The sequence below is a fragment of the Canis aureus genome, chromosome 12, assembly GCF_053574225.1.
Source record: "Canis aureus isolate CA01 chromosome 12, VMU_Caureus_v.1.0, whole genome shotgun sequence".
Lineage (NCBI taxonomy): Eukaryota > Metazoa > Chordata > Mammalia > Carnivora > Canidae > Canis > Canis aureus.
In genome coordinates this window covers 6,872,546-6,994,441 of record NC_135622.1, presented here as the reverse complement: position 1 = coordinate 6,994,441, position 121,896 = coordinate 6,872,546, and the positions used below count along the sequence as shown (strand labels likewise).

At 38.8% G+C, this 121,896-nt stretch overlaps 1 protein-coding gene and 2 pseudogenes across 7 annotated transcripts; all 3 read left to right on the top strand.

The window, feature by feature from the left end:
- Positions 1–6,030: 6,030 nt before the first annotated feature.
- Positions 6,031–89,074, top strand: CHD1L (chromodomain helicase DNA binding protein 1 like). 7 transcript variants are annotated; one of them, XM_077842568.1, is made up of 23 exons: positions 6,032–6,215; positions 27,851–27,963; positions 30,747–30,853; positions 31,400–31,514; positions 32,102–32,133; positions 42,928–43,009; positions 45,915–46,077; positions 47,617–47,772; positions 48,446–48,538; positions 50,074–50,170; positions 53,269–53,342; positions 61,546–61,656; positions 64,382–64,496; positions 65,017–65,170; positions 67,235–67,400; positions 71,387–71,535; positions 72,540–72,703; positions 73,255–73,460; positions 74,511–74,609; positions 84,711–84,781; positions 86,747–86,861; positions 87,764–87,872; positions 88,761–89,074. In XM_077842568.1, the coding sequence occupies exons 1-23, from the start codon at positions 6,083–6,085 to the stop codon at positions 88,834–88,836; spliced, it is 2,700 nt and encodes an 899-aa protein (XP_077698694.1). In that variant the 5' UTR covers positions 6,032–6,082; the 3' UTR covers positions 88,837–89,074. The 7 variants fall into 7 exon arrangements, with proteins under 7 accessions (XP_077698698.1, XP_077698700.1, XP_077698694.1 ...); XM_077842569.1 differs by lacking the exon at positions 42,928–43,009 and having other exon boundaries at positions 45,992–46,077; XM_077842572.1 differs by lacking the exons at positions 87,764–87,872; positions 88,761–89,074 and having other exon boundaries at positions 6,031–6,215; positions 84,653–84,781.
- On the top strand, positions 84,902–85,008 carry LOC144281450 (small nucleolar RNA U3; annotated as a pseudogene).
- Positions 89,075–105,517: 16,443 nt separating the features above from the next.
- On the top strand, positions 105,518–108,051 carry LOC144280483 (glyceraldehyde-3-phosphate dehydrogenase pseudogene; annotated as a pseudogene).
- The last annotated feature ends 13,845 nt before the right edge of the window (positions 108,052–121,896 follow it).

Genomic DNA, 121,896 nt, shown 5'->3' with positions numbered 1-121,896 from the left:
ACCTCTCTCTGCGTTTCTCATAAATAAATAAAATCTGTAAAAAAAAAAAAAAAAAAAAAAGGAAGAAAGAAAGTAATATGCAAGACCTATGTGAGGAAAACAATAAAACCTGACTGAAAGACACAAAATATGACTTGATAAATGTTCCCAGGCAGAAAATCTTAGTATTGCAAAGATTATTAAATTTCCCAGCCTCCCAACATTAACTGGTAATGTCATGGCAATCTAAATAATTCCAGTTGAATTGTTTATGGACTGTGATAAGTTGATTCTCAAATTTATTTTCAATACTGGAAAAGAAAATATACAAAAAATGAAAAAGAACACAAAAATTGAAAAGAAATATTTCAAAACAAACTGCAACATTATAATGATTGAAATAGTGTGGTATTGCTGTAGACAGAGATAGTCTCATGTATGCAAAGGAATTAGTTTGCAGTAAAGATGGTATTTCAAATTATTGGAGGAAAGTACGAATTATCATCTATTCAGGGAAAAAGTTAAAGTAAGGTCCTGATTTTCCAATGTATAAAAAATAAACTCCAGAGATAAATATAAAAACAAAGTTAGAGAAATACTAGGAGAAAATACAGGAAAATATTTTATAATCTGGGAGAAAAGGGAAGCTTTTCTTTAAGAACAGTGAAGGAAAAATTTTACATGTGGACATTCAAAACTTCTGTACACAAATAACACTGAACAAAGGATAAAGAAAAGCTATAAGCAGTAAAATATATTGCAACCTTTTAAACAAAAGATTAAAATTTAAAATGTGTGAAAAGCTTCCATACAACTATAAGGAAAAATAATACATTAAGGAAACAAGCAGAGGATATGAACAGTTCATTCAAGAGAAGAACTTAAAAATGGCCAGTTTCTAAAATAATCTTCAATCATGTGTAACCAAAGATTTAGACTGAGATAGCTGTTTTCCTCATTGCGCTGGAAAACAAAATAAAAAGACTGGTCATATTGAGTATGGGAAAAGTGATGGAAATGCCAACCATATTCATCCACCGTGAGTGGAAGATAAATTGATCAAGCTTTCATATAGAATAGTTTTATCAAAATTGTAAGTGCCCTCTACCCACTGATTCTCTTGCAGAATTTCCTCCAGAAATAGTTGCACATGTGTATAAACAAAAATGTTTATTGCAGCATTGTTTAGGGTATAGCTAAGGTGCTGGAAGCAGATTATATGTGAACTCCACCACTAACTCATTTTCAGACCTTAGGCAAGTTAACATGTTTGTATCTCTGTTTTCTCATTTGTAAAGTGAAGAATAGGCTATTACAAACCGCAGAAGTTTGCTCTGATGTATGAAGAAGATAACATATGTAAAGTGCTTAGCATATGGCTGGCACAGAGAGTTCAACAAATAGTAGGTGGCATGAATAGTGAAAAATTTGAAATAACTTATATATTAAATATTAAATATTTATATATTGGAACAATCTCAGCAAACACATTTAAAGCTTCAACTCATGTACCAGATTACCTCACATCCATTTGGCATTCCAGTGGCCAAAGCAAGTTACACAGAGTCCACCTATCAGAAGGCACTGAAGTCACATGGAAAAGGGCATAGATGTATAATCATTTTATAGGATATGAATAGCCACATGTGAATAGTTTGGAACAGTAATACAATCTACTAAAGCTGGCTATCCATAACCCCACCACTGAGTATAAAGCCACATTGTGTGTGTTTGTGTGCTCTATTTACCTTTAGAACTTGTATCGTGGACCACACTCATGAGAAAAACACCATGGACCACTTTCTGGTGGATTTGCCAAGCAAATGAGGTTACAATGGGACCTCAACAATGAGGGATGATTTCTAATTTCCTGAGTCTCCACCCCTGAGATGTAGATACTTGAGTGATCACCAGGCTCATTCCCAACTTAAGTTTTTTGGTCCTTCACAATGCCCTGGACATTTAAATTTGTGTTTAGTTCCTTATTAAAAATTATTCAATTTTAATTTCATTTTCAGAACATCACTATAGGGTAGCTGTTATTATCCTCATTATAAATCACATCCTCAGCCTTTCAGAAGCACTTTCTGATTGTTAAAACTCTGATTATGAAGATTAATTTTACAGGCCAATTTTGAGCAGTTTTAGGGGATGGAAGTATGACAACTCCCTTGCATCAATGTTACAACAGTGCATTTCTGAGAAATGCAGATATGTGTGCAATGGGTGTGCTCATTTTTGAAACCTAAGACTCAGGTTTTATGGGGTTAGGGCACAACATAGCTTTGGGCTCTTGTCAACAAGAGCAGGAGAGAATTTTTAGGATTGTATCTTTTGCAAGCAAGATCACACTGTTGAAAGATATTTTTATGTAGGCTGAGTCACGAGAAACATTTTGCTTCATGGTTGTTATAGAAATGTCCTGTTCCTTCTGTGGAAATATGTCACAGAAGTTAAATTCCAGAGTTGGCAAACTCAAAAGCTTTCTGTGGCCAGGGTACGTGGATTGCACAACGTTATATGTTGTGCTTGATGAAGAAAAGAGTGTGAAACTGCACGTGGTAAATTTAATGGCAAGGCATGAGAGCTGAAAGGCATTCAAATAAAAAGAAAAAAAAAAAAACAAACCCCAGCTCTGTAATCCAAAACACCTGTGGGAAAATTTTGACCCATGGCTAGTTTATAATCTTTGTCCTCAGAGATTAATTTGATAATATTCCAGTATTATACCCTCACCTTTGGTATTAAAGAGTAGTGGCAACTTTCTAAGCTGACTGGGTAAAGTAAATAAATAAATCTGTAAACCAGATTTATTTTGTTGATATACTTAAATGTGTACTCTCTATATACATTCCCCTGGATTTCTAGCTTTTAAATTTATTATGTGATATTTGATCTGAAAGATGGATAATCATATCAAAAGTCAAGATGAAGTTGTTTTCTCTTTTCTTGGGAGAGAGAAAACTCTTCTATCCTCCCAGTAGAATGATCTTTCCACTTTAGGGCCCTGACCTCAGCCTGGCCTGAGCCCAAAGGTCTAAGTCTACATACCTAAGAAGAGGTTTGTACAAATTTTCATCTGTGGTCAAAGCTTTTACTCAGGCTTTATTACTAATTCACTGGATGCTGCTAGCCAGTATCCTGCTGTTACCCAACAGGAACATAATGGTCAACAAATAGCTTGTTTGCTAACCTGTGTGTGATCACGCTTGTTTTCATAGGGTGGGCAGATGCTAAGACCCATCAAGGGCATAATCTAGTTACATTAATCTTACTGAATGGCTCTTGCCAGAGGATTTACCTTCTCTGTAGAGTACTAAAACAAATAATTACTATGGTTTCATATTAATTATTTCTTATCTGTTCCAAAAATTAATATGAAACCATACTAATTATTTGTTCATAACCTAAGCAATGAATTTTAAAAGGAGTTGGGGTTAGATTTTATTCTGGCTGTTAGCAATGACTTCTTAGAAACAATGTTGCCTAAATTTGCCCATCTGGGAAATGTCTTCTCTTGTGCTTCAGGGTTATAATGATCATGGCTCCTGGACTTTAGAATTGTTCTCTAGGCACGTCATTCAAACATCCGGTAATTCTACTTATTGAGTGCATTTATATGCTGACCACTGTTCTATGTACAGATTCAACATATCCCTAAAGTGAAATCCTTATCTTCCTTTCCTCAAACCAGCTGTTATCTCATGTATTCTCTATCTCAGCACTGGTATCAATATCCACCTAGTAATCCAAGGCCAAAGCCCCCAGCATCAATATAATTTCTTTCTTCCTCAGCCCTCTATCCAGTCAATGACCGAGTCTCCTGCTGTACCCTTAACAACCTAAAGAATCTTTGCTAACCTTGCCTCAGTGCCTTTGTCCTGTGGTCTATCTTGAACAGTCTTCTTCCTGACTTCACACCACAGGTTCTCATCATTCAGATCTTAGCTCAAATGTCATCTTCTTGATGATATGCTCTTCAATCCACCCTACCTGATTTTTATTTGCTTATTGCCTGTATCTTCCTTTTAAAATATACACTTAATTTAAAATGTAAGTCTAATATAAGTATGTTTTACTTAAATGTCTTGAAAATGAGACTAGTGGGATCCCTGGGTGGCTCAGCGGTTGAGCGTCTGCCTTTGGCCTGGTGTGTGATCCTGGGGTCCTGGGATCGAGTCCCATGTCGGGCTCTCTGCATGGAGCCTGCTTCTCCTTCTGCCTTTGTCTCTGCCTCTAGCTCTTTCTGTCTCTCATGAATGAATAAATAAAATCTTAAAAAAAGAAAGAAAATGAGACTAGTGGCCTCTGTTTCCAGTGCCAAGAGTGTTTGACACATGGTAGGTACTCAGTATTTACAGAATGACTCCACACAAAATTAGCTTCACAAAACAGTGCTTTGGGTTTTTATGAATAAATCAACCCGAAGTTGTCTTTTTTGTAGCTCAGAACTAATCTCTCCCTTTTATTTTAAGGGTAGATGAGAACTGGGAGGGGAGTGGTGGTGGGTGCAATTTTAATTTGAGTTTCCTCAAGATAGAAGCACCAAGGTTAACCTAAATGGGACTAGTATTCTGATGGCATTACCCGGAGAATAATATGGTTCCTATTCTAGCTTTCCTCATCTAATGTGGGGACAATTCTAGTACCTATTTATAGGGTTACTGCGAGGGTCAAATGAGAAAATAAATCCTTGTAAAACTCTTAAGGCAGCACCTCTAACTGCATCATTAACTGCAGTTATTTGGTTATTATAATTTTATAACCGTACACTACTAATTATAAATTACTGCATCATTAATCCACTCAAAGCTGATGTTGTGATGGTGACCCCTAACCTAACACATTGCTTCAATTTGCTCCCCATAATTCACTTGAGAAATGTGGTGGTGATGACGGTTTTCATGATTTTAATCTCCTACCATTCAGAAGTTCCTAATAGTGGTCTATAGCCAACGGGTAAGAGGATTTCAGGGCCCAAACCAGTTTATCACCTGTGCAAACTGAACTGAGCACACCGTCCTTTACATTCTTGCTGTGACTCGCTCGCTGGAGGACTGGGTCCATGTCTTGCTCAATTCTCTAACCCCAGAGTATATATGCACCTGGAGCATAGTTAGTGTTGCTAATAAGTGAATGGCGAGCATAGTCCGACCTCCCGACCGGCCGAATGTAGGCAGTGCTCAACCGCTAAGACCGTGAAAATGAGAGCCTAAGGGTTAACTGGGAGCAAAGCCGGCGCGCAGAACTCGGCGCAGGATACCTCCTCCGGCGGCGGCGGCGGCGGCGGAGGCTGCGCGCTGGGGTAGACCGGGTGGCTCGGGAAGGGAGCGCGCGGGCGCCGCGGGGCGGAGCCTCTATGGGCTGGGCGGGGCGGGGCGCGCGGGGGCCACGGGGCGGAGCCTCTGCGGCCGGGATGGAGCGCGCGGGCGCCGCGGGGCGGAGCCTCTATGGGCTGGGCGGGGTGCGCGGGGGCCACGGGGCGGAGCCTCTGCGGCCGGGATGGAGCGCGCGGGCGCCGCGGGGCGGAGCCTCTATGGTCTGGGCGGGGCGCGCGGGCGCTGGGGGGCGGAGCCTCTGCAGCTTGGATGGAGCGCGCGGGCGCCGCGGGGCGGAGCCTGTGCGCGCTGGGCGGAGCGCGCGGGCGCTGGGGGGCGGAGCCTTTATGGGCTGGGCGGGGCGGAGCGCGCGGGCGCTGGGGGGCGGAGCCTCTGCGGCCGGGATGGAGCGCGCGGGCGCCGCGGGGCGGAGCCTGTGCGCGCTGGGCGGAGCGCGCGGGCGCTGGGGGGCGGAGCCTCTGCGGCTTGGATGGAGCGCGCGGGCACCGCGGGGCGGAGCTTGTGCGCGCTGGGCGGAGCGCGCGGGCGCTGGGGGGCGGAGCCTCTGCGGCTTGGATGGAGCGCGCGGGCACCGCGGGGCGGAGCTTGTGCGCGCTGGGCGGAGCGCGCGGGCGCTGGGGGGCGGAGCCTCTGCGGCCGGGATGGAGCGCGCGGGCACCGCGGGGCGGAGCCTGTGCGCGCTGGGCGGAGCGCGCGGGCGCTGGGGGGCGGAGCCTTTGCGGCTTGGATGGAGCACGCGGGCGCCGCGAGACTCTGCGGCCGGTATGGAGCGCGCGGGCGCTGGGAGGAGCGGAGGCGACATGCCGGGCTTCCTACTTGCGGTTCAGAGCCGGAGCCGAGGCGAGGCGGCGCGGACACGGGTGGAGGAGCAGGACCTACAGCAGTGGGGCCTGACAGGTTAGTGGCCCGCGGCCAGCTTCCTCCGGAGCCTGCCAACTCGGTGGGACTCGCTTCTGCTGGGCCGGGGGACCCCGCGCCGGGAACGGGCCTTCGGCGCCTTAGGCGCGCCGTCCTGTGGGATTTTTCCCTGCGGACTCCGGGCAGGGCCGTTCTTCCCCCTCACTGCGGAGGTGCTGGGTAGCCCTTGCCCTCGCCTGCGCCGCGCGGGGTGGAGGAGATTCCGGGTCCGCGGCCCGGCACACCCGCGCCAGAGCCGAGGAACTCGGGAGGGGGAGACCCTCCCCCAAGGTGAAACCTTTGTTTCTGAGGATGCAGAGGACGTCCTGGAGCCCCAAGGATATGAGTTTAAAGTTTCTGTACCGGCAGATTTGGAGGCCTGGCCTGGGGGATTTCGTGAGTTGTCCTATAAGACTGTCAGAACTCGCCTACTTCAGCTTTCTTCTTCATTCACCGTGCACGTACAAGCTCTTACATCATTTCCCATTGATTCATTCTCCCCCAGGACTCTATTTTCCACTATGCAGCTGACAAACAGTTATTAGTCCTTATCGCAGATCGTGTTTTATTTATACCAGTTCTTCCCTTGAAACTTTGAAGCTGGAAAATTGTGCACAGACAGCGACGGTGACACCATTTCCTGTGGATGGAAAAAGTCAGGCCCTATTTTATTTCCTGGCTCGGCCTTCGCCCGACTCACCACCTAACCTCTCCAATCCTCGATTTTTTTGAATTACAAAGTGGGGAATGCAGTGCAGGCTTTAACTGTATTATAGAAACTTGGATCAATAATAATCAGTGGTGTAGTCGTTAAGTTCATTATTTATTCACTGCTACTGAGAGCCACATACAGTGAGATGTTAGGTACCGAGATGAGCAAATCAAATCAACACCGGGCCCTGCCCTCCTGGAGTTTCTACATTGGGGACTGTGAGTGCTTCCAGAAGTATAAACTAGTATTTATTGAACTCTTGTTAGGTACTAAATGCCAAGGAAGTGTGAGGTTTTGTTCATTCTCAGAATGAAACAGAAGATGCATTTCTCTGTCCACCTTAGAAGAGGAATGAAGAAGAATGGGTAGGATACAGACAGGAAAGAGAAAGACCTCGCCTTTCCTGTGTCTCTGAGGCTTTGTGAATGATTGCATCTGTGTCTGTAAGGACTGTGTATCCAATCTAAATAGGAATTTATGGACTGGTGTTTGTGTGGGTATCTTAACATATTTGTGTCTGTTTCCTTGCATGTGTTTTTAGGTGCTTTGATGATGCTTTGAGAACATTTGTGGGGGAAGACTAAATGAAGTGTGCACGTTGATACAGACTGCAAATAATACATTCTTTGTAGTCAGATCTTTCAGCCTTTTTCTAAATGATTTTTGCCTTTAGTATTTTGCATTGGCGGGACTTTACTACTCTAAGCTTATTGTTGTTGGCTTAATTTTTTTCTTTTTTAAAAAATTTTCATTATTTAAGGATTTTATTTATGTATTTGACAGAGAGAGCGAGCAGGTGCAGAGGTAGGCAGAGCAGCAAGCAGAGGGAGAGGGAGAATTAGTCTCTGAGTAGAAAGCCCAATGCAAGGCTTGATCCCAAGACCCTGGGATCACAACCTGAGCAGAAGGCAAATGCTTAACTGACTGAGCCACCCAGGCACCCCTTAATATTTTTCTTCTAGTACAGTTGTGATCGCTTTATATTTAAATTTTTATTTCCATGGAGATATATTAGGAAGAAATTTGACAGTCTTTTTTTCTCTCAAATATGTAATGATTTACCCATTTTTTGAAAAGTGCTAAAGCAAGTATTTTGTTCTGCAGTATCCTTTCTAGTTATTAAAAAACTTTTAGTTGATCTTCTTTCCCTGAAGAGTGTCACAGATACATTCCATACATTCTAGTGAACTTCAGAAACCCAAAATACATTGGATCATAAAGGTATGTTAGGACCGCTTTGTTTTTGGAATAAACAGACTTATTACTTCTTGGTGTTTTTGCCTGCTTTTCCATGAGAGGCATACCTCAGAAATACTGCAAGTTGGTTTGATTAAAGACTACTGCAATAAACTGAATATTGTCATAAAGCAAGTCAAGTGAATTTTTTTTCCCAGTGCATATAAATGTTATGTTTATACTATATTATAAACATAACATAGTTTATACTTATACTGTATTAAGTGTGCAGTAGCAATGTCAGAAAAACCCAATGTGCATACTTTAATTTAAAAAATCTTTACTGCTGAAAAATGCTTACTCATCATCTAAGCTTTCAGTAGGTTGTAATCACTGATCACAGATCATCATAACCAATACAGCAATGAGAAAGCTTGAAATATTGTGAGAATTACCGAAATATGACACACAGACCCAAAGTGAGCAAATGCTATTGGAAAAATGACACAGACTTGCTTAACTCAGTATTACACACCTTTAATTTATAAAAACAAAACAAAAACGACACAGCATCTGTGAAGAGCAGTAAAGTGAAGCACAATAATATGAGGTATGCCTGTACTCATCCTCCTGAAAGTGGGCAAGAGAATTCAAACAGCTCTGTGATAGATATAGCTGATGGGCACCCTCACATTTATTGTTTCCCCAAACCCTAAGCCTGCCTTACCACATCCTAGAGGCTATAAAACAAAAGACTACATTTCCCAGACTCCCTTGTAGTTCTGTTGTGCATGATGACTGTGGGAGATTTGGAAGGGGAAATGAAGGAAAAACCACAGTCTGGGAGGGATTTCGGTTTTCTACATTTCCCTTGGAGACTAGACCTAACTTCAGGGAGATTAGGTGGATACTGAACATCCATTTTACTGGCACAGATTGTGGATGAGGTGGGTACAGTCCTGGAGCTGACAGAGTAATGATCTTGTGACATAATGGAAAATACGTATTGGCTCTGCCTTCTGGTTCCCAGAATAGGATGCCCAAAATCCTTGTGATTTCCTGGGTGAGAGGAGTATTTTTTGTTCTGTTGAGGTGTTTGAGTATGTTCCTGGATGGCTTTTGGGTGGGGGCTAGTCACAATAAAGAACAAGCCGAAATTAGAAGCTTGGAATTTGCAGCTCTGTCCCCCATTCTCTTGAGATGGGAAAAGGGCTGAAAATGAAGTTAAATGATCGATGATGCCTACGTAATAATGCTTCCATGATAAATCTGAAAAGGGTTGGGAGAGGATAAAATGGGATTGTTTTCTTAGTTTTAATGATAGTTTGTTATAAGTGTGTAGAAATGCAACAAATTTCTGTGCATTTTGCATCCTGCAAATTCACTGAATTAATTTGTTCTAATAGTTTTTTGGTGGCATATTTAAGGTTTTCTGTGTATAGTATCATGTCATCTGCAAATAATGACAATTTTACTTCTTCCTTTCTGATTTGGATTCCTTTTTTCCCCCCTTGCCTAATTGCTGTGGCTAGGACTTCCAATACTATGTTGAATAAAAGTGACAAAAATAGGCATCTTTGTCTTATTCCTGATCTTAGAAGAAAAGCTTTCAGTTTTTCATCATTGAATATTGATGTTTGCTGTGGGCTTATCATATATGGCCTCTATTATGGTTTTTTAAAAATTTTTATTTATTTATGATAGTCACACACACACAGAGAAAGAGAGAGAGAGAGAGAGAGAGAGAGGGAGGCAGAGACACAGGCAGAAGCAAGCTGCATGCACCGGGAGCCCGACGTGGGATTCGATCCTGGGTCTCCAGGATCGCGCCCTGGGCCAAAGGCAGGTGCTAAACCGCTGCGCCACCCAGGGATCCCGGCCTCTATTATGTTGAAGTCAATTCCTTCTATACCTACTTTGTATAGAATTTTTATCATAAATGTGTGTTGATTTTGTCAGATGCTTTTTCTGCATCTATGAGATGGTTGCATGATTTTTATCCTTCATTTTGTTAATATGGTATATCAAATTGGTGGATGCTTATCCTTATTCCTGGAGTAAATCTACTTGATCATGATGTGGGATACTTTTAATGTATTACTGAATTCAGTTTTCTTTCTTTCTTTTCTTTTTTTAAAGATTTTATTTACTCGTGAGAGACAGAGAGAGAGAGGCAGAGACACAGGCAGAGGGAGAAGCAGGCATCATACAGAGAGCCTGATGTGGGACTCGATCCAGGGTCTCCAGGATCACGCCCTGGGCTGCAGGCGGCACTAAACCGCTGCGCCACCAGGGCTGCCCCTGAATTCAGTTTTCTAATACTTTGTTGAGGTTGTTGCATTCATGTTCTTCAGGTACCTATAATTTTCTTGTTTGGATTTGGTATCAGGGCAATATCAAACTTGTAAAAATAATTTGGAAGAGTTCCTTCCTCCTCTTTTTTTGGAAAATTTTGAAAAGAATTGGTATCAATTCTTCTTTGAATGTTTAGTAGAATCTATCAGTGAAGCCATCTGGTCCTGGACTTTTGTTTTTCAGGAGGATTTTATTTTATTTTTATTTTTAAAAATATTTTATTTGTTTATTTATTCATTCATTCATTCATTCATTCATTCATTCATGAGAGACACAGAGAAAGTCGGGGGGTGGGGGAGGCAGAGACACAGACAGAGGGAGAGGCAGGCTCCATGTAGGGAGCCTGACGTGGGACTTGATCCTGGGTCTCCAGGATCAGGCCCTGGGCCAAAGGTGGCGCTAAACCTCTGAGCCACCTGGGCTGCCCTTCAGGAGGATTTTGATTACTGATTCAATCTCTTTACTAGTAATTGGTCAAATCAGATTTTCTGTTTTTTCAAGACTCAATCTTGGAAGGTTGTATGTTTTATTTATTTTTTTTAATTTGAGAGAGAACGAAGGGGAGGGACAGAGGGAGAATCAGACTCCCTGCTGAGCAGGGAGCCCAATGTGAGGATCCATCCAGGACCCCAGAATCATGACCTGAGCCAAAGGCAGATGCTTAACCAAGTGAGCCACCCAGGTGTCCCAGGTTGTATGTTTCTAAAAATGTATTTACTTAGGTTGTCCAGTTTATTAGTGTGTAATTGTTCATTGTAGTTTCTTATGCTCATTCGTATTTCTGTGGTTTCAATTGTAATGTCTCCTTTCGTTTTTTTTTTATATTTTTTTATTTTTAATTTGTTATAGAGAGAGAGCAAGTGACCTTGCACACAAGGGGAGGGGCAGAAGGAGAGGGAGAGCGTCTCAAGCAGAGTCCATACTGAGCATTGAGTCAATGTGGAGATTGATTTCATGACCCTGAAATCATGACCTGAGCCAAAATGGAGAGTTGGACACTTAACCAACTGAGCCACCCAGGTGCCCCTCCTCTTTCATGTCTGATTCTGTTTATTTGAATCCTTTTTTTTTCTTGGTGGATCTAGCTAAAGGGTTGCCAGTACTGTTTATCTCTTCAAAGAACTAACTCTTGGTTTCAATGATCTTTTCTTTGTCTTTTTAGTCTCTTTTTCATTTATATCTGCTCTGATCTTTTTTATTTTGTTCTGTCTGCTAACTTAGGCTTTATTTATTTTTCCTTTTTCTGGTTCCTTGTAGTGTAAAGTTAGGTTGTTAATATGAGATTTTTCTTGTTTCTTGAGGTAGGCATTTTTCTCTGTGAACTTCCATGTTAGAACTGCTCTTGCTGCATCCCATAAGTTTTGGTATGTTGTATTTACATTTTCATTTGTCTCAAGGTGTTTTTTAATTTTGCTTTTGATTTTTTTCATTGACCCATTATTTGTTCAGTAGCATGTTGTTTAATCATATTTGAGAATTTTCCAGTTTTCTTCTTGCAATTGATTTTAGTTTCACACCATTATTATCAGAAAAGATGCTTGATATTTCAGGCTTATTTTGTGGCTTAACATATGATCAATCCTGGGAAATGTTCCATGTGCACTTGAGAAGACTCTGCATTCTGGTGATTTTGGGTGGAATGTTATATATATATCTATTAAGTCCATTTAGTCTAATGTGTCATTTAAGGCTGATGTTTTACTGATTTTTTGTCTGGGTGATCTAACCATTGTTGTAAATTGGGGTATTAGAATCTCTTACTATTCTTGTATTGCTGTGTCTTATTATTATTATATTTCTTACTATTGTATTTTCCTTTTAGGACTGTTGACATTTGCTTTATATATTTAGATGTTCCTATTTTGGGGTGCATAAATATTTACAAATGATATATCATCTTGTTGAGTTGACCCCTTTATGATTATGAAATTCCCTTTTTTGTGTCTTATTACAGTTTTTGTTTCAAAGTCTATTTTGTCTGTTATAGGTATAGCTATCCCTATTTTTTTTTTTTGTTTCCATTTGCATGGTATATCTTTTTCCATTCTTTTACTTTCACTTTGTTTATATACTTATGTCTGATGTGAGTCTCTTGTAGGCAGCATATAGATGGGTCTTGTTTTTTTATCGAGTTAGCCACTCTGTGTCTTTTAACTGGAGAATTTAGTCCATTAATATCTAAAGTGATTATTAGAATGTGTATTTATTGCCACTTTGTTAATTGTTTTCTGGTGGTTTTGTAGTTCTTTTGTTCCTTTCTTTCTTCTTTTGTGGTTTGATGACTTTCTATAGCGAGTGTGCTTGGATGCTTTTCTTACTATTTTTGTGTATCTACTATAGGTTTTTGCTTTGTGGTTACCATGAAGTTTATGTATAAAACTTATAACTGTCTACTTTAATTGATGGTAACTTAGTTTTGAACTCATTGTAAAGCTCTACATTTTTACTCTTCCCTCACTAGCATATTTTGTGTACCTTATGTAATTATTGTAGTTATGTTTATTTTTACTACTTTTGTCTTTTAATTTTCATCCTATTTTTATAAGTGCTTAATCTACTCCCTTTACTTTTTCCAGTGAGATTTATATTTTTATATTTTTTGTTACTAATTCCTTTCTTTTCAGGCCAAAGAAATCCCTTTAACATTTTTATAAGGCTGGTTTGTGGGTGATGAAGCCCATTAAGTTTTGCATCTCTGGAAAACTCGTTTTTTTTTCTTCAATTTTGAATGGTAACATTGTTGGGTAGAATACTCTTATTTGGAAATTTTTTTCTTTCAGCATTTTGAAAATATTGTGCCACTGTTCTGGCCTGCAAAGTTTCTGCTGATAAATCTGCTGATTGTCTTAAAGGAGGTCCCATATACATATCAAGTTGTTTTTCTCTTGCTACCTTTAATATTTCCTCTCTGCCTTTGACTTTTGACATGTTAATTAGAATGTACTTGTGGGTCTCTTTGGATTTATCTTTTTTGGAACTTGTTGGACTTCCTGGATGTGAATTTTTTTTCCCCCTTTCTTAGGTTAGGGAAGTTTGCTTGTTTTCTTTTTTTCTTTCTTTAAAAATTAATTTTTTAAAATTCAGTTAATCAACATATAGTGGCATTAGTATTAGAGGTAGAGTTTAGCGATTTATCAGTTGTATGTAACACTGAGTACTTAGTATATATCACATGCACTCTCTAATGTTCATCACCCAGTTTCCACATCATCCCACACTTCTTCTAGTAACCCTCAGTTTGTATCCTATGGTTAAGACTCTCTTATGCATTGACTCCCTCTCAGATTTCATCTTGTTTTATTTTTTCCTGTCTTCCCCAGTGGTCCTTTGTTTTGTTTCTTAAATCCCACATATGGGTGAGATCATATGAAAATTGTCTTTCTCTGATTGACTTATTTTGCTGAGCATGATGCCCTCTAGTTCATCCATGTCGTTGCAGATAGCAAGATTTCATTTCTTTTTTGATGGCCGAGTAGTATTTCATTGTGTATATATAGCACATGTATTTTATTTATCTATCAACAGACATCTGGGCTTTTTCCATAGTTTGTTGTGGACATTTTTGCTATAAACGTTGGGGTGCAGGTGCCCCTTTGGATCACTACATTTTTATTGTTGGGGTAAATACCTACTAGTACAATTGCTGGGTTGTAGAGTAGTTCTATTTTCAAATTTTGATGGACATCCATACTATTGTATAGAGTGGCTGTACCAGCTTGCATTCCCATTAACAGTGTAAGAGGGTTCCCCTTCCTCTGCATTCTTGCTAACATCTGTAGATTCCTGACTCGTTAATTTTAGTCATTCTGACTGGTGTGAGGTAGGATCTCATTGTGGTTTTGATTTGCATTTCCCTGATGCCAAGTGATGTGGAACATTTTTTTCATGTGTCTGTTGGCCATTTGTTTTCTTTGGAGAAATGTCTGTTCATGTCTTCTGCCCATTTCTTGACTGGATTATTTTTTTCTTTGGCTGTTGAGTTTAATAAGTTCTTTATAGCTTTTGGATACCAGCCCTTTATCTGGTAAGACATTTACAAGTGTCTTCTCCTGTTCTGTCAGTTGTCTTTTAGTTTTGCTGACTGTTTCCTTGCTGTGAAGAAGCTTTTTATCTTGATGAAGTCCCAGTAGTTCATTTTTGCCTGTTTACCTTGTTTTTGCAGATGTATCTACCAAGATGTCACTGTGGCCAAGGTCACAGAGATTGCTGCCTGTATTTTCTTCTAGGATTTTGATGGATTCTTGTCTCACATTTAGGTCTTCCAACCATTTTGAGTTTATCTTTGTGTATGTTATAAGAAAATGGTCCAGTCTCATTCCCACCAACAGCTCAAGAGGGTTTCCCTTTCTCCGTATCTTTTCCAACATTTGTTTCCTGTCTTGTTAATTTTCACCATTCTCACTGGTATGAGGTAGTATCTCATTGTGGTTTTGATTTGTATTTCCCTGATAGCAAATGATGTGGACCATTTCTTCATGTGTTTATTGGTTGGCCATGTATATGACTTTTTTGGAGAAATATCTGTTCTTCTGCCCATTTCATGATTGGATTTTTTGTTTTTTGGGTGTTGAGTCTAATAAGTTATTTATAGATCTTGGATACTAGCCCTTTATCTGATATATCATTTATAAATATCTTCTCCCATTCTGTAGGTTGTCTTTTAGTTTTGTTGACTGTTTCTTTTGCTGTGCAGAAGCTTTTTATCCTTTTTGTCCCAATAGTTCCTTTTTGCTTTTGTTTCCCTTGCCTTCATAGATCTATCTTGCAAGAAGTTCCTGTGGACAAGTTCAAAAAGGGTGTTGCCTGTGTTCTTCTCTAGGATTTTGATGGATTTTTCTCTCACACTTAGATCTTTCAGTCATTTTGAGTTTATCTTTGTGTATGATAAAGAGAAAGGTCCAGTTTCATTCTTCTGCATGTGGCTGTCCAATTTTCCCAACACCATTTATTGAAGAGATTGTTCTTTTCCCAGTGGATAGTCTTTCCTGCTTTGTTGAATATTAGTTCACCATAGAGTTGAGGGTCCATTTCTGGGTTCTCTATTCTGTTCCATTGATCTATGTGTCTGTTTTTGTGCTGGTACCATACTTTCTTGATAGTTACAGCTTTATAATAGACCTTAAAGTCTGGAATTGTGATGCCACCAGTTTTGGTTTTCTTTTCAACATTCCATTGGCTATTTTGGGTCTTTTTTTATTCATACAAATTTTAGGATTATTTGTTCCAGCTCTGTGAAATAAGTTGATAGCACTTTGATAGAGATTGCATTGAAAGTGTAGATTGCTTTGAAAGCATAGGCATTTTCACAATATTTGTTTTTCCAATCCATGAGCATGGGTTTTTCCATTTCTTTGTGTCTTCTTCAATTTCTTTCATGAGTGTTATATAATTTTCAAAGTACAGATCCTTTACCTCTTTGGTTAGATTAATTTGTAAATATCTTACGGGTTTTGGTGCAGTTGTAAATGGTATCGATTCCTTCATTTCTCTTTCTTCTATCTCATTATTAGTGTATAGAAAAGCAACTGATTTCTGTGCATTGATTTTAGATCCTGCCATGTTGCTGAATTGCTGTGTGAGTTCTAGCAATCTTAGGGTGGAGTCTTTTCAGTTTTCCACATAGAGTATCTTGTCATCTGCGAAGAGTGAGAATTTAATTTCTTTGCTGATTCGGATGCCTTTTATTTCTTTTTGTTCTCTGATCGCTGAGGCTAGAATTTCTAGTACTATATTGACAACATTGGTGAGATTGGGCATCCTTGTCATGTTCCTGACTTCAGGGGAAAAGCTCTGAACTTTTCTCTCATTGAGAATGATCTTTGCTGTGGGCTTTTCATAGATGGCTTTTTTTTCTTAAATAAATTTATTTTTTATTGGTGTTCAATTTGCCAACATATAGAATAACACCCAGTGCTCATCCCATCAAGTGCCACCCTCAGTGCCTGTCACCCAGTCACCCCCACCCCCCGCCCTCCTACCCGCCCACCACCCCTAGTTGGTTTCCCAGAGTAAGGAGTCTCTCATGTTCTGTCTCCCTTTCTGATATTTCCCACTCATTTTTTTCTCTTTTCCCCTTCATTCCCTTTCACTATTTTTTATATTCCCCAAATGAATGAGACCATATAATGTTTGTCCTTCTTCGATTGACTTATTTCACTCAGCATAATACCCTCCAGTTCTATCCACGTTGAAGCAAATGGTGGGTATTTGTTGTTTCTAATGGCTGAGTAATATTCCATTGTATACATAAACCACATTTTCTTTATCCATTCATCTTTCGATGGACACCGAGGCTCCTTCCACAGTTTGGCTATTGTGGACATTGCTGCTAGAAACATCGGGGTGCAGGTGTCCCGGCGTTTCATTGCATCTGTATCTTTGGGGTAAATCCCCAGCAGTGCAATTGCTGGGTCGTAAGGCAGGTCTATTTTTAACTCTTTGAGGAACCTCCACACAGTTTCCAGAGTGGCTGCACCAGTTCACATTCCCACCAACAGTGCAGGAGGGTTCCCTTTCTCCACATCCTCTCCAACATTTGTGATTTCCTGCTTTGTTAATTTTCCCCATTGTTACTGGTGTGAGGTGGTATCTCATTGTAGTTTTGATTTGTATTTCTCTGATGGCAAGTGATGTGGAGCATTTTCTCATGTGCTTGTTGGCCATGTCTATGTCTTCCTCTGAAATTTCTGTTCATGTCTTTTGCCCATTTCATGATTGGATTGTTTGTTTCTTTGCTGTTGAGTTTAGTAAGTTCTTTACAGATTTTGGATACTAGGCCTTTATCTGATACGTCATTTGCAAATATCTTCTCCCATTTTGTAGGTTGTCTTTGAGTTTTGTTGACTATCTTTTGCTGTGCAAAAGCTTCTTATCTTGATGAAGTCCCAATAGTTCATTTTTGCTTTTGTTTCTCTTGCCTTCATGGATGTATCTTGCAAGAAGTTACTGTGGCTGAGTTCAAAAAGGGTATTGTCTGAGTTCTCCTCTAGGATTTTGATGGAATCTTGTCTCACATTTAGATCTTTCATCCATTTTGAGTTTATCTTTGTGTATGGTGTAAGAGAGTGGTCTAGTTTCATTCTTCTGCATGTGACTGTCCAATTTTCCCAACACCATTTATTGAAGAGATTGTTCTTTTCCCAGTGGATAGTCTTTCCTGCTTTGCCAAATATTAGTTGACCATAAAGTTGAGGGTCCACTTCTGGATTCTCTATTCTGTTCCATTGATCTATGTGTCTGCTTTTGGGCCAGTACCACACTGTCTTGATGACCACAGCTTTGTAGTACAATCTGAAATCTTACATTGTGATGCCCCCAGCTATGGGGCATATTCCCCTGGCTATTTCAGGGTCTTTTCTGATTCCACACAAATCTTAAGATAATTTCTTCCAACTCTCTGATGAAAGTCCATGGTATTTTGATAGGGATTGCATTAAACGTGTAAATTGCCCTGGTAACATTGCCATTTTCACAATATTAATTCTTCCAATCCACGAGCATGGAATATTTTTCCATCTCTTTGTGTCTTCCTCAATTTCTTTCAGAAGTGTTCTGTAGTTTTTAGGGTATAGATATTTTACCTCTTTGGTTAGATTTATTCCTAGGTATCTTATGCTTTTGGGTGCAATTGTAAATGGGATTGACTCCTTACTTTCTCTTTCCTCAGTGTCATTGTTAGTGTATAGAAATTCCACTGACTTCTAGGCATAGATTTTGTATCCTGCCACACTGCCAAATTGCTGTATGAGTTCTAGCGATCTTGGGGTGGAGTCTTTGGGTTTTCTATTGAGATGATACCATGTCATCGGCGAAGAGGGAGAGTTTGATTTCTTTGCCAATTTGAAAACCTTTTATTTCTTTTTGTTGTCTGATTGCTGAGGCTAGGACTTCTAGTACTGATGAATAGCAGTGGTGAGAGTGGACATCCCTGTCTTGTTCCTGATCTTAGGGGAAAGGCTCTCAGTGCTTCCCCATTGAGAATAATATTTGCCCTGGGCTTTTCGTAGATGGCTTTTAAGATGTTGAGGAATGTTCTCTCTATCCCTGCACTCTGAAGAGTTTTGATCAGAAATGGATGCTGTATTTTATCAAATGCTTTCTCTGCATCTGTTGAGAGGATCATATGGTTCTTGCTTTTTCTCTTGCTGATATGATGAATCACATTGATTGTTTTACGAGTGTTGAACCAGCCTTGCATCCTGGGGATAAATCCTACTTGGTTATGGTGAATAATCTTCTTAATGTACTGTTGTATCCTATTGGCTAGTATCTTGTTGAGAATTTTTGCATCTGTGTTCATCAGGGATATTCTCTTTATTGGTGGGTCTTTGTCTGGTTTTGGAATTAAGGTGGTGCCGGCCTCATAGAATGAGATTGCAAGTATTCCATCTCTTTCTGTCTTCTATCTTTCCGAACAGCTTTAGTGTAATAGGTATGGTTTCTTCTTTAAACGTTTAATAGAATTCCCCACGGAAGCCATTCATAGATGGCTTTTATGATACTGAGGTATGTTCCGTTCAGCCCTATCCTGTGGAAAGTTTTAATCAAGAAAGGATGCTGTACTTTGTCAGAATCTTTTTCTGCATATATTGAGAAGATCATATGGTTCTTGTCCTTGCTTTTATTTATTGATTGTTTTAAAGATTTTATTTATTTATTCATGAGATAGGAAGAGACATAGGCAGAAGGAGAAGGAGGATCCCTGTGGGGATCCTGATGTGGGACTTGATCCCAGGACTCCAGGATCACGACCTGAGCCAAAGACAGATGCTCAGGTGCCTTTGTCCTTGCTTTTATTAATGTAGTGTCACATTGATTAATCCGTGGATGTTGAACCATCCTTGCAGTCCAGGAATAAATCGGACTTGGTTGTGGTGTATAATCCTTTTAATGTACTGTTGGATACTATTGCTAGTATCTTGGTGAGAATTTTGGCATCCAAGTTCATCAGGGATATTGGTGTATTATTTTCCTATTTGATGGGGGTATCAAGGTACGCTTGCCCCATAAAATGAGTTTGGAAATTTTCCTTCATTTCTATTTAAAACATCTTCAGAAGACTAGGTATAAATTTCTTTTAAATGTTTGTTAGAATTCCACTGGGAGGCCATCTGGGCCTTGACTCTGGTTTTTTGGGAGGTTTTTGATGACTACTTCAATTTCTTTGCTTGTTATGTGTTCAGGTTTTCTGTTTCTTCCTGTTTCAGTTTTGGCAGCTTCTAAGTTTCTCAGAATTCATCAGTTTCTTCCAGATTGCCTAATTTTTGGCATATAGTTGGTCTTAATGTGTTCTTATGATTGTATTTCTTTCGTGTTGGTTGTGATCTCTCCTCTTTCATTCATGATTTTATTTATTTGAGTTCTTTCTCTTTTCTTTTTTGATAAGTCTGACCAGGGGTTTATCGTTTTGGTTAATTCTTTGAAAGGACCAGCTCCTAGTTTTGTTGATTTTTTTCCTAATGTTCTCTGGTTTCTTTTTCATTGATTCCTACTGTAATCTTTATTAATTCTCTTCTGTTGGGTGTAGGCTTTCTTTGCTTTTCTTTCTCCAGCTCTTTTAGGTGTAAGGTTAGGTTGTGTGTTTGAGACTTTTCTTGCTTCTTGACAAAGGCTTGTATTGCTATATCCTTCTGTCTTAGCACCACTTTTGCTGTATCCCAAAGGTTTGAACAGTTGTGTCTTCATTTTCATTGTTTCTATGAGTTTTAAAAATTCTTCTTTAATTTCCTGGTTGACCCATTCGTTCCCTAGTAGGATGCTTTTCAACCTCCAAGTGTCTGACTTCTTTCCCAGTTTTCTCTTGTGACTTAGTTTAAGTTTAAAAGCATTGTGGTCTGAAAATATGCAGGGAATAATCTGTCTTTTGATAACAGTTGAGACCTAATTTGTGATGCAGTATGTGATCTATTCTGGAGAATATTCTCTGTGCACTCAAGAAGGATGTGGATTCTGTTGCCGTAGGATGGAATGCTCTGAAAATCTATGAAGTCCATCTGGTTCAGTGTGTCAAAGTCCTTATTTTATTGTTGATCTTCTACTTAGATTATCTTTCCATTACTGTGAGTGGGGTTTTGAAGTCCTCTATTATGACTGTATTATTATGAATGTTTCTTTAATTTCGTTATTGTTTTCTATATTTGGCTGCTTCCAAGTTAGGAGCATGAATATTTATAATTGTTAGATCTTGTTGGATAGACCCTTCAGTTATGATATAGTGTCCCTCTTATCCCTATCACTACAGTCTTTGGTTTAAAATCTAATTGGTCTGATATGAGGATTGCTATCCCAGTTTTCTTTTGATGTCCATTGGCATGATAAATGGTTCTCCACTCCATCACTTTTATTTTTATTTATTTATTTATTTTTATTTTTTTATTTTTTTTTCCCACTCCATCACTTTTAATCTGGAGATGCCTTTGGGTCTAAAATGAGTCTCTTGTAGATGGCATATGGATAGGTCTTGCTTTTTTATCTAATTTAATACCCTGTGTCTTTTGATTGTAGCATTTCACCCACTTACATTCAGACTAACTATTGAAAGATATAAATTTAGTGCCCTTGTACTACCTGTAAAGTCCCTGTTTCTGTAGATTGTCTCTGTTTCTTTCTGGACTATGTTACTTTTGGACTCTCTCTTCACTTGCAGGTTCCCCTTTAATATTTCTTTTAGGGCTGGTTTAGTGATCATAAAGTCTTTTAGTTTCTATTTGTCCTGGAAGCTCTTTTATCTCTTCTATTCTGAATGACAGCCTTGCTGGATAATGTATTCTTGGCTGCATATTTTTCCCATTTAGCACCCTGAATATATCACGCCAGCCCTTTCTGGCCTGCCAGGTCTCTGTGGATAGGTCTACTGTCAGCCTTATGTTTCTGCCATGGTATGTTAAAGATGTCTTGTCCCAAGCTGCTTTCAGGATTTTCTCTTTGTCTCTGAAATTTCTAAAGTTCACTATTATATGTCAAGGTGTTGAGTTGATTTTATTGGTTTTTAGAGAGGATTCTCTGTGCTTCCTAGACATGAATTCCTATCTCCTTCCCCAGATTAGGGAAGTTCTCAGCTATTATTTGGCCAAATATACCTTCTGTCCCTCTTTCTCTCTTTTTCTTTTTCCTTAGGACCCAATTATTTTAATGTTTTGCTTAATGGGTATCACTTACCTTGAATTCTCCACTTATGATCGAGTATTTCTTTATCTTTTTCTTAGTTTATTTTTCATTATTTTGTCTTGTATATCACTGATTCTTTCTGCTGCCTCTTTTAGCATTAGAGCCTCCATTTTTTACTGCATCTCAGTAATAGCCTTTTTTATTTCAACGTGATCAGATTTTAGTTCTTTTATTTCTCCAGAAAGAGATTCTCTAATGTCTTCTAACGCTTTTTACTGATTCAGCTAGTGTCTTACATTTGTTACTCTGAATTGTAGTTCTGACATCTTACTTATATTCATCTTAATTAAATTTCTGGAAGTTAGTACTGCCTCTTGTTTTGTTTTTTGGGGTGAGTTCTTCAGTCTTGTCATTCTGTCCAGAAGAAAATAGGGGAAGGAGATAACAAAATACAAAAATAGCAATGACCCCAGAAAGGTATACATGAAACAAATTGGAAGAGATCAGAAACCAGAAAAGAAAGAAGAAACAAGAGAATGTAATCCAACAGGTGAACAGAATAGAGTGATACACTAGATCATGGGTGTATTTTGGTCTGGTTTTTTTTTATTATTATTTATTTATGATAGGCACACAGTGAGAGAGAGAGGCAGAGACACAGGCAGAGAGAGAAGCAGGCTCCATGCACCGGGAGCCCGACGTGGGATTCGATCCCGGGTCTCCAGAATCGCGCCCTGGGCCAAAGGCAGGCGCTAAACCGCTGCGCCACCCAGAGATCCCTGGTCTGTTTGTTAGAAGAAAGTAGATCCCAAAATTGTAAAGAAAGAAAAAGGTATATATGTATATCTATCTCTCTCTCTATATATACTCTTGTATATATCTATATACAAGATGTAAAATTGAATGAAATGAATGAATGAAAGTCAAAAATGAAAAACATATTTAAAAAGTAAATGTAAAAATGGAAATTAGGGATCCCTGGGTGGCGCAGCGGTTTAGTGCCTGCCTTTGGCCCAGGGCACGATCCTGGAGACCCAGGATCGAATCCGACGTTGGGCTCCCGGTGCATGGAGCCTGCTTCTCCCTCTGCCTGTGTCTCTGCCTCTCTCTCTCTCTGTGTGACTGTCAAAAATAAATAAAAATTTAAAAAAAAAAGGAAATTTAAAAGGACTTAAAAAAAGTTGATGAAGTAAGAAATTAGTTCAAAAGGAAAAAATAACTTAAAACTGAATGTCTAAAGAATCATGAGAAGGAAATCCATTAATTCCATATATTGTTTTCCCCTAGTGCTGGAGTTTTGCCGTTTTGTGATCGGCACAAAACTGTGATCAGTGTAGTTGGTATTAGCCAAATGTTTCTGCTGGTCTTCTCCAGGGTGGGGGTGGGGGGACAGGTGTTTTGTGCTGATTTTTAGGTGTCATTGCTCAGGTGGAATTGCATGCCCCTTACCAGGAGGCCAAGCTCAGTGTAAGAGGCTCCAGATTGCTCTATGTGGCTTTTGTTCCTTGAAGTCTTTGTGTACTACTTTCAGAGATAGAAATGAAAATGAGGGATCCCTGGGTGGCGCAGTGGTTTAGCGCCTGCCTTTGGCCCAGGGCGCGATCCTGGAGACCCGGGATCGAATCCCACGTCGGGCTCCTGGTGCATGGAGCCTGCTTCTGCCTCTGCCTGTGTCTCTGCCTCTCTCTCTCTCACTGTGTGCCTATCATAAATAAATAAAAAATTAAAAAAAAAAAAAAAAAAAAAGAAATGAAAATGACAATGGTGTTGCCCTAATCTCTAGCCCTGGAGATGAAAGTTTGTACCCCCTACTCCTCAGTGAGCCCTCACAGAAAAGTAATCACTCTGGTCTCCCTGGTTTCCCTCCACACTCTGTGTTCACGTAGTCTGTACACCAAGCATTTTTATCTCAGGCAGGAGACCCCATTTTGAGTCTCCAAACTTTATAGACTCCTTTTTCACCTTCCAGGAGCCAGCTTATGGAGGCTCCCCTCCCTAGATTCTATCTTCCCATGTATCAATCACCTCAGACTCACTTCTCTGTACCTGCTACCTCTTAAAAAATGGTCACTTTTCTGTTTGTAGAATTGCAGCAATTCTTTCCTTAGATCTCTAGTTGAGTTCACAGGTGTTGAAAATGATTTGATACCTGTCTACCTGAATTCCTGGACCAGATGAAACTAGAGTTCCCTAGTCCTCCACCATCTTCCTTGAAAACTGACATTATTTCTTTAAATAAGTTTTCTCCCTCCTTTTCTCTCATTTCTCCTTCTGGGACTCCTATAATACATCTGTTAGTGTGTTTGATGTTGTCTCAAAGGTCCCTTTAAGGTATCTTCATTTAAAAAAAATTTTTTTTTTTTTGTTCTTTGTGCTGCTCTATTTAGGTGAATTCCTCTGCTTTGTCTTCAGGTTCACAGATATTTTCTTTTGCTTCCTCTAGTCTGCTATTGAACTCCTCTGTTGTTGGTTTTTTAAATACTTTTTTTTTTTTTTTTTTTTGCTTTTCAGTTCAGTTAATGTGTTCTTTAGCTGTTTGAATTCTGTTTGGAACTCATATTTTTGGTCTCTGTGTTGAAGTTCTCATGTAGTTCATCTGTTTTTCTCCTGAATTAGATAAACATCTTTATGACCATTACTTTGAACTCTTTTATCAGGTAAATTATTTAACTCAGTTTCTTTGAAGTTTTTTCCCCAGGAGTTTATTTGTTCTTTCATTTGGAACATATTCCTATGTTCCCTCATTGTGCTTATCTCTCTGTATTGATTTCTATGCATAAAATGATAGTCCTGGAGTGCCTGGGTGGCTGAGTCAGTTAAGTGTCTGACTGTAGCTTAGGTTATGATCTCAGAGTCCTGAGATAGAGCCCCATGTCAGGCACCATATTCAGTGGGGAGTCTGCTTGTCCCTCTGCCCCTCCCCTCACCTGTGTGTGTTCTCTTCGAAATAAATAAAATCTTAAAAAAAAAAAAAGAATGCAAATATATACAGTTCTGTTGGACTGCAAGCAGAAACCCCACTTCCCTGAGAGCCAGGCAATTTTAAGGTATTAGCTGGGCAGCAGTGACAAAATTCGGGTTTTAGACAAGTATGTAAGCACCTTTTTGGGAGATTTCAGTGAGCTATAGCCGGGAGGCAGAGAGTGCAAAGATGGTACCATCCAGGCTATGTTCCCTGAGAGCACCTTTGTAGCCTCTAGATCGAGCAAAGGTAAAGACCACCCCAAGGCTGTAGTTCCAGGACTAGTAAGAAGGTCTTTTCAGATGTTTCAGTCTCTTGTCTGTTCACTGCTCTGGGGGTGGCAGCATCCCATGTCATTGTTATAGACCTGTGGGACCCCAGAACATAAATCCCCCTAGCCATCAGGCCAGGCAGCCACAGGAAATCCCTTGGGTGGCAGTCACAAAAACCAGTGCACCAGACATGTATAAGAGCTCCCCTGTAGAGGTGTTGGCACTCTGGAGTCACAGAGCGAGAGTGTGAACATAGTGCCTGTCTTCCTAGGTCTCAGGAAAGCTTTATAGTTAGTCAGCCTTAGAGGTGTGTCTGATAAGCTATCCCTCAGGACATAGATATGATAAACTAATAGACCTCTTTCATAGAAAGATTGAGCCCTTGGGCTTGCTGCCTCTTGCCGTGCCCTGGGGGTGGTAGCTGTTTAAGAACTCTCTCTTCATTAGTTAGGAGTCCTCTAAATCCGTGGCTGTAAACCCTGCCAGTCACCAGAGCTAGACAATGTAGAGATGTATCCGGGTAATAGCTGCAAAAATCATGGCCTGCCGGAGAAGGATATGATCTTCTTTTTGGAAGGATTTGTGAATTGGATGAGACTAAGGAAAAGTGCAAAGATTGCATCTACCATATTCTGTTCCCTGAGATCAACTCTGTAGGCCCCTGTAAGTGTGCCAAACCAGAAGCCTGCCTCTCTGGCCAAGTTCATGGACAGGCAAAGAGGCTTTCTCAGAATGACTGGGGGCATGTTTCTGTCTGTTGGCTGTTCAGTGCCCTGAGGGTGGTAGTCTGGCAAGAACAGAATCTCCTATTACTGTCCCATGGGACCCAGCAACACAAGCCCTCCTAGCCTCCAGAGCCAGTCACTCAAGGAGTATCCTCTGGGTAGCACTTGTAGAAACCAGGTCACCAGGAGTAAAAACTAGGGCATGAAATGTGTGTAGAAGCTCCCTTCTGGGAGATATTGGTGTTCTAGAGTATGCAAAGGGATAACGTGAAGATGACATCCACTGAAGAAAGAAAAAGAAGCTGGGGGAGAAAAAGAAAAAGAAAAAAAACAACGAGATAATGCCTGCTTGTTTTAGCAAGGCAGAAAGAGTGCAAGAAGATGGTGCCCACCAGCCTTCATCCCTGGAGAGTACCCCAGCAGGCCCCTGCCCCTCACACAATACTCTACAGTTAAGAAGTGAGTCTTTTTCATAGAAAGGCTGAGCACTTTTCAGAGAGCTGCTGCTTTTCTGGGCCCTGGGGCCGGTGAGTCTGTATGCAGGTCCTTTTAGAGTCGTTCTTCAGTTTACCACAGCCTTATGGGTCTTGCAGATGCCATTGCCCATTGGTCTTTAAAGCCAGGTGTTTGGGGGACTCCTCTCAGGTGCTGGTCTTTTTTTTTTTTTTAAGGTTTATTTATTTATTTGAGAGAGAGAGGAGAGCGTGAACGCTCATGTATGTGAGCAGAAGGTGTGAGAGAGGAGCAGACTTCCTGCTGAGCAGGTAGCCCAATTCAAGGCTGTATCTCATCGCCCTGAAATCACAACCTGAGCTGAAATTGGGAGTTGGCCACTCAACCAATTGAGACACTCAGGCACTCCACTCTCAGGTGCTGGTCTTAAGAGTCGGATGCCCAATGTGAGGTGTGAACCCTTCACTCCCTCCTGACTGTGGTTCAGATCACTGGGGGTGGGGTTTATTGTGAGATTGTGTCTCAGCCTTTCCTGCCTTCTGCAATGTGGCTTCCCTCTCTTTTGCCTATGGTGAAGAAGTCCTTCGGCCAGTTTTCAAGTTTTAGGTTTTTTTCCCTACCCTGCAACACAGTTTTTAAGTTCTTTTCAGAGGAAATTGTTCCATATGTAGCTGTAGATTGGTGTATCTTGGGAGGAAGTAAGTTTGGGATCTTCTTATGTTCCAGTATTTTTAAAACGTTATTTAATTCTTAATTACTTTTATTTGTTTACTTTTAATTAGAATATAGTTGGACACACAACGTTACATTAGTTTCAGGTGTAGAATATAGTGATTCAACTCTATATGTTGTGCTCTCTATATGCTCATTACAAACGCAGCTGCCATCTGGCAGAAGCCTCTATCTCCCATTTCTCTTCACCCATTTTGCCCATCCCCTCAGCACCACCCCTACACTGCCATCTTGAACTGGAATCTCAGTTATCTGAATTTTCTTACCTAGGAATGGGGACAATACCTAGTACGTGAGATTGTGATAAGTATCAAACGAGACAATTTTTGTAAAGTATTTGCTGTACTCTTCCTTGATTTAGCAAGTGCTTAATAAAAATAACTTGTTCATTTTTTTAATGTTCTATACAGTTATTATATATATATACACACACACACACACACAGACACATACATACACACTTACACACTGGTTTCTTTTTTAAAGGTCATGAATTCATGAGTTTTTGTTAAAGTATGTTTGGGATCTTCCTTTTCCCCCAGAAAGGGTTGTTCTCGGAAATTGGGTTATTTTTTCCCAAAGGAGAGAAAAAAGAGCAGAAGCTCCATGTGGATTTTTCAGATATTTTCTGCTCTTATGCATTGTTAAATGTACTCTATGCAACATCATTTCAGTTCTTAGCGGGGCTGCTCCTCTATTGAAACAATTTAATCTAGTCCTCTCTTGATTTTTTTTTCCTTTAGCACCCCTGGTACACTTAAATGGTTACAGTTAAGCAGCCAGGTGCATATAACCTCCAAGTGTTGCTGTTTGTGGTTATGTTGCATTAGTAATGCCTCTTTCCTAGAATGGAGGAGAGCCAGGCAATGTAGAGGCCAAATCCCAGGTTGACTTTCTTATCTGTCAAGTGGATCCTGTGACATGGAGAGGCTGTTTTAGAGCTTCAAATATAACGATGACTAAAGCTGTTCAAAAAGTCATTTTGGAAGGAAAAAAAAAGTCATTTGGAAGTCAGCACATGTTTACATCTGGAAGTTCCTAGCAAAGGATACAGCTGTGTGTTCTTTAGTTGAAGTGTTAGAAGATAGGTTGTGTGTGCTGAGATGGCTGCTTTTCAGATTTGCCATATTTTTTGTTTCTAGGGATTCGTCTACGCTCTTATCAACTGGAGGGAGTCAACTGGCTCGCCCGGTGCTTCCATTGTCAGAATGGCTGTATCCTGGGGGATGAGATGGGCCTGGGTAAGACATGCCAGGTATGTTACTGTGGAGTGACCACTGTTCACGTCCATTGAAATACCTCTTCACAACTCATTACTATCTCCAGCTGCTAGCTACTAGTATGGGTTTTTATCCTAGGAGGTGAAATGCCTGAACCTTTGTTATAAGATCATGGCCTTGGAATTGACTTTTCTAGGTATTGGGATGGTTTTGAACTGTGTCACTTGACATAGGATTGCAATTAATGGGCAGGGTTTTTCTCTATGTAAATATACCTGTCCCCTGGGATCAAATGGACTCTGCCCTCCTTAGCAGTGCTTCTGTTTAAATAACTGGATCACTTCTAATATTTATCTCCCTTCTTCAGTAGTTGGTAGGACTACTTCCCATTTCTCTGGCATGCTAGTAAATAAGTGCAGAGGAAGAATCCTGTCTTCTAAAATGCCTCGGCCATCTGGTGGGAGGACCCAGTCTAGAGACCTAGAGGATCAGATGTGGCTTCCTTGGGCATTGATAAGCAGGTGATGTGTTTAGATTGATTATTCTGGTAGGATGATCACCAACACAACCCTGTGTTGACAGATGTCAGTGGTAGGGTTGGATTAAAGTCTAGACACAGACATCTCTTGGGCTAGTCACACAAGGTTTACTCATTTATAGGATACTAAAGGAAGTCAGTACAGTCCAGATATACAGTAGAGGTCACTTGATCAGAAACCATGGACTTAAAAGTTTATACATACCAAAAAGGTTTTACCAGTAAACACCTAGAATGAGTGAAGGTGTAATTGGTTCCTTTAGAAGGTCAACTGCCCCTTGTAAGTCTGACCTCACATACATAAAGATCCAGTTGGAGCAGTTCTGCACAAAGTTCTACACATTCTGTCTGACTACATGTTGGAGACTACTACTTTATCTAAGCCAGATATAACTCATTGATCTTGGGGTTATTCAGAATACAAAATGACTTCTGAGTATGGTATCCTCAAGGGCCTCATTTGTCACCTTTAGGTTCCTCAGGCAAATAAATCTGGTTCTAGTACATTGCTAACATGAGAGCTATGGAGCTAGAACAAAGGTAAGGTTACTGGATGTCTCTGGGAGCCAGGCTATGAGACTACGTGGATCGTGTACATAGCCCTCCCTGCCGTCTCCTTTGCTTTGCACATGGGAATCCCTCGGACTTCGTTTGGAGCCAGCAAATTCCACTTGTCCTTTACCTTTCTCCAGAGTGTTCATATAGCTCTACTTTAAGTGTCCTCTAAAAATAATATACCACCAAATTCTCGTTACTAAAATTTTGTTTAGAATTTTTACATCTGTCTTCATGAAAAATATTTGTAGTTCCTTTTCTTAAAATGTCTTTGGTTTTGGTGTTGTGGTAAAGATAGACTCATAGAATGAATTGAGAAGTTTTGTCCTCTTGGTTTTCTAAAAGAATTTGTGTAGAATTGGCATTGTTTCTTCTATAAATGTTTAGTAGAATTCACTAGTGAATCCAAATTAATTTTGTAGATACATCTGGTTTATGGTTAACAAAAGATAAATTTTCTCTCAATAGTATCCTCAGCAAAAGCTAAACAGAATGATTTTATTCCAGGAAGTACTTATTGGGTGATTGCTCTGGTACAACCTGGGCTGAGAAGCAATGGATAGTTAAAAAAGGAGTTTTTTTTTAAAAAAGGAAATTATTTCCGTTATAAAATAAATGTAATCTCAGTTAAAAAGTAACTGTCACCCTACAGCCACAACACTCTACCATTAAGTATGAATAGCAGCGTTTTAAAAGGTAGTTTGTATTTTTTAATCCCACATTGTCATTGTGATTATCTATTTTATATTCTTCAGTCATCTTCTGCTAATATTCCATTAAGAGAATTCATCATTAATTTAAATATTCTATAGAAGAAAAATGGCCGGTGTCCCCTCATTTTGTGCTATATTAACCTTGTGTGAACATCTTTGGATATATAGCTTTTTCAGGATTTTGGATTGTAGTTTTAGGATAGATTTTCTCAGAATGGTTCAGCATTTGGGGATGGGGGCTCCTCAAACATATTTTTATAAAGTGCTATTTTTCTCTGTATATCACAGCAACCTCTTAAAAAAACTTCTAGTTGAAAATATGTATAGCCATGTCCTAAAATATGCCTGTTTGGCTTTATAAAGATTTTTGTTTTCTATGCCTACTTAAGTTTACGAGGTATTATTTATTGTTTGTTTTCCTCATAGAATGTGTGCTCCATGAGAGCTAGGAGTTTTGTCTGTTTTATTCACTGTTATATACTTGAACTTGGAATAGTGCTTAACAAATAGAAGGCGCTCTATAAATGCAGGCAGAAGGAAGGAAAACAGGGAAATGGGGGAGGAAGTTAGGAAGGAGAACAACTTCCCTCAGGAGAAAGTGGCAAGCAGCAGAGGCCACCACGTGGGAGTCACATCTTGGACATTCTTGCCTCATGTTTTCAGAGTATTCTTGATTTTGTGCATTATTTGCATTGTTTTTATTTATTTCTGTATCTTTCCTGATTTTTTCCTTTTGCATTACAGGGTTCAATTACATAAATACTGAGCACCACTGTTTGTTAACTATTGATGTAATTGAGTACCATAAATTCCTTTGGCAATTATATATTTAGGCTTATATGATTTCATGTTAGAAATGGAGGACTCTCTCTATGTGTGGAAGATTGTACATTATTTTTTTATACACTAAATCTTCTGTATGAGTTTGTGTTCCCTTCAAGGTCATGGGAACTTTGTGGTTGTTTCGCATGTTGAAATGTGATAAAAACTGCCTTCTTTTTGTGTGTTCCAGACTATTGCTCTCTTCATTTACTTGGCAGGAAGATTAAATGATGAAGGACCATTTCTGATTCTTTGCCCCTTGTCTGTTTTGAGCAATTGGACAGAAGAGATGGAGAGGTACAGAGCAAATGTTGCTGAAATTTTGTTTTTTACATTGATTAAGATTTTTTTTCTGGGTAGTATGTGAAATATACTACCAGCATATTGTCCCAACTAGTGATTTTATTTCTTCCAGAAAACTCAGACCTGAGACATTGTAGGTAGAGAAAAAAATCTGATGGTGGGGAGGGTTCAGTGGATGTTTTTGTTACTGTTTGGCAATTTGAAGATCAGTACTCAGTAAATTTTGCTGAACTAAAGGAGAAACCATCTTTTTCACAGTGACTTGTGAAATAACCAACATGGAAAAAATAATTTTCTCTTTAGAATTAGTACAGTGCCCTTATAGATACTCATCCAGCCCTTCACCTATTCACACAGGAACTTACCTATAGGTTTAATGTTACCCTAGATAAGATTCCAGATCCTAGTACTCTTTCTGCTTGTAGGACATCATGAAGTCTTCATGTCCATAATCCTTGAAGGAAATGTAATTTTCCAGATATGTCCTCCCTTCCCTTTGGCCCTGCGTTGGTGTTCATCTACCTCTTTTCTTGGATTCAGATTTGCTCCAGGGCTTTCCTGTGTAATGTATGCAGGTGACAAGGAGGAAAGAGCCCGCCTACAGCAAGACCTAAAACAAGAGTCACGTTTTCATGTGCTGCTAACTACCTATGAGGTATCCATTTATTTCTCTATAGCAAGATCTCTTACCTTGGGACCACAGAAGTTGTAGAATCCACTGGAATTAAATTTCACTTTTTTTCGAGACCATACATTTTTCTGGGAGAAAAGTCTACTTCCATTAGATTCTTAGAGAGGGACCATGACCAAAGAAAGTGAAGGACGACCATTGTGTTCTGGATTAGTTGGCTATCTCTCCCTCTTTCCTTGTGCATCAAGGGTGGCACTTGGCCAGTGAATAGAAGGAGCAAGCAGGTGGGAGAAAGGGTTTTGTAGGCTGAGGCATTTCTGTTATCGCAGGATGGAAGTGGAGGACACTCCGTTCCAGTTTCATTTTAAGCTGCTATTCTCTAAGTGAAGACTGAGTCACCATAAGCAAGACCTTTCACTTATTTGTGCCCATATTTTGTTTTCCTTTGAGATAATGCTACTTAAAAATTATGCTCCGAACTTTTTTAACTCGGTGAATGAATCAGACTTAAAACTCTTAAACTGCAGGATTTAGCTAAAACAAAAAACAAAAACTAGTTTATAGTATCAGTTAATACTAGTTATACTGTGTCTTTTCTCTTAATTTTTCAGATTTGCTTGAAAGATTCATCATTTCTAAAATCGTGAGTATGTTGCAATGCCTCAGAAACTTAAATATATCATGAGAGTCATGTCTTTCCTTTACGTTTTAGTACTTTGTCTCTTTCATGGTATGTCTGGTATGTCTTCCTGGTTTGTCTTCCACAAGTTTTATTTGCAGGCAAATGACATAACAGGGATCCAGCTCTATAGCCCCTTGCTTATTAGCTGTGTGTCCTTGGGTTATTTAACCTTAGTGAACCTCAGCTGCTTCATCTGTGAAATGAGGATAATTAAATCTCACTTCAGATGGCTGTTGTGAGGATTAAATAAGATGTACATGGTATGTGGTTAATAAATAGATTTTTTTTAATTTTTTAATTTATTTTTATTATTATTTTTAAAGATTTTATTTATTCATGAGAGACACAGAGAGAGAGAGAGAGAGAGAGAGGCAGAGACACAGGCAGAGGGAGAAGCAGGCTCCATGTGGGGAGCCCGATGTGGGCCTTGATCCCAGGACCCAGGATCACGCCCTGGGCTGAAGGCGGTGCTAAACTGCTGAGCCACTCGGGCTGCCCAATACTAGATTCTTTACATTGCAAATCGCATATCTTCTGTGGACTGCTATTTGGAGATTTTACTATAATATAGGAAGTGAATTATTTGGAATGTCCAAATAATTCCTAAAAATTTTTCCTAGAAATGTCCTAAAGCAGTTTGTGCTATAAAATTCGATTTTAAGGAAGTTTTAAATATACTTTTAAGTGATTAGCTTTCAGGCTTTCATATCAGCTCATAAAGTATAGTAAACTTAGATTTAATTCTTCATACCATCTGATACTTGGGGCAATAATGTTGCAGTATAAAGTCAAGACTATAGGTTCCAATGTAAATTTTAAACATTAGCCATACTTCAGGTGGATAAGAAAAGATTTATTGACAAGATTTCATTCTCTATTGCATGCGTAGTTATGATGTGGTTAGGTGGGGATTTGCATCTTTATTATTCAGAAACTTTTGTCTTTAAAGTGCTTTATCAGTATTTTAAATGTTAATTCTCATCCAAGTTCTTTGGAGTTGGATTTCTATTTTCATCTTATTTTGAGATACTAAAGGCCCAGTCGTAGATTTCATGATTTCCGCCCTGTATTTTGGTTCACTTAAGTTTTATTTAAGTAAGCACATTATCTTACTTTTCTTAAGAAGAAAATAGGCTTTCCCTCTCTTTTTCCTTTTTTATTTTATTTTTTTAATTTTTATTTTTCAAAATATTTTATTTATTTATTCATGATATACAGAGAGAGAAGAGAGAGAGGGAGGTAGGCAGAGGCACAGGCAGAGGGAGAAGCAGGCTCCAGGCAGGGAGCCCTACGTGGGACCCGATCCCGGGTCTCCAGGATCACGCCGTGGGCTGAAGGCGGCGCTAAACCGCTGAGCCACCCAGGCTGCCCTCCTTTTTTATTTTAATATCCAACTTAATACTTGTTGAAGATCTATTCTTTGGAAAGATGCTGTTTGGGAGTTGCCAGCAGTGCCAGGAAAGTAAATTATAGAGCTCCCTAACAGGACATGGATTCCACTAGAGGGAGAGGCAGTATTTGGATATCCATAATACAAGGCAAGATGTGGAAGTCTCAAAAGGCTAGAAGATGGGGACATAAATGTTTTGGGGTTCTTAAATTATCCTATATGATCTTCATGAAAACCCTAGTAGTTAGATATTATGTGTTGTCCACATTATAGATGAAGAAAGTAAGAGATTAGGTCACCCAGCCAGGGCTACATTGCTAATAATGGCAAATTAGACATCCAAATGCAGCATGCAGTGCTAAGGAGACTTTTAAAGAGATCTTCTGAAAAAAAAATAAATAAACATCTGATACTGATTCCAGAAAAAAACAAACAAAACCCCCAGGTACACCTTCTCAAATTATCTAGGTGCACTGGAGTTTCACGTTACTCATCAGAAATACAATCTTTTTATATTAGATCATCCATCTTAAATCCATTCCACATGAATTTAAGAACCTAAGTAATAAGGAGGCATTTATAATGTTGCTAACAGTATGAACCCCAGAGACACAGATTTATTCTTTTGATATACTTGACCAGGTTATTTTGTATATTACTATATCACACACTGAGAAGAGCCAGAAAGTGTAATGTAATATCTGCCCTAAAGAGATTTAATGAGGAATTAAGATTGTGCACATACCAATATGAAAAATATGAAATTTTTTAGATAATAGAACTATGAAATTCTCAGGTCAAGAAGATTAGAAATTCCCTCACCCCACTGTACATTCAGGGCTAGAATTCACTCCACCTCTTCCCCTTCAGGGAGTATCCTTTAGTGTACTTTGGTGTTCTTCCCTCCTTACTTTCACTGAACCCACATCCACCTTCCCTAGAGGCTATTTCATTGAATAAGCTTTTACTGCATGCTTACCAAGTATAAAATTTAAATACCCAATTCTTCACAAGGAAATAGGATCTAAATAGTTTTGAATGCTAATTCTAACAGGCCAGGTGCTTTATTATGGCCACTTTGCCACCTTATCTCATGACCACTGTCTATCCTTGGTTGGACACTTACTCCTTGTAATTCTTCAGTGCCTCTCCTCCAAATGATACCCAGCAGGAATGATCCCAGCTCCTACTCTCTTTGGATCTCTCCCGCTGGCCCCCAAAATTCTCCCTCTCACTGTCCTTCTTAATAGGTAGACTCAATAGGTTTCTGTTTCTATACCTGTTTTCTGGATTTTCTCTGTAACCTCAGAGGAAAAGGGTTTCTTCTTGTAAGGCCAACATCTACTCAAGATCTTTCTCTGATCTTTGATTTCTAGTTCCATAATTACTATCTTTCCAGTGGTCTTTCCAGTGTTCTGTCTTACTTGTATATACATTTAGTTTTTTAAGTCTAAGAACATTGTAATGAGGGGGTGCCTGGGTGGTTCAGTTGTTGAATGTCTGCCATCGGCTCAGGTCATGATCTCAGGGTCCTAGGGTCAAGCCCCTCATTGGGTTCTCTGCTCAGTAAGGAGTCTGCTTCTCCCTCTCCCCGTCTCTCTGCTAGTGCTCTTTCTCAAATAAATTCTTAGAAAAAAAAAAAAGGAACAATGTAATGAGATTATAGAATGTTTACAAACAAAAAATTTTTAGATAAAGTAGATTTTATTTTTATTTTTTATTTTTTTGTATATTTTTTTTTATTGGAGTTCAATTTGCCAACATATAGCATAACACCCAGTGCTCATCTAGTCAAGTGCCCCCCCTCCGTGCCCATCACCCGATCACCTCGTCCCCCTGCCCACCTCCACTTTCCATTGTTCGTTTCCCAGAGTTAGGAGTTTCTCATGTTCTGTCACCCTCACTGATATTTCCCACTGATTTTCTCTCCTTTCCCCTTTATTCCCTTTCACTATTTTTTATATTCCTTAAATAAATGAGACCATATAATGCTTATCCTTCTCCGACTGACTTACTTCACTCAGCATAGTACCCTCCAGTTCCATCCATGTTGAAGCAAATGGTGGGTATCTGTCGTTTCTAATGGCTGAGTAATATTCCATTGTATCACATACCACATCTTCTTTATCCATTCATATTTTTTTTTTAAGATTTTATTCATTTATTCATTAGAGACAGAGACAGACACAGAGAGAGAGAGAGGTGGAGACACAGGCAGAGCGAGAAGCAGGCCCCACACAGGAGCACCGTGTGGGACTCGATCCCGGGTCTCAGGGATCACACCCTGGGCCAAAGGCAGGCGCTAAATTGCTGAGCCACCCAAGGGATCCCCCCTCCATTCATCTTTCGATGGACACCGAGGCTCCTTCCACAGTTTGGCTGTTGTGGACACTGCTGCTATAAACATTGGGGTGCAGGTGTCCCAGCATTTCACTGCATCTGTATCTTTGGGGTAAATCCCCAGCAGTGCAATTGCTGGGTCATAGGGTAGATCTATTTTTAACTCTTTGAGGAACCTCCACACAGTTTTCCAGAGTGGCTGCACCAGTTCACATTCCCAAAAACAGCTCAAGAGGGTTTCCCTGTCTCCACATCCTCTCCGTGTTGTTTCCTGTCTTGTTAATTTTCACCATTCTCACTGGTGTGAGGTGGTATCTCATTGTGGTTTTGATTTGTATTTCCCTGATGGCAAGTGATGTGGAGCATTTTCTCATGTGCTTTTTGGCCATGTCTATGTCTTCCTCTGTGAAATTTCTGTTCATGTCTTTTGCCCATTTCATGATTGGATTGTTTGTTTCTTTGCTGTTGAGTTTAATAAGTTCTTTATGGATCTTGGACACTAGCCCTTTATCTGATATGTCATTTGCAAATATCTTCTCCCGTTCTGTAGGTTGTCTTTGAGTTTTATTGACTGTTTCTTTTGCTGTGAAGAAGCTTCTTATCTTGATGAAGTCCCAATAGTTCATTTTTGCTTTTGTTTCTCTTGCCTTCGTGGATTTATCTTGCAAGAAGTTACTGTGGCCAAGTTCAAAAAGGTGTTGCCTTTGCTCTCCTCTAGTATTTTGATGGAATCTTGTCTCACATTTAGATCTTTCATCCATTTTGAGTTTATCTTTGTGTATGGTGTAAGAGAGTGGTCTAGTTTCATTCTTCTGCACGTGGGTGTCCAATTTTCCCAGCACCATTTATTGAAGGGACTGTCCTTTTTCCAGTGGATAGTCGTTCCTGCTTTGTCGAATATTAGTTGACAATAAAGTTGAAGATCCATTTATGGATTCTCTATTCTGTTCCATTGATCTATGTGTCTGCTTTTGGGCCAGTACCACACTGTCTTGATGATAACAGCTTTATAGTACAGCTTGAAATCTGGCATTGTGATGCCCCGGCTCTGGTTTTTTTTTTGTTTTGTTTTTTTTTTTTTCAATATTCCCCTGGCTATTCAGGGTCTTTTCTGATTCCACACAAATCTTAGGATGATTTGTTCCAACTCTGAAGAAAGTCCATGGTATTTTGATAGGGATTGCATTAAATGTGTGCATTGCTCTGGATAGCACTGACATTTTCACACATGTTAGTTCTTCCAAACCATGAGCATGGAATATTTTTCCATTTCTTTGTGTCTTCCTCAATTTCTTTCAGAAGTGTTCTGTAGTTTTTAGGGTATAGATCCTTTACCTCTTTGGTAAAGGATACAATTGTAAATGGGATTGACTCCTTAATTTCTCTTTCCTCAGTCTTGTTAGTGTATAGAAATGCCACTGACTTCTGGGCATTGATTTTATATCCTGCCACACTGCCGAATTGCTGTATGAGTTCTAGCAATCTTGGGGTGGAGTCTTTTGGGTTTTCTATGTAGAGTATCATGTCATCTGCGAAGAGGGAGAGTTTGACTTCTTCTTTGCCAATTTGAATGCCTTTAATGTCTTTTTGTTGTCTGATTGCTGAGGCTAAAACTTCTAGTACTATGTTGAATAGCAGTGGTGAGAGTGGACATCCCTGTTGTGTTCCTGATCTTAGGGGAAAGACTCCCACTGCTTCCCCATTGAGCATGATATTTGCAGTGGGCTTTTCATAGATGACTTTTAAGATGCTGAGGAATATTCCCCTCTATCCCTACACTCTGAAGAGTTTTGATCAGGAATGGATGCTGTATTTTGTCAAATGCTTTCTCTGCATCTGTTGAGAGGATCATATGGTTCTTGCTTTTTCTCTTGCTGATATGATGAATCACATTGATTGTTTTACGAATGTTGAACCAGCCTTGTGTCTCGGGGATAAATCCTACTTGGTCATGGTGAATAATCTTCTTAATGTATTGTTGTATCCTATTGGCTAGTATCTTGTTGAGAATTTTTGCATCCATGTTCATCAGGGATATTGGTCTATAATTCTCCTTTTTGGTGGGGTCTTTGTCTCGTTTTGGAATTAAGATGATGCTGGCCTCATAGACCGAGTTTGGAAGTATTCCATCCCTTTCTATCTTTTGGAACAGCTTTAGTAGAATAGGTGTGGTTTCTTCTTTAAACGTTTAATAGAATTCCCCTGGGAAGCCATCTGGCCCTGGACTTTTGTCTTGGGAGGTTTTTGATGACTGCCTAATTTCCTCCCTCCCTGGTTATTGGCCTGTTCAGGTTTTCTATTTCTTCCTGTTCCAGTTCTGGTAGTTTGTGGTTTTCCAGAAATGGGTCCATTTCTTCTAGATTGCTTAGTTTATTGGCATATAGCTGCTTATAATATGTTTTTAAAATCGTTTGTATTTCCTTGCTATTGGTTGTGATGTCTCCTTTTCCATTCATGATTTTATTAACTTGAGTCTTTTCTCTTTTGTTTTTAATAAAGCTGACTAATGGTTTATCTTATTAATTCTTTCAAAGAACCAACTCCTGGTTTTGTTGATCTGTTCTACAGTTCTTCTGGTGTCTATTTCATTGAGTTCTCGAATCTTTATTAACTCTCTTCTTTTGCTCAATGTAGGTTTTATTTGCTGTCCTTTCTCCAGTTCCTTTAGGTGCAAGATTAGCTTGTGTATTTGAGTTTTTTCCAGTTTTTTGAGGGATGCTTGTATTGTGATGTATTTCCCTCCCAGGACTGCTTTTGCCGTATCCTAAAGATTTGGATCGGTTTTATCTTCATTCTCATTAGTTTCCATGAATCTTTTTAACTCTTCTCCTATTTCATCGTTGACCCTTCCATCTTTTAGCAGGATGGTCTTTAACCTCCATGTGTTTGTATTTCTTCCAAATTTCTTTTTGTGATTAAGTTCTAGTTTCAAAGCAGTGTGGTCTGAAAATATGCAGGGGACAATCCCATTCTTTTGGTATTGGTTGAGACCTGATTTGTGACCCAGTATGTGGTCTATTCTGGAGAAAGTTCCATGTGCACTTGAGAAGAATGTATATTCAGTTGCATTTGGATGTAAAGTTCTGTAAATATCTGTGAAATCCATCTGGTCCAGTGTATCATTTAAAGCTCTTGTTTCTTTGGTGATGTTGTGCTTATAATATGTGTCATTTGCAGAAAGTGCTGTATTTAAGTCTTCCAGTGTAAGTGTATTATTATTTAAGGATGTCTTTACTTTGGTTATTAATTGATTGATATACTTGGCAGCTCCCATATTAGGGGCATAAATATTCATGATTGTTAGGTCCTCTTGTTGGATAGATCCCTTAAGTATGATATAGTGTCTCGCTTCTTCTCCTACTAAGGTTCTTAGGAGAAACTTTAATTTATCTGATATGAGGATTGCTATCGCAGCTTTCTTTTGAGGACCATTTGAATGGTAAATGGTTCTCCAACCTTTCATTTTTCAGGCTATAGTTGTCCTTAGGTCTAAAATGAGTCTCTTCTTAACAGCAAATAGATGGGTCTTGCTTTTTTTATCCAGTCTGAAACCCTTCGTCTTTTGATGGGATCATTAAGCCCATTCACGTTCAGAGTTACCAATGAAAGATATGAATTTAATGTCATCATAATACCTATTCAGTCTCTGTTTTTGTGGATTATTTCTTTGACATCCTCTTTCTTTTACAGAGTCCACCTTAATAATTCTTGCAGAGCTGGTTTGGTGGTCACATATTCTTTCAGTTTCTGCCTATCTTGGAAGCTCTTTATCTCTCCTTCTATTCTGAATGAGAGCCTTGCTGGATAGAGTATTCTTGGCTGCATGTTCTTCTCATTTAATACCCTGAATATATCCTGCCAGCCCTTTCTGGCCTGCCAGGTCTCTGTGGAGAGGTCTGCTGTTATCTAATATTTCTCCCCATATAAGTTAGGGATATCTTGTCTCCTGTTGCTTTAAGGATTTTCTCTTTATCTTTGGAATTTCAAGTTTCACAATTAAATGTCGAGGCTTTGAATGGTTTTTATTGATTTTAGGGCAGGACTCTATCTCCTGGATCTGAATGCCTGTTTCCCTCCCCACATTAGGGAAGTTCTCAGCCAAGGTTTGTTCAAATATGCTTTCTGGCTCTCTGTCCATCTCAGTGCCCTCGGGAACCCCAATTAAACGTAGATTTTTCCTTCTGAGGCTGTCATTTATTTCCCTTAACTTTTCCTTGTGGTCTTTTGTTTTTCTCTCTTTTCCTCAGCTTCCTTCCTTGCTGTCAACTTGTCTTCTATGTCACTCCCTCTTTCTTCTGCCTCATTAACTCTTGTTGTTAGGACCTCCAGTTTGGATGCATCTCATTTAATTGATTTTTAATTTCGGCCTGATTAGATCTAAATTCTGCAGTCATGAAGTCTCTTGATTCCTTTATACTTTTTTTCCAGAGCCACCAGTAGCTTTATAATTGTGCTCCTGAATTGGCTTTCTGACCTCGAATTGTAATCCAAATTCTGTAACTGAGTACTGTTTCTGATTGTTTCTTTTGTGGTGAGTTCTTTCTAGTCATTTTTCTCAGTCAGTGTGGCTAAAAATGAGTTGTAGTGGAAAAAGGAAGAAAAGAAAAGAAAAAAGAAAAAAAAGGAACAACAACAAAAAAAAAACAAGGAGGGGTCTTCTCTGGTTCTATATACTGTAAATCCCCCTTGACTTCCCCTGGAGCTTTCCAGTGCTGCTGGGTCAAGAACTTGTTCCTTCCTCCTCTGTCTTTCCAGGTGGTCTTCTGTGGGAAGGGCCTGCTGTGCTGATTCTCAGGTGTTTGTACCTGGAGGCGCTGCCCCACCCCCTGGGAGGTGCATGGCTCAGGTGGAGCTGTTTACCGCGTGAGGACTCTGTTCCCTGGTGGCCCTGCTTCATCCCAGGCACCGGGTGACACCAGGAGGGGCAACACCACTGGCCGCAGCCAGCTCTCCAGCCCTGGAGTCAGTTCCTACAATAACTACCACAGTCTCCCAGTCTGCACTGGCCTGGATGCTCCCAGGCGCAGGGGGTGCTGACCTGCACAGCTTGGGGGTGCCTGGTGGCAGGAACGTCCTTGCTGCCCTGTGCCCTCCCTGCCTCCGCCTGCCCTGGGGGTGGGGGAGTGCAGGATCCTGGGTTGTGTCCCCCCGCACCCTGGGAACTGGGGCCCCTGCTGCTGGAATTGCACACCTGGGCTGTATCTCCCAAAGGCAGCAGGGCACAGCCCCCTCTGCCTGGATCCTCTGCCTGAGCTTCTCCCAAGGCCCCACCGGGCGCACTCTCCAACCCTTTACCAGGATCAGCCTGTGGTCTGGGCATGCTCTCCCCCAGGCACACTTCCTCTGTTAGTGACCCCAGGAGACTGGAGGCTCCACTGCCCCTCCTGCGGTTCTGCCCGAGTTCCCTGCTAGGCGCCTTTCTGTCCAGGAAGAATCCAGTGTGGATTTTTAAAGTTCCTGCTTCTCTGGGACTGAACTTTCCTGTCCCGGGAGGCTTTTGCCGCCCGGCCTTAGCCCAGCTCCTCGAGGGGCCCCTCTCCCACTTAATTCTTTTTTATTTTATTTTATGTTTTTCCGTCTTCCTACCTTGTTAGAAGTGCAAACTCTTCTCTCTGTAATGTTCCAGTTGTTCTCTCTCTAAATCTCAGGTCGAATATGTAGGGTTTCAGAATGATTTGAAAGTTATCTAGGTAAGTTGGTGGGGACAGGTGACTTGGGGACCCTACTCCTCCGCCATCTTGACAAACTAGATTTTAAACCAAAGACTGTAACAAGAGATGAAGAAGGATACTATATCATAATAAAGGGGTCCAGTCAACAAGAATATCTAATAACTTTAAGTATTTATGTCCCCAACTTGGGAGTACCTAAATATATAAATCCGTTAATAAAAATAAAAACATAAACCTTATGAGGAGCTCCTGCATGGCTCGGTTGGTAAGCATCTGACTCTTCACAAAATAAAAATTTAAAAATCTTATAGCTGTCACTTATCTCTTGCATGGTTTCTCATTTGTGAAAAGGGATACATAATATGTATATATATTTTTTAGTTTATATAGGCCTTTTTATTGCAAGATAATCATAGTATTTAAAACACTAACTAATATTTTGTCACCTATAAGTGGACTTATTTATTTCCAGCTTGTTGCTATTTTAAATATTGTGGCTTGGAACATATTCATACAAACATATTTTTCCGTATTTTGAATTTTTTTATGCCCTATAGATAGCCACCAGTGACTTCCATAATATATTCAATGGATGTATCTTCTCAAATGTCTGTCTGAAACATTTGATCTTACTCTCTGCTTTTCCATTTTTAAAACCCTTTTTTAGCTACTGTGACATCATTTTTCTTGATTTTTCTTCTGAATTTAAACCTCAGCTCTGCCTGATTTTAGCTTTAGGAGTTTGAGCCAGTTACCTAACCTCTCTGAGCTTTAGTCTCTTTGTTGGTAAAATGAGCAGAATGCCTACTCACCTTATTCTTTTGGAGTAGATAACAGACATAAAGCCCCAACCATGACACTGGGTCTCGCACATAGTAGGTGGTCATAAGAGTTTCCTTTGCTTTCTGTCTCTAGCTCCTTCTTTTCTGCCCCTATGCACAGATCTTTCCTGTCCTAGAAAACAAATTCCCTTAATTTTACTACCTTATGCAGATGTTTTATGTACGTGGCAGGCTTTAGATAAGGCAATTTGAGGAGCACCTGGGTTACATCCAGTTCTTGATTTCGGCTCAGGTCATGATCTTAGGGTCCTGAGATGGAGCTCTGTGTTGGGCTCCATGCACAGTGGGGAGTCTGCTTGAGATTCTTCCTCTCTGCTTCTCCCCTTAATCATGCGCATATGCACTGTCTCAAATAAATAAATCTTAAAAAAAAAAAAAGGCAGTTTGAATGTGTTTCTAATAGAGTGGGCTTAATACTAGTCTTCCCAATTAGTTACAGTTTTATGGCTTTTGGGTAGGAGATATATATTTGAGTTACACAAAACTGAAAGCTTGGATTTTTCTCTCACAGCTTCCCTTGGAGTGTTCTTGTTGTGGATGAAGCTCACAGGTTGAAAAACCAAAACTCCTTGCTGCATAAGACACTTTTGGAGGTAAACTCACAGGATAGTCTTAGTTTTTATTCAACTCCCTTTAAAGAAAATACTATCTTGGGCCTGTATAGAGTTAGGTAAGTTGAAAGATTTTTTTTAGTCCGATTTCGGTAGGGCTGTATAAACATTTTGTGAGTGACAGGTAGTACTTAATATGGCCTAACTTCTTGCTCTCATCTTTTATGTAAGAGATGACATTTACTGAAATCTGGGTATCAAATAATAAGATACTACCTCAGTAAAATAACGCTGTATTTTTTGAAATGTTTCAACTCTCTTTTGATCTTCTTCAGAGGGGTAATTCTTTAAAAATAATCCTATTATAACTCTTCTGTCTGCAAGAGCAGATAATGCTGACATATTTTGCCCCCCTCCCATTTACCTTTTTTAAGGATTTGACCATTCACATGGAGTAATGAAGAGACCCCAGTGCATGCCATTGACTATTAGCTCCAGTCTCTCTTGTCTTTGTCACACTTTTAAGTCTTGATACCCTTGATCTCATTCCCTTCCCCCGATCTCTGGCACCATTCTGGCCCGGTGAGAAATGAGAAATGTCAGTGTAGCCTTAGATTTGCCCTCTTTTCAGAGGAGCCCGTGGAACAGCTTGTAAGTAACAGGTACCCTTCTTGTTGACCTTATAAATGAGACCACATATGTGAATTCCTGTAACCATTACTGAAGTTTGGTCCCTGTCCTATAACATCATATCCTGTAACAAACAGTTAATAAATTTAAAGGTGATTTGGAGGAAAGTCTTAGGTCTGAATTCTCAATTCATGGTCTAAAAGTTGCAGTTTTTAGCATTTTAATGCAGGTACTGTCACTGTCTATTACTAGTCCACTCTCAGACGTTATTGCTGTTTCCCAGTGGGGCACCCTCTGCTCTATGATGTCTTTGGCTTCTTTTAGGGACACTTAACAGTATCTTTTTCCCAAGAGGTTTTCATATAGTAGCTCCTAACCCTATAAGAGACTGCTTCATAAACTATCATGGCAGTTTACTAATGTGTAATGGGATAAGAGAAGAGAAGCCAGTATAAAGGAACCCTGGGTTTGGAGTGGGGAAACCAAGTTCTGTTGCATGTCCCAGAGCCTTTCCTTATTATTCATAGGGAAACTAAGTCTCAGAGGGATTATGTGAGGAATTTCTGAGTCATCTACGCATTCTTTTTTAGGTGAGCTTTGAATTGCAGACAACTGGTTGGTTGGAAAGAATTGCATTTATTGATAGGGGGGCTGACAGATGAGGAGAAGGGTAGTGCCCTTTCCCCCCCTTTATAATACTGTTTCCAGCTTGTTTGTAGAAGTTGGAAACACTTTGTAGTGGAATATAGGGAGTTGGTTATATAATTTATGCAGTGTGCCTCATTTACATTTATAAAGTACATTCACAAAGTAAGTACTGTACCTTGACAAAGTAAGGCTGCCATGAAAGATTATGTAGAAAAATATTTAACAACATGAGAATTGTCTGCAAAATACCTTACAAAAAGCAGTTTTAAAAATACTGTATACAAAGAGACCATCTCTGGATTTTTTTCACCCAGTTAAAAGTTTTGATGCCAAATGGACACTACTGTGAATAAATATATTAGCTCATATGACAGTATAAGTTGACTGTAGTGAACACTAATCCTGGTTATCTTTTTGACTTCATATTCTTTCGTCAACCCAGCTTTTTGCTTGGTGACCACATACCATAAAAAGATGAGTTGATTGTTGAAAGCATTTATTTCTGACCAGTTTCTGTACTTAAATTCTAAGAAAACATTGCCCTTACCAACAAAGCAGGCATGAGTGGGTAGACACTGATTAAACAGTTTTAAAAGAAAACAAAAAAAGGAGTTTGAAAAAAAAATAGTAATAACATTTTCAAATCACTTTTAATTGTGTCATTCTATCTGATCTGACATGTTTTCTTAATACAAAATCACTATCTTCTTATGACCCCCTCCCAAATCAAAATACAGAAACATAAGAATTAAAATAAAAACCAACAATAATTATCTTACTCCCTTGCATATGTTAACATTTGGTATATCTGTTGCCTTTACTGTGTGAAAACCCAATCACATAAATATGCATATATATTATTTTAAAAACCAAAACATACTGTATTTTTATATTTATAAGATATGTTTATCTACACATACGTGTATATATTACCTTACTGTATTCCAGTATTTAAAATAGCATAAACAGGATATGGCTTTCCATTTTTGCTGCATTATTTAACTCAAATGGCATAAGTTCTCACTAAAGTCGGTTTAGAGGTTGTCCATTGCTTAACCTAATATCTGTTATTGTTTTTCCTAACCTTTTATTTCATTAGTCTCTTATTCTTCGTGTTCTTATCTGTTGCTCAAAATTTAAAGAATATCTTTCATTTTGGCTTATGTAAGGCCCTGGAACATCCAGAAGACTTGATGTTTTGGATGTGCTGTACTGTAAAGTTTTATAGAAGGATATTCTTTTCGTATAGATCTTGCTTGTCATGGTGGGCCTGATGCTATCTATAGCTTTTTCAAACTGCTTGAATATGTACCATGTTCCTCTGATGCCTCACTAGACTCAGCCATGTGAGTAATAAAATACAGCTTGAATCCTCACTAAGATTGAATAACAAGAGCCATATCAAATATTTTTGTAGTACTTCAGAGTTCACACAGCGATTTTACTTACCTTCTTATAACAGTATCTCCTTCACAGGATTATTGTCCCCTCCTTATTTCCTACATCAGATCTCTAGTATACCACTTGAATCTGAATCTTCTTATTTCGTGTCTTCACGGTCATCCCATTAAAATATACCTCTCTTTGTACAGGTGAAGGTTGTGATGGGGAACTCAGTCTTGCTTTTTAAGGTTATGGATTTTTTACTTTATTTATTTATGTATTTGAGTTCTCAGTAGTCTTCAGTCTCCTGTTGACCGGAACTCCCATCCAGAACAGCCTCCAAGAGCTCTACTCTCTCCTCAGTTTTGTGGAGCCTGATCTCTTTCCCAAGGAGCAGGTGGGAGATTTTGTTCAGCGTTACCAGGATATTGAGAAAGAGTCCGACTCAGGCAAGTTCCCTTCTTAGAAATCATGCCAAGAGGTCTGGGCCCAGAAACTGCCCTGATGCATTATTCATACAGTGTCATAGGTAGAAAAGAAAGAGAATTGATAGCCAGAGGACGCCTTCCAGGAAGATAAAGAGCCACACAAAATTCAGGATAAGAGTCCTGATAAGAATCATGTTATATGATTCTATAGTAGGGCTTAATGGATCATTTTTAGAAGAAATAGAAGGTATCTGCTTCCCCCCACCCCCCATATAACTTCTGTAATTTTGTAGTTTGTTAACTTTCTGTGCTCTTTCCTGAGGCAGAAGGGTATGTGGGTGCTGTAGTCCCAAACTACTCTTCAGCATTCCACAGCACTGCTGTTTCTGTTAACAGTGCACTAAAACCAAGTCTAGGATGAGTGGGTGGTGGAAGCAAAGGAGGGGAGCTGCCCTCGTTTATACAGCTGCCAGTTGCAGTCTTCTTCCTCTTGCACCTTTGCCCCTCTGTCTACCCCTGGACTTTTATCTCAGGATGATTGTTCAAAATAAATGCTAGGCATGCCTACTAGTGGGTATCTGTGTACTAAATGAGTATGAGTTGGAAGGGCTTCTCATAGCTAAAATGCCCATACCACAAGCTGAAGATTACCTGGGAAACTTCCTCTGATTGCCCCTATGTTTAGAGTTGACAGATAAAATATATGACACCTAGTCAAATATTAGATGGGACGTACTCCTATTTGTTGTTTCTGTGGAATTTACATTTCACTGCATTCTTGTATTTTTATTTGCTCTATCTGGCAACCCAACATGCAGTGAAATTCTAGTTCAACCTAGTTTTTGAAGTTCATAACACCTAGGGAAGGAACAAGGGAGTTGAAGTGAATATAACTAAGTTTGAATAATAACATTAGCATCCAGCCATGTGACTTTGGATAAAGTGTACTTAACTTAGCTATAAAAATGGAAACAATATTACTTGGCCCTAACTTCTAAGCTGTTATGCTGGTAAATCAGATTAAGTGCAGAAGTATCCTAGAAACAGTAAAACTTCATGCAAGATCATTAATAAAAATCAAGTTCTTTATTTCTAGCTCTTGAGTTGAGAGCCAGTAACAATTTCAGGAGTTGGGAAAAAGAACCCAGTGAAGGAAGAAATACAGTTGACTATTCAATCAGAGGGGTTGACGGCCCCCACATGGTGGAAAATCTGTTATAACTTTTGACTTCCCAAACTTAACTATTAATAGCCTGCCGTTGACTGGATGCTTTACTGGTAATGGAAATAGTCAACACATATATTGTGTGTTATATGTGTTATACTGTATTCTTAACAATCAAGTGATCCAGAGAAAGGAAAGTGTTAAGAAAATCCTAAGGAAGAGAAAATACATTTTACAGTACTGTATTGTATTTACTGAAAAAAATCTGTGTTTAAGTCAACCTGAGCAGTTCAAACCATGTTCAAGATTCACCTGTACTATGAAAAATTACCATACTAGTCCAGCCTGAAAATTTCATCCTACTCTTGTGTTGTTGGTTGTTTTTCTTTGCACAGCAAGTGAACTACACAAACTCTTGCAGCCATTTCTATTGAGGCGGGTGAAAGCTGAGGTAGCTACAGAGCTTCCCAAGAAGACAGAGGTAGTGCTATACCACGGCATGTCAGCACTGCAGAAAAAATACTACAAGGCCATTTTGATGAAAGACCTAGGTAATCAGAGGGCATTTGATTTAGAAACTAAATGAAGTTGTAATGTTCATGCAGAGAAATATTTTATTATCACACTGACTTTGTATAGTAATATGGGATAGAATTTTGTATTCTGAGTAATGTTCAGGTCAGCCACAGTGAAACCATTATCTTTACCATAATGCAGACTTTATTGGTTGTTGAACTTGTGAAATTTACCCCCCACCACCACTTGTCCTTATTGCTTAGAAGTTAGTTAAGCGAACACTTCTAGGTATGCCAGTCATGGCTTTCATCTTCCTAACCTGTCAGATATTTAACACATTGCAGAGCTTTTTTGTTGGATCAGATTTACTGAGAGGAGTTGGGAGTGGGAACAGAGAGAGAGAGAGAGTAAAACAGGCTGTCATTTTGTGAGTTTCTCCCTGAGTTTCACAACAGTAGTTAAGGGAATTTGTGCAAAAGTAACAAAGTACTCCCAAGTTCATTTTATAGTTAGGCTTCCTTAAAACAAAGTGATAGTTAAGTAAACTTCATGTGGATGTGTTGTTAATTCATGTAATTCAGTGAAATTTAGGAGGTTAATACAAGTTTGAGAGATATATTACTGAATAAATAAGGTTAACTTAGAGTTTTCATTTTGTTCTTTTGTTTTTATTCAGTAGTATCTTTCTTTCTGTCTCTCTGTTTTCAGATGCATTTGAAAGTGAGATGGCAAAGAAAGTCAAACTTCAAAATGTCTTATCCCAGCTTCGAAAGTGTGTGGATCACCCATACCTGTTTGAGGGTGAGACAGTGCCCTTTTTTCTCACATTGCTTTTCATGAACATTTTTGTGGCCAACATCATCGCACAGTTCTTCAAAGCAATTACCTGTATTTACCGTCTAGTTTCATCCCATTTTCTTGTTAATGTTTTATGTTGATGTATCTAATATATTGCTCATATCCAACTTCCACTGTCCTGTTAGTGTCCCTATGGCTTTGATTCCTCTTTTTTTGAAACTCAAAATTGAGTCATAAATTGTGAATTATATTTGTCTGTCTCTTTATTGTCCTATAATCCAAACATTCCTCAGCTTTTTTTTTTTTTTTTTTCCTTTTTGATCTTGTCTGAAATAACAGTTTTGAAGAATCTCAAGGCCATCTTTCAGGTTGTCTCATAACCTGGATTTAGGGATCATTTCTTCATGATTAGATGTCCCATTGTCTTTTTTTTTTTTTTTTTTTATGTTAGGCTCCACACCCAGCGTGGAACCCAATGCAAGGCTTGACCTCATGACCCTGAGATTAAAACCTGAGCTGAGTGAGATCAAGAGTCAGACGCTCAACCAACCAAGCCACCCAGGCACCCCTAGATGTCCCATTGTCTGAAACCCACTCCACTGTCAGACTTTCACCACCACCCTTGAACTTTGCAAGTTTACCAGTGATCTCCAGTGGTTGTCAGTTCACATTTTAATTAACCTAATCAAAACCTTTCACACGGTTGATCACTTCTTTCTTGAAACACTTTCTTCCTTTGGCTTCTGAAACAATGCCTTCTCTTCTCCATTTGCCTACCTCTGCTGCTTCTCAGCTTCCATTGCTGCTTCCCCTCCATCTTAGAGATGGTCTGCAAATTTCCTTCTAAGTGTTGCAAATTTTCTTCTAAGCTACTTACTGCACATTTGTAGTGTTTTCATTTTTATTCAAACTAGGGCTTTTTTGATTTACTCTGATGAGTAGCCTTTGGGACACTTCTAGGACCTCTGTGGACATGGGGGTGCTCGAACGGATAGGATCAATGTGGAGAGTTTGCTACAGTCATTTTAAGGGAGTATTTGCCAAGTAACACTAGGAATTGTTTTAAATGTCACAGAATCTTAATTAGGTACATTTCACAATTTTTTTTAAAGGCAGAGGTTATTGGGACATGTAGATTTTGAAAGAAGCCCTTTAGATTATTCTGATAGCCACCCTCCACCTTGAGAATTACTAGTTTATACATCTCAGCATTAATTATTTGTTTTCTTGCGAGTCTCAGATTTTCAGTTCTCTGACCTTTAGCATATCCTTGTGCTTCCCTTTCCTAGAGTGGGCTTGTTCCTTGGATGGACATTTATTAGGCATATTGGGGTTGTTAGGCTCTATGATTGGTGTTAAGCAGCACCAAGATTGTCATGGAAACAATTTTAAAATGTCTCAAAGAGAGATGAGACTTAGGCCCATTATCAATTAGAAGTAACTTGTCCTCTTGCTGTAGTCTCACCATCAGCTTCTCTATTTAAGAAGTCTGCCCGGACCAGGAACACATTATTGGGAGGAGGTTCCTTCTTTTATAGGTGTGGAACCAGAGCCTTTTGAAATTGGTGACCACTTGATTGAGGCCAGTGGGAAACTTCATCTACTGGATAAGCTTCTGGCATTCCTGTATTCTAGGTAGGTGGACTGTTCACATTTTCTGCTCTGAGCTGGTAATTTTTAAAACCAAATAATGATTCACAGATTTCTTTGTCTTTTTTCTTTTTTTCTTTTTTTAAATGATTTTATTTATTTATTAGAGAGTGAGAGAGAGCATGAGCAGGGGGCAGAGAGAGAGAGAAGCAGGCTCCTTGCTGAGCAGGGAGCCCGATGTGAGACTTGACCCCAGGACCATGACATGAGTCGAAGGCAGATGCTTAACCAACCAAGCCACCTAGGCACCCCAATTCACTGATTTCTTGAGACTGATTCCAATTTTCCTTTCTTTAAAACCCTGATTCTGATTCCTTCTCTGCAACCACACCTGCACCCTGTCCCATCCCACCTCATCCCCTCCATAATCATCCTTCCCTTTCCTGAATTCCTATAGCACCTAGGGTCCTAATTAATCTAGCACTTCACAATGCACTGCCTTAGTCTCCTGTTTGTTTTGTTTGTTTAATACTTTATTTAAATTCAATTTGCCAGCACATAGAATAACACCCATTGCTCATCCCATCTAGTGCCCTCCTTAGTTCCTGTCACCCACTCACCCCATACCCCTATCTTCCCTTCGGCAACCCTTTGTTTCCCAGAGTTAGGAGTCTCACATGGTTTGTCTTCCTCTCTCATTTTTCCCCACTCAGATTCACTCCTTTCCCTTGTAGTCCATTTTGCTATTTCTTATATTCCACATATGAGTGAAACCCTCTCCAATTGACTTATTTCACTCAGCATAATACCCTCTAGTTCCATCCACATTGAAGTAAATGGTGGGTATTCATCCTTTCTGATGGCTGAGTAATATTCCATTATATATATATATATACACACACACATATATATATATCACATTTTATATGTATATATATATATATATATACCACATCTTCTTTATCCATTCATCTGTGGAAGGACGTTGTGGCTCCTTCCACAGTTTGGCTATTGTGGACATTGTTGCTATGAACATTGGGGTGCAGGTGTCCTGGCCTGCATCTGTATCTTTGGGGTAAATACCCACTAGTACAATTGCTGGGTCATAGGGTAGATCTATTTTTAATTCTTTGAGGAACCTCCACACTGTTTTCCAGAGTGGCTGTACCAGTTTGCATTCCCATCAACAGTGCAAGAGGGTTCCCCTTTCTCCGCATCCTCTCCAACATTTATTGTTTCCTGTCTTGTTAATTTTCCCCATTCTCACTGGTGTGAGGTGGTATCTCATTGTGGTTTTCATTTATATTTCCCTGATGGCAAGTGATGCAGAGCATATTTTCATGTGCTTGTTGGCCATGTGTATGTCTTCTTTGGTGAAATGTCTGTTCACGTCTTCTGCCCATTTCATGATTAGATTTTTTTTGTTTCTTGGGTGTTCAGTTTGATAAGTTCTTTAGAGATCTTGAATACCAGTCCTTTATCTGATAAATCTGCTCTCTGTTTAATTGGCATGTTATAATCTTCTTGCTTCACCTGTATTGTTTAGTTCCACAAAGACAGAGATAGCATCAAGCATTTCTTTTTTAATTACTTGCTGGTATCTTGCATTGAATTGGCACCTAATGACGGCTTAGTAAATATACACCTTAGTTAACCTGTGGGGTTTGGTTCAGAGAGAACTTGGGGGACTCTTTCCCAGTGACATGAATTGGGTAGCAGAAGACCAAGTCACTTCTGGAGTCTTAAAAGGTCCAGCTATGTGTTCAGTGGCCTGGTATCCAGCCTCTACCTGGTCCTCCTGGTCCCCAGTGAGAAGACAAGTATAAAAAAGGTCCAGCTTCCTAAGAATTTCAAACTGTTCCAGGTGAGCCTGAACTAACCATTAAACCTCAGATATGGCAAAACTACGCAACATTAAGAAACGTGTAAACCAAATAATTGCATGCCGTGGTGTATTTTATTGGCTCTGATATATCTAGTACAAGTGTGTTACAAGTGAAGGAGGACCCGTAAATATCTTCTATCCAACCTTTTCATTTCACAGGTACAAAACAGACCCAGAGTGGTCATGTGACTTCTTTAAAGTCACACAGCCAGCAAATGACAGAGATGGAATTAGAATTGAGGTCCTCAAATTCAATACCTTTTCCACACATTTGAGGCTAGAGTCTTGAAGGGGTTTTTCATAATTGTTCCTGTACACACATTGCAAGCTCAGATTAAATTAGTTTTCCTAATGAGACTCCTCTATTTTGACAGTGTCCTATTTCTTTCTTTGTGAAGACTTAAAATGATACCTGGTAGCATGGGTGCTATAGGCTTATCTTTATTCTTGACCTAATTCATTTTGCCTCCTCCTTTCCCTGCCCCCCCATACATAATTTTTAACGTATCATATAGAATATGAGAAGCCACCTGCCCCTTGATTCTCTAAGGTGATACTTCTCAGACTTTTCAACCAATACAGCTGTAGATGAGAGGATAGTGATTTCACACCCCCAAGTAGAGAATGAATGTAGGTGGATGACCACAAGTTCTTCAAGATTTAGAGTTGGGTTTTGTGCATTTGAATTTTGCATTTTATTATTTACATATTTATTTATTTCACAGTTAAATAAAAGTGTGTATTTCTTTCCATTAGTAAATTGACATTCCAGAAAGAGGTGCCTTGGTTATCATAGGGCTTTCTAAACCCCCTGGTGCATTGACACATACTCCTGTGAATATATGTATCTGTGGTTTGAGAACTACTACTTTGCAGGATATGGCTACCTGTGGAGTTAATTTATGAGGAAGTCTCTACAAATGATTACAGTATTTATATTTCCGCTTCAGTATTTCATTTATTTGTAAACTTGCATTCTTTGGTAAGATTCCCCTGAGGACAACTCCCCTTAAAAATTTAGAGTTGGGGGATCCCTGGGTGGCGCAGCGGTTTAGCGCCTGCCTTTGGCCCAGGGCGTGATCCTGGAGACCCGGGATCGAATCCCACGTCGGGCTCCCGGTGCATGGAGCCTGCTTCCCCCTCTGCCTCTCTCTCTCTCTCTCTCTCTCTCTCTCTGTGACTATCATAAATAAATAAAAAAATTAAAAAAAAAAAAAAATTTAGAGTTGGCAGCTCTTTCTTTTCTCTTTCTTGCCAGGGGCCATCGAGTTTTACTTTTCTCCCAAATGACCCAGATGTTGGATATTCTCCAAGATTACATGGACTACAGAGGTGAATATTCCTTGGCTACTATGTTGGTTAAGCCTTTTTAATTTAATTTTTATTTTATTTTATTTTTTACATTTGTTTTTATTTAAATTCGATTTGCCAACATATAGTATAACACCCAGTGCTCATCCCATCAAGTGCCCTCCTTAGTGCCCGTCACCCATCATCCCAAACCCCACCCACCTCCCCTTCTGCAACCCTTTGTTTGTTTCCCAGAGTTAGGAATCTCTCATGATTTATCTCCCTCTCTAATTTTTCCCACTCAGTTTCCCTCCTTTCCCTCATAATCCCTTTCACTATTTCTTATTCATATATTCCACATATGAATGAAACCATATGATGATTGTCCTTCTCTGATTGACATATTTCAGTCCGCGAAATACCATCCAGTTCCATCCACATCAAAGCAAATGGTGGATATTCATCCTTTCTGATGGCTGAGTAATATTCCAGTGTATATATAGACTGCATCTTCTTTATCCATTTGTCTATTGAAGGAGATTGTGGCTCCTTCCACAGTTTGGCTATTATGGACATTGTTGCTATGAACTTTGGGGGTGCAGGTGTCCCGGCATTTCACTACATCTGTATCTTTGGGGTAAATACCCACTAGTGCAATTGCTGGGTCATAGGGTAGATCTATTTTTAATTCTTTGAGGAACCTCCACACTGTTTTCCAAAGTGGCTGCACCAGGTTGCATTCCCATCAACAGTGCAAGAGGGTTCCCCTTTCTCCACATCCTGTTCAACATTTATTGTTTCCTGTCTTGTTAATTTTCCCCATTCTCACTGGTGTGAGGTGGTATCTCATTGTGGTTTTCATTTATATTTCCCTGATGGCAAGTGATGCAGAGCATATTTTCATGTGCTTGTTGGCCAAGTGTATGTCTTCTTTGGTGAAATGTCTGTTCACGTCTTCTGCCCAATCCAATCCATGATTGGATTTTTTTGTTTCTTGGGTGTTCAGTTTGATAAGTTCTTTATATATCTTGGATACTATCCCTTTACCTGATATGTCATTTGCAAATATCTTCTCCTATTCTGTAGGTTGTCTTTTAGTTTTGTTGACTGTTTCTTTTCTGGCGCAGAAACTTTTTATCCTGATTAAGTCCCAATAGTCATTTTTGCTTTTGTTTCCCTTGCCTTCATAGATGTATCTTGCAAGAAGTTGCTGTGGCCAAGTTCAAAAAAGGTGTTGCCTGTGTTCTCCTTTAGGATTTTGATGGATTCTTCTCTCACATTAGGTCTTTCAACCATTTTGAGTTTATCTTTGTGTATGGTGTAAGAGAATGGTCTCGTTTTATTCTTCTGCATGTGGCTGTCCAATTTTCCCAGCACCATTTATTGAAAAGACTGTCTTTTTTCCAGTGGATAGTCTTTCCTGCTTTGTCAAATATTAGTTGGCCATAGATTTGAGGACCCATTTCTGGGTTCTCTATTCTGTTTCATTGATCTATGTATCTGTTTTTATGCCAGTACCATATTGTCTTGATGATCACAACTTTGTAATACAGCTTGAAATCCTGCATTGTGATGCCCCCGGCTCTGGTTTTCTTCTTCAATATTCCCCTGGCTATTTAGGGTCTTTTCTGATTCCACACAAATCATAAGATGATTTATTCCAACTCTCTGAAGAAAGTCCATGGTATTTTGATAGGGATTGCATTGAATGTGTACGTTGCTCTGGGTAACATTCACATTTTCACAATGTTTATTCTTCCAATCCATGAGCATGGAATGTAGAAAGTTTTTCCATCTCTTTAGGTCTTCCTCAGTTTTTTTCATATGTATTCTGTAGTTTTTAAGAGTAGATATTTTACCTCTTTGGTTAGGTTGACCTAGGTATCTTATGGTTTTGGCTTCAATTGTATATGGCATTGATTCTTTAATTTCTCTTTCTTCAGTGTCATTGTCATTCTCAAAGGCACATGGAACTTTCTCCACAATAGACCACATACTGGGTCACAAATCAGGTCTCAACTGAATGCCACTGATGTCTGTGCATTGATTTTGTATCCTGCCACATTGCCGAATTGCTGTATGAGTTCTAGCAGTCTTGGGATGGAGTATTTTGGGTTTTCTATATAGAGTATCATGTCATCTGTGAAGAGGGAGAGTTTGACTTCTTTGGCAATTCGAATGCCTTTTATTTCTTTTTGTTGTCTGACTGCTGAGGCTAGGACTAGTCCTATGTTGAATAACAATGGTGAGAGTGATCATCCCTGTCATGTTCCTGATCTTAGGGGAAAGGCTCTGAGTTTTTCCCCAATGAGAATGATATTCACTGTGGGCTTTTCATAAATGGCTTTTAAGATATTGAGGAATGTTCACTTTATCCCTACACTTTGAAGAGTTTTAATCAGGAATGGATGCTGTTATTTGTCAAATATTTTCTCTACATCTGTTGAGAGGATCATATGGTTCTTGTTTTTTCTCTTGTTGACATGATCTATCATGTTGATTGTTTTACGAGTGTTGAACCAATCTTGCATCCCGGGGGTAAATCCCACTTGGTCATGATGAATAATCTTCTTAATGTATTGTTGGTTCCTATTGGCTAATATCTGGGTGAGAATTTTTGCATCCATTTTCATCAGGGATATTGGTCTATAATTCTTTTTGGTCTGATCTTTGTCTGGTTTTGGAATCAAGGTAATGTGGTCTCGTAAAACGAATTTGGAAGTACTCCCTCCCTTTCTATCCTTTGGAACAGCTTTAGTAGAATAGGTATTATCTCTACTTTAAACATTTGATAGAATTCCCCTGGGAAGCCATCTGGCCCTAGACTTTTGTGTCTTGAGAGTTTTTGATGACTACTTCAATTTCTTTGCTGGTGATTGCCTTGTTCAGGTTTCTATTTCTTCCTGTTCTAGTTTTGATAATTTGTAGTTTTCCAGAAAGGCATCCACTTCTTCTAGATTGCCTAATTTGTTGCCATAGAGCTGCTCATAATACATTTTTTTAAAGTGTTTGTATTTCCTTGGTATTGGTTGTGATCGCTCCTCTTTCATTTGTGATTTTATTAATTTGAGTCTTTTATCTTTTCTTTTTAATAAGGCTGGCTAGGGGTTTATCTGTCTTATTAATTCTTTCAAAGAACCAGCTCCTGATTTTGTTGATATGTTCTACAGTTCTTCTGGTCTCTATTTCCTTCAGTTCTGCTCAAATCTTTATTGTCTCTCTTCTGCTTGGTGTAGGCTTTACTTGCTGTTCTTTCTCCAATTCCTTTAAGTCTGAGGTTAGCTTAGTACATAAAGTATACTATATATACTCATATATAGTATATATGAGTTTTTTCCAGTTTTTTGAGGGAGGCTTATATTGCAGTGTGTTTCCCTCTTAGGACTGCTTTTGCTGTATTCCAAAGATTTTGAATAGCTGTTATCTTCATTTTCATTTGTTTCCACGTATCTTTTAATTCTTCTCTAATTTCCTTGTTGACTCATTCATCTTTTAGTAGAATGCTCGTTAACCTCCATGTGTTTGAGTTTCTTCTAAACCTTCTCATGATTGAGTTCTAGTTTGAAAGCATTGTGGTCTGAAAATATGCAGGGGACCATCCCAATCTTTTGGTCAGTTGAGACCTGATTTGTGACCCAGTATGTGGTCTATTGTGGAGAAAGTTCTGTGTGCCTTTGAGAAGAATGTGTATTCAGTTGCATTCCGATGGAAAGTTCTGTATATATGTGTGAAATCTCTTTGGTCCAGTGTATCATTTAAGGCTCTTGTTTCTTTGGTGATGTTGTGCTTATAAGATCTGTCATTTGCTGAAAGTGCTGTGTTGAAGTCTCCTATATTAGTGTATTATTATCTAAATATCTCTTCACTTTGGTTATTAATTGATATACCTGGTGGCTCCCACATTAAAGGCATAAATATTCATGATTGTTAGGTCTCCTTGTTGGATAGACCCTTAAAGTATGATATAGTGTCCCTCTTCAACTTACTACATTGGTGTAAACTCTAATTTATCTGTTATGAGGATTGCTACCCCAGCTTTCTTATGAGGACCATTTGAGTGGTAAATGGTTCTCCACATTTTCAGTCTGGAGGTATCCTTATGTCTAAAGTGAGTCTCTTGTTGGAGATAACATATAGATGGGTCTTGCTTTTTTATCCAGTCATAAACCCTGTGTCTTTTGATGGGATCATTTAACCCATTCACATTCAGAGTAACTATTGAAAAATATGAATTTGGTGTCATATTACCTATTCAGCCCCTGTTCTGGTGGATTGTTTCCTTGGACTTCCTCTTTTCTTTTACAGCCCCTTAATATTTCTTGCAGAGCCAGTTTGGTGATCACATATTCTTTCAGCTTCTGTCTATCCTGGAAGCTCTTTATCTCTCCTTCTATTCTGAATGACAGCCTTGCTGGATAAAGTATTTTTTGCTTCATGTTATTCTCATGAATATATCCTGCTAGCCCTTTCTGGACTGACAGGTCTTTTTGGAGAGGTCTGCTATTAATCTGGTATTTCTCCCCATATAAGTTAAAAGTCTCTTGTTTCGAGCTACTTTAAGAATTTTCTCTTTATCTTTGTAATTTGCAAGTTTCACTCTTAAATGTTGAGGTGTTGGAACAATTTTTATTGATTTTTTGGGATTGATAACAGATTTATTGATTTTATTAATAACAGATTTATTGATTTTTGGGGTCCTCTCTATCTCGTGGATCTGAATGCCTGTTTCCTTTCCCAGATTAGGGAAGTTCTCAGCTATGATTTCTTCAAGTATACTTTGTGGTCCTCTCTCTCTCTCAGCCTCTTCTGGAAACCCAGTTAGACATATATTCTTCTTTCTCAAGCTATCATTTATTTCCCTAAGCCTTTCCTCGTAGGCTCTTAATTGTTTTTCTCTTTTCTCCTCAGCTTCCTTCCTTCCCATTAACTTGTCTTCTATGTCACTCTTTCTCCCACCTCATTAACCCTAGCAGTTAGAACGTCTAGTTTGGTTTGCATCTCATATAATCTGATTTAATTTCGGCCTGATTAGATCTCAATTCTGCAGTAATGAGGTGTCTAGAGTCCTTTACGCTTTTTTCCAGAGCCACCAGTATTTTTATAATTGTACTTCTGAATTGAATTTCTGGCATCATATTTAATTCCAAATCCTGTAACTCTATGGCAGAGAGTATTGTTTCCAGTTCTTTCTTTTGTGGTGAATTCTTCATTCTAGTCATTTTGTCCAGTGCAATGTGGCTGTATGAGTGGGCTGTCAAAAATATCAACCATGACCTAAGTAAAGTACACCATAGATGATTCTGAAGAGGTCAGAGACCAGAAAATAAAAGAAAAAGAAGAACAGAAGAAAATAAAACAAAAGGACCACTAAAGTGTAAAACAAATTTTAAAACAAAGTAGCAAAAATAAAAAGCCAAAAACCAAAAGCAAAGAAGAAAAAAGAAAAAGAAAGAAAAAAAAGTAAAGAGAAAAATAAGGGGGGTTCATGGTGGTGGTGAGGAAGTGTTAGTGGAGAGAATGTTGTCTACCTGAGGGGTCCTAGAGTGTGATCCTCTTGGTTCTGAGTCTATTTTCTGTATGTTAGAAGATGCACAATCCCAAATTTATATAAACCAGCAATACTTCTAAAAAGCCCAAACATCAACTATAAAAACATAAACAAGATAAAAGAGGGGGGCAGTGTGGGAAGGAAGAGAGAATATAATCTCACAGAGTGAACCAACATGGTGTTCCACTTTGTTCTGGGTGTATGTTGGTCATGTTTTAGAAAACACTAACTTCCACCATTGTAAAACTAAATGAGGCAGCAAAAACAAAAAACATATACCTATATCTTGTATATCTACCAAAATTAAATTTAATATGTTGAAGGGAATACAGAAGTGAAAAATATATCTAAGACATGTACTTGTAGGAATATGAAAGCCAGAAAGGAAAAAGCTTAAAAATGAAGAGTTAGGGCAACCCGGGTGGCTCAGCAGTTCAGCGCCGCCTTCAGCCCAGGGCGTGATCCTGGAGACCTGGGATCAAGTCCCACGTCATGCTCCCTGCATGGAGCCTGCTTCTCCCTCTGCCTGTGTCTCTGCCTCTCTCTCTCTGTGTGTCTCTCATGAATAAATAAATAAAATCTTTAAAAAAAGAAATGAAGAGGTGGTAATATATTGTAGTGAAGGTGGTAAAAGAAAAAATATTGGACATTTTTAGTCGGATATAAAAACAAGTCATAATGGAAAAAAAATAAAAGGACCCTCTAGTTCTATATACTATTTTCTCTCAGTCCTGGAGCTTTCCAGCGCCGCTTGTTCAGTAAACTTGCTCTTCCCTTGTTCTTCCAATAGTTCTTGGGGGAGGGGTCTGCTGTGCTGATTCTCAGGTGTCTGTGCCTTTGCAGAGATGCCCTGTCCCTGGACAGGTGCTGGACTCAGTATGAGCTGTTCATCCTGTGAGGCCTTTGTTCCCTGGTTGTCCTGCCTCTCCCAGGCACAAGGTGAAACAGAGGAAATTCGAAAATGGTGGGGACCAGATTTCCAGCTCTGGAATCGAGCTCCCCTGGAGTAACTAACCGTAGTCTCGCAGTCTGCATTGGTCTAGATGCTCCTGGGGGCAGGCATAGGTGCACTGATCTGCTTGGGCTTTTCCCAAATGCCCCCGGAGGGCTACGACACTCCAGCCCTTTACCAATACTGGATCTGCAAAGCTCATGGTTTGCAGTGAGCTTTACTCCTCTTATAGTGACTCTGGAATCTTGGGGCTTCACTGCCCCTTCTGCAATTCTCCCGATTTCCCTGCTGAGTGCTTTTCCTTTAGGGAAAACTCCAGTGCAGGTTTTTAGAGTTACTGCTTTTCCAGGGCTGGGCTTTCCTGCCATGGAGGCTTTCCCCACTTGGCTTTAGCCCTGCTAGTCACAGTTCCTCTCCCCCACCTTATTCTTTTTTTTTTTTCCTGCCTTCCTACCTTGTTAGAAGCTAAAACTTTTCTCTGTAGCATTCCAGCTGTTCTCTCTTTAAAATCTCAGTTTGAATTTGTAGGTGTTCAGGATGTTTTGAAAGTTATCTGAGTAAGTTTGTGGGACCAGATGAGTTGAGGACCCCTGCTCTTCCACCATCTTGCCCCTCCCTCTGCTTAAGCCTTTTTTAGACTTAACAGTCTAGTAGGTCTGTGAGGAGTAATCTGGGGTGGGGGGTATGTCACAAAGGAAAGAAGTGAAAGAACATTATTCTGAACCAAAGAAAGATTGAAAGTAAGGGGAGAGGTGTGTTACACAAGGATTGACAGCCAGGTAGAGACACATGGGCAGAAATAAACATGTTCCCACTGGTGAATGTGATTTAAAATTATGGGTAGTGGAAAAAATCTGAGTTACAGAAATGTTGAGTGTCTTTGAAAATGTTTGATTAAAAAAAAAAAGAGCTTTTGGTGTCTTGTGACATTCGACAGTAGAACACTTTCTCAGGATCAGTAGAAAAAATAAAATTACAGAGATTGCACATATCAACTAAGGGTAAGTTTTTTCTATATAAACAATAGGGAATGTAAGTTATTATCTGGGGAATCTGTTTAATATATAACAAAATGTATGTGGAATGATGGGGTAAGGCCATAACACTGATTCACCTTGAGATCAGTGGTGAGGGAGTATCAGCTTCAGACCTTACTGTTTAAAAACATGAATTTGCAGTAGGGTTGTCAGAGCCACTTGATGCCCCAAGTACTACAGTATACCTGGTCCTTTGGACACTTGCTGGAAATGCCATTGGTATGTTGAGATTCCCCAGATTCACAAACAGACTCCAACGGGTCTTGGTGATGGATGGAAAACCAGAAGCTTCATTGAAAGGCAGCTGCTGGGCCTTTGGGCAGGCTCACTTGCCAGCGCCCAAGTGCTTGTCTTACTGCTTGCATAAGTAAGAATTCTATCATGCAGAGTTGGAAACTACTACATAGCATGGTTCACATGTGCTTCAGGGTTGGGATAGTCAGAATTGACTATTAACTCCACAAATGCCAAGTACTTCAACTGCATGTACTTAAAATATCCAGAGAGATAATATTATGTTGAGTTCTTTCATAAGACAATGAAATATCACCTAAATTTAGATTTTTCCCATGGGATTTGCTTAAAGTAGAGGCATACCTATATACAGAAAGGGACAAAATTAGCATTTGGCTTTGAGCTGACAATGTTTTATTCCCCAAAGAATACATGAAAAGAGTTTCTATTTCTGTTTTCTTTTTCTGTTTGAAGGGTACAGCTACGAGCGTGTGGATGGTTCTGTGAGAGGAGAAGAGAGACACCTGGCCATTAAGAACTTTGGACAGCAGCCTGTTTTTGTTTTTCTCCTGAGTACCAGGGCAGGTAGGCCACATATGTATTGACAAAAGCAGACAAATAGGGGGGAGACAGTACTTTTCCATCCCGACAATTAGTATGTTTTCCCTTAATTCTCTGAAAGGTGAGGTTGTTGCCTAGGAACGTAAAAAAAGGGGAATTGAGGGAGTGGCTGTAAGTTAACCCCTAGCATGGAGTTCTTTCCTGTCTAAGTTATCTAAGCTGCCAGCTCAGAGAAGTACGGCTAAAATCAGAGGTTGTTGGAAAATAATTTTAATTTGCTTTGACCACTGACCTGGGGTTGTCCTATAAGATGTCTGTAATTTTGTGGAAAGTTTTATTCACATTCAGTAAAGAACACTTTCCTTGCCAGCTGTGAATTTGGGAAGTGAGATAACAACCTGTCTGCTAATTATCCCTCCTCCATAAGTAGTTCTGGAATAGTGCTGTAGAAGCTTAATTAAAATTTCTTTTTTAAAAGAAGTTGTGATTATAATGAAATTACTAGCTCTTTAGAATTATTTTTAACACTATCTTTATGAGCTAAGTCATAAATATTTTATGTGACATTTATAGTGCTTTACCTGTTAAAGACTGCTTTAAAAGATGCTTCATTCGTTTGAAATCAGTTCTTAGAGATGAAACTATTCTTATGTCATGGAGCAAGTCAACCTTAAATTAGTTTTGCATTTTTAGAATCTTAGTTTCATTATGTTATTTTTTATAGACCTAAATCTTGATGGAATAGATGCAGGAACACTAAAGGGATGTGTGTCCTCTATTAAAGGTAGATCAATATCTTTATAAAGAGAGAGTTCCATCTTACTTAGTATTTATTAAGTGTCTCGTACCGTAAGGGAGCATAAAAGATGTGTTAGGTAGAATCTTGACCATAAGGAGATTGTTTCACTTGTGTATGTCTCATCTCTGTATTACAAAGGTATAATCCCATGTATTTGGCTTCAGTTGCTTCCATTATAGACTGCACCCTGAATCAGCCGTTTATTCACGTTCTCTGTTGTCTCAGCGATGGTCTTAGGAGACACTGGAAGGATCAGGGCAAGTGTATCTTCAGTGTTGGAAAACAGGTCTATTTATGCGTTACTGATTTCATCATTTTCATATTCAGAGTATCATTATGTTTGAAAAGTCTAAAATTAGGACGAGTACTCAGAACCAATCAATACTGAGTAATCTTTTAAGAACTGAAATATTCCTGGACGTGAGCCTTTTTGAAGCACTAATGGTCATGTTTGCCATCACTGTTTAGCTGTAGATTAGCGTATTATTTATTTAACAGGTTTTCCTCAAACTTTCAAATATTTCTGTGATTGAAGCAAACATATTGCCACCAGGTGGCAGTAATAGCTCACGATAAGTCCTAAACAAGCATGGAGACTGGCTTATTTGTAAAACCTTACATCTCCATGAGGCAGAGCTGAACTGAGATGACATTAACCCAAGAAGAAGATGAAAATTTTTATGTAGCACATGTTAATAAGTTCTTGAGAGATCATTAACGTGCAGTGGATAAAAGCTAAGGCCCTGAAGCCAGACAGACATTGTGGGACTGACTCCTGGCCCTTTCACTTTCTAGCTGTGCGATCTCTGCTAAGTCCCTTGGGTTCTCTGTTTTTATCTATAAAATGAGAATAATAATACACTACTCATAAGGTTGTTGTGAGGATTAAAGGAGTTGAAATATGTAAAATGCTTAGAACAGTGCCTGGCATGTAGTAAGCACAGCACAAGTGTAGCTGGCATTATTATAAGGTATAATTTAACATGTCTCAGTAATCAGTCTTTATTATCACTTTATTCCAAGTTTAATTTTATATGAAGTCTTTAATTAGAACGTTCCTGCCTGACTTGTCTTGAGAGCCAGCCTAGAGTCAGTAGCCCATCTTAAAAGTTAGTTCTTAATTCAGGCTCTTGGAACAAGCCCTTTCAGGCTCGCTTGTTTCAGCAATGAGCTGTAACGACCCCTGGCAAGAGGGAATCCCTTTTGTACTTGTTTCCACATTAATCAAAGACAAGGCTATAATTTGCTTTCATGGTTCTCTTAATTAATTCTCATCATCCAAAGAGCCTCCTTAGCCATTTTCCTACAACGCTGAAGAAGGATCAGAAAGTTGTCCCATGGAGTGTTCTTGTCCTGTGGTTGGTTTTGTTACCTTCTCTTTAATTAATATGGAAACAGATACAGAAAAGACTTTCTAAAGTTTTTTCCTGTCAGAGGGAGGTAGTTTCCTGCTCTACTTAGGAGTGTAAAATAAATGTCATCCCCTGTTCTCATTAGCTTGTATCAGGGATCTTGCTACCTTAGTTGTAACCTGAGGTGGATATTAACTCCTCTCTTAATGGCGCCCACAGCAGAAGACCTCTTGCGTATTTAAAGCTGTTTTCTTTTGAAAGAGGATGCATCCTCTTACAAAGAGTATCCTAAAACCCATCAAGCCTTTTAAAATTGTTTCCTGGCACTAATTTAAGCATGCATGTTTGCTTCTTGCCCCTGCTCCTCTCATTCTGTTACTTTTGGTAGTTAAATTTTCCCAAGTCGGGCAATATGAGCCCAGGTAGCACTGTTAATCACACAAGGTCCTGGAGTTGGGGATGGGGTGTCAGTTTGCAGGGTGACGCCAATTGTCTTGACGGATCTTATTTTAGCAATCATACCACTGTAGCCTTGCGTCTTTATTATCTGGTTCTGGCCAGCATGCTGCTGATCACGTTCCTTTTGCATTGTTTTCAGGAGGAGTTGGCATGAACTTAACGGCTGCAGATACCGTTATTTTTGTCGACAGTGATTTCAATCCTCAGAATGACTTGCAGGCAGCAGCCAGGGCTCATCGGATTGGCCAGAACAAGTGAGAGATTGCAACACCAGCCTTATTCTACATCCTGGGCTCCTCAGCAGTTCTGGCGTGGGAAGGAAATGAAGAAGCTGGTCCTGTGACTACCAGACTTGGCTTCACTAAAAGCACAAACACTGAAAAGACTAGGAGGAACCCTTAGAAGTTATTTAATTCCTTTTTCTTGAGTTAAGATCTAATTTAGTTTAAAAATGAAGTTATAGAATTGTAGAGTTACGCTAAAAAGATGAATCTTACCCTTTGACCAGAGGACAATTGAGATCCACCAGAGGTTTTCTTCTTCTGTTCCCATCAGAAACCCATTTATGGTCCTCTCCTCATCCCTTCCTTGAATCCCTTGGAAAGCTTTTGTCAGGCCAGATCTCTCTAACAAATGCTCAGGCCCACATAGTACAGTCTCCCTTCAGTTGTACTCTGGATGTGGTATTTTGGGTTGTTTCCTTTTAGGGATATCAACCTTGTGCTCACCCGTGCAGACCCTCACAGCAGATTCCTCTCCTTTGACTCCATACAGGTCTGTTAAAGTTATTCGGCTGATAGGCCGAGACACTGTGGAGGAAATAGTCTATAGGAAAGCAGCCTCCAAACTGCAGCTTACCAATGCAATCATAGAGGGAGGCCATTTTACTCTGGGGGCCCAGAAACCTGCAGCCGATGCTGACCTCCAGGTATAATACATTGCGTTCCCCTTAAGAATGTGTCATGTTGTCAGTACTTTGTTGTCGGTGAGAAAGTAAACACAAAGAACTGGCATTAACAACCAACTTTCCCCAACCATACATTTGTTCCCTGGCCAAACATATCTGCCATGGTATCTACTGCATGCAGGCAAGGAGCTAAAAATGAACATGATATATTAAGCAGAATATGGAATAACAAGGATGGGCTTTAGATCCCCCTCACTTGGATTCAGATCCACACCTGGTCAATTAGTGGCTGTGTAGCTTTGAGCAGATACCTTAAAACCTCTCAGGTGTACTCTGCTTCTCAAAAAATGAGAATACTGGAAGTTACCTCAGAGGATTGTTTAAAAAAATTAGATAAACTAAAGAACTAAGCATAATAAATGATTATGGATCCCATACCTCATCTTTTTTTTTTTTTTTTTTTTTAAGATTTTATTTATTTACTCATAGACACAGAGAGAGAGAGAGAGGCAGAGACACAGACAGGGAGAAGCAGGCTCCATGCAGGGAGCCTGATGCGGGACTCGATCCTGGGTCTCCAGGATCACACCCCAGGCTGTAGGCAGTGCCAAACCGCTGCGCCACCGGGGCCACCCCCATACCTCATCTTAACCCTAGACCGTTTGATCACTAATCTTCATAGTCAGAGGAGGGAAAATGAGAATTCAAAATTATGCTTTAGGAAAAATGGATGAACGAATAGAGGTAATTACTTGAAGAAGGGAATACTGGGTAGGAAACAAACAATGACTTGAAGATTTTCTCTTCTGGAAGAAGGCTTTGAGTTATTCTACAGTAACCCCTGCGTTAAAATTAGAACTCATAATATATCTTAAGTTCTTCCATTTTGTCCCGGGCATCATATTCACTAAAATAGTCAGAAGCACTTCAGACAATACTTAGTACACAATAAGCATTCAATAAGTGTTCACATCTGCCTTTCTCTAGGGTAATGAACCTGCTTCCTTCTTTCAGGACTTGAAAATCTTATACCTCTTAGATTTAAAGCCACAACCACACCTTTTATTATTGGATTATTTTAAAACAACAGACTGCTTTCATTTGAAACAAGGGCATTGGGTTGTCACCTTTGTTTTTGGCAACCAAAGAGATAACTAGTACAGTCTGGATGGAGAAGTGAGAAACAGACGTTAGAGCCAGAATGTAACCTTCTGGTATCCTTGAGCTGGGCAAGAAGTCTGACAGAACTCTCTTAAACAGCCGGTGTTGGGAACAGTTTATGTTCCCACCAGTGTTTGGCTCACAAATACTAGGCCATCTAGAGATAACTAACCCAGTCTAAAAGGATAAGATAGGAACTAGAAGCCAAGATATGAGTCTACCTTGATTTGGAATCTCAAAGAGTTAGTGCTTAAGAAGTTGCAAATCTGGAAGTAGGAAGCTAAAGCCAGGGAAATTATTTGAACTGTTTTAGTGGTTCCTATGTCCCCAGGTAGTAGGCTAAGGGTACATTTGAGATAAGGGAAGAGAAGCAGGATAGTACAGTGCCAGAGGAATATCCAAGAAGATTAGAATTGAGAAATGGCCTTCAGGTCTGGCTGTCAGTTGTTAACTTGCCTTTGTAAAGGTGTTTCCATAGAGCGCTGTGGTAGGAACCCAGGTTACCAAAGGAAATAAGTCAGTTAATAGTAGAGGGAAAGTACCAAGTATAGCCGTCTTCTTCCAAGTTTATCTATGGGAGAGAAGCTAACTGAGTCTCTGATGCGGCTGCTAGAAGTGCCCATGAAAAAGATTCTGAGAAGTGCTATATTTAATGCAGGATGTTACTATTCTTTAGGAAAAAAATTGACTAATTTTTCTTGTTGTTATGGAGAATTGTCAAAGTCAGCATCACTGATTTATCACCTCTCTGCTTGGCCACCATCCACCTACTAAATAGCCTTGTCAGTATCATCATGGGGAGAGAAGAATGGCTGACCAACAGAGAAGGAATTTGCCTTGTGTCATTAAGCTACATAACAAATCAGACATCCCAATATTTGGTTCATGAGAACTAACTGGACTTTTTCGTTTTCTCCATTCAAGTTGAGTGAGATACTTAAATTTGGTTTGGATAAACTGCTATCGTCTCAGGGGAGCACCATGGATGAAATAGACCTGGAGAGAATCCTGGGAGAAACAAAAAATGGCCAGTGGATCTCTGATGCCTTGGCAACAACAGAAGGAGGAGTCAGGGAGCAGGAGGAAGGCAGTAAGTTGGGGGTAAGGGTAGAGCGAATGGCACAGCCACCTGAGTTAGACTTGAGTGAGATTGGTCCCCATAGAAAGTCCTGGATAGTGCTTCCTGGGGCATCTTTTCCTACCCAGCCCTATTCTCATCTTAGGCACGCTGTTTTAAGATTCTTGGTCTAAGAATTCTTCCTAGACTGACTGGAAATTCTCAATTTGTAGCTGAACTTTGAACTCACTCAATGATATTAACACTTGTAGTAGTATCTCAAAGATTCTAATTTGTACTATTTCTGCCTTGGTTGCAAGTATCTTCTCCTTTATTCATAAATCCCACTGTCCTTAGTATGGCACCCTCCACATAGTGCTTGCTTTTCTGAACAGTAGAATGATTTGGTTTTTTTACATTGTTGTTAACACTGGTTGAACATTTATTCTGTACTTGATCAGAAGTGTGTACTGCATCATGTGTTCTATATCTGTTTTTTCATTTTACCTTCACCATACCCCCATAAGGTGTAGGTGCCACTAATTTTTTTTTAAGTGATATAATACACTTAACCATGAAATGATTTTATCTTTTCTGAATTTGGTCAACATTTGTTCTTTTTTGTCCATTTCAGCTCTGGGTACATGAATTTCTGACTTGAGGTGTTTTTTCACATAGTAGTTTTTGTAAGGATGTTCCTTGCTATCTTCTACTTATATTTGTCTTGCACCTGTGGCAGCAGTGATTCAGTGTGGACCGGGTGAGGTTTGAGAGTCTTATTCTAGACTTTTTAATTCAAGAGTATCTTATTCCACAGATACGCAGATATGTAGTTTCTTTACTAGATGATGCCTCCTTTTTTGGTAGGGGATGGGGTTGGCATGACTTCAGTTTTGTGATTCTCTTGTTTCTCTAGAATTCCCAATTTCCATCACTTGCTTACCTTTTTTGCCATAAAACTGCCAATTTCAATCACTTCCTTTTTTTTTGCCACAGAACTGCCAAGGGATGTCTCTTTCTCCTCCAGAAGCAGTGCCTTCCCAGATTGCTGGCTGCATGCACTTTCTGGTCCCTTCATTTCAATTCCTTAGTAGCCCATGTTCTGATCTACTGAGTCTGAGATGTTTTGCCCTTATCATTTTCCCATGTAGGGTGTGGCACTATTTTTGGGGTCTGCATCCAACACTGCTAGTCTCTGCCTCACTTTGTACTCTGGTGTGTGCTTAGGAGCTGTCTCTGTTGGCACTTGGATGTTTATTTCTCTATTTACCTCCAAATGGAAGTTTATAATGTTCTCTAACTCCTAGTTTTATAGTAGACATGGATTAGGGGTGGTTTCATAGGGTATATGGAGAGATTGGAATTTACTAGGCAGCTAGTATTATTCTATAGGACACAGATCTTGGACTCTTCTCATATTTTGCTTTTAAATTTCTTAATATTAGTATCCCATCTTTACTCTTTGAGTACTCTTTCTTAGTTTTAATCTCATCCCGTTTTCATAATGTCCTCTCTTGAGACATTTAATATAACTTTCATTTTTATTTTTTTTAAGATTTTATTTATTTGAGAGAGAGCAAAAGAGAGCGGAGCACAAGCGGGATAGGGAGCTGAGGGAGAAACAGACCCCCAGCTGAGCAGGGAGCCTGATGCTGGGTTCTGTCCCTGGATTTCAGGATCATGACCTGAGTCAAATACAGATGCTTAACTGACTGAATTGACTGAGCCACCCAGGCGCCCCGCTTTTTTTTTTTTTTATTAAATATTTTATTTACTTATTTGAGAGAGAGAGAAAGCAGCAGGTGCTTTTCAAAGCTCTAAAAGGGGCAGTTGGGTGGCTCAGTTGGTTAAAGCATTTGCCTTTGGCTCAGGTCATGATCCCGGGTCCTGGGATTGAGCCCCGCATTGGGCTCCCTACTCAGTGGGAAGTCTCCTCCTCCCTCTGCCAATCCCCTTGCTTGTGCTTTCTTTTTTTTTTTTTTTTTTTTTTTAAATTTTTATTTATGTATGATAGTCACAGAGAGAGAGAGAGAGAGGCAGAGACATAGGCAGAGGGAGAAGCAGGCTCCATGCACCGGGAGCCCGATATGGGATTCGATCCCGGGTCTCCAGGATCACGCCCTGGGCCAAAGGCAGGCGCCAAACCGCTGCGCCATCCAGGGATCCCTTGCTTGTGCTTTCTCATTGCTTCAGCCACTTTTTATATTTTCCAAGAGTTATTGAACTTTCCATCCACTATTGTCTCATATCTTTTCAAAATCCCTTTACTGCCATTTAGTGGTTTTAGGTCTCTAAATGGATCCATGTGACTCTGTTTTAAAGTTATACTTGGATTACATGAAATACTGAAGCTTGCACCTATTTCTGCACTCATCTGGATTAATTTCAGCTTATTTTCCTAATGTTACTAGGACAAAATAAAATTTTGCTGTTTTCCAGAAATATAATTTTATTCCTTAGTCAATGCAGCTGCCAGAAAAGATTTCCTACTTGTATTAAAATTTGGAATCTTGTCTTTGATCAGTGAGTACATGTTCATTCTGTGGTAGATGGTTCTCCTAGCAGGACATAGATGAAGGTCTAGGCCTATGGTCTCCAGCCTCCTCTTGGCTGCAGAATGAGAACAGGGAGTATGATTAAAAATAATATAAATGAATATGAAAGACATTAGTTAAAGCAATTCCAATTAAAAACAAATAAAAAAATAGGGTTGCTTTATCTGGAATGGCAGGGTTTTTTTTAAAAAGCATGTTTATAAGTTGAGAATTGCATGCAATATGAAGCTACATATGTTGATCATATTTGACACTTCCCAGCTCTTTTTTTTTCCACTTGTTGATAGAGCACCTCATTGAAAGCCCCCTGCTGATTTAATTAGCAAATGCCAATTAGAATTACAGCTGGTTGGATTTGGGTATAAGTGTGAAGCAATTGATCTCTTGAGAATGAAATGTTTTGCTTTCATACTCTCCAAAGAAAACATACTCAAAGCTGATTTCATAATGCTGTGAAAATACATTCTTTGGTAATATGTGCTATTAAATATGCTTCACTTTAGAATCATTATCTCACCTCTCTGGTTGCTGATCTTGGCTTGTCATGACTTCTCCATATCAGTGATTCATGATCTTGGCACATCACCCAACCTTTTGGCCTCTGTGTCCTCATCTGTAAAATGGTGCTGTTAATGTAGCTTTACTCTTTTAAGTAGTTGAAAAATCAAATGTGATTAATAGATGTGAAAGTGTTCTGATAGCATAAAATACTTTCAAGATTACACTATTTCATTATCGTTATTACTATAATTAGTATTTGCTGGCCTGTTCACTCTCCATTCTTCTATAAACAACAGTAATGCACTGAAAAGAGCATGCTGGCTTTTGAGTCAAAATCTTGCCTTCTTCATTTATTAGCACTAAGAACCAGGGAGTCCCTTAATCCTTGTCTGAGCCTCATTTCTCCCTTTCTTCAGCAGAGTTACTTATACCAGGATTGTGGGGAGGCTCATAAAGTTACTTCATGAAATCTGAAAAGAATAAAAGGGATTATTTTTGTGATTCTCTATTTTCTCACTGATTTCCCACTTGTTCCTTTTATATTATAGAAAAGAGGGGAAAGAGTTAAGTATTAAGTATGTGCAGAATAAAAAAATTATGTTCTTGGTTATCTTTTATTAAGTGATCTTATTATCAATGAGATCTATGCTGAAGAGTGGTGTGGAATTAGTGATGAGTGTGATCCCAGGATTCAACAGGGAGGAGGTATCCAGCAGAAACTTGCAGACCAACTAGAGATAGACCAGAGGGCATTAGCCATGTCCTCTCCTTTAAATAGTAAATGTGTGAGATCCCTACCTGTCACTGTTAGTGGGATCCAAAATCAGTACCTTCATCACAAGCTAGTCTTAGCCCATTTAGAATACAGGCTGTTCTCTTAGTTGCCCTGGTTATTGCTTTGAATAGAATTAATCAATTTTTCTCTAGTATCTGACATTTCTCTTTTGTGTTTTATGTTCTTAGAAAACCATATGTACTTATTTGAAGGTAAAGATTATTCCAAGGAGCCTAGTAAAGAAGACAGAGAATCATTTGAACAACTGGTGAACCTTCAAAAGACCTTTTTGGAGAAAACTACTCAAGAGGGCCGGTTACTCCGAAATAAAGGCAATGTAAGGACTACTCATGTAAAAGAATAAATTCTCCCAAATTCACACCCTTCAAGAATAAAAAAATGATGATGGGAGTAATTTATTGAGAAATAAGTATGTAAATATTTGTTGAAATATAATTTACTCTAGTATAGAACCTATGTAAAAGTTACCATAAATAACATTAACAAGAAGAGTGTATTTTACCATTTAATGCAGGTGAAAGCAGCCCTGTCCATCTTAGCCATCCCAGAAGAGATCACCAAAATGCTTCCAATAATTTATCCCTATGCCACTAAGAGAGGGTAACAGTCATGAACAATATATGTAATGTCCTTGGTATTTGGCACTTAGTATGTGCTCATTAAATGCTAGCTATTATTAAGATAAATCGTGATGTTGAAATACTGTTTGAGAAAGAATTATATAATACATTATAGGAGGATTTCCTTTAAAAATAGTTAAATCCGGGCACCTGTGTGGCTCAGTTGGTTAAGCATCTACCTTTGGCTCAGTTCATGGTCCCAGGATCCTGGGATCAAGCCCCGCATCTGGCTCCATGTTCAGCGGAGAGTCTGCTTCTTCCCCTCCTTCTGCCCCCTACCCCTACCCCCTGCTCATGCTCTGTCTCTTGCTCTCAAATAAATAAAATCTTATAAAAAAAATAAAAATGATTAAACCTAAAATGGCCTCTTGTAGGGTATGCTTTTTATAAAAAAAAGGTTACTTTTCTGAAGTACCTGATTGCTATTGAAATTAATCAAATGATGTACTGCTATAACAACCATGTGCTTTGGTTAAGTTTAGAGCACTATCCTGGTCACAGGGCCAATGAGATGTGTAATGTGAACAGTAAATCGAAGTGTCTTGCCACCACTTCCCACCATACAAAGGGGTATGGAGATGCAGTTTTGTGAAATATTAAGCGTGTTGCTGTCTACACAGAATGTGTTCTAGGAGATGAATGGAGCTCATGAAGGGATATGCAGCCTCCAACTTCCCAGTTATAGATCTTGTTCTTCCAGGTTCTCCTCCCAGGCCTTTCAGAGGAATCTACCAAAAGGAAGCGGATTTTGAGCCCAGAGGAACTGGAGGATAGAAGGAAGAAGAGACAAGAAGCAGCAGCTAAGAGAAAGAGACTAATGGAGGAGAAAAAGAGGAAAAAGGAAAAGGTGGAACACGAGAAAAAGTATGTATTATTCAATGATATTATAAAAAAGCTGGTGAGGGTCATGTTTTAAGGATACACTTAATCTGCAGTTGAACACTTTAAAATTGCAGTAAATTTTTATAAAACTGGTAGCTCCTTCTGATAATAGAATATTTTTTTTTAAAGATTGAACTTTAACCCTAACAATGTACTTTTGCAAAATGTCCTGAGTGCCTAAGGTAGAAAGACTTATTCAGTTGAAGTGAGAAGATGTTAAGATTTTATTGTAGCTGTCTGACAAAGAGTAGTTCACTTGAAAGTACCTTAATCTTGTTCTTAAAAACAGGGACATCCAAAAAAAAAAAGGGACATTTGGTGGCTGCTCTTTATTGAAGTATAGTCAGGAGGCAACTAGGCTAGTCAGTAAGACTTCTTGTTGATTTACAAATGAGCAGAATACTGCAATCAGGGTGACTATCTAATTGCATTTCCACTGGGCACTTAGTGTTTGTGAATAGCAGGATGGAGTATGCTCTGAGGGAAATTGTGATAGGCCAGGTTAATTTCCTTTTCTCTCTGGCCTGTTGAAGGATGGTGTGGTGGGAATCCAACAATTACCAGTCCTTCTGCCTGCCTTCCGAGGAGAGCGAACCAGAGGATCTAGAGGACCAGGAAGATGAGAGTTCTGCCCAGCTGGATTATGAAGATCCAGATTCAACTGCCATCAAGTATGTTAGAGGTGATGTCACCCACCCACAGGCTGGGGCAGAGGATGCTGTCATCGTGCACTGCGTAGGTAGGAGAAGTCGTACCGGCCCAGGATGGGTGCCTTGTTCTTTATGGTGCTAAGAACTGGGGAGGAGGAGGCAGAAGCCTGACCAAGGGGTGGTTATGGGGCCTGACCAAGGGGTGATTATGGGTCCAGTGCAGTCCTGCGGTCAAAAGGGGGCACGTTTTAGAATCCAGCAACATAGATTTGACTCTTGGTGCTCTCCTTTAACTGGTTGCATAGCCTAATCTCCTGGGCCTCAGGTTTCTTTATTGGTACAGTTGGATAATTTCCTGTTCTCTGCACAAGGTGTTTAAGAAGGGGGAAGAGACATCTTTTGAGAAAAAGTAAAACTCCAAGCATGTTCCCCCCACTTCTGTGATCTTTGCACTTTTTACTTCCTCTGCCTGGATCCTCTTTCCACAGAGAGCCACAATAAGTATTGTTTAAATGTCTGCATCTCCGATCTCCCCTAAGTGCCTCACATAAAACAGACCCCACCCCCATGCTTCTATTATTCTCTACCCTTTTTCCTACCTTATTTTACTTTATTACATGTATCACCACCTGATATATTATGTATGTGTTTGTTTCTATTATTGTCTCATTGCACTGGAAAATAAACTTGATGGGAGCAGGATTTTTTTTTAATCCACTGTTGTAACACTAGTTCCTAGAACAGTGTCTGACACATAATACATGCTAACAAATATTTGTAGGATGATTGAATGACTGTAAATAGAAGGTACTAACCAGCTATGTTAGTAGCAGCTCAAATAAGTCATTTAACATTTTTTCTTCCTTACCTGTAAAATGGGAGTTGTATGCTATTGTATTACCAATGCTTTAGTTGTTGTTATGTTACAACTGCTTTCCATCTTTCCTATTATGATAGCCAGGTGTATTCCATAAAACCTAAACATATTTGAGAAGTCTAACCCGTGGTATTCCTGGGAGGCCACATAGGTGTTTCTTCCCTTTGAAAAACCATTCTCCTACAAATCTAGTTGGCATACTTTTTGTGTTTTTGAATTGTGAACTGGAATTTGGATGTTTTTTGTTGTTGTTTTCTATCAGATGATTCTGGTCGCTGGGGCAGAGGTGGTTTATTCACAGCTTTGGAAACACGGTCTGCTGAGCCAAGAAGAATATATGAGCTAGCTGGGAAAATGAAAGGTAAGAATCAAAGCAGAGAAAAGGGGTAGGAATGGAATAAACGAAGAGAGAACACAGGATAGGTATCACATGGGTTATGAAACATTAAAGAGTTAAGAGAGCTAGTTTGGAGTCTCATTAGCTAGTTTTATCATCATTAAACTAGTTTTGTGACTTTGAGGCAGTCTCTTACTCTCCCTGTACCTGTTTCCTCATTTGTAATTTGTGAATAGTACTTGTTCTACCTACGTCATGGGACTATAATGAGGAGAGTGGATATACAGGTGTTTTGATAATGTCAATCCCTGTGTGCGTGTTCAAGTATTGGCATGAAGAGCATTTCATTGTTTACCTCCACTATGACCAACTCACCCCATCTACATAAGGGAATATTTCCAAAAAATGTCAGACCTGTAGGAGAGAAATCAGACCCACCATGAAAGTGCTAACAAGAGCTCGGGTTGAATGTTGAAGAGGAAGAGGTTGTCTTATGAGGTTAGTATACGCTGAGATACAGCACTTCTTAGAGACAGAAGTAAAGATGTTTGGGGCCAGAGGAACTTGGAAGTCTCCTTTGGCATGGAGAAGGAGAAAGGGTACCTTTTATGTGGAAAAATCACAAAGTAGCAAAAGGAGTAAAATTACTATTGTCATTATTTCCTGGGGACTTGAGAGGCCAAGGGAGTTTGTTCAATAGAGAAGAGCCCTTCAGATTCCTCAGATTGGTTTTCCCTAATTCTTCTGCCTAGTTCTCTAGGGTAGAAAGGGATATAAGGACCTAGAAGGAATACTCTTTCTACTAAAATAGCTCACTGACAGAAGATTTAATAGGTTAAAATAACTGAGATCTAGATATTGATTGGGCAGTGGGAAAGCAGAGAATTCAGGACAGATCAGAGCTAGACATCAAGACCGAGGAATGCTTGTTTGGATCCTTGTCTGAAACTGTGAAGGAAGCAGGATGGGAAAATGAGAGGCCAGAGAACAAAGCATGGAAAAAACCTCCACTTAAGAGAAGCAACAAGAAGAGGAGACAGAAGGAATTGTCAACTAAGAGAACCTTGAGAATGAAAGAGGAGAGGATGTCAGGAAGGTCTGCATTGTCAGGCACCAAGTGAGGGTGAGAACTGAGAAAAGGCCTTTGGATTTGCATGACCTTGGAGAGGAGACTGTGAAGATTAAACCTACATTGCAGAGTTAAGGTGTAAGTGTCAATGACAAAACAGGGTTGAGAGGGTACGTTCTTTTTCTGAAGAAGAACTGAATTAGGGTAGATGAAAATGTGGGCTAGAATTACCAGGGAGTGCTTTGTGGAGATAGTGAAAGTAATCTTGGGCCTGGAAAGATAGGTTGAATTTAAGTGGGTGGAGAGAAATAGAAAAAGACCCCTGACTATGTCTCATACTTTTTGATATTCCCGCAACTCCTGTCATTCCCAGTACAGGGTATTGAATGACCCAGGCAGTTACATGGTGAATGTGTTTAGGGAATGGTGTGTAGGCCAGGCAGGCCAGAGGAGGGGGTTGAGGCTGACAAAGAGAGGAGAATTTGATTTTTTTAAAAAGGTTTTATTTATATACTCATGAGAGATATAGGTGGAGGGAGAAGCAGGCTCCCTGTGGGGAACCCAACATGGGACTTGATCCCAGGACCCTTGGATCACAACCTGAGCCAAAGGCAGACACTCAACCACTGAGCCACCAAGCACCCTGAGAGTTTGATTTTAAAGAGAAGGATTTGGACCACATTATAGAAGGTTGCATATGGCTTTTTCAGGGAGATGCCATTCTAAGCAGGATCTTATCTAGTGGATAATGGTTAGTCATTTGGGAGATACTTGGCCTAACAGAGCCAGTAGACTCTTTAGAATGACTTAAAAGATTGGGGTTCAAACCGAAGTACATAAAGCCATAGAATTATTTTAGCACATTTTTCTAGAGCATTAATTTGATTTGATTTGGATGAGTTAGGAAAATGTACAGATAGATACAGATATAGTAGAGTACAATGTTTGAGTGCTTAAAAACAAAGCTAAGACTTCTGAAGAAATTTAAAGTTCATAATGCTCTTCCCTTCACATCCCCAGATGCCTCTAGTTTGCATTCACTCTCCAATGCCTGCAGGAGTACTCTGTAGGTAATATGTAGGGGACATTGAATTGGGAGATCATAAAAATTCAGAAATGAAGAAGATGACATAAGCAATGTTCCTCCTTTTATTCCCTCTTTTAATCAATAAATTAGACATCCATACACAAACAAAAGCATATTGGTAGGTCTTTGGGGACCTAGCACCTTACTCCAAAGGCGCTGCCACCCAGAAGAGACAGACAAACCTTCCTACAGGCTGTGGAAACAGCACAGTTGCCTAGACCCCTCCTGCCCATGTCAGGCAAAAATCAGATGAGTGCTGATGGGGCGGAGGTGGGGGGGAGGGGGTTACTCATGGAAGAGACAGAACTTGCAGAAATCCAGCCTTCCTGTAGGAAGATTCCAGCATACCACTGGAGAAGGAAAAAAACGAAAGAAAGATAGGAATTGGTTGCAGTGGAGGTGGTAAGAGAAACTCTCCTGGTGCCTTTCCCCCAAGGAAACACTGAATGGACTGATGTATTTAATGGAGGTGATCTCCCCTATGGAGGGAAAGGAAAGTGGTGTGAGCTCCTGCTGTCCCAGTTAGATGGAACACAGCTGAAGAAACCCATTTTTCTCTACAAGCACTCAGAGTACTAAGGTGGGAGCTCTGTGACTGGGAGGAGGCAGATCAGAATTTCGAATGGCATCAGAGGGATTGTGTACAACAGGAAGCTCACCCACAAGTCTCTGGGAATGCTACACTCAGGAATTTCCTTCCTGGGTCTACAGGCTCCCCCAAAACACCTAGGCTAAACCCACTCTTCCTGACTCTGCTGCCAGCTCTTTGTGCAGGCTCCCAAATGTGTCTGTGAGACAAGCTCTGGTGGACAGGGAGCACACCTAGAATAGGCCATGGTCATTGGTCAAAGAATAAAACCTCAAACCTTCTAGAATGCTTCTTCTAGAATGCTATTTCCAATAGCCAACCTGGTGAATTGTAACAAGAGCTGACACAAAGACTTAAAAATTTGGTCCCAAGAGAGCAAGAAGAGTGGAGCAGGTATACCTCATGCACAAGGAATAACTTAGATAGTAACAATACTACAGAAGATAAAACTACCTGCTGAAAGTAGTGAGCACAGAGTTAAGGAGGTATCTGCTACTTCAAATGCAAAAGCAGCAGTGCATAACACGAAAAATGTGAAAAATCAAGGAAATTTGGCATCACAGAAACAAAATGACAGTTCTCCAGCAACCAAGCTCAAAGGCACAGAATACTGCAGTCTAACTGATAAAGAATTCAGAAAAGCAGTTATGAATAAACTCAAAGACTTACAAGAAAACTCAAAGGCAATTCATTGAAATCAGAAATAAACCATATGAACAAAATGAGTTCTATTCCGAAGAGATTGAGACTGTAAAACAGAACCAGACAAATTCTGGAGCTGAAGAATTTGATGAATGGGATGAAGAATACAATAGAGAGCAGCTGTAGCAGGGTAGGCCAGATGGAAGAAAGAATACATGACTTATAGGATAGGAATTTTGAAATAACACAGAAGAGATGAAAGAATAGAGATTAAAAAAGAGCAAAGAAAGTACATGAGCTATGGGATTGGATCAAAAAGACAACTATCAGAGTAAGAGAAATATCAGAATAAGCAGTTTTCCATAAAGGGAAGAGAGGGACTTGGGGGCAGATTTAATTTTTTTGTTTGATTTTGTAGAGATTTTATTTACTTATTCATGAGAAACAGAGAGAGAGAGAGAGAGAGGCATAGACAGGCAGAGAGAAAAGCAGGCTCCCCATGGGGAGCCTGATGTAGAACTTGATCCCAGAATCCTGGGATCACTACCTGAGCCAAGGGCAGATGCTCAACCACTGAGCCACCCAGGGGCCCCTCAGGGGCAGAGTTTATTTAAAGAAATGATAGCCGAGAACTTACCAAAACTGAGGAAAGACTTGGACATATAAGTCCACAAAGCTAATAGGTCATCCCATTATCTCAATGCAGAAAGATCTTCTCCAAGACACATTATAATGAAACTGAAAAATCAATGATAGAGAATCTTAAATGAAGCTGGGAGGGTGAGTAGGGGGGAGAAGAACATAACCTACAAAGGACCCTCATTAGGCTATCAGCAGATTTCTCAGCAGAAACTACAGGCCAGAAGGGAGTGGAATGACATATTCAGTGCTAAAGATAAAGACCACCAACCAAGTATCTGGCCAAGTTATCTTGCAGATAAGATATCCCAGACAAAAGCTCAGGGAGTTCACCACCACTAGACTTGCCCTACAAGATGCTGAAAGGAGTTCTTCAAGCTGAAATGAAAAATACTAATCCATAGCATGAAAACATGGAAGTACACAACACATTAGTAAAAATGAAAAATAGATGGAATTAGGTAACTGTAACCTCTATTAGGATGATGCTTTAACCACTCATCTGTAGTATAAAGGTTAAAGGAAAAGAGCAGTAAAAAGAACCATAGGTACTATAAATTGTTAATATGCAACATAAAAAGAGGTAAAAAAGGATAAAAGGAGAGTCTTAATAGGCGATTGAATATAAGTTACTGTCAGATAAGATGGCCTGTTTTATCTGTAAGATGTTTTATGGTAACAACATAGCAAAAACCTAGAGCAGATCCATGAGACAAAGGGGAAATAGACTATACCACCACAGAAAATAACCAGTTTATGAAGGTAGGCAGAAACAGAGGGGAAAAAGAAAAAATGGGAATACAGAGCCACTAGAAAACAGCGAATACTGTGGCATTAGTAAGGACTTCTGTAAATTAACTACTCTAAATGTGAGTAGATTAAATTCATCAAGCAAAAGGCACAGAGTGGCTGATGGAAAAAAGCTAACAAAAAACAGGACACAGCTATCTGCTGCCTACAAGAGATCAACTTGAGCCTTAAAAACACAAAGTGAAGGGATGGAGAAAGATAATTCCATGTGAGTAGGAACCAAAGAAAGTGGGAATAGCTATCCTTGTATCAGACAAAGTAGACTTTAAAACAAAATGGTAACAAGAGACAAGTAAGGTCATTACATGATGATGAAGGGATTAATCCATCAAGAAGGTGTAACAGTAGTATATATGCACCTAACATCAGAGCATCTAAATATATTAAATATTAACAACTATGAAGGAAGACAACTATGAAGGAAGAAACAGACAACAAACAATAGGACTTTTTTTTTTTTTTAGATTTTATTTATTGATTCATGAGAGACACAGAAAGAGAGAGGCAGAGACATAAACAGAGGGAGAAGCAGGCTCCTTGCAGGGAGCTTGATGTTGGACTCAATCCTGGGACTCCAAGATCACACCCTGAGCCGAAGGCAGATGCTTAACTACTAAGCCACCCAGGCGTCCCAATAGGAGACTTTAATATATCACTTTCAGCAATGCACAGATTATCCAGAGTAAAGCATCAAGGAAATGATAGATTTGTACCAAATATTACATCAAACTGACTTAATAGACATTTATAGAAAATTTCATCCAATGGCAACAGAATACACATTTTTCTCAAGTATACATGGAACATTTTTTAAGAATGCATCATATGATAGAGCACAGAACAAATCATAGCAAAATAAGACTGAAATCATACCAAGTATCTTTTCCAACCACAATGGTATGAAACTAGAGATCTTTAATGAGGAAAGTTAGAATATCTACAAATATATGGAAACTAAATACCACACTCCTGAACAACCATTGAGTTGAAGAAATCAAAAGGCAAACCAAAGAATATCTCAAAGCAAATGGAAACACAGCATACCAAGCAGTGATGGATGCTTCAAAAGCACTTCTGGTAGGGAAGTTAATAGCAATATATGCATATTAAATGATATTTCAAATAACCCACGTTTATACCTCAAGAAACTAGAAAAAGAAGAACAAATTAAGTCCAAAGTTAGCAGAAGGAAGGAAATAAAGATCAGATCTGACATAAATAAAATTAGAGACCAGAAAATCAATAGAAAAGATCAGTGACTCTAAGAGCTTTTTTTGTTTTGTTTTGTTTTGTTTGTAGTTTTATGGTTTTATTAACACAAATTAGAAGATGAAATCGACAGACTTTTAGCAAGACCCATTAAAAAGAAAACTCAAAATCAGAAATGAAAGAGGAGAAATTATAGCTGACACTGCAGAAAAACGTTTAAAATCCTAAGTCACTATTATGAACAATTTTATACCTACAAATTAGATAATGTAGAAGAAATGGATAAATTTCATAGACACACAACCTACTAAGACTGAAGCAGAAAGAGATATAAAGTCTGAGCAGATTGATAATGAGTGAGGAGATTGACTCAGGTTTTAAAGTGCCAGATGCCTTCATGTATGAATTCTACCAAACATTTTAAGAAGAATTATTGCCAACCCTTCTCAAACTCTTCCCAAAAAATTGAAGAGGAGGGAACACTTCCAGACTATTCTGTGAGGCCAGTATTACCCTGATACCAAAGCCAAGTAAGAACAGTATAGGGAAAGAACACTATAGACCAATATCCTGAAGAATGTTGTTGCAAAAATTCTCAAAAAAAAAAAAAAAAAATACTAGCAAACCATATTTAAGAACTCATTAAAAGGATTTACACACCATGACTAAGTGGGATTTCTCACTGGGATGCAGGGATAGTTCATCATATGCAAATCAAATGTGATACAGTACATTAGTGGAATGAAAGGCAAAAATCACCGAACCTCTCAATAGATGCAGTAAAAGCATTTGACAAAGTACAACATCCTTTCATGATGGAAATCCTCAATAGAATAAAAGAAGAACATACATCAGCATAATAAAAGCCATATATGATATCCACAGTTAACATTGTATTCAACAGAGAAAAATCAAAAGCTTTTCCTCTAAAATCAGGAATAAGACAGAGGTGCCTGCCTCTTCTCTCCATTCTTATTTAACATAATACCAGCAGTCCTAGCTACAACAATCAAGCAAGACAACTTCTTAAAAAACATCCAAATCAGAAAAGAAAAATTAAAATTGTCATGGTTTGCAGATGATGTGATCTTATATATTAAAAGTCCCAAATTCCCAATATGTTGGATTTAATCAATTGGAAAAAGAACTAGTGGATGTAATCAGTCAATTCAGTAAAGTGGCAGGATTGAAAATCAACACACACAAAAGGAAGGAAGGAAGGAAGGAAGGAAGAGAAAGAAAGAAAGAAAGAGAAAGAAAGAAAGAAAGAAAGAAGAAAGAAAGAAAGAAAGAAAATCAACACACAGAAATCAGTTCCTTCTCTGTGTACTAACAATGAAACATCTGAAAAAGAAATAAGGAAAACTATCCACTCACAGTAACATCAGACACAATAAAATACCAAAGAATAAATTTAACCAAGGAAGTAAAGATCTAGATAATGAAAAATACAAGACTTTGTTTAAAGGATTTTAAGAAGATACAAACAATTGAAAGATATTTCACGATCAGAAGAGATAGTATCATTAAAATGCTCATTTTACCCAAAGTCATCTCTGGATTTAATACATTTCCTATCAAAATTCCAGTGGCATTTTTGACAGCAATAGAATAAATACTAAAATTTGAATGAAACCACAAAAGACCTTGAATAGCCAAAGCAGTCATTAGAAAGAACAAAGCAAGTGGCATCACACTTCCCAATTTCAAACTATACTACAAATATGGTACCAACATAAAAATGGACACATAGACCAACAGAACAGAATACAGACACCAGAGTTAAACCTCTACATACAGTGCCAGCTAATATTTGATAAAGGAGCCAAGAACATCCAATAGGGAAAATAGTCTTTTCAGCAAATGATGTTGAGAAACCTGGATTACCACCTGCAGGAAAATGAAATTGGACCCTTACCTTATTCCACTCACAAAAATTACCTCAAAATAGATCAGACACTTAAACATAAGAACTGATACCATGAAACTCCTAGAAGAAAACTTAGGGAAGAAGCTCTTTGAAATTGGCCCTGGCAGTAATTTTTGGGGGGGAAGACACCAAAAGAACAACAGCAACAACAAAAACCTAACAAAATGGAAAGGCAACCTACAGAAAGAGAATATTTGAAAACCACACATTGGGTAAAGGGTTACTATTCAAATTTTATAAAGAACTCCCGACAACTCAACAGAAAACAAAACAAAAAAACCAATCTGATTAAAAAGTGAACAGAGGAACTGAATAGATATTTTTCCAGAAAAAGTGCAGATGGCCAACTGGGACATGAAAAGATGTTCAACATCAGTAATCATCAGGGAAATGCAAATCAAAACTACAATGAAATATCATCTCACACCCGTCAATGTCTGTCATCAAGAAGACAAGAGATAATAAGTATTGATGAGATTATGGAGAAAAGGAAACCATCATTCAGGATCTGTGGGAATGCAAACTGGTGCATTGTGGAAAAACAATATAGAGATTCCTTTAAAAATTACAGTTAGAGCTATCCTATGATCCAATAATCTTACTTTTGAGTATTTATTCAAAGGAAGAGAAAAAACAGGTTATCTAAGAGATAACTGCACTCCAATGTTGATTTCTGCATTATTCACAATAGTCCAGGTATGGAAACAACTTGGGTGCCTGACAACAAAAATGGAAGAAGATATGGACACACACACACGTCCCTTACATGTGGAATCTAAAACAAAACAAAACAAACAACAAAAAAACAAACCAGAATGAAATGGTAGTTACCTGAGGCTGGGGTTGGTGGAAATGGTAGAGATGATGTTTAAGGGTACATTCTTGTACTTAGTAGATAAGTAAGTCCTAGCGTTCTAATACACAGTGCAGGGACTACAGACAGCAGAACTTTATTGCAAACCTTAAAATTGCTAAGAGACTAGGTCTTAATTGTTCCTACCACTAGGAGTGACAATTATCGGATGTGATTGAAATACTACCTAATGCTACAGTGGCAATTGTACTGCAGCATAAGTGCGTGAAATCAGTATGTTGTACACCTTAAACTTACACTATGTTATATGTCAGTTACAATGAAAAAAATACACAATAACAAGTATTATGGCAATTGTACTGCAGCATAGTAAAATCAGTATGTTGTACACCTTAAACTTACACAATGTTATATGTCAGTTACCTCTCAATTAAAAAAAAATACAGTAACAAGTATTATCAGGATGTGGAGAAATTAGAACACTTGCACTGATGGTAGGAATGTAAAATGATGCAACCGCTATAGAAAACAGTATGGTGTTTCCTGAAAAAAATCAAGAATAAAATTACCATATGATCCAGCAGTCCCTCTTATAAGAACTGCAGGCAGAGACTCAAACAGATATTTGTACACACATGTTGCATTATTACACACAACGGCCTAAAGGTGGAAGCAACCTAAGTGTCTAATGGATGAATAGATAAACAGTGCGGTATATATTCATACAGTGAGCTATTATTCAGCCTTGGAAACGAGGAAACTGACACATGCAACAACGTGGATGAATCCTGGGGACATTATGCCAAGTAAAATAAGCCAGTCACAAAAGAACAAGTATTATGTGATTTCACATAGATGAAGTAACTACAGTAGTCTGATTCAGAGGTAGAAAGAGTGGTGGTTGCAGGGGAGATGGGGAGATGATGTTTACTGAATATAGAGTGTCAGTTTGGCATGGTGAAGAGCACTGTGGAGATGGATAGCATAGCAGCATGAAGGTACTTGACACTATTGCACTGTGCGCTTAAAAATGGTTAAGATGGTAAATTTTATGTTAGGTGTATTTTACCAGAATAAAACATTAAAAAAAAATGTTTTTGAGCAAAAACAACCCTCAGGAATGGATCATATGATCCACTGTGATTATAAGGCAGTGACTGGAGTTAAGAGAATGAGAAAAGGTGAGATTGCAACCTGATTGGCTGGAAAAGGAAAGGAGTCAGGGGCATTCACCAGAGCCCCTTGTCAGGGGTTTCTTTTTTTTTTTTTTTTTGTCAGGGGTTTCGTTCCGGAGCGAACCTCACATTCTGTCTGTTGCTCCTTTACTTTACCTCAGACTTGAATTTGGGAGGTGTCCTTTTATTTCCTGTTGATGATAAAGAGTCAAGGAACAAAGGACAAGATCTGGTAAGTAAAAAAAAGTCTCTTATCAAAACTAAATTTTGGCTTACATCATCTCCTTGAAACTTCTGTTCATGTGGGCCTGTCAGTGTAGTAGTCGCAGGGGCTACTCTAACAAAACACCCCAAGACTGTACTTTCAGGGATCATTTCTATAGTTTGTTATAAAACACTACCAACTAGGTGGCTTAGAAAACAAATTAATTTCTTTAGTTCTGGAGGCTACTGACTGGTCCAAGATTAAGGTGCCAACAGGGCTAGTTTCCTCTATTGTCTCTCTCCTTGGCTTAGGGGTGGTCGCCTGCTGTCTGTGTCTTCACTTGGTCTTTCCTCTGTGTGTGCACATCCCTGGTGTCTCAATGTATATATCCTTGGTGTCTCAGTGTATATCCATATTTCTTTCTGTAAGCACAGCAGTTAGACTGGATTAGGCATCACCCTAGGGGCCTCATTTTAGCTTACTTGCTTTCTTTGAGGGCCCAATCTCCACATACAGTCACTTCTAAAGTAGTGAGGCTTAGGGCTTCAACATACGAATTTGAGAGGACACAATTCAACCCATAACAAGCAGGTTGGGCTTCACACTCCACCACACTCTCTCCATCCCCCTTGCTTTTGTCCATCATAGTTGCTTTAACATTGTCCCCTAACTTGGCTTGTTCCCTGCGTTGACCTAAGGCAGTCTCCTCCTGAAGAGTGTGGACTCATTTTGTCATTTTATCCTTAATACCTCACACAGTACCAGCTCATGGGAAATGCTCAGGAAACATTGAATAAGAAAACATGACTCAAAACTCCAAGCATTTCCTCATTTATTATGTGAAAAATTGTGTAAAAGATTGTTTAGTAGCTAGCCATAAGCAGAGGGGAGGAGCCGATCTGTATTTCCTCTACCTGTATTAAGATTCTCCTTTGAGGCACCTAGGTGACTCAGTTGGTTAAGCATTTAGCTTGATTTTGGCTCAAGTGATGATCTCAGGGTCCTGAGATTGAGCCCTACAACAGGACTCTGTGCTGAGCATGGAGCCTGCTTGAGATTCTTTTTCCCTCTCCCTCTGCCCCTCCCCCTGCTCACCCTTTTTTCTTCAAAAAAAAAAAAAAAAAAAAGTTTCACCTTTTCCATCTTAAGTGTCTCTTACTTTACCAGTCCTCTTATAATTCCTGTAAGATGTTTTACTAACCACACTTAACCTGGCTTTCTCAAGGGCTTGAATTCGTATTCAATTATTTTTTTTTCTTCGTATTCAATTTAAAGCCAAATCTTACTGAGAAAAGAAATTTAGAAACCAGGCTGAAAGGGACATATATATATCTTGAGTTTGGTGACTTGTGTGTTTGACCACAAAGTGGCTTCTGCCTATTCAGTCATTTTTTTCAGTCATTTCTAAAATGCTAAAAAAAAAAAAAAAAAAAAAAGAACAACACAATGGTTATGGCATAAATGCTCAAGTGACTCAAAACTATTTACAACCGGTTGTGATAGGATGGTAGAGATGTCAGTCCCAGACATTCCCTTGACACTTTGTCCAGTCTCCCCCACTTAGGACAGGTGGGAATTACTTGAACAGAGATGGAATGAGGGTTGGGAGCTGACTTGAGCATCAGCCAGAGGGCTGTATACAGGAACCTGTAAAGTCCTTTCTGCTTCTAAGCCTGAAAAATTCTTTCTCTACTGTTGAGAGTACTTAGGAAAGACAGCATATTTTGAACACTGGTTTTAGCATATCTTAAAAAGAAGAAGAAATGCATGTGTATAAAGTTACTACAAAATAAAACAATGATGATGGAAAATTAAGTCATGAATCTGGTAGGACATGGTTGTTGAGGGCAGAGCATTCAAAGATGATGGAGACAAAAAAAAAAACAAAAAACAAAGACAATGGAGACAAAGCCCCCCTCTATGGGCAGGTCACTTTGTTAACAGTGCAGCCTTCTCATGTCATTGTCAACCATGTGTTGGTTGTCCTCCTAGTTGGCCTTGATTGTGGCTCAGCACCGTGATCGCTCCAATGTCCTGTCTGGCATTAAGATGGCAGCCCTAGAAGAGGGCCTGAAGAAGATCTATTTAGCAGCAAAGAAAAAGAAAGGTAAGCTTTTCATCTGTGCTCAGGAGTAGATGCGTTTCTGTTTCCAGGCATGTGATAGGATTTTTAAAGGGAGGTGAGAAATGTTAAAACCTCATTCTATATATATGATAAAGGTAAGCCCCCATATAAGAGACCACACAAGTAACCACCACATCATCTTAGCCTCTTTTCCTTCCCAGGTCACTTTTGTTTATCTCTGTGGACTATCTCCCTGCACTGGGGTAGTTGTATCATGATTTTAAAGATGAGGAAGCAGAAGACCAGAGATGTAGTAATCTGGTTAGATGTAATTGAGGAATGCTGTTTATCCTATCCCATCCCCTCTTGGATAGCCACACACTGTTCACATTACCAGATAGTTTTCTGCCAAAAGTCAGAGTGAAGTTTTATTTCCATTGTGTCTCAGAGTTTGTTGAACTGACTGACTTGTTAAAAAATCTGTTTATTATGGGGCACCTGCGTGGGTCAATCCATTAGTGTCCGACTCTTGATTTCAGCTCAGGTCATGATCTCAGGTTTATGAGATTGAGCCCTGAGTCCGGCTCCACACTGAGCGTGGATCCTGCTTAAGATTCTCCCTCTCCCCCTCCCCCTCTTAAAAATCTTTTTATCTCCAACATTGATCATATTCTATGTTCATTGTACCTTCTTACTTCCAGAGCCTGTAAGTCTTTTGTGTTTAATAGAATTACTTAATTTTTCATATTATGGTCCCACCCCAGAATATTTTTTTGATATTGTAATTGTATGCTTTGTGTGGGATGCATACCATGATTATATACATTTTGTCTGTTGGAAACCACAAAGTGACTGAAAGTATAGTTGTCTGTTATATATATTTATACTGAATCAAGTTTTTGACAAATGACAACATCATGATCTATTTTTTCCCTCTTTAATAGCAAGTGTTCATCTTCCACGCATTGGACATGCCACAAAAGCTTTTAACTGGTATGGTACTGAACGACTTATTCGGAAACACTTGGCTGCAAAAGGCATCCCAACTTACATGTATCCTTTTGTGATCTTATTAATGTTCTCTCTCAGCTCAGAGAAAATATCTTGCATTTTCTGGTATCACTAATCAAGGCCTGGGCTGCTTCTGCCACATTTTTTACTCTGTCCCCCACCAATGAAACAAAAACTTAAGAAGTACTTTGTAACTGGTACATATCCAGGGAGATAAATACACCCAAGCATTTCTGGGTGCCAGCAAGTAGATTAAAAGGTGTATGAAGGGAGGAGTTCACTGAATAATTGTCATTTGATAACATTGAATCTTTTCACATCAGGTCTCTAGAGATGCTTGAGGCCTGTAGCAAGGCCTAGTTCTAAGAATTTCACTCTGTTTAATTGAATGAACAATCAAACAAATGAGTAAACTATTTTACTTTTGAACCTATTCAGCTTATTCTTAGGATGCATTTTGAAATGCTTTTTGACCATTAGGATATAATTTAGTACTACCAGACTAGTATTTTCTTTGAATGTTCCCTTTGCTGTATCAGTTAGCATTATTTAAACTATTACTTTGAGTCTTAAAAAAAGATAATCACCAGAAGCTGAACTGACCCCCAAGAGTTATAATCATACAGAAACTTCATCTTTTTACTTATTAATTCAGTGTTGTTTTTCAGGACACTTAAATCACCATAAAAACAGAAAAGTCACATTTGATATGCTTGTACAATTCAAACACTATCAGAAAAGTTTTAATAATGAGATAACAGCAGTAATGAGTACTAACAGTATTGAAGAATTTATGAGATGGTGAAAGGGAATTAAGTCATGCTACTTCCAGAGTGATTATTTCTATGATTACTAAATTAGAGAACTAGCAGTTTTAGTAAAGTTGATTTTAAAGTCGTGAAATAGAACTTCCTTGACTCTCCTTATCAGATATTACTTTCCTAGAAGCAGGGTGGCTGTTCTTCATCCACAGTCCTCCTCTTCCCCAAGACAGCTGATGCCTTAGCAGTTAATATTTCCCCAGAGCTACTGAATTAGAGGGTTTCAAAAAGGAGTCCAGATCTGGTGGGCCTCTGAGATACTGTGTTTTCTGAATTCTCATTTTGTTCTCTAGGATGTGTTACTCTGATTCAGTATCAGTAATACAAGGATGCACACCTTAATTGGGAAAGTCCTCTGGCAGTTTGCCAGGGCTCCAGTTTTCATAGCTTATTTGCATAATAATAAATTTTCTTTCTCTAATAGTTTCATTGCTTGCTTTCTCCTCAATCCATTTTTCTTCTCCTCCATCAGACTAATTTCTTTACAGAGGGTTGGGTGTGTAGATTAAGGAGAAATGAAACAGGTTGCTCTGGAGAAGGAAGCACCTTCCTTTTATGCCTTGGGACAAACGACAGGACTCTGAGGGGCAGACCCTGACAAGTGAGATTCCTGATCTAGATGAGTGGAGCCTCTCCTGCCCTTCTTTTCACAGTGTTCAGCATCAAGATCTAGAAGACAAAACATTGGCCTAGAGGCCTGTCTAATGTGACAGGATCATCTTTCCCCCTTTCCACCAAATCAAGTTCAGCTTAAAGAAATAAGGGAATTGTGGAAATGGCACAAAACCAGCACAGAATGACTAGTAGTACTAGGGAGGGCAGGGGCTGAGAACCACAAGAGAATGAATCTTTCAGGGGAGACGCTATATAAACTGTGGCTTTTCATGCTTTTGTACAAAAACCCTCAGTCTTGGCTGACCTCAACCAGCCTAATTTCTGCTGATTTTAAGACCTCAGCACTTCTGCAGAGACCTCTTCAGAAGCCTCTGCCCTGGGCTCTTGATTTCAAGGTGCCTGGCTAGTGGAGCATTCAGAGCCAGGACCAGGACCTTTTAAGGAAGGTGATATCTATAGCACCTGGATTGTGCTGTTCTATTTAATTCCCTCCCTGGTACCTTCACCCTTCGACAATTTTAGCATCTGTGTTGAAAACCTATTAGACCCTAAATTCATGATTCCTTCATTTTTTTTTTCTCCTAAAACTTCTTTCCTTTTTTTAGAGAGAATCTCAAGCAGACTCCATGCCCAGCATGGAGCCCAACACAGGGCTCAGTCTCAACCCTGAGATCATGATCTGAGCCAAAATCAGGAGTCAGATGCTCAGCTGACTTAGCCACCCAGGTGTCCCAAAATTCTTTCATTTTTACTGCCTCTTAACTCGTACTCTTACTGCTAGGCCTTGACACACAGGTTATTATCATAACTTGAACCGTTTTTTTTTTTTAATTTTTTATTTATGATAGTCACAGAGAGAGAGAGGCAGAGACATAGGCAGAAGGAGAAGCAGGCTCCATGCACCCGGAGCCTGATGTGGGATTCGATCCCGGGTCTCCAGGATCACGCCCTGGGCCAAAGGCAGGCGCTAAACCGCTGCGCCACCCAGGGATCCCCATAACTTGAACCTTTTGACTGGCATCGTCTCTCCTATAACTAGACACAGAATTGGAACTCTTTAAAGGGAGAATAGTGAAACCTAACCTGATCCACAGGTAAGTGGTCATGCCTTTAGCAGCAGCTTTGGTACAAATAGATATTAGCAAATGCAAAGAAAACTTGATTTGCAGAAGCTGTATGCTCTCCTGGAAAGCTGCGTTCACTTCTGAAGGCACAGGGACAACTATGGATGTTTCTGAACATCTGAGGGAAGCATCAGAGCAGGGAACTCACTCTCAAAGAAAACATAGCTGACCTTTCAGGGGCACGGTTGTTTTGGGGGTAGAGGTGCATCATTATCACCCTGCACTATGTCCTCTATGCTCTAGCCATATGAGATTTTTCCTCTGGATGGAAGCCCTGGGCCATGAATCTTTATCTCATAAGTTGAGCAAAATAATACAGAGGATTAGGAAACTCAAAACACATTCTCCCTTAAATGGGGTCACTTAGTAGTGGCATCCCCCTGCTTTGCTTGTCTACCTCAGCATTTCAGAGTCATTAACACTGCCCTATGTCTTCAAAAGTCTTTCCTAACTTTTATAATACCTTCCCTTTTCCCAAAGAACTGTCATTCTCTGGGAAAGAGAAAAGCTACCTACTCTGTTCATCCCAAGGGTTTTGTTCCCTAACAGCATATTGTGGTGTCTCTCCTGTTTGGATGAGGGCCCCAAATGTGGGGTATTGACAGGTAGAAACCTGTGGGTGAAAAAATAATAATAAATAAAATTAAAAAAAAAAAAAAAAAGAAACCTGTGGGTGGCACAGGTCATGAAAAGAATCCACCTAAGGCAGAACAAAGGTGATAGAAGTTTATTCAATATACTACAAGGGAGCTGCAGGCAGGACAGCAGAGGAGAAACCATCTCTAAGGAAGAAGAGTGGGGGCTGTTTTTTGGTTGTTTTTAGAGGAGGAGGGAGAGGGAGGATCTTAAGCAGAGTCCATGCCCAGTGTGAGCCCAACATAGGGCTTGATCATGACCTGAGCTGAAATCAAGAGTCTGATGCCTAACAGACTGAGCCACCCAGGCACCCTGGTTTTTAAGGGGGGAATGTGAGGAGGTATGGCAATATGTTGAATCTTCCTTTTTTGATAACTGCCTGGTTGTAAGTAGCCCATTGATCAGTGAAGGCCTATGGATATTTTGAGGTGGGTTACCTGATGGGCCTGTCTGTGTTTAGCCAGAGGGTTGCAGTGGGCCCTTTCTATGTTATATCACTCAAGCCTATTTGCCTAAAAGTAGCCTCTACACTTATGCTTGATGCCTTCTAGCCTGCCCCTGTGAGGAAGCTAAGAAGACAGGGTTGTGAGGACAGTACAAGATTTTATTCACTGATGAGCTTCTGTGGAAAAGTTTGTACCTCTACATAAGTATGAAAGGATCCTCATTATCTTAATAAGCAGGGATAAGTCTGTTGAACTTTTTCCATATGTACAACATGAACATTTTCCTGATTTTTAATAAACTATCCTTTACCTTTTATAACAAGCCTATGACTTAATTTTTTGCCCCATCAATCTAAAGTGTATGTTAAGTTAATTAGCCTTCTTTAAGTATAGCTTCAAGGCATTTTATAGCCCCAAACTATCTAGGCCAGTGAGTTTTCTTTGCTATCTACTCAGTATGAACTTGAGCACTGCTTACCTTCCACCATAATCTAACCTTATTTCCCAAAGATGTGTTGCAGTTTCTCACTTGGGCTTTTGCTCATCATGCCAGTTCCTCTCCCTGACTTCCTTACTCCTCTAAACCCCTTCCCCTCTTTCCAGCTCTCCACTGTCCCCTGTCAGGTCTGTTTTTCTTTAAGAATCCAGAAAAAGGCATTTCCTATAATTGTACAAAAATTCAATCTCTGTGTTTGAACTGCTAATGATAATTATGTTTACAGCACATTCTTGCTTGTAGCTTACATTTATTGGTCTATTTACTTAACCCTTGCTGAAACACTAAGGTCTTTGAGAAAGATTTCTCGTATCACACACAGTGATTGGTAGGCACTCCAGTATATCTGTTGAATTGAAATGGTATTGAAATAACTGGCTAGCAATTTGGGAAAAGTATCAGACGTCCCCCATATATCATAAACTCCAGATGGCTTAAGTATTTAAATATAAAACTTGAGAAGACAGAAATTTGTCATTTTTATGGTGTCTGGCTAGCAGCTGCCCTTTGAAGCTTCTCAAAACTTCTCACTAAAATACCAATGGCATTAAGGTGAAGACTCACAACCACCCTGAAAAGAGACAACCAGCCAACCAAATGCCAGAATATGAGAGGAAATGACACTAGCCATAAGGCAAAGTTGAGCTGAGATTTCATTTTAGGAAGCAAAGATGGCTTAAAAACCAAGGAACTTCACCAGTCATTCCACAAGCAGTCATTCCTCTATCGCCTGAGTTACTCTGAAGGTGTCCACATCTGTTCCCAGCCTTTCTTTCTTGGTTTCTTTTTTTTTTTTTTTTTAAGATTTTGTTTATTTGTTCATGAGAGACAGAGAGAGAGAGAGGCAGAGACACAGGCAGAGGGAGAAGCAGGCTTCATGCAGGGAGCCTGATGTGGGACTCGATCCAGGACCCCAGGATCATGCCCTGGGCCAAGGCAGGTGCTAAACTGCTGAGCCACCCAGGGACCCCTCTTTCTCTGTTAATAAAGTGTCAACCCTCCCCCATCTCAGCTGTCCCCTCCACCCTTCAGAAGAATGCTATTCTACCAATTCCTTTGTGTGTACATTCAATTTCTGCTTTTAAACTGAAAACTTCCCAGAGAAAAAACAAGGCAAGTCTCTCCCATTTAAAAAGAACTCCATTCCTCATTCCTCCTTCCCCTATCACAAACCCCAAGAGTTATCCATAATCATCTGCCATTTCTTTACCTTCCCCTCCACTCTAACCCATACCTTTCTGCCTCTCTATACTTTACACCACCAAGAATGTGTGTTAAGAATACTGTCGAACTCCCAACTCACTAAATCCAGAGGACCATTTTTAGTTTTCATCTTGACCTGTCAGCCAGGCTTAACACTATTGACTGCTTCCCACTTCTTGAAACACTTGCCTTGGCTTCTGTGACAAAGTACTCCTCTGTGACAAAATAATCTCCTGGAATTATCTTCTATCACTTTGTACATTTTACCCCATAATCTTTTTTTAACCTACTGTATTATTTTGCTAGAGTTGCCATAACAAAACCACTCTCTGGGTAGCTGTTGAACAACAGAAAATAATTTTCTCTTAGTTCTTGTGGCTTTGAAGTACAAAATCAAGGTGTCAGCAGATTTAGTTTCTTCTGAGGCCTCTCTCCTTAGTTTGCAAATGGCTGCCTCCTTGTTATATCCTCATGTGATCTTACCTCTGTGTACACTCCCTCCTGTTGTTACTCTGTGTGTCCAAATTTCTTATAAGGACACTAGCCAGATTGGATTAGGCCCACTCTACAGGCCTTATTTTAACTTAATTGTCCTTTAAAGGCCCTATCTGCAAATACAGTCACAATCTGAGGTACTGGGGCTTAGGGCTTCAAATATAAATTTTGGAGGACAATTCTATAACACCCAGCCATTAAATGTTAGAGTTTCCATTTCCAGGTTCCATTCCAGGTCCCCTTCTTATGTTCTGAATTCTCAAGGTTATTTCATTTATAAATATGTGAGTCCTCTAGCTAGCTCAGCTGTGTCCTCTGAACTCCAAGCCTATATACTCAGCTACCTACTTGACATGTCTAATGAATATTTCAAAGAGATTATAAATTTACACACCCAAAATTGAGTTAACTCAATCCCTTCCAGTTCTCCCAAATACATCCATTCAGTTATGAGTGATAACTTACACCATGGGCTTGCATATGTCTCTTGAATTCATCCACTTTTCTCCATCTCCACCATCACTTTAGTGTTGACTATCATTATTATCTCATAAGGACAACTGCAAGCCCTTCTAACTTTGACCTTATATTGACATATTGACTCTCACTTCCTTCCATTCTGATCGCCATATTGCAGCCAGAGTAGTCTTAAAGTCAAATCCTCTCATCACGCATTTTAAAACCTTCAATGGAAAAAAAAAAAGAAAGAAAAAAAAAAACCTTCAATGGCTTCTCATTCTTAGGGTAAAAACCAAAATTCTTAGTATGACTTATTTTCTGTATCCATCGACTACATATTCTAAACAATTTGGAAAGAGGACATTCTAGTACCTGCCAAAAATGTCAATTTAACCTGGACTCTTTCCTCCAAAATCAACCCTGGAGGAACTAAAAATGGAAGCATAGAATTTAAGAAATACAAACATTAAAAATTCCAGGGTGGATGGAAAGTCTTGAACTGGTGTATAGAGATAGTGCCTTTGTGTGGCTCTGGGAGGCTGTTCAAGAAGAGCTATTCTGATCATGCCACCACCACCCCACCCCAACATTCCCTTGGATCCATTGTTGCGTTCCACCTCCTTACAGAAATTCAAGGCAAGAGCCCAGATAACTACAAGGGTAAAATCAGGGCAGGAAAAAAGACCTGTGGGGCCAATAGATTGAGAATGAGCAGCCTCAAGCACCTACTCCTCTACCCTTTCTCTTCAAATCCACATAGCTAGAAAAAAAAATCTGTGGAGTGCCTCTCCCCCATATTGTTTTTCTGTTTGAGAGTTCAAAGGTGAAGCTCAGATCTAAGGAACTGCTAGATAGAGTAACTTAAAAAAAAGATGACAGTGGATCTGTGGCACCTGAGTCTCCCTGCCCTCGGGCTCATTCCCCTCTGTTCTAAAGCTACTAGGGCTGAGGATCTGAATGTCTGGACTGGATCTGGATATCTATCCTCCAATGCACATTAAAAGATAGTCAAACATTCCCAGGGTAATGTAACTATAATAAGACACCTGAGGATTAAAACTGTCTCAATAGAAAAAGTTAACATTAAAATAATATTCAAACAGAAAAACTAAGAATTTACAATATGTAAAATAACTATTGAAAGACCTAAAGGAAGATCCCAGCAATATGAAAATTATAAAAAAAGAATCAAATGGAAGTATGTGTGAAAAAACTCAAAAGATGGGATAACCAGTAGAATGAATATCTCAGAAGAATGATAGTTAAAAATTAATTAGGTGTAAGACCTTCCAAAAGGAAATGGAAGAATAAAGAAATAGAAAAAATACATTATATATACACATATATGTACATGTACTTATGTATATATACATAAGTATACATACTTATACTTATGTATATATATACATATATGCATATATATGTATGACAAGTTTCTCATATTTAAAGATTACTTGAGATTGATAGTGTCCTTGGAAAACTAATAAAAGCAATAAAAAGAATACACACCTTAGAAGAGATAAGAACCCCCTACTGCTAGACATATTATGGTATAATCTCAAAAGCCTCAAAGTTCACCACACACACAAGAAAATTTAAAAACACTTGGCAGAATTATTCAAGTAGGAATAAAACCAGCAGAGGCTGCCTTGGACAACGTACTACATTGCTAAGATGCTTCCCTCATCCTACTTGAAGAACTTAATATATCTGAGGATCTTCTTACTATTCATACAGGTATGAATGACTTTTGGGCTAGATATGAAATCTGTTTGAAGGTTCTTTTAGTATTTAAAAAATAGTACCTCATTGTATTTTTGCATATGCTGTTGCAGGTGAGAATTGGAGGGTATGGTGGGGATTAAACCAAGAAGTGGTCTCTTTATTTAGAGAGAAGCTATAAATATCAATTTAACAACTCCCTTCAAGACAAAACAAAAAAGAACTGGACACAGATTGACATAAAAAAAAAGTAAACTGGTAAAAGCAAATCAGTATGTTGTTAATCAGTAAATGCAAATACAGTAATGTCCAATTAAAAGACTAAGCTCCTCTGTAACAACATCTTTCTAGATAGGTCTCCTGAGGCAAGGGAAACAAAAGCAAAAATAAACTATTGGAACTTCATCAAAATAAAAAGCTTCTACACAGTAAAGGAAATAAAAAAGACAACCTACTGACTGGTAGAAAATATTTGCAAATGATATATCCAATAAAGGGTTAGTATCCAAAAGAAAGTATACAATTCAACACCCCCCAAAAAAATCCAATTAAAAAATGGACAGGAGATATGTACAGACATTTCTTCAAAGCAGATATACACACGAAAAGATGCTCATCATTCATCATCAGAGAAATGCAAATCAAAACTACAATGAGATATCACCTCACATCTGTCAGAATGGCTAAATAAAAAAACACAAGAAACAAATGTTGGTGAGATGTGGAGATGAATCCACATGCACTGTTGGTGAGAATGCAAGCTGGTACAGGCACTATGGAAGATGGTATGGAGGTTCCTCAAAAAGTTAAAAATGGGGTGCTTGGATGACTCAGTTTATTAATCATCCAACTCTTGATTTTGCCTCAGGTCAAGATCTCAGGATCATGGGATCAAGCCCCACCTCAGTTACCACACTGGGTGTGGAGCTTGCTTAAGAGTCTATCTCCCAAAAATAAATAAAAATAAACAAATAAATAAATAAAATTAAAAAAAAGATTCTCCCTCTCCCCCTACTCCTCATACTCTATTTCTGTCTCTAAGAGAAAAAAAAAAATAGAACTGCCCTATGATCCAACAATTGCACTACTGAATCATGAAAAAGAAATTTTGAACAGACCAATTACTCGTAAGGAGATTAAATCAGTAATCAGAAACCTAATAAATACATCCAGGACTTGATGGCCTCATTGGTAAATTCTACCACATATTTTTAAAAAATTAATAGCAATCTGGGGCATTTGGGTGGCTCAGTCAGTTAAATCTACTACCTTCAGCTCAGGTCGTGACCTCAGGGTCCTGGGACCAAGCCCCACTCCCTGCTCAGTGGGGAATCTTTTCTCTCTCTCTCTCCCCCTTCCTCTGTTCATGCTCTCTCAAATAAATAAAATCTTTAAAAAAGAAAAAAAAAATACCAGTCCTTCTCACACTCTTTGAAAAATAAAAGAAAAATGAAATACTTCCAAACTCATTTTTACAAGACAAGCATTACCCTGATACCAAAACCAGACAAGAACAAGAAAACTACAGGCCAATATCACTAGTGAGTGGAGATTAAAAAAAAAAAAAAAAAAAATCCTCAGTAAGATATTACCAAACTGAATTCAAGAGCACATTAAAAGGATCATACACCATGATCAACTGGGATTTACTCTAGAGATAAAATGAACAAGAAAATGAAGAAATGAATAAAAGTCATAATCATCTCAGATGCAGACAAAGCATTTAAGAAAATTCAACACCCATTTATGATAAAAACTCGATAAAGTGGGTATAGGGTAGATATACTTCAGCATAATAAAAGTCAAATATGAGAAACTCACAGTTAACATCCTCAACAGTGAAGAGCTGAAAACTTTCCCTCTATGACCAGGAACAAGACATGGATGGCTAGTCTCATTTATATTAGACATAGTATTGGATGTACTTGGCAGAACAGTTAGGCATACAAGTTGGAAAGGAATAAGTAAAACTATCACTATTTATAGGTGACTTAATATTAAACATAGAAAAACCTGAAGATTTCACCAAAAAGCTGTTAGAGTAAATAAATTTAGTAAAGTTGCAGGATATAAAATCAATATAAAAATCAGCTGTGTTTCTATACACTTATAAGGAGCTATCAGGAAGAGAAATAAGAAAACAATCCCATTTAAAATTGCATTAAAAAATACCTAGAAGTTAAAACTAAAAACAAAATCTAGAAGTAAATTTAACCAAAAAGATGAAAGACCTGTACACTGAAAACTATAGGATAGTGATTAAATCAACAACAACAACAACAACAAAAAAAAACAAACAAAAAAAACAAAACCCTGAAGATGACACAAATAAATGGAAAGAGGGCAGCCCCGGTGGCTTAGCGGTTTAGTGTGGCCTTCAGACCGGTGGGTGATCCTGGAGACCCGGAATTGAGTCCCACGTCGGACTTCCTGCATGGAGCCTGCTTCTCCCTCTGCCTGTGTCTCTGCCTCTCTCTCTCTGTCTCTGTGTCTCTCATGGATAAATAAATAAAATCTTTAAAAAAATAAAATAAATGGAAAGATACTCTGTGTTCATGGATTGAAAGAATGAATAATTTACAATGTCCATAATACCCAAAGCAATCTACAGATTCAATTCAATCACTATCAAAATTCCAGTGGCATTTTTCACAGAAACAGAACAAACCATCTTAAAATATGCATGAATAATTGGAAATATGCAATACAAGATATATTTTAATTATATCTTACCAAAATAAAAGTAGATGCTATTGTGCCTACTCTCCCCCATTTACAAAGCAAATTAGACAAGAGACAAAATTTATAGTGGCTTGAGGGATTTGTTTCTGACAAATCTGTATTCACTGCTACTGCACATTTGGTGTATCTGGTGCTTCCAGATTGATCTTTTATTAAAATAAAATTTTCAGGGGGATCTCTGGGTGGCTCAGTGGTTTAGCGCCTGCCTTTAGCCCAGGGCGTGATCCTGGAGTCCCGGGATCGAGTCCCGCGTCGGGCTCCTGGCATGGAGCCTGCTTCTCCCTCTGCCTGTGTCTCTGCCTCTCTCTCTCTCTCTCTCTCTCTCTCTCTCTCCATCTATCATAAATAAATCTTTAAAAAAATAAATTTTTCAGAAGCATGAAAAAAAATTTGCATCAAACTACAAGAGATCCTAAATAGCCAAAACAATCTTGAGAAAGAAGAACAAAGCTACTGATGTGTGTTTCCTGATTTCAAACTATAATACAAAGCTATTAGTAACCAAACAGTATGATATTGGTATAAAAACAGAAATATGGATCAATGGAACTGAAGAGAGACCAGAAATAAACCCATTTAATTTACAACAAAGGAGTCAAGGATATAAAATGGTCAAAAGACATTTTCTTCAGTAAATGGTGTAGGGAAAACTGGATAGCCACATATAAAGAATGAAATTGAACTCCTCCATTACTAAAATCAACTCAAATGGATTAAAGACTAAATGTGAAACCTGAAACGATAAAACTCCTAAAAGAAAACATAGTAGATAAGCTCATTGACATTAGTCGGAGCAATGATATTTTGGGTTTGACACTAAAAGTAAGAGCAACAAAAGCAAAAATAAGTAAGTGGGATTATATTAAATTAAGAAGCTTCTCCAGGGACGCCTCGTGGCTCAGTGGTTGAGCATCTGTTTGCCTTTGGTTCAGGGCAAACAGATCCCAGGGTCCTGGGTTCAAGTCCCACATCAGGTTCCCTGGAGGAAGCCTCTTCTCCCTCTGCCTGTGTCTCTGCCTGCCTCTCTGTGTCTCTCATGAATAAATACATAAAATCTTAAAAAAAAAAAAAGCTTCTCCACATCATAGACATCATCAAAATGAAAAAATGAACGAAAACCTATGGAGTAGGATGAACATTTTTGCAAATCACTTACCAATAAAGGGTTAATATATAAAAGTATTCAAAACTCATACAATTCAATTTAAAAAAAAACAATTTGATTTAAAAATGTGCAGATTATGAATAGGCATTTATCCCAAAGATGACATACAAATAGCCAACTGGCATGTAAAAAGATGTTCAACATCAATAATCTTCAGGGAAATGCAAATTAAAGCCATGAAGAGATATTATATCACCTATTAGAATGACTATCATTTTTTTAAAAAAGGTAAGTATTGGTGAGGGTGGAGAACCGGGAACCATTGTGCATCATTGGTGGGAATGTACATTGGTGTAGCTATTAAGAGAAACAATATGGAGGTTCCTCAAAAAATTTAAAAAAACTAACAAAATCCAGCAATCCCATTTCCTGGTATATATCCAGAGGAAATGAAACATAATATTAAAAAGATAGATGCATTCCCATGTACATTGCAACATTATGCACAGTAGCCAAGGTGGAAACAATCTAAGTGTCCATCAGTGTATGAATGGATAGAGTAGGCATGATACACACACACACACACACACACACACACACACACACAGTGGAATATTACTCAACCATGAGAAAAAGGAAATCCTGCCATTTGCTAACAACATGGATAGACCTTGAGGACATTATGCTAAGTGAAATAAGCCCAACAGTGGAAGATTAATACTGCATGGTATCACTGGTATGTGGAATCCTAAAAGAAAAAAAGTTAAACTCATAGAAGCAGAGTAGAAAAGTGTTCCCCAGGTAGAAGAAATAAGGAGAATTTGGGTTACAAACTTTCAACTATAGAATGAATAAAGTCTGACCATCTAATGAACAATATGGTGGCTATAGTTGACAGCACTATTGTATTGAAATTTGGTAAGAGAGAACATCTGTCTTCAGCCAGGGCATGATCCCAGGGTCCGGGATCGAGTCCCACATCAGGGTCCTTGCAGGGAGCCTGCTTCTCCCTTTGCCTGTGTCTCTGCCTCTCTCTGTATGTCTTCCATGAATAAATAAATAAAATCTTTAAAAAAAATAGGTGAGGTATCAGATGTGTCAACTAGATATGGGGAATACTTTTACAATGGATACATATTACAAATCAAAATGTACACTATCATACAGTCTTTTAAGTCAATTATATCTCCATAAGGCCATTATAAAGAAAAGAGGATAAACTTAAATAACTTGGGATAAGATTAAATAGATCAGCTATCCCAAGAGATGAGTGAGAGAGAGTTAAACAATATAAAATTTATTTTTGTAGTGGTATATGGAGATAAATGGATTTAACAACAACAACAAAAAATCCTTGAAAAAAAAACTATAGGTACAAGGTCAATGTAGAGGTTAAATTGTCATCAACTCTTAACACTTCTTGCATCCACATCTGTCTCTGGCCTCATCATCAGGATAGTATACATCAACACTCCTAGACTTTGGGTGGCTATGTGACCTGCTTTGATCAATGTAATGTGAGTAAAAGTGATAACTCTGCAATTCTGACCTTCAGTCTTAAGGCCTCAGTTGTTTATATTTGCTTTCTTTCCCTATGCTGTCACCATGTGATGTTCCACTGAGTAGCTGCTGTCCCATTAGCCTATGCCTTAGAGCCACACATGTGAAATAGAGCTATCCCCAGCTGACCTACAGAACTGTAGTGAGAGGCAGGTCTCCCTCAGCCTAAAGCAGAGGGCTCGTAGAAGAAATAAATGCTTATTGCTGTATAGCACTTAGAGTTTGTGGTTGTTTGCTATGGAGTAAGAGCTTACTGATACAGATAACAAGAAAACAGCCATTTCATTTAACACTTATAGATACTAGGTATAATAAAAATGGAATTTCTGAACTTCCCATTAATTTGATCCCTGAAATATAATATAGTTTGCACATACTTGGGAAGAAGTCAACTAATATTTGGGTTGCCACTAAAGGATTGCACAATGTATGAGATGTGCTATTACTTCCTTTATTATAATAAAATAATGTAGAAAGTATATGCCAAGGAATACTAACAGCAAAAAATTGAGATTGACAAATGTTCATTTTAGTCCAAATATAATTCAAAACAAAGGACCAAAGAAAGATACCTTAAATGAATGAAATCTATAAGAGAAATATAACTATCATTAACTTTATACCTACAATATATCTTATGTGTGTGTGTGTGTGTGTGAGAGAGAGAGAGAGAGAGAGAGAGAGAGAGGAAAATTGAGGCAATATTCTCTAACATATCTAAGGGAAGAATTCTAAGATTATCACCACAGATGCTGAGAAAATCTTGGGCAAACTTCAGTAATCATCATAATTTTTTAAAATACTCAAATAGGAATTGATAGAAAAAGCCTAAACATGATGAAATATGAGAGCAGGGGAAGATGGTAGGCTAGGAAGATCTTGAATTCATCTCCCACAGAAACACCAAGGCAACAACTATATGTAACACAACTCACTTGAAAAACAACCTGTTGATTGGAAGAAGAGATCTTTCAGTGCTAGAGAGATAAAGAGAAGGCCACACAGAAGGATAGGAAAGGCAGAGACAGAAACCAAATTCCTAGAGCAATGACCCACAAATGGGAGGGGTATCACAGGAATGGAGGAGTGAGGGGATCAAATCCTATGCTGGGCATCCCCAGCCCTGGGGACCTTCATGGGGAAGACAAAGCACTGTAACATCTGGATTTGAAAAATCGGTGAGACTTGGCTCTGGGAGAGGTGTAGGGCTATAGGAAACGGAGTCTCCACTCTAAAAGGGCCAGGGCACTATAACACTCAGCATGAGACACAGCATAGAAGCATAACTTTAAAAAGTGCTTGGGGTATACATGAAAATTTATTGACTAATTTTAGGATGTGTACCTAAGAGGCAGGGACCTGCAGGAGCTTTCTCCAGGAAAGGCTGGTGGGTACCATTTTTTTTTCTTGCCTTCCTTCAGCCTAGTGGGATGGAAGAATGTGAGAGCCAATTCTGACACTGTCCCTCTACCTTGATGCACTGCTTGCCCTTCCTGGTGTTCTCGCTGCAGACCCTACCTACCTAACCCATCTATACTGGGTTTGCAGGTAACCCTCTATCCGAGTCTCATCCCACCACATCCAGTGGGCAGCCTCAGGAATGGCATTTGCCCAAAAAAGAACTGCTGTCCTGGGAGTAGGGCACTAGGTTCACCCACCAGTGTCCTGGCAGTAGCTACAGCGGAGTCTCTAACTTAGGTGTGTAACGAGCTATCCCACCTATCAGCATGCCAGAAGTTCTCATGGTCCAGCCAAAATAAAAGATTGCACAAGCTTACACAGGGATGTCCTTGGAGCACCTGGTTTTGATAACAAGCAATTTACACCTGATAAAGAGTTCAAAGTAATGGTCATAAAGATACTCACTAGAGTTTTAAAAAGAATCAATGAACCCAATGAAAACATCAAAAAAAAAGACATAGAAAACATAAAAAAGAGTAACTTGGAACTGAAGAATAATGTAAATGAAAAAATATATACCCTATGGAATCAGCAGATCAGAGGATGCAAGAGAATAAATTAGCAGTCTGGAAGACAGAGTAGTGAAAAGCAACCAAGCTGAACAACAAAAACTTTAAATGAGACTAGGTTAAGAGAACTCTTGGAATGCCTGAGTGGCTCAGTGGTTGAGCGTCTGCCTTCAGCTCAGGGCATGATCCTGGGGTCTTGGGATTGAGTCCCACATCGGGCTCCCTGCAGCCTGCTTGTCCCTCTGCCTATGTCTCTGCCGCTCTCTGTCTTATGAATAAATAAATAAGTAAAATCTTAGAGAGAGACCTGTTGATAACATTGAGTGTACTAACATTCACATTATAAACATTCCAAAGGAAGAAGATAGAAAGGGGCAGAAAATTCAGTAATAGCTGAAAATCTCCTTAACCTACCTGGAGAGGGAAACAAACATCTAGGTTCAGGAAGCACAGAGAGCTCCAAACAAGATCTATCCAAGGATGTCCTGACCAAGGAACATAATAAATAAAATGGCAAAAAGTACAGATAAAAGCATAATCTCAAAAGAGAAAAGTAAACCCCATTAGGCTATCAGGTAGTTTTTCAGCAGAAAATTTTGCAGGCCAGAAGAGAGTGGTAGAGCATACCTAGCGCCTAAAGGACAAAACCTACAAGCAAGAATACTTTACCTGGCAAGATTATCATTAAGAATTGGAGAAATAAAGTTTCCAAGACAAAAATTAAAGGTGTTCATCACCACTGAAATTGCCTTAGAAGAAAAGTGAAAGGGACTTCTTCAAGTGAAAAAGAAAAGGTCACAACTAGAAGAAAATTATGAAAGGAAAAAATGTCCCTGGTAAAAGCAAATGTACATTAAAAATAGGAGATGTCACTTATAAAGCTGGTATGGAGGTTAAAACACATAAGTAGTAAAATCAATTATACTAACAAAAGCAAGTTAAAGATATATAAAATAAAATGATGTAAAATACAATATCTTCTATGTAAAGCATAGAGAAGAAAAAAATGTAATGTTTTTAGTATGTGTGACCATGAACTTAATATAGAGTGCTATATTCATAGAATGTTATAGCTGAACCTCTTGGTAGACACAAACTAAAGATCTATAATAGATACACAAAAATAAAAGGAAAGGAATTGAGTATGACACTAAAGAAAGTCGTCAAATTCCAATGGAAGAAAGCAAGAGAAAAAGAAAGGAACATAACTACAATAATAACCAGAAAACAACCGGAAAAAATGCAAGTACATCCATATCAATAATCACTTTAAATATAAATAAACCAAATGCTTCAATCAGAAGATACAGGGTGACTGAGTAGATGAAAAAAAAAAAAAAGACCCATCTATATCTGCCTATAAGAGACTCATTTCAGAATAAAGTCTAAAGACTTAAAGTGAAGGGATGAAAACTGGTATTCCATACAAATGAAGTGAAAAGGCTGGGGTAGCAATACTTATATCAGACAAAATACATTTTAAACAAAGAGACAAAGAGGGCATTGTATAATGATAAAGGGGTCAATCCAACAAAAGAATATAAGAATTGTCAATAACTATTCATCCAGTTTAGGAGTAGCTAAATATACAAAGCGATTATTTATAGACATAAAGGGAGAAATTGACAATAAGACAATAAGGTAGGGAATTTTAATACACCACTTACATCATTAACAAATCATACAGACGAAAATCAGGAAACCGTGGCTTTGAGTGACATATTAAACCAAATATATACAGAAGAGTCCATTCAAAAACCACAGAATACATATACTTTTAAAGTGCACATGGAACAAATTCTCCAGGACAAATCACATGTTAGATCACGAAACTAATCTTGATAAATTTTAGAAGACTGAAGTCATATCAAACATCTTTTTCAGTGACAACAGTATGAAACCAAAAATCAATTACAAGAAGAAAAATTGGAAAAACACAAACCCAGAAGCTAAAAAAAACACATGCTACTAAACAACCAATGAGTCAACAACAATAAAAAAGAAAGAAAAATCAAAAGGCACCTGGAGACAAATGAAAATGGAAACATGGGTCAAAATATTTGAGACAAAGCAAAAGCAGTTTTAAGAGGAAAGTTTATAGTGATAGAGGTCTACCTTAAGAAAAAAGAACAACTTCAAACTAACTTTACACCTAAAGAAATTTTAAAAGGAAGAACAAAGCCAAAGAAGAAAAGGAAGGAAGAAAAGAAGGAGGAACAAGGAAGGAGGGGGAGGAGGAAGAAGAAAAAGAGGAGGAGGAGGAAGAAAGAAAAGAAGAATGAAAGAAAGAAAGAAAGAAAGAAAGAAAGAAAGAAAGAAAGAAAGAAAGAAAGAGAAAGAAAGAAGGAAGGAAGGAAGGAAGGAAGGAAGGAAGGAAGGAAGGAAGGAAGAAAGGAGAAAAGAGAAAAGGAAGAGCAGCCACTAATGCCACTGCCCAAACATAGAAGAAAGGAAATAAAAATTAGTGTGGAAGTAAATGAAAAGAGACTAAAAATAAAAACTAAGAGCTAGTTCTTTGAAAAGATAAAGATGATTAACTTTTAGCAAATGCGTCAAGAGAAAAATAAATAAAATAAGAAATGGTGGGCTCTCTGCTCCTCCCCGTTGGACAGACAGCCGCATCTTCTGGTGCAGTGCCAGCCGCGTCCCTGAGACACGATGGTGAAGGTCGGAGTGTACGGATTTGGCCGTATTGGGCACCTGGTCACCAGGGCTGCTTTTAACTCTGGCAAAGTGGATATTGTTGCCATCAATGGCCCCTTCATTGATCTCAACTACATGGTATACATGTTCCAGTACGATTCTACCCACGGCAAATTCCACAGCACGGTCAAAGCTGAGAACGGGAAACTTGTCATCAACAGAAAGTCCATCTCCATCTTCCAGGAGTGAGATCCCGCCAACATCAACTGGGGTGATGCTGGTGCTGAGTACTTGTGGAGTCCACTGGGGTCTTCACCACCATGGACAAGGCTGGGCTCACTTGAAGGGCGGGGCCAAGAGGGTCATCATCTCTGCTCCTTCTGCTGATGCCCCCATATTTGTGATGGGCGTGAACCACGAGAAGTGTAACAACTCCCTCAAGATTGTCAGCAATGCCTCCTGCACCACCAACTGCTTGGCTCCTCTAGCCAAAGTCATCTATGACCACTTCGGCATCGTGGAGGGCCTTATGACCACAATCCATGCCATCACTGCCACCCAGAAGACCGTGGATGGCCCCTCTGGGAAGCTGTGGCATGGCAGCTGAGGGGCTGCCCAGAACATCATCCCTGCTTCCACTGGCACCGCCAAGGCTGTGGGCAAGGTCATTCCTGAGCTGAGGAAGCTCACTGGCATGGCCTTCCATGTCCCCACCCCCAACGTGTCAGTTGTGGATCTGACTTGCCGCCTGGAGAAAGCTGCCAAATATGACGACATCAAGAAGGTAGTGAAGCAGGCCTCGGAGGGCCCCCTCAAGGGCATCCTGGGCTACACTGAGGACCAGGTTGTCTCTTGTGACTTCAACAGTGACACCTTTGATGCTGGGGCTGGCGTTGCCCTTAATGACCACTTCACCAAGCTCATTTCCTGGTATGACAATGAATTCAGCTACAGCAACCGGGTGGTGGACCTCATGGTCTACATGGCCTCCAAGAGTAAGAGCCTCCTGGACCACCAGCCCTAGCAAGAACAAGAGGAAGAGAGAGGCCCTCAGCTGCTGGGGAATCCGTGCCCCAACTTAATCCCCCAACACACTGAGAATCTCCTGACCTCCAATTTACATCCCAGACCCCGAGGAAGGGGAGGGGCTTGGAGAGCCCTATCTTGTAATGTACCATCAATAAAGTATACTGTACCCAGCCAAAAAACAAAAAAACAAAAAACAAAAAAACAAAAAGACCCCACCAAAAATCTACTAGCTTAATAAATAAATTCAATGAAGTTGCATAGAATACAAAATATATACCACTTCTATACACTGTTAACAAAGTGGCAGAAAAAGAAATTAAGAAAACATTTCCCTTTACAACTGTACCAAAAAATAATATCTAGGAATAAACTTAACCAATGAGGTAAAAAAAAAAACCTGTACTCTGAAAAGTATAAAACACTGATGAAAGAAATGTAAGGTGACACGAACAAATGGAAAGATATTCTGTGTTCATTGATTGGAAGAATTAATATTGTTAAAATGTCCATAGTACCCAAAGCAATCTACAGATTCAAATCCCCATCAAAATACCAATAGCATTTTTCACAGAACTAGAAAAAAATAATACTAAAGTTTGTATGGAACCATAAAGACCCAAAAATCCAAAGCAATCTGTAGAAAACTAAGCTGCGGGTGTCATAATTCCTGATTTCAAGATATACTACAAAGTTGTAATAATAATAAAAGTATGGTAGTGGCACAAAAATAGACACATAGATCAATGGAATAGGATAAAAAGCCCAGAAATAAGTTCACACTTATATGGCTAATTAATCTATGAGAAAGGGGTCAACTTATAGTTGAATGGATAAACAAGATGTGGTATTTATACACAATGGAATATACTGAGCTATAAAAAAAGAATGAAATCTTGCCATTTATGACAACATGGACGGACCTGGAAGGTATTTTGCTAAGTGAAATAAGTCAGAGAAAGAGAGCCTAGGATTTCACTTATATATGGAATCTAAAGAAATCAAACAAACAAAAGAAACAGACTCATAAATAAAGAGAACAACGTGGTGCTTGCCAGAAGGGAGAGAGATGGGGGCATTGGAGAACTAGGTAAAAGGGATTAAGAGGGACAAACTTCAGTTAAAAAATAACAAAGTTACAAGGATGTAAAGTACAGCATAGGGAATAAACTCAGTAAGATTGTAATAACTTTGTATGATGATATGGCAAATACATTTGTGGTATTTTGTAATGTATATAATTTTCAAATCACTATATTGTACACCTAAAGCTAATATTACATGTCAACTACACTTCAATTGTGTGTGTGTGTGTACACCCTCATTCCTACAGCCAGTGTATTTACTAAATGAGAAAACACTAAAGCCATTTCTATTAAGGTCAATAACAAAGAAAAAATACCTGTTACATTCTCTACTATTTAATATTACCCTGGAGGTTTTAGCCAATGCAAATAGAAAGACAAAACAATTAGACATTCTTATGTCTAACTGGAAAAGATGATGTAAAACTATCTATGTTTGTAGATAATATGACAGTATACCTAGAAAACCCTAGAGAATTGATGATAAAACAAACTCAAGCAATAAAAAGACCCCTCAGAGTATCAGGATGTAAAATTAAGTACATAAAAATCAAGTGTTCATATATACCAACTATAACTTATTAGAATATAGGAAAGGAAAAGAGCATATCTAAAATAGCAACAAAGGAAGATAAAATACTCAAGAATAAAATCAACATGGGAAGAACTAAGATGGTTACATAGTAGGAGGACCCAAGACTTGCCTTGTCTCTTAAACACAGCTAGATAAATATCAAACTATTCTGACTACTCAAGAAATCAATCAGAGGATTGAAAGGGCAAAAGGTACAACTAAAGGGAGAGAAGAAGCCACTTTGAGGAAGATAGGAACTGTGGAGATATGGTATGGAGGAGAAATGGGTCATGGGTACTACAGAGGGGAGGGAGCCCTGGTCGTGGAGAAAGGCGAGAGTGGAGCTCACAGGTATATGCACAAGAACACTTCCCCAAAGATATTGATGAGGGAAAATAAGACCGAGTGAATTTCATGAGTTTTTGCAATTAGTGGGTCTCTAAGATTAGAGTTTTAGAGGCTCCTGGGGTTGGCTGGTAGATCCCTGAGAGCACTGCTCTACTCCTAGAGAGGACACAGAGAAACAACCGTGGGGCAGACTGCACTATCTGAGGATCACTTAAGGAATCCAGGGAGAGACTGTTTGTACTTTTTGGAGCGCATCTGTGAGAAGTGGCATTGTCTCTCTGGGGACAAAAGAACCAGCAGACACCATTTCCTTTCTGTGCCCCTCAGCATTTGTGCAGAGACACCTGCTGAGGGCAGCTAAGCAGGATACTGGTTGTTTAGCTGCTTGCTCCAAATCCCACACCCCTGCACTCTGGTGTGACAGACCTGTAGGGCCAAACCTGCATTAGTCCCAATGCAGTGAAACCCTTTCCCAGAGGATCAGTGCAGGTCCCAACCAGGCCCCTGAAATTTGGAATTTTAAAAATCAGCAGGTCTGGCTAGGGTAGAGCCCAAGGTACATTGAGCTGCTGCAGGCAGGCAAGGGACTCAGAGACAGGCAGTGTGAAATTAGCGATCTAAAAAAATGCCTGTTCTGCATGAGGGTAAAATTTTTGCTCCTCTGAAAGTGCTTCCCTTAGGGCAGCAGGCATGGGCTCCCTTCTCCAGGGACAAAGGAGTAGGCTAGTACCATTTCCCTCGCCTGCTCCTCAGCATAAACACAGAGCCACCTGAAGGAAACAGCACAGCACCTACACTGGCTGCCTAACATTTACACAAGGTCCCACACCCCTGCACTCTGCTGTTGCTCTGCACTCTTGCCCTTCTTGGTCAAGTTTGTCTCACAGCACAGTAGGCCTCTTTCCCAGAAGACCAACAAAAGCCATTGCCCACATCATGTCTCCCGACCAGAGAGTTCTACAAGACTTAAGTTCTTTAAAAGATTTATTTATTTGTTCATAAGAGACACACAAGAGAGGCAGAGACATAGCAGAGGGAAAAGCAGGGAGCCTGATGTGGGACTTGATCCAGGACCCCAGGATCATGCCCTAAGCCAAAGGCAAAAGCTCAACCACTGAGCTACCTAGGAATCCCTGCAAGACTTCAGTTCTAAAGGAAATAGTATTGCTAATAGTACCTTTAGCAAGCAGACGAGGGTACACTTAGTTAAAAATCACCACACTCGGGGATCCCTGGGTGGCGCAGTGGTTTGGCGCCTGCCTTTGGCCCAGGGTGCGATCCTGGAGACCCGGGATCGAATCCCACGTCGGGCTCCCGGTGCATGGAGCCTGCTTCTCCCTCTGCCTATGTTTCTGCCTCTCTCTCTCTCTCTGTGTGACTATCATAAATAAATAAATAAATAATTTAAAAAAAAAAAATCACCACACTCTGGCCAATGTCCTAACACTCCCTACTGTAGGTAAGGAAAAACTCTGCAGAGAACTGACTTAAGGGATAGAGCAACCAAAATGGAGCACAGAGGGCACGCACCACAAACCAGAGACACTTCCTGAAGCACTGGGCCCTGAACATCATAGAAACTCTTCTTCATAAAGCTATTACTCTCAGGAGCAGGAAAAATAATGGGCTTTCCCAACACACAGGAAGACAGACACCTGGACAAAATATCAAGATGGAGGAATTTATCCCAAAAGAATGAACAAGAAAAGGTCATAACCAGGGATCTAATATAATCAAAACATATAAATAATATTCCTGACCCAGAATTTAAAACAGCAATCATAAGGGTACTAGCTGGGCCTGAGAAAAGCATGGATGACATCAGGGGCACCCTTATCACAAAGATAAGGGACAAAAAAAAAAAACCAATCAGGCTGAAATGAAAAATACAATAACCAAGATGTGAAACTCACTGGATGCAATGACCACAAGGATGGAAAAAGCAAAAGAATGTATAAGTGATATAGAAGAGAGAATTATGGAAAATAATGAAGCTGAACAAAAGAGAAAAAAATTTAAATCACCAAAGTAGACCTAGGTAACTTAGTGACTTCATCAAATGTAATACCATATGTATAATAGGAGTCCCAGAAGAAGAGAGAGAAAAGGAGGCAGAATGTTTGAGGAACTTATAACTAAGAACTTTCCTCATCTGGGGAAGAAAACAGACATCCAAATATAGAAGCAACAGAGATCTCCCATCAAAATCAACAAAAGCAAATGAACACCAAGACATATTGTAGTTAAATTTGCAAAATATAGAGATGAAAAAAATCCTAAAAGCAGCAAGACAAAGGAAGTAGCTAAATTTTAAGGGAAGATCCAAGGAGTTAGCAGCAGATCTCTCCACAGAAACTTGGCAAGACAGAGAGAGTGGCATGATATACTCAAAATACTGGATGGGAAAAATGTTCAGCCAATAATATTCTATCCAGCAAGGCTATCGTTCAGAATAGAAAGAAAGAGAAAGAGTTTCCCAGAAAAACAAAAACCAAAGGAGTATGTGATCACTAAGACAACTTTGCAAAAAATATTAAAGGGGACCCTTTGAGTCAGAAGGGAAGACCAAAAGAGATGAAGGCTAGAAAGGAATGAGAAAATCTCCAGAAAATGACAAAAGAAGTAATAGAATGGCACTACATATCTGTTTATAAATTACTCTGAAGGCACCTGAGTGGCTCAGTAATTTAACTGTCTAACTCTTGATCTCAGCTCAGATCTTGATATCAGGTCATGAGTTCAAGCCCCACGTTGGGCTCCAAGCTGGGCATGAAGTGTACCTAACAAACAAAAGATATTTTTTTAATTTAAAAAATTATTCTGAATGTAAATGGAATAAATGCTCCAATCAAAAGACATAGTGTCAGAATAGATTTAAAAAAAGAACACCCATCTATATGCCACCTACAAGAGATTCGTTTTAGACCTAAAGATACCTGCAGATTGAAATCAAGGGGATGGAGAAACATATATCATGCAAATGGATGTCAAAAGATAGATGGAGTAGCCATACTTATATCAGACAAACTAGATTTTATTTTTTTATTTATATTCTTTTTATTTGTTTTTTGACAGTTCTTTTTTTTATTTTTACTAAATCAAAGTTTTGATTGTATTAAATTTTATTAACACACAAATATATCAATATGTTGACAAAATATTTGCAAGAACAATAAATATGTGATGCTAAAAAAACTAAAATCAAATGATTAGGGGGACTTTTGTTTTCCAGTTCAATATGTAAGGATCTTGGAAGCAGAAAAACTAGATTTTAAACTAACTTATTATAAAGACTATAATAAGAGATGAAGAAGGACACTATATTATAATAAAGGGATCTATTTAACAAGAAGATCTCAAACTTGTAAACATTTGTGCCCCAATTTTGGGGCACCCAAATATATAAAACAATTAATAACTAACACAAAGGAACTTATTGATAATACTACAATAATAGTAGGGGACTTTAATACCCCATTTACAACAATGGACAGATTAAACAGAAAATCAGCAAGGCAACAGTGGCTTTAAATGACACACTGGACCAGATGGACTTAACAGATATATACAGCACATTTTATCCTAAATGCATTCTTTTCAAGTGCACATGAGACACTTGAGTAGATCACATATGGGGTCACAAATCAGACCTTAACCAGTACAAAAGGATTGAGATCATACCATGCATATTTTGACCACAATGTTATGAAACTTGAAGTCAACCACATGAAAAACTTTGGAAAGACCACAAATACATGGAGGTTAAAGAACATGTTACTAAAAACCGAATGGGCCAACCAAGAAATTAAAAAAGGAAAAAATACATAGAAATGAATTAAAATGAAAACATGAACATCCAAAACCTTTAGGATGTAGCAAAAGGGATCATAAGAGGAAAGTATATAGCAATACATGCCTACCTAAAGGAGCAAGAAATATCTCGAATAAATGACCTAAGTTACATATAAAGGTGCTAGAAAAAGAACAACAAATGAAGCCAAAAGCTAGGAGAAGAAGGGGAAATAATAAAGATTAGAGCAGAAAGAAATGATATAGAAAGAAAGAAACACACACAAAAACCTATAGTAGAACATATCAATGAAACCAGGAGCTGGTTCTTTGAAAAAAATTAATAAAATTGATAAACTTCTAGCTAGACTTATCAAAAGGAAAGGGGAAAGGACTCAAGTAAATAAAATCACAAATGAGAGAGGAGAAATAACAACCAACACCACAAAAATACAAACAATTAGGGATCCCTGGGTGGCGCAGCGGTTCGGCGCCTGCCTTTGGCCCAGGGCGCGATCCTGGAGACCCGGGATCGAATCCCACGTCAGGCTCCCGGTGCATGGAGCCTGCTTCTCCCTCTGCCTGTATCTCTGCCTCTCTCTCTCTCTCTCTCTGATGACTATCATAAATAAATAAAAATTAAAAAAAAATAAAAAAATAAAAAAAATACAAACACTTATAAGAATATTGTGAAAAATCATATGCCACCAAATCAGACAATCTAGAAGAAATGGATAAATTCCTAGAAAAATATAAACTACCAAAACTGAAACAGAAATAGAAAACTTGAACAGACCAACAACCAGCAAAGAAACTGAATCAGTCATCAAAAATCTCCCAACAAAATTCCGAGGCTAGATGAGTTCCCACGGGAATTCCACCACACACATTTAAAGATGAACTAATACCTACTCTTCTCAAACTAAAAAATAGAAACAAAAAGAAAACTTCCAAACTCATTCTACGAGGCCAGCATTACCTTGATTTCAAAGTCAGACGAAGACTCCACTAAAAAAGAGAACTATAGGCTAATATCCCTGATAAACATGGATGCAAAAATTCTCAACAAAATCCTAGCAAATTGAATCTAACAGTACGTTAGAAGAATCATTCACCACAATCAACTGGAATTTATTCCTGGGCTGCCAGTGTGGTTCAATATTTGCAAATCCATCAGTGTGATACACCACATTAAAAAAAGAAGGATAAGAGCCATCCGATCCTCTCAATAGAAGCAGAAAAAGCATTTGACAAGGTACAACATTCATTGATGATAAAAAAAAGCCTTAACAAAGGAGAAATAGAAGGAACATATCTCAACATCATAAAGGCCATATATGAAAAACCCACAGCTAATAACCTCAATGGGCAAAAACTGAGAGCTTTCCTCTATGTCTAGGAACAAGACAGGGATATCTTCTGTTACTACTGTTATTTAATATAGTACTAGAATTCCTAACCTCAGCAATCAAACAACAAGAAAGAGATAAAAGGCATCCAAATCAACAAAGAAGAAGTCAAACTTTCACTATTTGCAGATGACATGATACCCTATATAGAAAAACTAAGAGACCCCACAAAAAATTACTAGAATTGATACACAAATTCAGTAAATTCACAGGATACAAAAATTGATGTACATAAATCTGTTGCATTTCTATATACCAATAATGAAGCAGCAGAAAGAGAAATCAAGGAATTGATCTCCTTTACAACTAACTGCATAACAAAAACCATAAGATACTTGGAATAATCCTAGCCAAAGAAGTAAAAGTTCTGTACTCTGAAAAATGTAAGACACTCATAAAAGAAATTGAAAATGACACCAAAAAATGGAAAAACAGGGATCCCTGGGTGGCGCAGCAGTTTGGCGCCTGCCTTTGGCCCAGGGCGCGATCCTGGAGACCTGGGATCGAATCCCACGTCGGGCTCCCGGTGCATGGAGCCTGCTTCTCCCTCTGCCTGTGTCTCTGCCTCTCTCTCTCTCTCTGTATGACTATCATAAATAAATAAATAAATAAATAAATAAATTTTAAAAAATGGAAAAACATTTCATGGATTGGAAGAATAAATACTATTAAAATGTCTACACTACCTACCCAAAGCAACCTACACATTTTATGCAATTCCTATCAAAATATCAATAGCATTTTTCACAGAGCTAAAACAAACAATCCTAAAATTTGTATGGAACCACAAAAGACCCTGAATAGACAAAGGAATGTTGAAAAAGGAAACCAAACCTGGAGGCATCCCAATTCCCAGACCTCAAGCTATATTACAAAGCTGATCATCAAGACAGTATGGGACTGGCACAAAAACAGACACATAGATCAATGGAACAGAATAGAGAACCCAGAATTGGACCCACAACCATATAATCAACTAATCTTCCACAAAGCAGGAAAGAATATCCTATGGAAAAAAGGACAATCTCTTTAATAAATGGTGTTGGGAAAACTGAACAGCAACATGCAAAAGAATGAAACTGGACCACTTTCTCACATTTTAAAGAAAAATAAATTAAAAATAGGTGAAAGACCTAAATGTAAGATAGGAAACCATCCAAATCCTAGAGGATAACAGGCAGTAACCTCTTTGACATTAGCCATAACTTCTCCTAGATAGGTCTCTTGAGGCAAGGGAAACAAATGCAAAAAATAAACTATTGGGATTTCATCAAAATAAAAAGTTTCTGCAAGCAAAGGAAACAACATAAATAGACATTTTTCCAAAAAAAGACATATAGATGGCTAATAGACACATTAAAAGATGCTGAACATCACTCATCATCAGGGGAACCCTATTACACTGTTGGTGGGAATGTAAACTGGTACACTCATTCTGAACAACAGTATGGACTTCCTCAAAAAGTTGAAATTAGAACTATCCTATGATCCAGCAATTGCACTGCTATGTATTTATCCAAAGGACACAAAGATACTGATTCAAAGGGATACATGGACCCCAAGGTTTATAACAGCACTAACAATAATAGCCAAATTATAGAAAGAGCCCAAATATCCATTGACTGATGAATGGATCAAGAGGATGTGGTGTATATATATCTTCAAGAGGATGTGGTATGTATGTGTGTGTATATATATGTATACACACACACACACACACACACACACACACTAGAATGCTAGCCATAAAAAACAATGAAATCTTGCCATTTGCAATTATGTGGATGGAGCTTGAAAGTATTAGTCTAAGTGAAATAAGTCAGAGAAAGAAATACCATATGATTTCACTTACATGTGGAATTTAAGAAACAAAACAGACAAACATGGGGAGGGGGAAAGAGGCAAACTAGAAAACAGACTCTTGACTAGAGAACAAAGTGAGGGTTACTGGAGGGGAGGTAGGTGGGGGTACAGGTTAAATGGGTGATAGACATTAAGGAGGGCACTTGTGATGAGCACTGGGTGTTATAAGTGATGAATCACTACATTCTACACCAGAAACTAATGTTACACTCTATGTTAACTAACTGGAATTTAAATAAAAACTTGGGAGAAAAAAAAGAATAAAATCAATACGAAATAAGAAAGCCTATATACAAGGAGAAGTGTAAAATAATCCTGCAAGACAGAAAAGTATATTTGAACCAATGAAAACACATTCCTTGTAATTGAATAGGACAAGTCAGTATTAAATGATACTAGTATTCCCTATATTAATATAGAAATTCAATGCAATCCAAGTAGGAATATGAACAAGTGTTTTTTTTCCCCTTGAGCTTTATAGTAAAGTTCATGATATTTAGTATTTAGTGAAGAAAAGCTGAAATGAGACTAAAACATGATAGTCTCTATAAGTGAAAGGATCATGTTACAGTATTTGACAGAGACTTGGAATAGAATGGAAACTCCAGAAACAAATGTAATGAAAATTAGTATATAATTGGAATTCTCAACTTACTGGAAATAGACTTTAAAATAAATAGTGTTGTGATTGGATAACCATTTGGAAAGAGATAAGATTGGAACCATACCTCATACCATACACAAAAATAAATGACAAATGAATCAGATCTACGTGTAAAAAAGGAAAATATATAAATGCTAGAAAAATATGGGAGAATTCTTCTACAAGCTGCGTTTTGATAAAGGCTTTGTAACTATAACTCAAAAATTAAAATACAGTACAAAACAGTTAATAAATTCAAATACTTAAAATAGAAAACCTCATAACAAAAAGCACCATAAGCAAACTCAAAAGACAAGTGATAAAGTAGCAGAAAAATATTTATAACTATCAATGGAGAACTGATGTTATTAATATACAAAAGAACTCTTAAATTGGGATAAAAATGATTTTAAAAATCAGAAAAATGGACAAAAAGATGAGCAGTCAATTCACCAAAATTTTATGAAAATGGTCCTAAAAGATATTTAACCTCACACATGATTAGTGAAACTCAAAACTACCCTTTAAAGCAATTTCTCACTTATCAGATTGTCATTCAAAAGTCAGACAAACTTTTTTAGAGATATAAGTTAATAGGTATTCATTATATTGCTGGTTAGAATACAAATTCCCCTATAGGGGAATATTTAACAGAACTGCAATCTCACTTCTAGATATTTACCCTGAAGATACATTTCTAATAAGAAATACAAATACATAAGTTTATTTATTTTAGCATTATATTTAGTTGCAAAAATATTGAAGCTGCCTAAATACCCATACATATAATATTGGTTGAAAAACATGGCACAATCATGCATTAGAGTACTCTGTAAACCAAAAAAAGGGAGGGGGCAGATACGTATCTCTAGATCAATATGGAGTGGTTTCTGGCATATATTAAGTGAAAAAATGCAAAAATGTGTATGTATGATTTGCTACCTCTTATGTGAAAAAAGATAGAAGATACACATTTACTAACTTATTTTGCATTAAGAAATCCAGGGAAAAATAAACTTAAAATTGATTACATGAAATGGTTGAAAACGGCAAAGGAATTAGAGATAGTGACATTTCTCCAAGTATATCTTTTAATAGTGATTTTATTTTACCATGTTAATGTTTTATATATTCCAAAAAAAAATGGGATAGGAGAAAAAAATCCTCAAGTTCAGCACAGACAGAAACAAATTAATCTAAGTGTAATTAAAATAAGTTACAATCATTCTGAAGGAAGGAAATAATTATTTTAAGTAACTTTTGACAATAGTCCTTAGTCTAAAATTAAAATAAGTAAATTAATATTGAACTGTACTTGGTAGGCTTGTTTTTAATAGTGCTAAAAGTGCAGTGATTCCAAAACATCTTTGCATGTGTTGTAGAGTTGAACAAATAAGAAATATTTGATATTATTGGGAAGTAGGACTCCCAGACGGAGAATGAAATTACAAGTATGAATAGGGGGAAGGCAAGAAAGAATCCTGCAGCAGTGGACTGGAATTAGAGCTATCAAATACTCAACAATTTAAAATATATAATTTTTATACATTCTATATGAATATATATGATCTTAAATCATATATATAAGAAATTTAATCTTTTATATATTAGAAATGCAAACTTGCAATTTTTTTTTTCAGCTCTGTCTATTGAAAGGGCCTAGAAGTAATGATACTCAGGTAGCAAGGGACAAACATAAAGCTCAGTCCTTGGCTTCTAAATATCTTTTCCTAGTAAAAGGAACCAAGGCTTCTTGAAGAAATGGCAGATTCCAGGGATGGTGCAAGAAAATAGGAAATAAACAGCATTTTGCTAAAAGGACATAGAAGCCAACTTGAAACAGGTCACACAGGCCAAATCTGGGACAATATGAGCATCAACATATATAATGGTACTCACAGATATAAGGAACATATTGATGGTTGCCAGAGGTGGGGGATGGGGTAGGTAATATGAGTAGAGGGGGTCAAAAGGTACCAACTTCCAGTTGTAAAATAAGTAAGTCCTGGGGATATAATGTACAGCATGGTGACTATAGTTAATATTATGAATTTTATATTTGAATTTTATATTTGAAAGTTGATAAGGAAGTAAATCGTAAAAGTTCTCATTACCAGGCAGAGGGTGGTCCAAGACGGCAGCATAAAAATACTCTGAACTCACCTCCTCCCATGGACACACTGAATTTACACCTACATATAGATCGATTCTTCCTGAAGTAGAACTGAGGGCTAAATAGATTCTGCACAACAAATGATAGAGGAACCACACAGAGAGTGGTGGGAGAGACAGAGACAATAGTAATAATGGGAACCCCCCACCCTGATGCAGTGGCTTGCTGTAGGGAGGGATATCATTAAGGACCCACACACAAACTCATCCAGGCTGAGGTACAGTGAAAAAACAGTGGTTGAAAAGGTAACTGGCCTATAAATGAAGTAAATCTATTTACCAACCCTAGAGTGGTCACCAAACAAGCAGGGAACTGCTGTAACTCAGACTGAAGCACCATTATGTCCCCTTTTAACCGTAATAGTACAGGTGGAAATAAGGTCCAGTCACCCTAGCAAGCCTTCTAGGACCCCCCCAAGCATTCCCCTGGCCTTTGGTGAACACCAGCTCAAGTCAACCCCCAAGGTGACCCTGGCATGGTATGCACAGAACCCTCACCCATGCCTGCCCCAGCTCTAGCCATCTTGCCAAGGCAGCTGTGGAATGGCTACTCCACTCCCACGAGCCTGGTGACCCAGGTGCCTGCCAAGGTGGCCCTGGTATGGCACACCCTGGTATCCCCTCCTGACAGTGTCTGCTCCAGTTCCAGCTGTACTGTCAAAGCTTCCAGGCAATGCAGTCTACATAAGGGGTGCTCCTATAAAGCCACTACTTCAGGTGGGAGAGGTAGCTGTTCCACCTAATTCATAGTCAAACAAAAAGAGGAGAAATATCAACACATTACAAATGAAATGAAAGAATAAGAAAAAAAAAAAAAAACCCTGATGGAATGGAGATGAGTAATTTACCTGAGAAAGAACTCAGAGTAATGGTCATAAAAATGCTCAACAAAGTCAGAAAAAGAATGAACAAACACAGTGAAAACTTCAAGAACAAGTTAGGAAATATAAGAAAGAACCAATCGGTTGAAAAACACAATAACAGAAATGAAAAATATACTAGAGGGAATCAATCAGCAGATTAAATGATAAAGAAGAAAAGACCAGCAATCTGGACAGGAAAATCACCTAGTGGAAATCACCTAATCAGAACTTAAAAAAAAAAGAAGAAGAAGAAAAAAGGAAAGAATTTTTTAAAAATTAGGATATTTTGGGGTACCTGGGTGATTCATTCAGCTAAGTGTCTGCCTTCAGCTTGAGTCATGATCCCAAGGTCCTGGGATCAAACCCCATGTTGGACTCCCTGCTCAGTGGGGAGTCTGCTTCCCCCTCTGCCCCTGCCCCCACTTGTGCTTGTTCTCTCTCATACACTCTCTCTCTCTCGATTGGTCTCTCTTTCAAACAGATAAATAAAATAATTTTTTAAAATGAGGACAGTTTAAGGGACCACTGGGACAACATTAAATGTACTGACATTTGCTTTCTAGGGGTCTCAGAAAGAGATGAGAGAGAGTAAGAGGAAACAACCTTATCTGAATAATTCCTCAAAACTGCTCTAACCTGGGGAATGAAACAGACAACCACATCCAAGAAGCTCAGAGTCCCAAACAAAATTAACCATTTGAACTTTAGCAGCCAACAGTTTAAAATAGACTGCTATATATATTAGTCAATGTCTATGAACCTCATGGTAACCATAAACCAAAAACCTACAATAGATACATAACACATAAAGAGAAAGTAACCCCAACAAAACACTAAAGAGAACCATCAGGAGAAGAAACCAAGAGAAGAAAGGAACAGAAAAGAACTACAAGAACAACCAGAAAACAATTAACAAAGTGGCAATAAGTACGTACTTATCAATAATAACTTTAAATGTAAATGGACTAAATGCACTAATCAAAAGACATAAGATGGCTAAATGGATTTAAAAACAAAAACAAACAAACAAAAAAACAAGACCCATAATATGCAACCTACAAGAGACTTACTTCAGATCTAAAAATACATGAAGGCTGAAAGTGAAGGAATGGAAAATTATAGTCCATATAAAAGGAAATCCAAAGAATCTGGAGTAGCAATATTCATATTGGACAAATTAGACTTTAAAAAAAAAGACTGCAAAAAATGCAAAGGAAGGTATTACATAACGATAAAGGAGTCAATCCAAGGGGAGTATATAACACTTGTAAATATTTGTTTACCCAACATAGGAGTACAAAAATATATAAAGCAAATATTAGCAGGGGACTTTAACATCCCACTTACATCAATACATAGAAAATGCAGACAGAAAAATCAAAGAAACATCGGCCTTAAATGACACACTAGACCAGATGGAATTAATAGCTATATATATATTACATTTCATCCAGAAACTGCAGAATACACTTTCAAGTGCAAATGGATCATTCTCGAGGATAGGTCACATGTTAGGTCACAAAAGAAGTCTCAATAAATTTAAGAAAATTGAAATCATATCAAGCATCTTTTCTGACTACAGTGCTATGAAACCAAAAGTCAATTACAAGAAAAATAATGGAAAAAACACAGACACATGGAGGATAAACAACATGCTATTTAAGAGCCAATGAGTCAATGAAGAAATCAAAGAAGAAAAAATACATGTCAAAAAAAAAAAAAAAGAAAGAAAAAAAATACCTGGAGACAAATGAAAATGGAAACAAAATAGTTGAAAATTTGGGGAACATAGTAATGGTAGTTCTATAGGGGAAGTTTACAACAATACAGGCTTACCTCAAGAAACAAAAACCTTATCTAATTTTACAACTAAAGGCACTAGAAAAAGAAAAAATGAAGTCCAAGTTAGTAGAGGGAAAGAAATAATAAAAGATCAGAGTGAACGGGAATGAAATGGAGACCAAGAAAAAAAATTAGAAAAGATCAATGAGATCTTTGATTTTTTTGAACTTTTTATGTAAATACTACTTAGTTAACATTACAGTGTAGTAATATTAGTGTCAAGTGTACAATATAGTGATTCAACACTTCCATACAGCACCCAGTGCTCATCACAAGTACACTCCTTAAAAAATAATAATAATAAACCTGGTTCTTTAAAAAGAAACAAAAATGGATAAACCTCTGGCCAGCTGCATCAAGAAAATTTGAGAGGGCCCAAATAAATAAAACCAGTAATGAAAGAGAAGTTATAACC

What these genes read in the sequence shown, in the direction of transcription:
- CHD1L (XM_077842568.1), top strand. Translation starts at nt 6,083, where the DNA reads ATGGAGCGCGCGGGCGCTGGGAGGAGCGGAGGCGACATGCCGGGCTTC. An exon ending in CATTTTGATGAAAGACCTAG is followed by an intron (nt 47,773 to 48,445) that starts GTAATCAGAGGG and finishes CTCTGTTTTCAG; the next exon opens with ATGCATTTGAAAGTGAGATG. An exon ending in CAGGGAGCAGGAGGAAGGCA is followed by an intron (nt 67,401 to 71,386) that starts GTAAGTTGGGGG and finishes TTATGTTCTTAG; the next exon opens with AAAACCATATGTACTTATTT.